Here is a 140585-nt window from a genome sequence, read left to right as displayed (position 1 = left end):
GAAAAAAAAGAAGAAAGAAAAGGAATCAAATAAACATTCTAGGACTGAAAAATACAGTGCCTGAAATTAGGAACTCATTGGATAGATTTAACAGCAGATTGGACATAGATTATAAAATTAGCAAAATTCAAGAAACGTCAATAGAAAATATCTAAATAGAAATACAAAGAGAATAAAGAACAAAAAAATTTAAGAACAGAACACAAATGATGAGATCAATCAAAACTCCAATACGCTTGTAATGGAGAACCAGAGAGAAGATGGGGGTAGAGGGCATATCTGAAGAAATTAGAGCCAAGAATTTTTCAAAATTGATGAAATACATTGATGCACAGATTTGAGAACTTCAGTGAACTCCAAGTAGGATAAATAAGAACAAACAAACCAAACCAACCAAGCAAAAATGTCATAGGCATATTCTAGTCAAAGAACTTAAATCCAAAGACAGTAGAAAATCTTAAAATCATACAGAAGATACATTAAAATTGAAGAAGCAATAATAAGATTAATATGTAGTTTTCCAAAGAAAATATGAAAGGTAGAAGACAATGGAATGACATCTTCAAAGTGTTGGGGGAAAAAAACTGACAACCTAAAAAAAAAAATCCTTCAAAAATAAAGTGAAATAAAGACAAAAGCTGAACACGTCCAAAGGAGGGCTTATGGAGTGTGGAGTTCTGGAGTTTGGAATTTTCCTAAGATTGGTTCAAGATGGCGGAGTAGAAGGACATGTGCTCACTCCCTCTTGCAAGAGCACTGGAATCACAACTGCTGAACAATCATTGACAGGAAGACACTGGAACTCACCAAAAAAGATACCTCACATTCAAAGACAAAGGAGAAGCCACAATGAGATGGTAGGAGGGGTGCAATCACAATAAAATCAAATCCCATAACCACTGGGTGGGTGTCTCATAAACTAGAGAACACTTATACCACAGAAGTCCACCCACTGGAGTGAAGGTTCTGAGCCCCACGACAGGTTTCCCAACCTGGGGGTCCAGCAACAGGAGGAGGAATTCCTAGAGAATCCGACTTTGAAGCATAGTGGGATTTGATTGCAGGACTTTGACAGGACTGGGGGAAACAGAGACTCCATTCTTGGAGGGCACACAAAAAGTAGAGTGTGCTTCAGGACCCAGGGGAAGGAGCAGTGACCCCCATAGGAGACTGAACCAGACCTACCTGCTAGTGTTGGAGGGTCTCCTGCAGGGGCAGGGGGTGGCTGTGACTCACTGTGGGGACAGGGTCACTGGCAGCAGAAGTTCTGGGAAGTACTTGGCATGAGCCCTGCCAGAGTCCACCATAAGCCCCACCAAAGAGCCGGGTAGTCTCCAGTGCTGGGTAGCCTCAGGCCAAACAACCATCAGGGAGGGAACCGAGTCCCACCCATCAGGAGACAAGCAGATTAAAGTTTTACTGAGCTCTGCCCACCAGAGCAACACCCAGCTCTACCCACCACCAGTCCCTCCCATCAGGAAGCTTGCACAAGCCTCTTAGATAGCCTCATCCACCAGAGGGCAGACAGTAGAAGCAAGAAGAACTACAATTCTGCAGCCTGTGGAATGAAAACCATATTCACAAAAAGACAAAATGAAAAGGCAGAGGACTGTGCACCAGATGAAGGAACAAGTTAAAACCCCAGAAAAACAACTAACTGAAGTGGAGATAGGCAATCTTCCAGAAAAAGAATTCAGAATAATGATAGTGAAGATGATCCAGGACCTCGGAAAAAGAATGGAGGCAAAGATCGAGAAGATGCAAGAAATGTTTAACAAGGACTTAGAAGAATTAAAGAACAAACACCTAGAAGAATTAAAGAACAAACAAACAGAGATGAACAATACAGTAACTGAAATGAAAAATACACTAGAAGGAATCAACAGCAGAATAACTGAGGCAGAAGAACGGATAAGTGACCTGGAAGACAGAATGGTGGAATTCACTGCCATGGAACAGAATAAAGAAAAAAGAATGAAAAGAAGTGAAGACAGCCCAAGAGACCACTGGGACAACATTAAACGCCCCAACATTCACATTATAAGGGTCCCAGAAGGAGAAGTGAGAGAGAAATGACCTGAGACAATATTTGAAGAGATTATAGTCAAAAACTTCCTGAACATAAGAGAGGAAATAGCCACCCAAGTCCAGAAAGTGCAGATAGTCCCAGGCAGTATAAACCCAAGGAGAAACATACTGAGACACATGGTAATCAAGTTGACAGAAATTAAAGACCAAGAAAAATTATTGAAAGCAACCAGGGAAAAACGACAAATAACATACAAGGGAACTCCCATAAGGTTAACAGCTGATATCTCAGCAGAAAGTCTACAAGCCAGAAGGCAGTGGCACGATATATTCAAAGTGATGAAAGGGAAGAACCTACAACCAAGATTACTCTATCTGGCAAGGATCTCATTCAGATTCGATGGAGAAATTAAAAGTTTTACAGACAAGCAAAAGCTAGGAAAATTTAACACCACCAAACCAGCTCTACAATAAATGCTAAAGGAACTTCTCTAAGTGGGAAATACAAGAGAAGAAAAGGACCTACAAAAAGAAACCCAAGGGCTTCCCTGGTGGCGCAGTGTTTGAGAGTCTGCCTGCCAATGCAGGGGACACGGGTTCGTGCCCCGGTCCGGGAAGATCCCACATGCTGCAGAGTGGCTAGGCCCATGAGCCATGGCCACTGAGCCTGTGCCTCTGGAGCCTGTGCTCTACAATGGGAGAGGCCACAACAGTGAGAGGCCCGCGTACCACACACAAAAAAAAAAAATCCCAAAACAATTAAGAAAATGGTAATAGGAACATGCATATGAATAATTACCTTAAATGTGAATAGAATAAATTTTCCAACCAAAAGACACAGGCTCGCAGAATGTATACAAAAACAAGACCCATACATATGCTATCTACAAGAGACCCACTTCAGACCTAGGGACACATACAGACTGAAAATGAGAGGATGGAAAAAGATATTCCATGCAAAGGGAAATCAAAAGAAAGCTGGAGTAGCAATATTCATATCAGATAAAATAGACTTTAAAATAAAGAATGTTACAAGAGACAAGAAAGGACACTACATAGTGATCAAGTGATCAATCCAAGAATAAGATATAACAGTTATAAATATATGTGCACCCAACATAGGAGCACCTCAGTACATAAGGCAACTGCTAACAGCTATAAAGGAGGAAATCGACAGTAACACAATAATAGTGGGGGACATCAACACCTCACTTACACCAATGGACAGATCATCCAGACAGAAAATTAATAAGGAAACACGAGCTTTAAATGACACAATAGACCAGAGAGATTTAATTGATAGTTATAGGACATTCCATCCAAAAACAGCAGGTTACACTTCTCAAGTGCACATGGAACATTCTCCAGGATAGATCACATCTTGGGTCACAAATCAAAGCTCGGTAAATTTAAGAAAATTGAAATCATATCAAGCATCTTTTCTGACCACAACACTATGAGATTAGAAAACTATTACAGGGGGAAAAATGTAAAAAACACAAACACATGGAGGCTAAACAATATGTTACTAAATAACCAAGAAATCACTGAAGAAATCAAAGAGGAAATCATAAAATACCTAGAGACAAATGACAATGAAAATACGACAATCCAAAACCTATGGGATGCAGCAAAAGCAGTTCTAAGAGAAGTTTATAGCAATACAATCCTACCTCAAGAAACAAGAAAAATCTGAAATAAACAATCTAACCTTACACCTAAAGGAACTAGAGAAAGAAGAACAAACAAAACCCAAAGTTAGTAGAAGGAAAGAAATCATAAAGATCAGAGCAGAAGTAAGTGAAATAGAAACAAAGAAAACAATAGCAAAGATCAATAAAACTAAAGCCTGGTTCTTTGAGAAGATAAACAAAATTGATTAGCCAGACTCATCAAGAAAAGAGGGAGAGGACTCAAATCAATAAAATTAGAAATGAAAAAGGAGAAGTTACAACAGACACCACAGAAGTATCCTAAGAGACTACTACAATCAACTCTATGCTAATAAAATGGACAACCTGGAAGAAATGGACAAATTCTTAGAAAGGTATAACCTTCCAAGACTGAACCAGGAAGAAACAGAAAATATGAACAGACCAATCACAAGTAATGAAATTGAACCTGTGATTAAAAATCTTCCAGCAAACAAAAGTCCAGGACCAGATGGCTTCACAGGTGAATTCTATCAAACATTTAGAGAAGAGCTAACACCCATCCTTCTCAAACTCTTCCAAAAAACTGCAGAGGAAGGAACACTCCCAAACTCATTCTATGAGGCCACCATCACCCTGATACCAAAACCAGACAAAGGTACTACAAAAAAAGAAAATTACAGACCAATAAAACTGATGAATATAGATACAAAAATCCTAAACAAAATACTAGCAAACAGAATCCAACAACACATTAAAAGAATCATACACCATGATCAAGTGGGATTTATCCCAGGGAAGCAAGGATTCTTCAATATAGGCAAATCAATCAATGCGACTCACCATATTAACAAACTGAAGAAGAAAAACCATATGATCATCTCAATAGATGCAGAAAAAGCTTCTGACAAAATTCAACACCCATTTATGATAAAAACTCTCCAGAAAGTGGGCATAGAGGGAACCTACCTCAACGTAATAAAGGCCATGTACAACAAACCCACAGCAAACATCATTCTCAATGGCAGAAAACTGAAAGCATTTCCTCTAAGATCAGGAACAAGACAAGGATGTCCACTCTCACCACTATTATTCAACATAGTTTTGGAAGTTCTGGCCACAGCAATCAGAAAAGAAAGAGAAATAAAAGGAATACAAATTGGAAAAGAAGAAGTAAAACTGTCACTGTTTGCAGATGACATGATACTATATAGAGAGAATTCTAAAGATGCCACCAGAAAACTACTAGAGCTAATCAGTGAATTTGGTAAAGTTGCAGGATACAAAATTAATGCACAGAAACCTCTTGCATTCCTATACACTAATGATGAAAAATCTGAAAGAAATATTAAGGAAGCACTCCCATTTACAATTGCAACAAAAACAATAAACTATCTAGGAATAAACCTACCTAGGGAGACAAAAGACCTGTATGCAGAAAACTATAAGACACTGATGAAAGAAATTAAAGTTGATACAAACAGATGGAGAGATGTACCATGTTCTTGGATTGGAAGAATCAATATTGTGAAAATGACTCTACTACCCAAAGCAATCTACAGATTCAATGCAATCCCTATCAAATCACCAATGGCATTTTTTACAGAACTAGAACAAAAAATCTTAAAATTTGTATGGAGACACAAAAGACCCCGAATAGCCAAAGCAGTCTTGAGGGGAAAAAATGGAGCTGGAGGAATCAGACGCCCTGACTTCAGACTATACTACAAAGCTACAGTAATCAAGACAATATGGTACTTGCACAAAAACAGAAATATAGACCAATGGAACAGGATAGAAAGCCCAGAGATAAACCCACGCACCTATGGTCAACTAATCTATGACAAAGGAGGCAAGGATATACAATGGCGAAAAGACAGTCTCTTCAATAAGTGGTGCTGGGAAAACTGGACAGCTACATGCAAAAGAATGAAATTAGAACACTCCCTAACACCATACACAAAAATAAGCTCAACATGGATTCAAGACCTAAATGTAAGAAAGGACACTATAAAACTCTTAGAGGAAAACAGGAAGAACACTCTTTGACATAAATCACAGGAAGAAATTTTTTTGACCCATCTCCTAGAGTAATAGAAATAAAAGCAAAAGTAAACAAATGGGACCTAATGAAACTTAAAACCTTTTGCACAGCAAAGGAAACTATAAACAAAATGAAAAGGCAGCCCTCAGAACAGGAGAATATATTTGTAAATGAATCAACGGACAAAGGATTAATCTCCAAAATATAAAAACAGCTCATGTAGCTCAATATTAAAAAAAAAAAAACAACCCAATCAAAAAATGGGCAGAAGACCTAACTGGACATCTCTCCACAGAAGACATACAGATGGCCAAGAAGCACATGAAAAGCTGCTCAACATCACTAATTATTAGAGAAATGCAAATCAATGCAAATCTACATTGAGGTATCACCTCACACTGGTTAGAATAGGCATCATCAGAATATCTACAAACAACAAATGCTGGAGAGGGTGTGGAGAAAAGAGAATCCTCTTTCACTCTTGGTGGGAATGTAAATTGATAGAAGCACTATGGAGAACAGTATGGAGGTTCCTTAAAAAACTAAGAATAGAATTACCATATGACCCAGCAATCCCACTACTGGGCATATACCCAGAGAAAACCATAATTCAAAAAGAATTATGCATGACATGCACCCCAATGTTCATTGCAGCACTATTTACAATAGCCAGGTCATGGAAGCTACCTAAATTCCCACCAACAGACAAATGGATGACAAAGATGTGGTACATATTTACAATGGAATATTACTCAGCCATAAAAAGGAATGAAATTGTGTCATTTGTAGAGATGTGGATGGACCTAGAGACTGTCATACAGAGTGAAGTAAGTCAGAAAGAGAGAAACAAATATCATATATTAATGCATATATGTGGGATCTAGAAAAATGGTACAGATGAACCAGTTTGCAAGGCAGAAATAGAGACACAGGTGTAGAGAACAAACATATGGACACCAAGGGGGGAAAGTGGGGGTGGTGGGGGTCTTGGGATGAATTGGGAGATTGGGATTGACATATATACACTAATATGTATAAAATAGATAACTAATAAGAACCTGCTGTGTAAAAAATAAATAATTAAAATAAAATTTTTTAAAAATCAAAAAAAAAAAAAGACAAAAGCTGAGGACATTCATCACTAGTATGCCTACAATATAAGAAAAACTAATTTAGGGTCGACTGTCATAAGTTCAGGATGCATACTGCAATCTCTAGGGTAAACACTGAAAGAATTATAAAAGAATGTATAACAAAAAAAGGTGATAGAGGTGAAAAAAATAAAATAAAAAATAGCTGATTAATTTAAAAAAGGCAAGTAAGCAATGTAAAAGAACAAAGAAATAATGAGACAGAGAAAACAAATCGCAAGATGGTAGATTTAAGCCAAACTATATCAGTGATTACATTAAGTGTAAATGACCAAACAATAACATTAAGAAAAAATGTTTGTCTGATCAGATAAGAAGCAAAACCCAACAATTTGCATTTTATGAGATACACTTTATATAAAAGGATGCAGACAGGTTGAAAGTGAAAACATGGAAAAGATATACTATATAAATATTAATTAAAAGAATGCTGGTGCAGCTATATTAATATCAGACAAAGTGTACTTTGAGTCAAGAAGTATTAATAGAGAAGAAAAGGGACATTTCTTAGTGATGAAAGAGTCCATCCAAAACACATATATAGCAAATCTAAATTTATATGCACCCAATAATACATCCTCAAAAATATATAACGGAAGGGCTGATGGGGCTAAAAGGGAGAATAGACAAATCTACAGATGGAAGATTTAGCATATTTCTCTCAGAAACTGATACAACACATAGACAAAAATTCAGTTAGAATATAAAGTGTTTAAATGGCACATTTAATCAACTGCATCTAATTGACATTAATAAAACAATACTCAACAACATTCCTTTTAGGTGAAATGGAACATTTAACACATGATATAGCAGAAAACAAGTTTCAGCAACTTTCAAAAATTGACCTGACCTGAATCTCTGACCACAGTGAAATTATACTGGAAATTGGAACAACAGATAAATAGAAAATCCTCCAAATATTTGGATTTTAAACAATTCAGTCTTAAATAACCCATGAGTCAAAGAAGAAATCACAATGTAAATTATAAAATATTTGAGCTGAATGATACTGCATTTTCATTATCATTCAGCTGCAAATATTTTATTATATTTGTTCTTAAAATTTATTTATATTTTTTTTTGGTAAGTTTTTTTTGTTTTTATTTTTTGGCTGCACCATGCAGCATATGGGATCTTAGTTCCCCAACCAGGGATCGAACCCTCACCCCCTGCATTGGAAGCGCAGAGTCTCAACCACTGGACCACCAGGGAAGTCCCTTATTATACTATTATACTTGTGAGAGTCAGCTAAAGCAATGTTTAGAAAGGAAATTGCAGCTTTAAGTAAATATATTAGAAAAGAGGAAATGTTTAAAACCAAATGATCTAAACCTCCATCTCAAGAAGCTACAGGGACTTCCCTGGTGGTCCACTGGTTAAGACACCATGCTTCCACTGCAGGGGGCACGAGTTTGATCCCTGGTTGGGGAGACATGGCCAAAAAGATAGGGAAAAAAAAGAAGAAGAAGACGCTACAAAAAGAAACACAAATTAAACCTAAGGAAAGTCGAGGAAAAGAATAAGGAATAAGAGCAGAGATCAATGAAAATAAAGCAGACATTCAAAAGATAAAATCAACAAAGCCAAAAGTTGCTGCTTTGAAAAGATTGATAAAATTGGCAAATAACCAGCAAAACTGATAAAGAAAAATAAGATTGAAAAACCAAATTATCAATATACATAGCAATAGGGGAAGTAATTATAGGAAATATTTAAAAGATAATAAACCTGAAATGGGCAAATTCTTTGAAAGACATAACAATTCTGACACAAGAAAAAAGTAAAAATTAGAACCTCTCTCTATGTATTAAATAATATGAACCCATAATTAAAACCTTCCCACAAAGAAAGTTCCAAGTCCAGATGACTAGTGAATACCTTCAGAATTTAAGGAAGAACTAATACCATTAGTCAAAAACTCTTCCAGGGAACAGAAAAAAGAGCAAAGGCTTCTCAATTTATTTTGTGAGAACACCATAGCAATGATACTTGATAAGGGCATTACAAGAGAGGAAAATTACACACCAATATCTTTCATGAACATAGATGCAAAAATCCTAAGCAAGATTCTGACAAACTTATTTCCATGATATACAAAAGGGATAATACATTCCAAGTGAGAAGGTTTTATTCTAACAATGCAAGTTGTGGTTTAACATTAAAAAGCAGTCCATGTAATTCACCACATTAGCAGAATAAAGAAAAACTAATAGATATCATACCCATTTATGATAAGAAGTCTCAGAAAATGAGTAATGAGTAATGAAAAACATCCTTATTCTGATGAAAGTTACTTGCCAAAAGCTCTACAGCTAACCTTATTCTTAATTATGAAACACTGAAACCTTTACCCCTGAGATCAGAAACAGATAAGGATGTCCGCTATCACCATGTCATTCAACATTTTACTGGAAGTTCTAGCCAGTGAAGAAAGAAAGAAACAATTCTAGCAATGAAGAAAGAAAAAGAAATGTTTTAAAAAGATTGGAAAGGAAGAAGTAAAACATCAATATTTGTAGATGATTGCGTACGAATCCAAATTGACAAAATATTAGAATTAAAAAGTGAACTTACCAAGGTCACTGGGTACAAGATCAATATGCAAAAACAATGGTATATCTATATAACAGCAGCAAACAGTTAGAAAACAAAACAAAATAATATCATTTACCATAGTATGCACACACACAAATTCTATTAATAAATCCAATGAAAGATGTGCAAGACTTTCTAAACTGAAATATCTTAAGATATTCTTACAGAAGATCCAAGTAAATGAAGGGATATACCACATTCATGGATTGGAAGTCTCAATGTTATTAAGATATCAGTGTTCCTCAAACGGATCTATAGATTCAATGCAATCTCAGTTATAATCTATGCAGGGTTATCCTTATGGAAGTTGCCAGCTGATTCTGAAATTTATATAGAAATATAAATGACTTAGACTAGCCAAGGCAGTCTTGACAGAACTTAATTTGGAGGACTTACACTTCCAGATATCAAGACATATTTTTTAATACAATGCTTGATTCAGTTTGCTAATATTTTGTCTAGGGTTTTTTGTGCCTATGTTCATGAGAGATATAGATCAGCAGTTTTATTTTTTTGAAATATCTTTGTCTGGCCTTGATACCACAATAATGCTGATCTTATAAACAAGATGGGATGTTTTCTCATCTATTTTCTGAAAGAGTTTTGTGTATGATGGTTGTCTAATCTCATTCATGAGGACTCCACCCCCATGATCTAATTACCTTAAAAGGCTCCACTTTGTAATAACCATCACATTGAGGAGGGGGCAGGATTTTGACATATGAATTTTGGGGGACACAAGCATTCAAGTCCACTGTATTTCATTCCTGCCCCCAACCTCCTGCCAAATTCATGACCTTCTGATAACCAAGTATGTTCAATCCAGCCCAACATCTACAAAAATCTTAACTTGTTTTAACATCAATTCTAAAATCTAAAGTCCAAAGTCTCATCTAAATCAGATATGGGTGATACTCAAGGTATAATCCAACCCAAGACAAAATTATGCTCCAGCTTTGAACCTGTGAAACCAAACAAACCACTGTATGTGTTTCCAAAATACAATGGTGGGTCAGGCATAAGAGAGACACTCCCATTCCAAAAGGGGGAAATAGGAAAGAAGGAAGGGGCAATGGGTCCCAAGAAAGCCCAAAATCTAGCAAGGCAAGCTCCATGAGATTTTAAGGTTGGAGAAAAATCCTCTTTGGTTAGATGTTCTGCCATTCAGACCCACTGGGGTGGCAACATTGCCTCCACAGCTTGGCAGGGTTCTACCCATTTGAAATTACTCCACTGAGTCTGTTCATTTTTCCTAGTCTTTTCTGCCCCCCTCTATTCTTTATTTTGAAGCTTTATTTTGTCTTCAACTTCACTGATCCTTTTTTCTCCAGCGTCTAATTTGTTATTAATCCCATCCAGTGACTTTTTCATGTTGTATTTTTTGTGTTTAGAATTTCCACTTAGTTATCTTTAAGTCTTCTATTTACCTCCTTATTATGTTCATGTTTTTCTTCACATTCTTGACTACATTAAACACATATATGAGAGTTATTTAAAGTCATTGTTTGCTAATTCCATTATCTTTCTCATTTCGGATCTCTATCTATTTGCTAATTTTTTTCTTTTGATTATGGGTCACATTCTCCTGGCATATCTATCATTTTTGGATTGGATATCAGGCATTTTGGAAGTTATGTTGTTGAGTTTCAGTGTCTTTTTCTAAAGAGCTTTGTACTTTGTACTATGAGGCAACTAAGTTATTTCAAATCATATTGATTTTCTTCAGCATTGTTTTAAAGTTTTATCAGGACTAGTTTGGAGTAATCTTTACTATAGGGATAATTTAGCCCTACTACTAATGCATGGTCCTCCTGAGGGCTTTAGTGAGTGCCATGGGTGTTCAGTGAGTGCTCCCCACTCTAACGGGTCAGAGTTTGAATGTCTCCCAAACTTGTGTGAGCTTTGATAACTTTTTTAAAAAATTAATTAATTGATTAATTTAATTTTTGGCTGCGTTGAGTCTTTGCTGCAGCACACGGGCTTTCTTTAGTTGCGGCGAGCAGGAGCTACTCTTCATTTTGGTGCGTGGGCTTCTCACTGAAGTGGCTTCTCTTGTTGTGGAGTGTGGGCTCTAGGTGCATGGGCTTCAGTAGTTTTGGCACATGGGCTTAGTTGCTCCGCAGCATGTGGGATCGTCCTGGGCCAGGGCTTGAACCCATGTCCCCTGCCTTGGCAGGTGAATTCTTAACCACTGCACCACCAGGGAAACCCAAGCTCTGATAACTTTTAACCTTATAATTCCTTACATGTTCTTTGTCCTGTGGTGTTCCTCTTTTTGTGCATGACTTGGGGGTTAGAATAAACCCAAGGGAACCTTTAACCAGATTTCTAGAGCTCTTTTTTTCAGGGTTCCTTTTATTTGTAACTTTGCCCTGTGAGTTGCAGCTAGGTCAGGCTCCACAAATCCCAATTTCTATTCTCCTCAATTAAACAAGACTTCCATACTCTGCTTGGGATAAGATCCTCTATTCTGCACCATGGTCCAGAATGCATCTCCAGGCAGATTGCTGGGGAATTCATAGGGCTCACTATGCTTGTTTTCTTTCTCTCAGGTTTACAGTTCTGTGCTATGTGTCCAGTGTATGAAAACAGTTGTTGCATATACTTTGTCAAGTTTCCTACTTCTTTTGGTGGAAGGGTAAGCATAGGTCCCATAACTCCATCATTGCCAGAAGCTGAAGTCAAGCCAGACATTGCTTTAAGATACTTTGTAATTGGTCCAAAAATTGACAGTTAGCTCAATGGGGCAGAGTAGAGGAGAAGAAATAGGTCCACACCTATATAGTCCTCTAATTTATAAGTAAAATGCGACTGTGGTTCAGTGGGGGTAAAAGTGGGTCTTTTAAATAAGTGATATAGGAGAAAATTAACCTTGATCCCTACCTCACACTCTACCTAAAAACTAATTGGAGATGAAGCATAGACCTACATGTGAAAGGTAAAATGATAAAGCTTCTAAAAGAAACCAGAGGAGATATATTCATAAACTTCAGGTAAGCAAAGATTTCTTAAACAGCACTTAGTTTAAGGACTATAGTTAAGAAATAATCATGAAAAGGAAGATTGATAATTTTGACTTCATTCAAATTACAAATTTCTCCTCAACAAATGACAAAATTAAGAGACTGTAGAAGCAAAGCACAGACTTGTAGAGAATGTTTGCAACACATATTTGGAAAAAGAACTCATAACAGGAATACATCAAGAACTCTTTCATGAGCAATGTAAAAAAACTACAACTGAAAACTTAAAGAGATAAAAAGTCTTGAATAGGTTGTTTACAAAAGAGGATATCCAAATGGTTAGTAAACATTTGTAAAAAATGTTCAGCATTATTATCTTTCAGATAAAGGCAAATTAAGACTGCAATGAGAAAAAAAAGAAGACTGCAATGAGATACCACCTCATACTCATCCGATTTTAAATGGCTAAAATTAAAAGAACTGACAACTCCAAGAGTTGATGAAGATGTAGAGAAAGTAGAAGTTTCATACATTGCTTATGGGAGTATATACTTGTACAAACATTTGTAAAACTATTTGGCAGCATACACTAAAGATGAACAAACATACTGCCTATGTTTTCTGCTGGAAGATTTATGCTTTCAGGTCTTACATTTAAGCCTTAATCCATTTTGAGTTTGTTTTTTTCATATGGTGTGAGAGTTTAGTTCAGTTTGATTCTTATGCATGTAGTCGTCCAGTATTCCCGACACCATTTATTGAAGAGGCTGTCTTTTCCCCATTGCATATTCTTGTCTCCTTTGTTGTAGATTAATTGGACATATAAATGTGGGTTCATTTCTGGGCTCTTTATTCTGTTCCATTGGTCTATGTGTCTGTTTTTGTGCCTACCAGACCATTTTGATTACTGTAGCTTTGTAGTATAGTTTGAAAATTAGGGACTGTGATACTTTCAGCTTTGTTCTTTTTTCTCAAGGTCATTTTGGCTATTCAAGGCCTTTTGTGTTTCTATACAAATTTTAGAATTATTTGTTCTGTGAAAAATGTCTTTGGTATTTTTGTATTTTGGTATTTGACAAGGATTGCATTGAATCTGTAGAATACCTTGGGTGGTATGGTCATTTTAACAATATTAATTCTTCCAGCCTATGAGCCTGATATATCTTTCCATTTGTTTGTGTCATCTTCAATTCTTTCATCAATGTCTTACAGTTTTCTGAATATAAGTCTTTTACCTTCTTGGTTAGATTTATTCCTAGATATTTTATTCTTCTTGATGGAATTGTAAATGGGATTATTTTCTTAATTTCTCTAATAGTTTGTTGTTAGTGTATAGAAACATAACAGACTTCTGTATATTAATTTTGTATTCTGCAACTTTACTGAATTTATTTGTTAGTTTTTTTTGGTGACATCTTTAGGATTTTCTATATATAGTATGTATGAATCTATTTTAATGTAAAATACAGACAAAACTACTGTATGGTGATATAATTTAGAATAGTGGTAATCTCATTGGAGATATTAAGTGGCATGGTACATAAGGAAATCTTTCTGCGGTATTGGAAATGTTTGCCTCTTCACCGGGATAGTGATTGCATATGTAATAATTCATTGATCTGTACATTAAGGATATGTGCCCTTTCCTGCATATGAAGTATATGCCAATAAAAAGGAAAAAATCTTGGTTTTCTAGCAATAGGTATAAAACTAATGATGCAATAATTATTTTTGACTTCCATATTTTCTTTTAGTAGTTCACAATATATGTAATATTAGTTTGCTATTCAGGAGGATTCTGCGAAAATGGTAGAGAAGGAAGCACCAGGAATTTGTCTCCTACCTAGACAGCAATTGCTTTGGCAGAATATGTCTGCTGTAACTACTTTGGAAATCTGGAGTCTGTTGAGGCCTTGCAATTTCTTGTGGAAACTTGGGCAGTAAATTATAGTTAATTTTAGTTAATTTCAGCTCTTAGCACAATAACAGTGACCCATACCCATCCCTCAGCCAGGTGGCAGGCAGTTGTGCAGGTATTCCTAGAGCAGGACAGCATGTAGTAGCAAAAATGTTTGCACACAGCATGTGGTAGAAAAAATGATCCTGTCTGCCAAATATAGTTGGTTTGTGCTCTGATTGCTAATTGCTGCTTCTTATCACTGTGATACAAAAAGGTGGGCATTCATTCTTGTTGCACCTTCCCCCCTTGTTGCAAGACCCTCCCCCTTGGCTGAAGTGACTTTCAGGGGATTTAAAGAGCCAGTGTCCTTTTCCCCCTCCTTCATTTTTCACTTTTTCCCTTTTGGGAGCCAGACATTAAAGACAAGCACATTCAAAAGCAACTGCATTTACATGGAGAATTAAATAATGACCACACAGTTCCACAAAAAGGCACAGAAAAGATCTAAGAAGACATTAAGTTTACAACTCAGTATGATCATCAGCATAGAGACAACCTACAACAATAAAAAACAAAAACAAAAAAAAGGAAAAATAGGGCTTCCCTGGTGGCTCAGTGGTTGAGAGTCTGCCTGCTGATGCAGGGGACATGGGTTAGTGCCCCGGTCCGGGAAGATCCCACATGCCGCGGAGCGGCTGGGCCTGTGAGCCATGGCTGCTGAGCCTGTGCATCCGGAGCCTGTGCTCTGCAACGGGAGAGTCCACAACAGTGAGAGGCCCATGTACTGCAAAAAAAAAAAAAGCAAAAACCCAGAAAACCCTGAGGGAGGGAGAGGTTCTGACTTCCAGAGTTACCACATTATTAGAGTAAAATGTACAGTGCTCAACAAAAAATCACAAGGCACACAGAGAAACAGGAAAGTGTGGCCCATTCAAAGGAAGAAAAATAAAACAATAGAAACCATCCCTAAAGAAGATCTAATGGAAGATATACTAGACAAAGACTTTAAAACAACTGCCTTAAAGATGCTCAAAGAAGTATAGGAAGTTATGGAGAAAGTCAAGAAAACAATGTATGAACAAAATGGAAATATCAAAAAGAGATAGAAAATCTAAAAGAAACCAAAAAGGAAATTCTGGAGATGCAAAGTACAATAACTAAAATGAAAAATTCACTAGAGGAATTCAAAGATAAATTTGAGCAGGCAGAAGAAAATGTCAGTGAACTTGAAGATAAGACAATGGAAATTACTGACGCTGCAGAACAGAAAGAGAAAAGATTGTAGAAAAGTGAACAGAGTCTAAGGAACCTGTGGGACACCATCATGTGGACCAACATATGCATAATGGGAGTCCTACAAGGAGTGGAGAGAGACAAAGGAGCAGAGAGAATATTTGAAAAAAATACTGGCTGAAAACTACTCAAATGTGATGAAAGACATGAATATAAACATCCAGGAAACTCAACAATCTCCATGTAAGATGAACTCAAAAAGACTCATGCTGAGCCACATTATAATCAAACTTTCAAAAGACAAAGACAGAGAGAGAATTTTAAAAGCAGCAAGAGAGAAGTGACCTGTCGCATACAAGGGATCGTCAATAAGATTATCAGCAAATTTCTCATCAAAAAACTTTGGACACCAGAAGACAGTGGTCAATATATCTGAAGTGCTAAAAGAAAAAAAACCTGTCAACTAAGAATCCTATATTGATAAAACTGTCTTTCAAAAGGGAGGGATAAATCAAAGTAAGACATTCGGATAAACAAGACCCGAAGGAGTTTGTTAAGACTGTATCTGCTCAAGGGCATCCTGCAAGGTGAAATGAGAGGAAACTAAACAGTAACTGGAAGCTGTATGGAGAAATATAGATCTCAGTAAAGGTAAATGCATGATCAATTATAAGAGTAATTATTATCGTAACAGTGGCTTGTAACTGTATTTTGTTTGTTTTTTATGTGATTTAAGAGACTAATACATTAAAAAAAACAACTACTAGTGTAAAAGCTGGTATGACTGTAACTTTGGTTTGTAACTCCAAATCTTGTTTACTGCATAATTGGATACTGATGCATTTAAAAGAACTATTAGTTTATGATTTTGAGCACAGAATGTATAAAGATATAATTTTGTGACATCAACAATTGAAAGGGGTGGGTACAGCCCTGTAAAGGAGCAAAGTTTTTGTGTGTTATTGGAGCTAAGCTGGTATAAATACAAATTATAGTGTTATAATTTTAGGATGTTAAATGTAATCCCCATGGAAACCACAAGGAAAATAGCTCTAGAATATACATAAAAGGAAATGAAAAGTCAAAATATTTCACTAAAAATTTCAACTAAACACAAAAGAAGACAGTAATGCAGTAAATGAGGGGCAAAAAAGATAGAAGACATATAGAAAACAAATAGCACAATGACAGAAGTGAATAGCAGTAATTACTTTAAACGTAAACATATTAAACTCTCCAATCAAAAGACAGAGCTTAGTAGCTCTCTAAAACACATGACCCAACTATATGCTGTCTACAGGAGACTCATTTGATATCCAAAGACACAAACAGGTTGAAAGTGAAAATATGGGAAAAGACATTTCATATGATAGTAACCAAAAGAGCACCAGTATGGCCATACTTATATCAGACAAAATAGACCTTAAATAAAAACGTTTACAAGGGACAAAAAAGGACATTATATATTAATAAATGGTTTAATACAATAAGAAGATAGAACATTTATAAATTTTACCACTTGATTTCAATAAAAATATATGAAGAAAAAACTGAAAGAATTGAAGGGAGAAACTAGCTCCACAATAATAGTTGAAGACTTTGATACCCCACTCTAAATAATGGATGGAACAACCAGACAGAAGTAAAGAAATAGAAGACTTAAACACAACAATAAACCAAAGTATCCTAACAGACATATACAGAACACTCTACCAACAACAACAGCATGCATACTCTTCTCAAGGACACATGGGTCATTTTTCAGGGTAGACTCTATGTTAGGCCACAAATTACGTTTCAGTAGATTTTTAAAAGAAAGATATCAACAAAGTAATCTCTGATCACAATGGATGAGGTTAGAAATCAATAATAAAGATAAAACTGGAAAAGTCACAAAGTTGTGGGGATTAAACAATGCTCTTTTAAACAACAAGTGGATCAAAGAAGAAATCACAAGGAAAATTAGAAAATACTTAGGGGGAAGTGGTCAAGATGGCAGAGTAGGAAGACCCTGAACTCACCTTCTCCCACAGACAGACCAGAATTACAACTACTTACAGAGAAACTCTCTGTGAGAATGACCTGATGATTAGCATTAAAAATTTTCCACAACTAAAGACATAAGGAAGGAACCACAACAAGACAGGTAGGAGGGTTGTGGGATAGTCAGGACCCACACACCTGAGTTGACAATCCACAAATGGGCAGAATATCACAATTGTAGAGGTCTTCCTGCAGGAGTGAGGAGTCTGAGCCTCACATTGGGCTCCCCAGCCCGGGGATCCTGCACCAGGAAGACCAGACTCCACATCTGCCTCTGAAAACGAGTGGAGCTTACATTCAGGAGGGCTATAGGAAACAGAGACTCTGCTCTTAAAGAGGGCATGCAAAACCTCACATGCTCTGAGTCCCAGTACAGAGGCAACAGTTTGAAAGGAGCCTGCATCAGACCCTCTTGCTGATCCTGGAAAGCCTTCTTGAGAGGAAGGAGGCAACTGGGACTCCTCCTGGGGATGGAGATGCTGGCAGCAGACATTTTGGGGAGCTCATTCTACTGCAATAACACCAGTGCTGGCAAGCATCATTCTGGAATCCTCTCTCTAAACTATTAGTGCTGGAGACCTGGTCCCACCCACTAGTAGTCTGGCACCAGCCCCAACCACCTCTCCCCCTCCCCTGGGCTACACAGCCTACTACACAGGAAGTCTACCCTGCCCTCCAGTGGGTCCACAGCTATTGCATGAGCCTTGGAGGCAACTGGATCAGGGGCCAGTCCCTCCTACCATCGTGTCCACAGTAGTTGGCCCCATCACAGCCAAAGAGCTCATGCAGCCCACATAGGGCCCTAGAACATAAAGCCAAGACATGGAGACAACCTAAATGTCCATCAATAGATGAATGGATAAAGCATATGTGGTACATATATACAATGGAATACTACTCAGGCATAAAAAAGAAGGAATGCCATTTGCATTATTGGATGGATGGACCTAGAGATTATCATACTAAGTGAAGTAAGTCAGAAGGAGAAAGACAAATACCATATGATATCACTTACATGTGAAATCTAAAATATGACACAAATGAACTTATCTATGAAACAGGAACAGACTCACAGACATAGAGAACAGACTTGTGGTTGCCAAGGAGGAGAGTGGGTGGGGAAAGGATGGATTGGGAGTTCGGGATTAGCAGATGCAAAGTATTATATGTAGGGTGGATAAACAACAAGGGAAATAAAAATACTTTTTATTTTTTGAATTGGAAGTGTCAAATCATTGATCTCTATAACACTGTGGGGCTCAGTCAACCTCGCTATGGCTCCCCTCCTCTCTTCCACTGAACATTCATCAGGAGAGTCTCTTTCTTACTTCCAAGGAGTGAAGCCATGGATTCTTGGCCATGAGTACAGTACGGGCTCTAAGTTTCATGACCTTCAGGCTACAGCTGAATTCCAGCTCTACCAGCATGTAGCATGGCTGAGTTCCTGCTTCATTGGTTCCTAGTGGTGATGGTGGTGATAACATCGATAAGAATGGAGCTTCAGGGCCTCCCTGGTGGCGCAGTGGTTGAGAGTCCGCCTGCCGATGCAGGGGATACGGGTTCGTGCCCCAGTCTGGGAGGATCCCATATGCCGCGGAGCGGCTGGGCCCGTGAGCCATGGCCGCTGGGCCTGCGCGTCCGGAGCCTGTGCTCCGCAACGGGAGAGGCCACAACAGTGAGAGGCCCGCATACCGCAAAAAAAAAAAAAAAAAAAAAAGAATGGAGCTTCAGCAGGAGTATGACTCTCATGGAATCGTTAGGGCCTGAGGTATGGAGTCCCTGCCTGTATATCCATGGCAGTGGGGAAAAGAATGATGTAACTAACAGCTCAAGCAATTTCACTGCAGGACCTCTCCAACTGAGCATTACATAGAAAAAGCTTTCTCTCCATTTCACAAGAGATAACTTTAATCTCAAATATCAAGCCAAAGCAGCAGCATTTTAATTCCATTAACAATGGCACATAACAATGATGGGGGTGCCAATGCCAGTGTGGGATGGAGCTTTGACAAATGGTTGGGCTCTGACTGAGCAGGTTTCTTGCTTGGCTAGCCAGGGGTTAAAGCTCTCACTTTTTGCTTGCTTTCAAAAGGCCTGGGTTTTAAGCTACCAAGATTTAGTTGTGAATGTTAATGGGTGACATTTGTATTCACCTCCTGGCAAAGTTTGACACTTCTGATTATCTTTGTGAGATTTTATATAAATGTGTGTGTGTGTACATAAAATCTAGTCTATATCCACACTGTTGTTAAAGTGCCGTTTCTTAAAGCGGATCTGATCATGTCAGTCTTGCCTAAATTAAAACTTCGCCGACTCCACATTGCTCAGGCATCCAACTCCTCAGTTGGGCTCACCAGACCCTTTATAATCTGACTCTTGCTTTTATGACTAATCTCATCTCCTACCATTATTCCCACAGTCTCATCATCTTGAGATGGTACTTGGATTCCCACTTTCATTGACGAACTTTTATTTCAATTTTTCTACAACTGTTTGGGAAGTAATATATTCTATTTCTATTCTTTTTTTGATAACTCTAGAAAATTTAACATATATACCTATCAAAGTCTGAAGTTAATCGATCTCTTTATCTTCCTCTCCTCAAACACAAGGGTCTTAGATACTTTAATTCCATTTTTTTCTTTCTTTTCCAGAGATACATGCTATTGTTGTCATATGTTTTAAATCAATCTTTGAAAAACGCACCGTCCTGTATTAGTGCTGTTTTATACAGTCAAGGCCTATTTATATGTATCTGCATATTTACCATTTTCTTTGTTCTTCATTACTTCTTGCATCCTAAACCTTCATCTGAGATCACTTTTTACATGAGAAGATATTTTGTCTAAAGAACTTCCTTTATAATTTTCTTTATTGAGGTCTGCTAATGACAATCTTTCAATTTTTTCCTCCCTGAATTATCTTTATTTCACCATGATCTTGAAAAGTCTTTTTTTAAACATCTTTATTGGAGTATAATTGTTTTACAATGGTGTGTGAGTTTCTGCTTTATAACAAAGTGAATCAGCTATACATATACATATATCCCCATATCTCCTCCCTCTTGTGTCTCCCTCCCACCCCTCTAGGTGGTCACAAAGCTCCGAGCTGATCTCCCTGTGCTATGTGGCTGCTTCCCACTAGCTATCTATTTTACCTTTGGTAGTGTATATATGTCCATGCCACTCTCTATTCTATTTGTTAAAATTTGGGCCTTTTAAAATGTATTGGCACTATGTGCATATAGAAGCTTTTTATTATCATTAAGATGATGTATTCTGGAATAAAATTGATGGTTTTGTGTATAGCAAAAAAAAATGTGCAAAGTCTTTTTTAACTGGGCATAGATTTCTAAGTTGACTGTTTTGTTTCCTTAGCATATTGAATATACTGATCCACTGTTTTCTGGGTGTCTGTTGTTGCTTTGTGAAGTCAATTTTTAGCTTATCTATTGCTTCTTTGAAGGCAACCTGTCTTTGGCTGCTTTTAAATTCTTTTTATCTTTGGTTTTACAATTTTAATATAACGTTGTAGGTGCGGATTTCTTTCTATTTATTCTACTTGAAATTTGTTGGGAATCTATAGTTTGATATATTTATCAGTTCTGAAAAATCATCATTCTCTCTCCGTATATTGCCTCTGCCCTATTCTCTCCCTCTTTTGGGGTGGGGGGAGGGCTTCTAATTACAAGTATGTTAGGTCATTTCATGTTCCCTTCATGTCTCTTAACCCTTCTCCCTCAGAGCTTTATTTCTCTATGATGCTTCCTGCATATATTTTTTCAGTCCTATCTTTCTGTTTCACTGGTTCTGTTAGTACCTGCATCCATTTGGCTGTTAAACCCATTTATTGAGTTTCTAATTATAACTAGTATATTTTTCACTTTTAGAAGTTATATTTAGTTCCTTTTCTTATCTGCTTGGTCATTCTTTAAAATTCCTTGTTATTTGCTCATGTTTCAAAATTGCCTTTAATTTTTTAATGAATCTGAGACACAGAATTGGATAAATCATAACCCTTGGTTCATGGTCACTGGCGTCATTGGACATAGACCTCTAATTTGTGTATGAATGAATGTTTGTATGTATATATAAAAGAATGTAGTGAATACCTATAATCCCACCATCCAACCCAACAGCTGGAAGAGCTACCTATCTACTCCTCTTCATCCTATAACTGTGCTTCCCCCTTCCTAAATTTGTGATGATCATCCCCTTTCTTTTTTGTTTTTATAGTTTTATAACATATCTATGTGACCTAAATATACTGTTCAGTTTTAGTTGTTTTTGAACTTTATGAAAAGCGTATTAGCGTGTATATAATCTTCTGGGACTTAGAGAAAATTTGACATTATATTAACTAAGATTTATCCATATTTCTGCATGCTCTTTATAATATTCCATTGTGTGACTACTCCATGATTATTTTATCTGTTCTTCTTGTAATAGGCATTTTGACTGGGCATTAATATCTAACAGTCTTGCTATGAATATTCTTGTACCTATCTCTTGATAAACATGAGCAAGTTTCCATTGGTATGTAAACAGGGGTGGAATGCTGAGTTATACTGGAAGTAGCATTAGTAACAAACCAGTGCACACCAGTAGCACTATTGGCTAGCATCCAGTCTGGTTGGCCAGGCATCTGTTCTAATTTGTCAGTATCCATGTGGTATTGGTTGTTAATACTCTGAATATTATTCTTGAGGGTCTGTGAATTGGCAAACTTTGTAAATTAATGCCAAATTATTTAAAAATCATTGTTCAAATTTATACCTCCACAAGTAATATAGGAGATTCTGTTGATCCACATTTTCTCCAACATTTGGAATTGTCAGATATCTTAATTTTTGCCAATCAAATGGGTGTAAGTTGGTATCCCAATGTGATCTTGATTTGCATTTCCTGTTTACTAATAAGTTTGAACATCTTTCTGAGTCTATATTAACCATAGGCCTTTCCTCTGAGAATTCCCTGCTCATATATCTTGCTCATGTATTTTACTCTTGTATCATATATTTTTCTATTTGATTATCTTTTTCTCATTCATTTGAAGGAATTCATATAAAGAAATTAAAAAATTCTTGACGCCAATTCTTTTTTAATTGAAGTTTAGTTGATTTACAATGTTGTGTTAATTTCAGCTGTACAGCAAAGTGAGTCAGTTTTTTATATATATATATATATATATATTCCTTTTTTTTTTTTTTTTTTGGTGGTACGCGGGCCTCTCACTGTTGTGGCCTCTCCCGTTGCGGAGCACAGGCTCCAGACGTGCAGGCTCAGCGGCCATGGCTCACGGGCCTAGCCGCTCCGCAGCATGTGGGATCTTCCCGGACCAGGGCACGAACCCATGTCCCCTGCATCGGCAGGTGGACTCTCAACCACTGCACCACCAGGGGAGCCCATATATTCCTTTTTATATTATTTTCCATTATGGTTTATCCCAGGACACTGAATATAGTTCCCTGTGCTATACAGTAGGACCTTGTCGTCCATCCATTCTATATGTAATAGTTTGCTTCCACTAAACCCAAACTCCCAGTCCATCCTTCCCCCAACCACCCACCTCTTGGCAATCACAAGTCTGTTCTCTATGTCTGTGAGTCTGTTTCTGTTTGATAGGCAGGTTCATTTGTGTCATATTTCAGATTCCACATATAAGTGACGTAATACGGTATTTGTCTTTTTCTGACTTACTTCACTTAGTATGATAATGTATAGTTGCATCTGTGTTGCTGCAAATGGCATGATTTTGTTCTTTTTTATGGCTGAGTAGTATTCCATTGTATAATATGTACATAGTATGTATGTACCACATTTCCTTTTTTTTTTTTTGGCTGTGTTGGGTGTTCGTTGCTGTGCGCAGGCTTTCTCTAGATGCGGAGCATGGGCTCTAGGCTTGTGGGCTTCAGGAGTTGTGGCTCACAGGCTCTAGGGTGCAGGCTCAGTAGTTGTGGCACATGGGCTTAGTTGCTCTGTGGCATGTGGGATCTTCCCAGACCAGGGCTCGAACCTGTGTCCCCTGCATTGCCAGGTGCATTCTTAACCACTGAGCCACCAGGGAAGTCCTGGAACATTTTCTTATATTAGAAAGCAAGGAAATCACCAATATTTCTGGAGTTGCAAAGTGCCCAGCAGTCAGCTTGAAGAGGCTCTCTTTGGTCAAAGATGGGAAAAAGAGAGCAAAATAGAATAATTAATTCAATGGATTAAAATACTTTAAATATATTTAAATCCATGAGTTTGTAATGAGATTTTTTTAAAATTTGTTTTTAATTAATTAATTTATTTATTTTTGTCTGGGTTGGGTCTTCATTGCTGTGTGCAGGCTTTCTTTATTTGTGGCAAGCAGGGGCTACTGTTTGTTGTGGTATGTGGGCTTCTTATTCCAGTGGCTTCTCTTGTTGCAGAGCATGGGCTCTAGGCACCCGTGCTTTAGTAGTTGTGGCGTGAAGGCTACAATAGTTGTGACTTGTGAGCTCTAGAGCACAGGTTCAGTAGTTGTGGTGCATGGGCCTAGTTGCTCCGCGGCATGTGGAATCTTCCCAGACTAGAGCTCGAAACTGTGTCCCCTGCATTGGCAAGTGGATTCTTAACCACTGTGACACCAGAGAAGCCCATGAGATATTTTTAAAATATTTATTTATTTATTTGGCTGTGCCGGGTCTTAGTCACGGCATGTGGGATCTTCACTGTGGTATGCCGGATCCATAGTTGCGGCATGCGGGATCTAGTTCCCTGACCAAGGATCGAACCAGGGCCCCCTGCATTGGGAACGCAGAGTCTTAGCCACTGGACTACTAGGGAAGTCCCTGTAATGATATTTTAAAAATCCTCATTGGTCCCCTTAAGAATGCTAGTGAACCAAATCATTACTTTTATTTGATTATCTTAATTTTGTATTGAGTTTAAAAAGACACAGTAGAGTGCATCTTAAATGTATAGATCTAAATATGTACAATTGAAAGTATTATCTTAAATGTAGAGATTGATGAAAAGTTACAGTTATATACATCTATGCAACTATCACTCAGAACAAGATATAGAATAGTGCTTCTCAAATCTCAGTGTGCATTTGCGTCAGCTAGTGAATTTGTTAAAATGTATATTCTGATTCAGTAAGACCTTGGATCCTGCATTTTTCACAAGTCTCAGGTGATGCTGATACTGCTGGTTTGTGGACCACATTTTAAGAAGCAAGGTTATAAATTCTTCAATGTTGTAACATGTAGCAGTAGTTTGTTCTCTTTATTGCTGCATGATTTTCCACTGTTTTAATATTCTAACATTTATTTACTTATTTTACCATTGATGGACATTTTGTTGTTTTCAGTTTGGGGCCATTATGAATTAAGTTGCCATGAACATTCTTGTACATGTCTTGTACATGTGGACATATGCGCTCACTTTGGGGGGATATATATCTAGGAGTAGAATTGCTGGGTCATAGTGTAGGTATATGTTTAGCTTTAAGAGATATTGTCGAACAGTTTTCCAAAAATGATTGTACCGTTACACACTTACCAGTAATATATCAGAGTTCTAGTTGCTCCACCTTTCACCAGCACTTGGTATTGTTCTTTTAAAAATATAGCCATTCTGTTGGGTGTGTGGTGGTATCCAACTGAGGTTTTTTGGCCAGTGAGAGACCCTCTTTTGAGAAGTAGTTACTCAAGTTTTTTTCTCATTAAAATTTTTGGTTTGTTATTTTGTTTCATATCAATTTGGAGGAATTCTTCATATATTCTGGATATGAGTTCTTTATTGGATACATGTATTGCAAATATTTTTTCCCAGTCTGTGGTTTGCCTTTTCATTCTCTTAATGGTGTCTTTTAGTGAACATCTGCTTAATTTTAACAAAATTCAATTTGTTAATATTTTTCTTCAATTAAAAAAATTGTGGTAAAATACACATAACATAAAATTTACCCTCACAACCATTTTAAAGTGTACAGTTTAGTGGTATTAAGTACGTTCATATCATTGTACAACCATCACTACCATCCATATCCAGAACACTTTTCCACTTGGAAAACTGAAACTGTATACCTATTAAAACAATTACTCTCCATTCCCTTCTCCCTCCGATGAGTGGCAATCACCATTCTGTTTTCTGTCTCTTTGATTTTGACTACTCTAAGTACCTCATGTAAGTGGAATCATGTAGTATTTATCTTTTTATGACTGGCTTATTTCATTCAGCATAACGTCCTTCTTTGTCTCTTGTAATGCTTTTTTTTTTTTTTGCGGTACACGGGCCTCTCACTGTTGTGGCCTCTCCTGTTGTGGAGCACAGGCTCTGGACGCACAGGCTCAGCGGCCATGGCTCACGGGCCCAGCCGCTCCGCGGCATGTGGGATCTTCCTGGACCGGGGCACGAACCCTTGTCCCCTGCATCGGCAGGTGGACTCTCAACCACTGTGCCACCAGGGAAGCCCTCTTGTAATGCTTTTTGATTTAAATTTTATTTTGTCTGACATTAGTATAGCCATTCCTATTCTTGCATTATTGTCTTCTTTTGTTTTTAGGTATTTTTTTTGTAATGAAACATTTAAATTCCTTTCTCATTTCCTTTGTGTATATTCTAGAGCTATTTTCATTGTGGTTACCATGGGGATTTCATTTAAAATCCTAAAATTATAACAATAATTTGAATTTATACCAGCTTAGCTTCAATAACATACAAAAAAACTCTGTCCCCACCCCTTTCAGTTGTTGATGTCACAAAATTTTGTCTTTACATATAGTGCGTCCCATAACATAAACTAATAATTCTTTAAAATGCATTAGTTCCTAAATTATGTAGAAAACAAAATTTAGAGTTACAAACCAAATTTATAGTAATACTAACTTTTTTTTTTTTTTTTTTTTTGCGGTACGCGGGCCTCTCACTGCTGTGGCCTCTCCCATTGCGGAGCACAGGCTCCGTGGCCATGGCTCACGGGCCCAGCCGCTCTGCGGCATGTGGTATCTTCCCGGACCAGGCACGAACCCATGTCCCCTGCATCGGCAGGCGGACTCTCAACCACTGCGCCATCAGGGAAGCCCCTATAGTAATACTAACTTTTACACTCCTTTTTTTCTTTATATGTATTAGTCTCTTAAATCATGTAGAAACAAACAAAAAAATACAGTTACAAATCATCATTACAATAATACTAGTTGTTATAATTGTCCATGAATTTACCTCTAGTGAGATCTTTATTTCTCCATACAGCTTTGACTCTAGTGTCCTTTCATTTCAATCTGCAGGACTCCCTTGAGCATTTCTTGCAGGGCAGGTTTACTGGTAACAAGCTCCCTCAGCTTTGTTTATCTGTGAATGTCTTAATTTCTCCCTCATTTTGAAGAACAGTTCTGATGAATATAGGATTTTTGGTTGATAGTTTTTTCTTTTAACACTTTGAATATATTGGCCACTTTCTTCTGGCCTCCAAAGTTTCTGATGAGAAATCTGCTTACTATTTTATTGATGATCTCTTGTTTGTGACAAATTGCTTTTCTTTTGTGCTTTCAAAATTCTCTCTTTGTCTTTTGAAGTTTGATTATAATTAGTCTCAGTGTGGGTCTCTTTCGGTTCATCCTACTTGGAGTTCATTGAGCTTCTTGAATGTTTATATTCATGTCTTTCATCAAATTTGGGAGATTTTTAGCCAAATATTTGAAGAGTCCTTTCTCTTTCTTGTCCTTTCTCTTTTTTGTCTCCTTCTAGTATGCCTGCAATATGTACGTTGGTCTCCTTTATGGTGCCCCACAGGTCCCTTAGGCTCTGTTCATTTTTCTTCAATCTTTTTTCTTTCTGTTCCTCAGCCTCAGTAATTTCCATTGTCCTATCTTCAAGTTCACTGATATTTTCTTCTGCCTGCTCACATCTGCCTTTGAAACACTCTAGTAAATTTTTATTTCCGTTATTGTATTTTAAAAAATTAATTAATTAATTAATTTGGCTGTGTCAGGTCTTTGTTGCAGGATGTAGGATCTTCGTTGAGGCATGTGGACCTCTTAGCTGTGGCATGCAAGATCTTTAGTTGAGGTGCGCAGGCTCTTCTTTGCGGTGCACAGGCTTCTCTCATTGTGGCTCGTGGGCTCCAGAGTGCAGGCTTAGTAGTTGTGGCACATGGGCTTAGTTGCCCTGCAGCATGTGGGATCTTAGTTCCCCGACCAGGATTGAATTTGTGTCCCCTGCATTGAAAGGAGGATTCTTAACCACTGGACCACCAGGGAATTCCCCTCAGTCATTGAATTTTTCATCTCCAGAATATCTTTTCAGTTTCTTTTTATTAAGACAGTTGTTCTAAGCCTTTGGTTGGTAGAGCCACCATTAGGTCTTTTTCAGGGACAGTTTCAATTGGCTTATTATTTTCCTTTGAATGAGCCATACTTTTCTGTTTCTTTGTGATTTGTGGGGTTTTTTTTGTGGCTTTGTGATTTTATTGTTGTTGTTGAAATCTGGACATGTTAATCTAATAATGTGGTAACTCTGGAAATCAGATTTTTCCCTCATCCCGAGGGTTTGCTGTTGCTTTTTAAAAATAAATTCTTGTAGGCTGTTTCTGTACCAAGGATCAACATGAGGTGTAAAGTTGAGGTCTTCTCAAGTGTTTTCTGAGCCTGTACCTTTTCCTGGGCATGGATGGTGACACTCTAATTTCTCTTGAATATGTAGTTGCTTTTGAATATCTTAGTCTTTAATGCCTGTGTCCCAAAAATGGAAAAGAGGAAAATGAATGGGGAAAAAATCTCCAGCCCCATAAATCTCTGGAAATCACTTTAGCCAGAGGGGTAGGGTCTTGCAGTAATAGGTGGAGGTCCAACAACAATGGACACTTCCTCTTTGTCTACACCTCTATTATTAGATATGGCTTCATTGAGCAGAGCATAGATCTCTGATAGTTGGAGAACAGGGCCCTTTCTGCACCCTGGCTTATGCAAGCTGCTCCAGAAACACATGCACAGCTGCCTGCTACATGGCTAAGGATGGGAAACAGGCCACTGCTACTGTACTAAAAGCTGAAATTGACCAAAATCAACAGCAATTTACCATCCAAGTTTTCCCCTGAAAGTTTCAAGCCCTCAATAGACTCCATAGTTCCAAAATAGTTATATCAGACAAATTCTCACAATGCAGATGTCTAGGTGGGAAGACAGATTCATGGTGCTTCCTACTCCACCATATTCCCATAATCCTCTTTTCAATATTTTCTTATACTGGTAGCACATTTTGCATCCTGCTTAAGAAATATTTGTCCACTTCAAGGTTATAAAGATATTCTCCTATATTTTCTTCTGGAAGCTTTAATATTTTACCATTCACATTTAGGTCTATAATCCATTTTGAATTGCTTTTTTTATAGTCAAAGATTTTTTTCCCCTACTTTTTGAGGTCAAGGTTCATTTTTTACCCAACTCATTGTTTAAAGACTGAAAACTGAAGGGAAAAAAAATCAAGTGTTTTTTCTTCTTTTCCTCTACAAACTTTACATTAGGGCAGTAAAATAATTGAGGAGAGAAGTTTCTTTTTTTTTTTTTTTTTTTTTGCTGTACGCGGGCCTCTCACTGCTGTGGCCTCTCCCGTTGCGGAGCACAGGCTCCAGACACACAGGCTCCGCGGCCATGGCTCGCGGGCCCAGCCGCTCCGCGGCATGTGGGATCTTCCGGGATCGGGGCACGAACCCGTGTCCCCTGCATCGGCAGGCGGACTCTCAACCACTGCACCACCAGGGAAGCCCGAGAAGTTTCTTTTGATAGAAGTTTTTCTTTGTAAAAAGTGCTCCAGCTAATAATTGAGGAGGGAATTATAAAACTGGTATGCCACCATTTTTCAGCCTCTAATGCAGAAAAAGGAGACATCATAAAAAGAGAGATTATGATAGAAGTATATAACACTACTTATGAAGAATTATTGCCCCAAAGTTGAACCTGCATCTGATCAAACTTCTAGATCTAATTAGCAACGTACAAAAAATATGAGGGATAAAGAAATATGATAAATAACTCTGCAGGTAAAAAGATCCAAACTGTAGGATGCTCTCAAGATTAACAATCTTGTTTTTTGCAACAAATAAATTTGCTGAGAAAAATGGAGAGAGGGAATCTAGATATTAAAAAGACTTAAATGACATCAGTCAATTACAGCTGACCCTTGAACAATGTGGAGGTTAGGGAAGCTGACCCTTTGAGCAGTCAAAAATCCACTTATAACTTTACAGTGGGCTCTCCATATTTGCTGTTTCATATCTGTGGGTTCAACCAACCATGGATCATGTAGTACTGTAGTACACATTCACTGATAAAAAATCTGTGTATAAGTAGACCCACACAGTTAAATCTGTGTTGTTCAATTGTCCACTGTACAATGTATGAGAAATCAGAAAAATTTGATTGGCTATTTCCCTAGATGTTTAATGATATTAAGGGATTATTGTTAAATTTATTAGATGTGATCATTATATTGCAATTAGGTTTAACAAAAAATTCTTGGGTTTTGGAGATACATACTAAAATAGTTATTAACAAAATATTATGTTTATGACTCACTTCAAAATAATACAGAGAGGGAGAGTGGAAGATATATAGATAAACTAAGCTGGCCAGGAATTTATAATAACTGAATTTGGGTAATAGATTCATGGGGGCGGGGTTGTTATATTAGTCTTTCTACTATATATTTGTGTGTGTGTTTGAAATTTTTCATGATAAAAAGTTTTTAAAAATGTGTCTTAGTTGTTCTTGGTTCTTTACTTTTCCATAATGATTTTAGAATCAGCTTATCAAATTACATTTTTAAAAATTAAAATAGCATTGAATGTAGGGATCAATACGGAAAGAACTGACATCATTACAAAATCATGATCTTTTATCCATGAATGTGAAATATCTCTCCATTGATTAGGGCTTTTTTAATGAATTTGAGTAAATATTTATACTTTTATGTATCTTTTATTAGATTTATTATTAAATATCTAACACCTCTGTAACTATTATAAATGATGTACTTTTACAAATTACATGTTTTATTATTCTGTTAATGTAAAAACATGCAAGTGACTTTTGTATATTGATCTTCTATTCAGACACCTTGCTAAATACAATTACATCTAATAGTTTGTCTTTAGATTATTTTCTACGTAGACAATTATGTCATCTGAAAATAATGATAGTTTTATTTTTCCTCTTTCATCGTTCCATGCATGCACCTAACAAAGTAACCTTAAGGTATATAAAGAAAATTTGATAGGGCTACAATATAAAATCCACAAATCCACCATTACGATGGGAGATTTCAACACATTTTCTTAAATTGCTGACAAGTCAAGCAGATAAAAATTCACTAAATATATTGAAGATATAAACAATAAAATTGAATGAACAGAAGCTTGACTGTACATAATTCTCCTTTCTACAATAGAGAGTACAAAATCTTCTTCAAAACTGTCTTAGTTATCCACTGCTTCACAAACTCAATAGTGTAAAACAAAAATAAACATTTTTTAAATCTCTAAGTGTCTGTGGGTCAGGAATTCAGGAGCAGCTTGGCTGGGTGGTTTTAGCTCAGTATGTCTCATGAGATTCAGAGAGATGCTGTCAGTGGCTACAGTCTTCTTGACTGGAGCTGGAGGATCTGCTTTCAAACAGGTTCACCCACATAACAAGTAAACTGGTGCTAGTGGTTGGAAGGACGCCTCAGTTCCTTCCCATATGGGACTTTTCACAGGGCTGCTTGAGTGTCTTCATGATATTGCAGCTGGCTTTCATCAGTGTGAGCAACCTCAAACCAAAAGATGGACACTGCAATGTGTTTCACGATGTAGCCTCAGAAGTCCCATACTGTCGTTTCTGCAACGTCATATTGGTTGTACATAACAGCCCTATTATTCAATGTGGGAGGGGACTACCCAAAAGAATAAACACCTTGAGATGAGAATAATTGGGGGCCACCTTGGAGACTAACTACCATAAGCACACATGTAACATTTACAAACATTGATTATATACTAGTCACAGAGCAAATTTCAAACAATAACTATCATACAGGCAAGATTCTTTGATCACAATGCAATTAGGTTAGAAGATAATAACAAAAACGTACACTAAATACTGTTATTTGGAAATGATTAACACTCTTCCAAATAACTCATCGGTCAAAGAAGAAATCTCAATAGAAACTTAAAAACACTCAGAATTGAATGATAATGAAAACATATGAAATGCAGTGAAAATAGTTCTTCAAGGATAATTTTTTTTTTTTTTTTTTTGGCCATGCTGTGGCTTACAGGTTGTTCGTTCTCTGACCAGGGATCAAACCTGGGTGCTTGGCAGTGAAAGCCCCAAGTCCTAGTAACTGGACTGCCAGGGAATTCCCAAGGATAATTTATAGCCTTACATATTTATTTTAAAAAGAGGAAAAGCCAAAAATTAAAAAACTACATTTCCAATTTAAGCAGTGAGTTAAAGAAGGAGTAGACTTAAAGAAGATAGAGGGAAGTAGATAATAAAAATAAGAGCAGAAATCAAGAAATTAGAAAAGATGCAATAGAGAAGAGCAACAGAACTAAAAAAATTCGTCCTTTACAATAATTAAAATATGGACAAGTCTCTGGCAATGAGAATCAAGAAAAAGAGAGAAGGCACAAATAAATATTATAAAGGGGGGGGCAATTACAGAGGAAGCAGATTCAAAAGATAATAGAATTTTATCATCAACTTTATGACAATACATTTGAAAACTTAGAAAAAATAGACATTCTTAGAAAGATGTAAATTATTAGAATTGATTCAAAAGAAATAGAAAACCTGAAATAGTCCTTTAAATAGTCCTATTAGGGAATTCCCTGGTGCTCCAGTGGCTAGGACTCGGTACTTTAACTGTCAGGGAACTAAGATCCTGCAAGCCATGCAGCACGGCCAAAAAAATAAAAATAAAAATAAAAATAAAATAAATGAATTGTCCTGTTAAAGAAACAGAAGCAATAGTGAAACAAAACAAAACAAAACAAAGCAAAACAGAAAACTTCCCATTAAAAAAAAAAAAACAGTTCCAGATGGTTTTACAGATGCGTCTCACCCAAATTACAAACATCTGATCATCCCAATCTTATACAAACTTCTTCAGAGAAAAGAAGAGGGATAATATTCCCCCAACTCACTCTATGCAGCTAGGATAATTTAGAAACCAAATCCTAGACAACAAAAAACAGGAAAAGATCAGGCTCATTTTACTTATTAATATAGGATGCAGAAATCCAAAACAAAATATTAGCAGATCAAATCCAACAGTATATGTAAAATAAATCATAAAGCTCTTCAGGTAAGTTGGGTTTATCTCAGGAAAGTGAAATTTAATGTTAGGAAAATCTCTAAATGGAATGATGACAACAGATTAAAGGAGAAAATCCATATGATCATGTCAAAAGATGCAGAAAAAGTGCTTGAAAAATCCAACATATATTTGATTAAAACTCTTAGTGAATTAGAAGTAAAGCGGAACTACCTTTACCTGATCAAGAGAGGTGTTCAAAAATCCTACAATAAGTATCATCCTAAAGAAAAAATGTCAAAGCATTAAAGTTATGAATGAAACAAACATACCCACCATCACCACTTCTACCTAACATTGTACTCTATTGTACTCTGGCCAGCACAATAAGACAAGAAAAATAAGCCAAAGGCAACAGGATTATTTTATTTCTCTAAATACATTAAACATAATTATTTTATGCTCTGTGTCTCATAAGTCTAATAACTGGGTTCTTTGCAGATGCATTTCTGCCGTTGGTTGTTGTTCATTTTCTTTGGAACTTTATCTGTGGAAATTATTTGAGGCCTAAGATGAAAGTGAGTTCCTCTAACAAAGATTTACATTTGCTTCTGCCAGGCACCTGGGGCACTACCTGTCTGGGAACATTTTATACTAAATTTTTGGTTTCAGGTTTTTCAGATCACCTCGGTAGAGTGAATTTGATTGCACGTGAGGTCTAAGTTGTAGTTATGGAATCTCAGGAGGTGACTCTTCCTCCCTACACTCATTGTTATTGCCAAGGTTTAAAACAGATAGTTTTCCTTGCAATTTCCTACATGTGGGGATGGGGTGAGTTTTTTCCTAGTTCACCTGTACATTAGAGTAGAGCCCTTTAGGGTTCTAAGTTTAAACAGGGGAGTATTTGCCCAAGTTAAACCCTGTGCTTCATCTTCTTTCCCTCACATCCTGTCCTGTCTTTCCCTCATGTCCTTCTTTGACAAAAAGTGAAGTTCAATTTCATATGTTAGCAAATACCCCCGAATCAATTATTTATTGCCACAATATTGTGATATAACACATTATTTAAAAAATCAGTGGCTTAAATTAATAAGCATCTATTATTGCTCAAGAGTCATCAAACTGACTGGGTGGTTCTTCTCATTCAGCTGGTCTCACTTAAATGTCTGCAGTCAGCCACAGTTAGGCATATGTCTCTGTCGCTCTCGGCTGGATCTCTCACATGGTTGGGGGTCAGCTGGCTATAGGCTGGTCTATGATGGTCTTGTCTTGGAGAGCAAAGCTCTCTTGCATCTTGTTTCTCATCTGACAGCAGGTTACCAGGCTTGTTCTCAGAAAGGAGGCAAGAGACCAAGAGAAAGAGTAGAAGTAGGCAAGCCTCTTATAGCTTAGGCTTAGAACTGGCACACCATGACTTCTTCCACATTCTATTGGTTAAAGCAAGGCACGAGTCCACCCAGATTCAAGGGGTGGGAAAATAGAGCGCCCTCTTGATGCAGGAAGTTGCAAAGTCATATGACAAAAGACAAGGATTCAGGAAGAGGTGAGCCCCTTTTGCAACCAATGTGTTACAGCTCCCAAGGCTAAAGTTGGCTTCAGTACTCTGCTCACTTCTCTGGTTCTGCCTTCACTTAGATTTTGGCTGGAGTGATTTTTATTTTTTTGCCAGCTCATTGATGAATTTAAGAAGATTTAAAAATTTAAAAAAATCATTTATCATGCTTTCAGTGGGGGGATCAACAAAGCACCCAGTCTGCCATACTGCTTGATTGACATTTTGATGAATTTCTGTCTCTGTACATGTGTGGCTCTCTACCCTAATTCTCTCTCCCAATCTTTGAAACTCTACTCGTATGCTTCCGTTATGCTTCTTTACTTCTTTGACTGCCCTTCTTCACCCAGACAGAGCTCTAGAGGCTAAAAATATTTAGTGCCCATTTCTACTAAGGCCTGGAGTTCCTAATACAGCAGTCATAATTTGTGGAGTGCAGGGTCCCTTGTTAAAAATTATTAAGAATTTCAAGGCAGTGACAGCAGAGCGTAAAACCTTGTAAGCATGGGGCTCTGTGTGACTGCACCGCTCACACTCCCATGAAGCTGGCTCTGATAGTAATGATTGATTTACGTCTCCATCTCCCTTATACATCACTGGATGGATGTGGGAGAACACTGTCTAAAGTCTGTCTGACTAATCTTTATGCCTCAATGGGCTAGCAAGGTGCCAGGTACAATCGGTAAATGTTTGTGGAATAAACAAGTGAAAACTACACTATTTCTCAATTCTAAAACACATCAGCTCTTTTATACAACTGTAAGAGAAATGTAGAAAACCATATAAAATGTCCCTATCCATTGTAAGATGCTCTTCCAATTTCAGAATCGTTAACAAAGTATACATCTTAGAACTGAGAACACATGGTGGTGCCTTGTAGCATCCTACATGATGGCTGTTCTTATGCTTCCTGGAAAGTGAGATGCTTCTTGTAGTTCTAAGGGGGGTTCCTAGGATCAACTTTATATCTTATTTTCCCTGATATCTGCTCTTGGCCAATCCCTAGACTGGGAATTATCTGCAACCTTAGCTCATGTTGAAACGTCTTGACTGAACAGGTCATGTGGGCAGCAGGACAGGTGACCAGTCTGCCTATCTCCCACCAGAACTTTATGTCATGTGGCATCTTTAAACATCTTCTTGGGAAATGGAAAAAGGGCTTGACTCCCAGTTTTAATTCACTTGGGCCTGTGACTTCTACTTTCTCTGCCTCAGTTTCCCCCTTTATATGAGGAGGAGAGCCAGTGATCCCAAAGGGGTACAGGGAGAAGGAGGTTGTTGGGTGGGTATTCAATCAGAACTACTCCAAGGTCTATTCCTAGAGAGGAGGATGGTCAGTGACCCTAGCCTCCTAAGCCCACACCTCACCACCCCAAAGCTTTCAAAGACCAGAAAGTGTGGAGGAGGGAAGAGGGCAAGAAGGCTTTAAGGCTGCCCACTACTCTCCACCCCAACTTTCGGAGCCTGAGGCAGTGCTCTCTTCACACTCACCCGGGGAAATCGGAATCCAGAATAAGCCCCTCCTCAAGCGGCTTCCCCAGTGCGCCCCCCCCCCCCATTACAGCATCGCTCTGGGCGCCAAGACGGATTCAAGCCAGGGACTGCTGCAGTCAGGTCTCCTCTGCCTCTCCTGTCTCCTGCAGCCTGTGTCCTGGCTCTGCAGCCTCCGGCTGTGCTTCGGACCGTCCCCTTTCCCTCCCCCACCCCGCCCCCGCCAAGGCACGACCCCTGGCTCAGGACCTAGCGGTGGACGGGCACAGTGGGTACAGGTGGGGGCCCCAGAAAAGTCGACAGGTTTAGCGGGGTTCTCGCTCCACGCTGGGGATGCCTGGGCTGTGCGGACTGTGAATGGGGGATGCCTGTCTGTGACTCTGAGGCCCGGCACAGCGCCCCACCCTGGGAAGCAGAGGAAGGGGGCTCTTAGACCCGAGGCCAGGAGCTGAAATCGAGTAGCTCACCCGGGAAACCCGAAGAGTCTCCTAGAGGGATGTGCCCGGGGGTCTGTGTGTGACATTCAGGGTGTGACTGTGCCTCGGTGGGGCGCGAGGCCGTGTCTGGGAGGCTGTGTGACTGTTTCCCTAACCGCCCGCCTCTGGGCTGGGGTCCCTGTGCCTAGGCAGCTGTGCGTGACCGTGACACTGTGTGTGCCCGTTCCTGGGTCCCTGGCGGTCCCCAGGGAGGCGAGGGCTTATTCGCCCCCCCCCCCCCACCTGGGTCTCCCCAGCGCTGTCGCTCAGCTAAGCGGCCGCTCCTCTGAGACCCCGGCGGCCGTTCGCGAGCTGCAACCTCGGCCCGCCTAGGTCCCGTGCGGGGGCGGGGAGCTCGGTCCCCCTCCCTCTCGCCGGCTCCGGGCTCGGCGGCCGTGCGCGGGGGCGGGGGCGGGGGCGGAGGCGGAGCGCGCGGGCGGGATCCCCCCCGCCTCCCCTTCCTGGTCCCCGGGAAATCCAGCCTCCGTGGCTTGGCCGCCTCCCGCTCCCGCGCCCGCAGCCGCTCGGCGCTCTCTCGGGGCTCCGCAGCCAGCGTGGCCCCTCAGCCCGGGGCTCCGCAGTGCCGGGCCCCGTCCTTGCCCGCCCGCCAGCCGCCGCAGCGCCCCCGGCCCGGGCCGCCGGCACCATGTAACCCGGCCGGAGCTCAAGCCGGGCCAGGTAAGGCGCGGAGAGGGGTGGGGACGGGGCCTCGCGCGCCGCGCCCTCTGCAGCGCCCCCCAGCCTCGGCCTGGCTGCGGCCCCGGCGCCGCCCACGCCCCGGGCTCCGGCGGCCTCGGCTCCCGGCCCCGGGATGGGGGAGGACTGGGCCTCCTCCGCCGCCCCCGCCCCGCCCCGGCCTGGCTGCCCGCGGGCCTGACCGGAGGGACGGGTGGCGGACCACGCGGAGCGCGGACCGGCTCTCGGGGTAGAGCCGCGTGGCCGCCCGCCCCGGCCCAGCCCTAGCCCGGCTGAGGCTTGGGTCTGGGAGGGAGTAGCCAGCTGGGTTGTGGAGGGCAAGTGGCGGTGTCGGGGAGATCCAGAGAGAAGTTTCCTCTGCAGGTGTGTGAGTGCGCGTGCGTGTCGCCGTGGGTCTGTGGGTGATTGTGTGTGCCAGTGAGTGTATACAGCGAGAGTGTGCGTGTGTCATTGTGGGTGAGTGTGTGCGTGTCAGTGCGTGTATGCCGTGTGAGTATGGAGGGTGTTGCTGTGTATGTGTCGGTGGACATGTGTGTGAATGAGTGTGTGTTGTCACTGTGTGTGTGCCTGTGGGTGTCTCTGAGTGTGTATGCGAATGGATGTGTGTGTGCCGGCGCGACTGTTTCTGTGAGTGGGTCCAGGTATCTGTGGCCTGTGTAAATGTGTGTGTGTGTGTGTGTGTGTGTGTGTAAGACAGAGAGAGAGAGAGAATGTATCCGAGAAGGGTTCACTCTGAATCACCCGCACCTGGGCTTTGTCCCCTCCTCTCCCAGGGGATTCCTGGTGGTATTGGGGATGGGACAGGGAGAGGGGACTTTTCAGAGGTCAGGTCGGACCCCCTCCCCAGGGACTCCTCACCCCTGACTCAGGCAAGAGCTGCATTGCACTTTCCACGTTAGTCCCCCCTTCACCTACCCCAGGGGGTACCCTCTGTGATGCTACTGGCTGTGTCCTAGCTGCATGCTGAGGCCCTTGGGCCTGTGGGTGGGGGAGCTGGAGTGTATGTGCCTGTGTGTGCTTCTCCTTCTTGGGGCCTGGAACTTGTGTCACCCCAGTACTGTTTCACCAAGGGCCCTTTAGAGCCAGGAGCTCAAGAGGCCAGATGGAGGCTTCTGTCCTGTTCTTAGTCATCAGAGCAGGTGGCTGTTTCCAGACTTCCAATCCCTAAATTTCCAAGTTCTGGGTCATTGGTTCAGCCCACTGACTCTGGTGGGTCTGTGCAAAAGCTCTTTGAAGTAATAATAATTTTAAAAAATGCCCTTATGTCAGTTCAGGGCTTTTAAAAAACGCTCCCTTCTCAACACTTTTCTCATCTTCCTAACAATCCTGGGAAACAGGCAGGGCAGGTTAATCCATACGAAATTGCCAATATTCAACTGTTTTTGTTTTTTACCTACAAAACAGCAATTTCATGTGGTTCAACTTAATATAATGCCAATTTACAGATGAGGATGTTGAGGCTTGAGAGGTGAATTGCATTCCCCTCAATCACACACTGCTAGTCAGTGGTTCGGAAAGACTCCAACCCAAGTCTTTTGGTGACTCAAAGAGCTGGGCTGGGCCAGGGTTAGAGAGTGGTACTCTCTGGTGTGCTCTCTCTGACCCTGGTGGCACTGCCCTCCACCTCCACCCAGCATTCCCTGAGTGCTGGGGCTACTTCTACACCCAGCTGCCAAGGCCTAAAAGGGAGAGAGAGGGAGAAGAGAGGAGGGAGAGGCTTCGTGAGTTGGCAGTGAATCAGGGTCTAAAAAGGGAGCCGGGAGGGCTAGGGTGGCAGGTGTTTCTAAAAGGAACATGAACATAGGATGAACAGCCTCAGATGCAACCCCCGCATCCCCCACTCCCCCCGCCCCACTGATCTGGCAGGCAGTGCCCACTGCATTTTATGCCAGGGGGCTCACATCCAAGGAGTGCACTTGTATGTAGCTCTAGAGTGATGGCCAGGGGAGGAACCTTAGAATTGAGTTGGTCCAACCTCTTAATTACGAAGTGAGGAGACTGAAGCCCAGAGAAGGGAGGGGACTTGCCCAAGGTCACACGGCAAACTAGTTTTTGTGGCTAGTTTTAGCCTAGGAACTTTACAACCTTCCATGTTGCTTTCCATTCCTAGAAACCCCCAGTCTCACCCCACGCTCTGCTCATCAAAACTGAGCAGAGGGGATTTGGGGAGAAGAAACAAAGGCTCAGTAATGTTAAGGCTGTAGACCCTTCAACCTGGGACCCCTTTCCAAAGAGAAGGAGTTACAGATGTTCCTGGGAATGGGGATTCCTAGCCATACCCACCACTGAGGTAGGCCATTGAGCATCTCTTAATTCCTGCTGAGGGGTTGAAGCTGCTGCAGGCCAGACTCCCAGACTTTCTTCTGTGGCAGCAGCTGCTTTCAGCTGCTACCTGGCAGCTCACATCATCTCTCTCCAGTTGATGTTGGAACTTGGGCTGGCTGAGCTCCATTTTCCTTCATCCCATCCAGTTTCTGATGCATTTTGCCTCATTGGCCTGATGGTTCCTTACTTCACATGTTCCTGTTAGGTAGAGAAACTTCTGGGGCTTGTCTGATTTTGGAGGGGTCTGTGGTTACCCTTAAACTCTTTCTAATTAAGCCTTCCAGGAGCCTGGGCTAAATGATAAAGATAAGTGTTCCCGTTTTACAGATGGGAAAACCAAAATTCATAGAAGTGCCTCCTATTTGTTTGGTTTTTCTATTAATCTACTGAGATCAGTGGAAGAGGTTCTTTTGAGTGAGGGGACAAAAGAGCAAATGACAACAGGAGCTTTTGTCTAGAGGGGCTTCTACAGACCCCTTCCAGTGTCTTCCATCCCCATGGTCAGGAAACCGTTCCAGAATCTGATTTCATTCCACTTGGTAGATTCAAAGCTTTGTCTCTCAGTGGGGGTTGGAAGAACGGCTGGCTGCGTACCCTCCACTCTACAAGCGCTACGTCTTGATTCCCTCTTTACCCACCCCCTCCCTCAGGTCTGAAGGCTGCTGGCTCAGCGGGCCTCCTGCCGTCTGGGGAGTCTGGGTTTGAGCTGGGGTGAGGTGGTGGCACCATCGTTATGGCAACGCACTGCCAGCTCATCGTTGCTAATAACTTGTCAAGTCCCTGGGCTCAAATGCAGCATGCCTTCCCATCAGTCCTTCTCCCCATGTTACAGAAAGAAAAAGTGAGGCTGTGAGGGAGGGGCCTGTGAAAAGGGAGTCTGGGGAGGTGGGTGGCCTTGTCCTTGGGGTTTTAGCTGGAGAGCTGTGAGGAGGTCGCTTGGGGACTGGTTGACACATACGATTATATAAGTTTGCATATGATTGCATGGGCTGTTACATGTGGATGCACTCAGAACATACTTGTATAAACCTGTACATGCTAGCTGACATGTTCATGTGCTTTTACACAGCAGTCCACATGCAAACACGCCTCCAAGCATCAGAACGTGCTTGCGCATGAATACTGCCTCTACCCTCTGAACATAAGGCACCCGAGAAATCTGGGTTTGTGGGGGTGTCCAGGTATGTGGGTGGGGATCTGATCTTTTTCTGATGCTGCTTCAAAGTGTCTTGTTAACAAAGGGACAGAATGGTCCCAGGGTTCCTTTTTCCTTCCAGTCAAGAGCTCAGAATGGGAGTGGGCTGGGGATGGTGTGAGCTCCTAGCTCCCCAAGGCCCCTGCGTTTATGCCCTTTGAGCTCAGGTATCTCCTGCCCCCCTCACTCTCTGTTCTTTCTCATCCTCTCCTCTTCCTGTGTGTAAATATTAAAGAGCTGAGCCTGCAGGGCTGATGTAGACATGGGGAGAGAATGAAATTGAAGGATTCCCTCGCCCCCATCCCGACACCGCCCCCCCGCAGTCCTCTGCTCCTGCCTCCTCCCCTCTCCCTTCTCCCCTCCCCTCACTCAGTGCTTCCACATGTCTCTCCTCCCCCCAGTCCAGATGGGAGCTGGCTCCTTCGGAAAGGGGGCTCAGAACGGGGTGTGGGGAGCTACCTCTCTCTGCCTCCCCCCGCCATATCTGCTTACAGGGCTGGGGTCCCCCACGTGAGTATTTATTTTATTTTATTTGGGAGGGTTGGTTGAGGAGGGAAGTGGTTTTAGAACCAGCTGTGAGTGGCGTTGAGAGGCTCAGGGCTGAAAGGAGGTGGGTGGGGTCCTCTCTCTAGGCTCACTCGGGGAAGCCTAGAGTCTGGGTTTCTTTTCTTTCTTTGGACATAGAGGGAAGAGAGGAGTACCAGGTGCCTCCCGTGGATGGGAGCGAGTGTGGGAGGGGCAGGGGAGAGGGGCTTCTGTACTAAACCGGGGGTGTAGTGGGGTAAGCCTTTCGTTTCTGGCATCCTGGGTTTCTGGCAACAGGACCTCAGAGTGGCTGGGAGCTGTCCCAAGTGCTGAATTGGACTCGGTGGGATTTGCTCCTTTGGAACTGTCCCGGGTATTGAATGGGGCTGCGCTGGGGACCCAATGATGGAAAGGCTGCTGGGCAGTGCTGAGGGCTCACTAGAAAAATTCTCCCTGATGACCTACTTTCCAAGGACAGGGTCGCTGGACGGAAAGATAGATTTGGGGGTCCTTCCTCTGACCTTAGGCCTCACGGTTCCTAACGGTATTTGGGAAAGGGACTCTTCTTTTCCTGTTTCAGTTCCCCCTCCCCTTTTCAAAACCACCCGACTGTTGGTGTGGGGGTAGGGATGGAGGGTGATGTTGCGGTTGTGAGCTCTCTTCTCTTGGATAGTTTTTAGTGCAATAAGCTCAGGGGTACTGGCACCAGCCTTTCTCCTACTGGGTCCCAGAACTTCAGGCTCAAGGCAGATCTGGATTAAGAGACTTTAGGTTTTGCTGGTTAGGCCTGGGGTGCGTAGAGCTCAGGAGCTTAGGATAACTTGATTGACCACATAGCATCCCCCTGCCCACCATACTTTCAAACTCAGGACAGGAGACAGTGAAATTTTCTGCAAGCCTGTCTCATGCTTTGCCCACCCCAACCAGAGCTCAGAGCAGCATTTGGGAGAGACTTTGTTGGGGAGGAAGATTTCCAAGCAAAGGACTCAAGGAGTGGGTGGGATTGTTCAGTGCCATGCAGCAGAGAAGGAGGAGGCTACTAGAGATGGGGCAGTGGGAAAAGAGAAAAATCTGGGGGAGAAAAAAATGATTCGAATCGGGGGATGGGGGTCTGGATTTCAGTTCTTAGCTCCCTTGTAAATCTTTTCCGCACTAATCTAGGGTCAGGATCATCTTAATTTTCTGGGTTCTTATGCTCCATCTTTGTAAATCTGAAGGGAATAGAGCAAGGACTTATTTTTCCAGGTCCCTTCCCTTGTCATCCCAGGGGGATGAGAGCCAAATGTCAGGACATGCAGATGAGACTGTGGGGGAACAACAGGCAGGAGTGGATGATGGCAGCTTCACCTCCCATCCCCAAGGAACAATCAAATATTCAAATGGGATCCTTCTTGAGGGGAGAGGAAGGAGAAAGTTTCTGGATGCTGGGCAAAAACTGGGTGTGGCAGGGAGTTCAAAAAAAAGGGGGAGGTATTTAGGGACCCCAAACTGAACCAGTTCATCCCTTTCCAGATGTGACTTCTACTTAATAAGGAGCCCCTCACCCATCATGTTTTTGATGTAACTCATCAAGATGATTCCTCCCTTCTCTAGCTGCTTGGGAGGAGCTGAGTTTTCCTATGCTGTGGATGCTGGGAGGTGGTGGGTGTGGGTGTGGGTGCCTGTTTGGGGAGGGGAGGTGTTTGTGCTCCACTCAGCTCCCTTGGTTACATAACAGCTTTGATAAGACTTTACTTTGGAGCTGCTGCTACTGCCTGAAGTAGTCACCCCTCCACCCCCACATGGAACGTTGGATGTCCACCCCCTTCTCCCTGGCCCATTGGAGGGTCGTGCTATTCACGATCCAGTGTTCCAGCAGCTGCCTTCCTGCTGGGAGGTGTCTTTAGCTTGCTCCCCTGCTCCCTACCCAGCTCCTCTTTTCTAAATACTTGCTGCTTTTATTATTGTGAGCCCAGATCACCCCCTGCCCTTTTACATTTTTAAGCCTCCAGGTCTGCCCTGTCTTTGCTGGGGTCCTTGGCTGGGGTGGGAGGGGTTCACTGAACATCATGAAGCCTCCCTCTAGGGAAGAAGAGAAGCATCCCCAAGAAGTTTTAAGGCCCAGAGATAATTTTCTTACTGTTCCTTCCTCTGCCCCAATAGCTGTTTTGGAGTCTGGGAGCCGTGGACCATACCCAGAGGTACTGGGAGGAAGAACTCTGGCCTTGATATTTTCTCTTCATTTCCCCTTTCAGAATTAAAAAGTTGTATATATATGGGAGGTGGGGGCTGCCTGTTGGGTGGGAAAAGGTGCACCTATTCTGAGGTGTACCTACTCCATTGTTCCCTGCCTCTCAGGTTGTCTGTGAAAATATTGGTTATTCCAGGCATGAGACAAGGGGATGACAGAGCCCTTTTTTGGAATGACTTTTATTTTCTTTGAGTGGGTAGGAATGGAGTATATCCAGGAGTGGGGCATATCCTATTGATAATAGGAATAACTTTCCAAAATGAAGTGGGAGACTGGCAAGTGGAGAGAGCAAACGCAAACTTGCGATGTCACTTGGAGAAAATATGGACTCCAGGCTTTGTGCACATCTCTGCTATTCCAGTGCATGTGCATGTGTATTCCTGCCTGGGAGTGTGTACGTGACTGTGTATATGTCCACATATACGTGTGAGTATGCTGTATGAATGGGTACAAACACATTTATGAGTTTGTGTATTTGTGGACATATGTATACACGTGTAAATGTATGTATGACTCTATGTATATGTCTATATATATGTGACTATAAAGGCAATTACTTAAACCCGTGTGTGGGAGGGTGCTCACCCAACCATACATATATGTGAGTGTAAGTATGCATGTGAGCACGTATGTGGGGGCACGTGAGTTAACAGCATGTGAATATGTGTACATAAGTTGAGTCATTCATGTGAATGAATGTGACGGAAAGAATGAGACGGAGAGATTCTGACTAAACATTGGGGCTGTCCAAAAGTTGTTTTCACACAAGCTTGAACTTGATCCACTCTCATGCCTGTGGCTCTTTTCCAAAAACCAGGCTCCTCGAGGTGTCTCAAGTTATTTTCTCATGGGGACCCAACTCTTCCGTGCCACCATCCATATGAAAGGAGCTTGCAGAGGAGAAAACTGTACAGGCCTTGGGGACAGCTGAGAAAGGGAGCTGAGCTCAAGGCTGATCAGATGCTATGGTGCTCAGGGGTGTATGTAGGGGAAAGAGTTTGGGAGCTTGAACGTTACTGCTGAAGTTTCAAGAATCAAGCAGAACAAGCTGGGCTTAGTGAATGAAAGGGGTAGAGATTTTTAGGGAGGCCCAAGTGTGTGCATCAGCTTCACACATGTGCGTGTGTACATGTATGTGTGTGCATTACTTGTCTATGCCTTAATATGCATATCTGAACATAAATGCACTTTCTAAAATGTATACATACACGTGAAAAATCTACAGGAATGTACATACCAACAGAGGGATTTGTCGACACGTACATACATGCTAACACACATATGCATATAGACAGAGTAGAAGAAATATGTGGGCATGTGTTAATACTGGCCTGATTGCCACCCATGATGACATACATGTGCACCTCACTCACCCAGGTTAACAACAGCCTACAAATAGTCCCTCTTCCATCACATGTGCCTCCCCCAATTCATCCATTCATTCAGCCAGTGTTTTCCTTATGCCTGTGATGTGCCACATACTGTGCTGGACACTGGTGATGGTCCTTGACCTCAGGTAACTTACAGTCTAGAGAAGGTAAAAGACCTGGATCCAAGTAAGGAGAGTGTTCAGGAAAGTAGGAGGACTTAAGTGTTCATGGGGGAAAGTGGAGGCCTATGGAGGGCTTGGTCAGTTCTGGAGCAGGGAAGGGAGGGGTTTGGTAAAGGATCCATAGAAGAGGAGGCCTTTGAGCCAAGGCTTGAACAGGTGTTCACCAGGTGGGCAGAGGTAGGAAAACGTGGTTTAGTGACAGGAAATGTCCCAACTGGTCTCCCTACCTCCACCCTTGCCAGCCCTTCCTCCGGAGAGTCTCCCCACAAAAGCAGCCAGCTTAAGATGAGATCATGCCTTTCCAGTGGCTTTCTATCTCACTCAGAGTGAAATCCTAAGTGCTTACTGGGGTCTGAGTGACATAAGTGCTGTGTGTAAAATAGCCTCAAGTGAGCTCCCTGATCTCAGATGCCACCCCTACAAGTGCCTCCCTTTGGTTCCACAAAGATGCTGAGCACAGCCTCACCTTGGGGGCCTCTGCTTTTCCCTCAGCCTGAAACGCTCTCCCCTCCAGATACCCACATGACTTGCTCCCTCGCTTGATTCAAGTCTTTGCTCAGAAGTCACTTTTTTGGAGAGGCCTCCCCCACAGTCTATCTTAAATAGCCCCTTGTCATGCTGTCCTCTCACCTCCCCTTTTTAAAAAAAATTCAGCACTTACCACTTCCATTATTTCATATATTTGTTCATCATCTCTTTGTCCATTAGGAAAGAGAATGGAGCAAGAGAATGTTTTGTTCACTACTGTACCTACTGTGTCCAGAGGAGTGCCTGGCTTGGAGGCACTCAGTATGTACCTGTTGAATAAACAGATTTTAGGAAGATCGCACTGGCAGCCAGTGAGGAGAGTGGATCGGGCTGGGCCAGGATACAGGCAGGGAGATCAGTTAGGAGCCCGTTGTAAGAGCTTTAGTGAGAACTTAGGATGAGGCCAGCCTGATGGAGAACATTGGGAGTGGAGGTGGAGAAAGCGCATGTATGCACACACAGGCACACGTGTGCACATGTCATATTTTAGCCAGTGACATCTACTATCTTAGTCGCGGAAGGCTAAGAAAGTGAAAGTGTCTTTATATGTAAATCGGTACGTATGTCATGAACACCCAGTGACAAGCGGGACAGCCTCCAGCTAACCCTGGATGATGTTCTTTCCTTTGGGATCTTCTCACCACCACCCCACATACGTCTGCCCCTGTCAGCCAGGCTGCGAAGGGCTGCCAGGCAGGTTCCATTTGGTCAGTGATGCAGGGCTTCTGCCTGAGGGAATAGGGATAGGGCACAGGGTGCTGAACGGTGGAAAAGGTCTTTGGAAGTCAGAGTCACAGAGCCTTCGAGGCACACGGGGAGAGGCACGTGGACCCTGAGAGGGGTGCTCAGAGCCGGTGAGGAGCTCAGGCCTGGCCCAGACTTCCTGAGGCCAGATGTGTTGGGAGGCAGGACAGCATCCTCAGGCAGCATCCACTTTCTAGCCCTCACCTTCCCCTGCGCCCCCCCTCCTCTCCCTGTTCCACTCTGGTCCCGTTTCCTAGCCGGGTGGGTGCCTTGACCAAGTATGGGCTTAGGAGTGAGTGGTTCCCCACTAGGGTGTGTGAGTTCCGGGATGTGGGGACACCCAGGGAACTGGGACCCGATTTCTAGCAGGCAGGCTGGGGCTTCGGCGGTAGGGGAGGAATCTCTCTGAGAGGCTCAGCTTTGTCCGATTTCCTCTCTAAGGAAAGAGCATAGAGACTTGAGCTTGTGTTGCAGAATGAGGAACTGCGGTTAGACCTCAGGCAGGACCATTCAGCTTCTAGGGTGAAGTGACTGAAACTTAGTACCTGGGGAACGCTTGGAGGCGGGCTGGTGAGAAAAGGAGGAAGAGGTGGGACCTGTGGGTCAGCCCCGCTCGTGCCGCTGCCTGACCTGCGTAGGGGGCGGGCCCTGAGGCCTAAAATCCGCGTTGAGAGATCCTCCGCAACCCCCGCAAGAGCTGGGTTGCCTCATTTCCAAGAGCTAGAGCCCCTTCCAGGTTCCGGGGTGTATGATGGGGACCTTCTGCCAATCTCTCCTCTCATCTGGACCAGGGGCGGGGGCGCTGCCGCCGCTCCCCTCCCACCTGGGCTCTGAGCGTGGGGGTTGGGCCGAGAGAGCCGCCAGAGCCGCCCACCTGCCCGCGGTGTCATGGCAACGACTCTGCCCACGTGGACGACGAGGAAAGGGAGGAGAAGAGAGGAGAGGAGGCACCACAACAGACAGGAGGATGGGAGGGGGTTCCTCAGGGTCTTGCACGCGGGAGCCCCCATCCCTCCAGCTTGGCCCAGGGCCCCCAGGGCAGGGTGGGACTTGTGCCCCCGGCCTGGCCTCAGAGAGTGCGTGTCCTTGGGCGTCCTGGGTGATGACGACCTTGGCCTCCTGGGCCGCGGGCTCCCCCAGTGGAGTCTTGGGGGAGATGGGGCTTTGGCATGTGCAGACCTCTCCTTCTCGCCCCACCCCACAAGTCTGGGATGGTGCCTGGGGTTGAGGGGATGAGAGCCCGACCTACTTCTCCATTTTCTCACTATTTTTCAAAAGGAAAATGACCCACTTTTCAGCCAATCGGACTAGGGCCTGTTCCCAGGCTCATTCCCTGAGCCCCCCTGCCCAGGCCTCTGCTCCATCCTCAGCCTGTTAGTCACGTGCTGGACCCACTTCCTGAGGGAAGCAGGTGCACCTGTGTGGAGGGTCCTTCCCTGCCATCTGCGACAGGCAGGGAAGGGGCCTATTCCAGGGGCGGCCAGGGCCTGACTGATTTTACGTCAGCTCCCCTTTGGGCTGACAGCCCCCATTGACGGCCATGGTCCTGGGCACTTTGAGTGTCCTGTCCGCCATCCCCTTACACTCCTAGGACGCACACCGTGGAGGGGCAGGAAGGACTCTGGGGAGGGTGGGAGGAGGACTGTACCCCTCCCCTCACTCTGTATTAGTGGGTGGTGGTGGGCTGTCTTCCCAAGCTGCTCCATTTCCATGTGGAAAGGGAGAGCCGGTAGCACTGGAGAACCATGTCTGTCTGTCTGTCTGCCTTCCAGAGAACCCTCCTAGAGGGTTCTGTCTATGCCTCTCTTCCCAAGCCCCTCCTCCTCTCTAGGGTATTGGTCTGGGCCTCAGAGCCCCCTCCCTCCCTCAGCTATATTGGCTTGGGCTGGCTTGGGGGGGTGATTAGGGATTTAATTATTTAGTTTCTCCAGCTCAGTAGATTAACTCCATCCATCACAGGCAGGCTGAACCATCTCCCGATCTTCGGGTTGCCTGGCCAACCCCAGAGGGAGGCAGCCTCATTGCTCACCTGGGCCTAGTGTTGGATCTGGGAGCAATGGATAAAGTTCTTGTTGGGGGAGGATGTGGTGTACGACATTGAGCAGATGTGGGTGCTTAAGTGATGTGAAATGAACATGTATGTCGGTTGTGTGGGGATAAACATGTGAACGTGTATGTGAGGTTTTGTATCTGTGCAGCTTCTGTGTGCACAGGCATCAGTGTCCATTGGATGAAAACGCACGGGCGTGTGAACCCTTGTGGGAACAAGTTTGTATATATCTGTGCACATTATGTGATGATGACTAGCTATTTGAGGACAAATGCCATGTGAGTTGTGTTGGATGAGCCTGCATGGCTGTGTAATCTGCTTCTGGAGAACACGTGTGTTAAATTGTGAATAAGCAGTCTTGGGACCGGATGCCCATGCGCAAGGGAGGGATGGCAAGGGTGGAGGTTTCCTGAGGCTGAGTGATGAATCAGGGCACACTGAGGGTCCACCTGGGGACCTCAACGGACCAGTTTGGTCAGAGAGAGATGCTCCTTTAGACTCGCCAGGGCTTGGTCTCCTAGTGGTTGAGAGTGTCAGGCCAGGACTAGATCCAGATTCAAATCCTCCACCACCTGTGTGACTTTGGGCAATTTTCTTTGCATTTCTTAGCCTCAATTTCCTCATCTGTAAACTGGGAATAATAATGGCACCTACTGCAAAGGATGGTTGCGAGGCCTACACAAAGAAGTACGTCTAAAGCACTTAACACAATGCCTGTTCAGTTGTAGGCATTCAAAGAGCTGAGCCTTACACTTCAGAGTTGAAAGGTACCAGAGGGTGTATGATCTGAAATGCGTTCTGTGCTTGAATGCATCCTATACCATCCTCCAAAGTGGTCCTCCAACCTCAGCTTATATGCCTCCCTGGACAGGACACTCCCAGCTCTTCAGGAAACCCACATCACACTTTACCAGCTCTGCCTGCTGGAGAGTTCTGGTCCAGCTGCAGGGAGTCATTTCCCTCGTGCCTTCTCCCATTTCTCTCCCTGTTTCTATGCACCAGCCGAAGGGGTGCTGCTTCTTGATGGCTCAGTTACTGATCTTGAACTTATTGAGCATGTACTATAAGCCAGGTTTTGTTTATACAGAGATAGATCAGATGGATCCTGGTTTTCAAGGAGCTCACAGCCTGCAAACAACTATTTATCCTACTGTGTTGAAGTATGGGACCTTAGAGAAGGTAGCAACTGCTTTGCTCTGGGATTGATGAGGAGGGCACGCTTAGGTGAGGTTTCTCGGAAGAGAGGATACTTGAACTGCATCAGCGGCAAAGTTGGGAGGACAGGCTTTCCATACGGAAGAATCTCATAGTCTGTGCTGACTCCTCTCCCCATACTCTCTCCCGTTGTGGTCCTAGCTCCTGCTAAGCCCAGAAGTCCAGCGAGGAGAGCAGGGGTTAAGAGACCCTGGCTGCTGGGGGAGGACCAGGCAGAGCAGAGGGGAGGGAGGTGCCACCACGTCAACCTGGCAGTCAGCCAACCAACTAGCCCTCATTGGGTCCCCTGGGGGCCGGCTCTGTGCTTGACTTCCCTGTATGAGAGGCCCAGAGAGGACAGGCCCTGGTGCAGGCAATCCTGGTCCCACCTCTCACAGAGAGCTTACAGGACAGTGTGCCAACCCACGAGGCAGGCTTCATGGGGCAGCAAGACACCTGGGCCAGAGAGTAGCACAGGCCACAGGCCTGGCCTGGCTGAGAAGCTGCTGCCCAGGGGACCCTTGCCATGGACTTGGGATTCTACCTGTTGTTTTCTAATGGCCCTAGAAGGCTCAGGTCTGGCAGCATCCTGGAGGCCAGGGCAGCATCAGCCCAAATCTCATCAAACACATACAAATAAAAGAAGGAACTAGGGTGCTCAAGTCAGGAGAAGCCAACGTGTGGAAACATATGTGCCGGTTGCCTTGAACAGATCAGCTTATTTACTCATTGCCACAACCTTAGAAGGTAGGTATTGTTATCCCTATTTTACAGATGACAAAACTGAGACTCATGGTCATGCAGGTAGGCTGGGATGAAATGGTTGGAAGCAGATGATTGTCTTTTCAATACTGAGCAATAAGTTCACCGGGCTTTCCCTCCCAGATCCTTGGAGTTGGAAGAGAGACCACCAGCCCTAGCTGCGGGGATCAGTGGGGTCTACAAATCAAGGGCATCTAGTTCTCTCAGATGCCATCATCTTTGGCCAACAGAGCTGCTCTGCTGTCTTCAGCATGCTCAAGGGGTGGGTGGTCTTCAAAAGGAACCTAGGCAAACAGAAAGTCCTGGGTGAAACATGAAACAAATGAGTATTCAGAGTTTTGGGTCTCTGATCCATACCTGAGTCAGGTATGGCTACAGCCTCTGACTGAGGCTGTCTGAGAAACCCTCTCAAAGGCGCTGCTCCCAGATCGCACATGTTTTAGTGGTTTCTCCCTGGTACTCAGGAGCTAACCCTCAGCACTGTGCTATTTTACCTGCAGTACCTTAATCCTCATGACATCATGGTGAGAAAAGAGCTAGGCTTGCCCCCATTTGAAAGGTGAGGAAACTGAACTAGAGAGAGATGCAGGGACTTCCTTAAGGCCACATGTCTAGTAACTGGTGGACCTGGGACATGAACCCAAACAGTTGTCACTCGGGACCCATAACCCACAGTCTCTCTCATTAGCCGTCCCTGACCAGGGTCCTGTAGGAGTCTAGTCCTGGGATCCTGCCTCTCAGCGGTTGGCTGGGATGACTTCTCCAAAGAAGACTCCTGGAGACCTTCAGGAGGGGGAGCATGGACAGGCTGAGCAACCTGAGGATTGATCAGTTGACAGAAAGGGAAGCACGGGCCAAAAGCAGTTGGCTGTGGCTGCAGCTAGTGGGTAGTAGGGATGAGGCTGATCAGGTGGAACTGTATCTCGTAGGGCATTTGGTAGCCCTGGAGAAGCCTGAACTTTGCTTCTGGCACCTCTGGGCTATATGGCCCCAGCTGGGAGAGAAGCTGGGACCCAGAGAGTCTGGAGGAAGAGACCTACTTGGGGCTGGGAGATTCCCTCCTCACGGTCTCCTCCTTCTGCTCTGCAGTGTGGGGAGTGTAAATTTCCCCGCTTCATTCCTCTTTCCCCTTGCTGCCTTCCTTGAACTCTGCAAAGGGGCACACCTAGAGAGCCCCAGACGTGGCTGGAAAAGAACCATCTTTACCTGCCAGTTGAGAGGGGCTAGATAAACAGTGATGAAAACGGCTGGGTTTGGTGGCGGGATTTTGAATACCAAATCCTCCAGGGGCTCTCTAGAGCCCTTAGAGGCAAAGGAGCGGAGGTCCTTTCTGTGGGCTGCTGGGCACAGGAGTGGAGTGGAAAGTGACGACATTCATTCATGGATAGATACTTTTTGAGCACCTGTTTGTGCTAGGCATTGTTCTAGACACTCAGAATACTGCAGCACATAAGACAGACTTAGTCCCTGCCCTCCTGGGGCTTATATTCTGCTATGGGGAAACATACTATAAACATGTAATAGATAAAGAAAATAATTTCAAAGAGCAATAGTGCTATGAAGGCAATGAAATCGGGTGATGTAGAGCGTTCCTGGGGGATGGAGTCCGACTTTAGTTAGAGAGTGGTCAGGGAAGGCCTCTCTGAGCTGAGACCTGAGAGATGAGACAGAGGAAGCCATGGGAATATCTGGGGCAGAGTGTTCCAGCAGAGAGAACATCAAGTACAAAGCCCCCTGAGGTGGGATTTTCAAAGAGATTATAGGTAGTGTGGGTTATTCACGGGCTGAGCACTGTCCAATGGGTCAGGAGATGGATTTAGACTTGGATCTTCCTGTGTCTCAAGTGTTTTGGAGCAGTAAGCCCATTTTCTGTAAAATTCCTACCCTAAACCCCTAGGAAGAGTTGATTAAATGAAGTAATAAAGGTGAATGAAAAAGATCCCTAACCTCCCTCCTGTTCTGTTCCCCCTCCCTTCTTTCCGCTTTCTGGGGCAGTGAGAGGAAGAGAAGGCTTTTCTAGGGTCCTAAGGTGGGGGCTGGGCACGAGGCCTGCTGAGTCTTCAGTGACAGAGCTCGGTAGCGAGGTTGCAAGAGGCCAGGGATGAGGAAACCAGCCCAGCTGCGGAGATCCTGCTGAAGGCAGCTGAGAAAAGCCAGTGCTGAAATGGTCAAGGGGGTTCGGACAGCCCTGGATGCAGGAAAAGGCCGGGGCTGAGGAGGAATTCCTATCAGTGGGCATGGGAGTGTGGGCTACAGGTCAGAGGCTCTGTGTTAGGGCCCCCCACTAGCTGACCCCTTCACCGTGGACAGAGCCGCAGCCTCTGAGCTGCTGTCAGGATAGGGGGTGGAGGAGGACTGGAAAGGGAAACTGAGGCAGAATCCTGGCCACTCTGGTTAGGTTGACACAGGGAAAGGGGATAGGAAGGCAATGCCTGAAACTTTGAGGTCCCAAGGGCACACGTAGCTCACCCACAGGTGTGGAGGAGCCTGGGCCTACAGCAGCAAAATGAATCCCAGGCCTCACTTGCTGTAGGTTCTAGTATGTTGGAACTGGTGAGGGGATGACCTCAGAGGCTCCAGTGTGAGGGAACTAGAGAAGGCTGATCCACAGCAAGAGAGCAACTGTACCCTTTTGCTGCCATCTGGACCATCATGTCCAGCTTGTAGCTCTTCCAGACAGCTTCTTGGGGAACGGCATGAAGCAGTTAATATCTGATTTCTGAAATCTTTATCTTTGCCCAAAGCATCACTTTGTGTCAGCCTCTGAGACCCTGGCTTTTGTCGAAGGCACCTTGATCCTTGGCTGCCCAGGTGTGGACAATCTTGAGTAAGAACTGCTTTTTTTCCGGTAGAATACCTTCGGTCTTATATAGTTGTCCCAGAGATACTAAGTGACCTACTCAAGGTCACACTGTAAACCAATGGAGGAAGTCATAAAAATGAAAATGCAAATACTGATAGCTACCTTTATTGAGTATTCACCATGTGCCAGGTACAGTATTATATGCTTTACCTGGTTAACCATCACATCCTTCATACCTTTCTGATGGTGCTAATATTATCCCCACTGTACAGAAGAGAAAATAGGCTGAGAGAGGTGAATCACCTGCCCAAGTACACACAGCTAGTCAGTGAATGGAAAGGAACTTGAACCCTGAGAGTCTGACAACAGAGGCTATACCAATAACTGCTTTGATCCAGGGAGTTTGGGAGTCACCTAGGTCTCAAGAAAGGAAAATCAGTTGGTTTGGCTGCACAGGGTCCTGGGGGAGAAGACAAGAAACCACTGTGACTCTTTCCTCTGCAGCCCTTTTCCTTCCTCCATTTTCCATTGTTTTTCTGGAAGGTAATTGCTTGGGGCAGTGACAACCTCCTGGCAAATTACACAGCTGGTTTCCCAGTGAGATTTGTAACAACAACTCCGCCAGCCTGGCAGCCCCCAGCAAGTTCCGGTTTAAGAAACTAATTGCTGGATTGTGTAGTTGGTGCTAAATTGGGTAATTTCTCGGTGACGGCATGTGTGCCACTTCTTCCAATCCCAGATAGATGCGAGCTGCATCAGAGAATGTGTCACACACAACACCCTCCTAGCCTCCCTCACTCCCCACTTCCTAGCCAGCTACAGGCAACTGCAAAAGCAGCTGCTTCCCTGGGCTCAGAGGTTCACCATCTGGGCAGTTCTCTGTGTGCTGGTGGCCTGGGATAGTAGATAGATGACTTGGTGCAATAAAATGCGGGAAAGTAGCACCAGCACCCAGAGTTGTCAGAGGGTTTCAGGGAGCTTCCTTTATTCTGTACTTATCTGACCTTGGACTTGGAACAAATTCAGTACTCACCACTCAGGGGAAAAGGCTAAACCGCACTTTGGTTACCTCTGGAGTGTGTGGTATGTGTGTGGTTCTTAGTCGTTTGTTTCCTTTTTAAAAAACAAAAAACAACTTCATTACTATGTTCCTTCAGAAGGGTGTTTAATCCGTTTGGCTTCCCTGAGCAACAGCACAGGTATGAGGAAAGCTCAGGCGTTGGAGTGAGACTACACTGGGTTTGACTTCTGGGTTTGTCACCAACTGCATGACCTTGGGACCGTCAGCCCCTCCAAGCCTCAGTTTCTTCTTCTGTAAATTGGGAGGTGGGGATAATATCTATCCCTTGGCATAGTTGTGGGAATTAAAATGTCATAAGTGAAAGAATCTTGTTCTTTGTAGGCTCACATTCACTCAACAAACACCTGCCATCTACCAAACATTGTTCTAGGAGTGGGGGGGATAATGCCGTGAATAAGATGGATGAAATTCCTGCACTTACATGGAGCTTACGTGCTCCATGTAAGAGAGACAGACAATTTCTGAATCACACAAATTGAAAATGGTAATGATAGAAGAGCTATAGAGGTACACAGTGCCTTGAGAGCAAACAGCAGGGGGATCTGACCTAGTCAGGGAGGCCAGAGAAAGCTTCCCTGAGGAAGCAACAACGGGGCTGAGATCTGAAGGGTGTGTAGGAGTTAGCAAGGCAGAGGTGGACGGGAAAAGCTCTCTGGATGGGTCGGGGGTGGGGAATAGGCCCCGTGATGGGAGAGATCATGGGACTGCAGAAAGACTGGCCTGGCTGGAGCAGAGGAAGCAAGGGGGAGCGTGTTGCGAGCAGAGTTTGGAAGCCCAGGAAGGGCCAGAGCCTGCAGGCCTTGTTGGATGGGTTAAGGCATTTTATCCTAAGAACATCAATAAGCCAGTGAAGAGTTTTAACCACAGAAGTGACATGATCAGATTTGTGTTTCCAAATGACCATTTGGATTGGAGCCGGGTAAGAACGGAAGCAGGGAGACCATTTAGGAGGCTTTTGCAGACGTCCAGGCAGGAGATGATGTTCTGAGGTAGTTGGATTAGTTAGCAGTGTTTTCTGCTGCAAATACAGAAAATCTGGCCAACAGTGGTTTACATAAAGAGGAGTTTATTCCTTCCTGCATTTAGGCCTGGAGGAAGGCAACTGCTTTACGTTGGTGCCATGGCTCAGTGACTCCAGGGCCAGCACTTCTGTGATTCTCTAGGCCTTTCTTTCATGGTGGCAAGAGAGCTGCCCTAGCTCCAGGCATCATGATTGTATTCAAGTTGAAAAGAAAGGGAGGAAGGATGGTAGTTGCAAGCCACATCCCTTTTATTATAAAGGCAAAAATCTTTCCCAGAATCCCTCATCAAATTTTTATGTATATATCATTAGCTACAAGTGAATCATGTGGCTTCTAGGTACAAGGGAGGCTGGGAAAGGGGAAAGGAGGTTGAGAATGAGTTTTGGCTAGTCAGCTGACAGTGATTTGGTGGATATGGAAATAAGTGGGCAGATCTATTTTTAGGAAGCAGAATCCATAGGACTTGGCGATGGATTGAATTATTAGTTCCCTCCTCGCTTGTTTTTCCTGCCTGTGGATTATGTTTAGTAATGGGGTGGCAGCAGAAGGTATGTGATCATAAGTGTGATATATAGGAGGAAGTTTATGTAATTAAATCTATATCAATTAAATCTTCTCTTTAGGAAATCCATAAATTGGATATCTTCTCCCAGTAATTTGGATTTGATTGTGTTGTTTAATATTTGGACACTGGGGATTTGGGAAGTCCAAAATTAAGGCTTCACATGTGGGATTATATTGTATAATCTTTTAGAGTTTACAGAGTGGTTTTGTATCACTTGATACTAAAATCCTTGGAGGTAGGTGAGCAGGTATCATTAGGCTTAGAGAGGGTAGGTCACTTGTCTAGTGTCACATACTTTCTGGTCTCAGGGCTTGAGCTTTTTCCACTAGCGAGTACTGCCCTGTAGGACATAGGTAAGGGAGTTGGGGGTGGCTTGTCTGGAGAGGAGCAAACACAGGGACCCACCTCCTTTGAGACTAGAGCTGGGAGGACATGGATTGATGCTAAAGAGACTGATAAGATCTTGATGAAGGTTTAGGGCTGGCAGCAGCACCTGTGTGGTGGTGGAGGAAGAGGGGAAACCTGGGAATACCCACCATTGGTGTGGACATTCCCAGGTTTGATGTGGCCACAAAGAAAGCAAATGGGATGGTCTGGGTTTCTGTCAAAGTGGCCTTTTGTGCTGTGAGTCTCAGACATGGGTCCTGCCTGGGCAGGAAGAGGAGGACCATGCCATGGATGAAAGACCAAGCTATCAAAGCTTCTTTCCAAGGTGGGGAGATGCTTCTAGGTGCTTTTCCAAAGGCTGCTTGAGAGGCCATTTTGGTCTGAAGTCCCCTCTGCTTCCCCAGAGCGGGGCAAAGGAGGAGAATTGTCATCTAGAGCCAGGCAGTTAATATCTGTGAGGTCCCCCCCCAGTTCCCCTCCAGGCAAGATAACGAACATCTTCTCCAGCCCAGGCCATAGGGTGGGCCAGGGGCTGGGCATGTCCTACCTTCCCCTCTGTGGAAGATTCCCAGGAGACTTCACAATCGTCCTCATTGTCTCACATCCCTCAGGGTCAGGAAGTTCTTCTTGTTGTCTGACTGTGTCTCTTCCACTACCATTAATCATGCCCGCAAAGCTAGCTCTTCTTCCTGACATCCCTGTGTCTAATAATGGCATCATTAGTCTTCCAGTCACGGCTGCTGCAAACTTCAGAGTCGTCTTCCTTTCTGACTCTCTCCCATCTCTTCCCAGTGTTTTCCAAACCCCAGTGTCTGCTGGAACTCTCTCAACCCATGCCTCAGAATTCCTTATTTGCCCACCTCTTCTGCCTTTGTGCCTGCTGTTCCCTCCACTGGGAATTCTCTCTCCCTTACACACAGCCATCTTGTTCTCCATCTTAAACACACTTTTCTCTGGGAAGTCTTCCTCAATTTCCCTCTATTGGATCTGCTCTTGCCCTCATCTTAACTGGCCTGACATTTTGGTACCTCTTTCCAGCACAGTCATTTATTCATCTACTTAACGAACATTTATTAAGTACCAGCTCTGGGCAAAGCCCCGAGTTAGTCGCTGGAGATCCAGTGATAAATAGAGTTTGGTTCCTACCCTGCAGAAGACCAGATTCTAGTTGGGGAGACAGAAACTGAAACAGACAATTTCAGTGCAGTGTGATAGCTGCTTTCATGGGCGGAACGCAGGGTGTTATAAAAACCCAACAGAGAGGCATAACCCAGAATAAGAGCACAAAAAGTATTCGAGGGAGGGTGGGCTTAATATGAATAAGTGTTAGCCAGGGGAGTTGGTTGGAAGGTGGATGAAAGGAGATTCTAGGAGGAAGGAGCAGCTTGTGCAAAAATTCAGGGACCTAAAATAACCCTATCACGTGAGAGATTGTTCCCCTGTTAGACTACAAGCCTCTCGATGACAGGGGCCACACTTAAATCACCTCTATACACTTCTCATTCCAAATCTTATTATGGTAGCTGCTCAACAAATATTTGTGGAACGGAATCATATTTGAGGGCAATGAAAAAAAAAAAATGCAGTGGCTCAGCACCATGGACAGATCACACAGACACCTGCAGTTGGAGGTAGTCCAAACTGTAAGCTCATTTGCGTGCATTTGCATAATGAAGCCAACTTCATTTCCCTGGGGGTCCAAAGGCTCTGCATCATGGGGGATCCAATCAGTCCTGGTTTGGGGGGTTGGGCAGGGAAACTCTCAAGGCCTGAGACTGGTCCTCTGAGGACTCCAGGAGAATCTCTTTTCCTCTTTGCTTACCACCCTTTTCTTTTTGGTCAGGAGCCAGTGGTCCTGAGCCTTCTGAAGTTAGGATTCTGCCTGGCGGTGGGAATCCTGACACCAAGGATGGGACAACCCGGATGGTGAGTAGTAGGAGACTCTGGGAGATGGGGTTCTTTTTTTTTTTTTTTTTTTTGGAGATGGGCTTCTTAAATCAGAATAACCTGGGTTTGAATCTTGATTCAAAGTGACTCACCCATTTACCGGCTTTGTGACCTTACCATTTTGAGCTCAATTTTCTCATGGGTAAGTGTGGATAATGTCTACACATAGGATTTCAGTGGGATTAGAGAATATTAGGTATGCACAGTACCTGGTACATAGCAAGTGCTCAGAGATGAGCTGTGAGCAGGATTTGGAAGAAGCCATACCCATGGTGGGTATGGGGAGGCAGTGGAGGGGAGGAAGGGAGGAAGAGCCTTGGAGGTGCTGCTGTCTGGAGTCTCTGAGGCTGTCATCACCTCATAGTCAGCAGATGGCCCAGGAGCCTGGTCTGGGATGAGAGAGGGTGCCGTCTGCCAGCTCCTCAGTCCGTGCTCCTCCTGCTGGCACCCCCTCCTGCCATAGCTCCTGTCCTGGCAGCTCTGGAGTCCTGATTGGAGGCAGTACTTGCTGAGAGCTGACCTCTCTGTCCTGTAGTCTTGGCAAGTCTGGGATGGGGGCCAGGAGCACTGGTTCCAATGCTTTCTCCCCATCACCCCCCTGCGCTGCCAGCCCACTGTTCCTGGGAGGAGGAACTCCTGGGTTCTAACCCCAGTTTAGGATTCAGATGCTGCTCGAAGAGCCAGCATTCCTCCTCTTTATGTTTCTCCTCCCTTCATGACTCCCCTCCACTGGAATGGGGGTGGTGGTAAAAGGCAAAAGGGGAAATTCCATCAGGGGATATTTGGAACCCGGAAGAGGAAGGCAGAGTCATCTCAGGTTATCCCTTCCTATCTCAGTCCTGGGTCGGGGGGAAGGAGAATAAGCCTACAGCCAGATAGAAGGAGCTGGGTGTGGAAGGAAGCGGAGGGGTTTTCCTGCAGAATCGTGATAGATATGTAGATTTGGGTCCAGTGTTCTCTTTGGTTATTGCTTCTGGGAGCTGTGACGCAGAGGCCTGACTCTTCATAGCAGTGGAATTGGGTAGGGATGGGACACAGGTGTGGTGCTGGATCAATTTGCCTCATGTCAGCTTGTTAAAAGCTAGTTCACCTAATGGCTAGTATGTTTGACTATTGTTTTTATGTCTGTATTGGTATCTTTTTATTTTTGGTTACCTAAGGATTTTTAAAAACCCGTTTGGTTGAGGGCATTTCCTCTTGTGAATAAGTATTTATCATATTTGCAGCATTCGATGAATGATGATGTTATTTTGTGCCCCGTGAGCGTCTTTGTCTATTATGACTGTTTTAAGGCTTTTAAGCCCATTTGTGGAAAGATAGTAGAATTAATCACACTAAATTGGTATGCACTACCTAAAGGGATATAAGAATACCTAACAAAACAGAGTTTCAGGTGAAGTGGCCTGTTGTTCAATCCTAATCCCACTGCTCCCTGTTTTCCCAGGAGGTTCCTGGGGCCTGGCCCCCAGCACTATGAAGAGCCCTTGCTGAGGCCATGAGGGGTTATCATGGCGACCGAGGCAGCCATCCCCGCCCAGCCCGCTTTGCCGACCAGCAGCATATGGACGTGGGCCCCGCTGCCAGGGCTCCATACCTGCTGGGCTCCGGGGAGGCCTTCTCCACCGAGCCCCGCTTCTGTGCCCCAAGAGCTGGCCTGGGACACCTTTCTCCTGAAGGGCCCCTGAGCCTGAGTGAGGGGCCATCAACAGGCCCCGAGGGAGGGCCAGGAGGGGCCGGGGTTGGGGGGGGCAGCAGCACCTTCCCCAGGATGTACCCTGGCCAGGGCCCCTTCGACACCTGCGAAGACTGTGTGGGCCACCCACAGGGCAAGGGTGCCCCCCGCCTGCCTCCCACACTTCTGGACCAGTTTGAAAAGCAGTTGCCCGTTCAACAAGATGGCTTCCACACGCTGCCGTACCAGCGAGGTCCGGCAGGGGGCGGGCCCGGGCCCGGGCCCGGGCCCGGGCCAGGGTCTGGCACTACCCCGGAGGCCCGCAGCGAGAGCCCCAGCCGCATCCGGCACCTGGTTCACTCCGTGCAGAAGCTGTTCGCCAAGTCCCACTCTCTGGAGGCGCCAGGGAAGCGGGACTATAATGGGCCCAAGGCTGAGGGCAGAAGTGGCTCCGGCGGAGACAGCTACCCTGGCCCGGGCTCTGGAGGCCTCCACACCTCCCACCACCACCATCACCACCACCACCACCACCACCAGTCCCGGCATAGCAAGAGGAGCAAGAGCAAGGACCGCAAGGGGGATGGACGGCAGCAGGCCAAGGCCGCGGGCTGGTGGAGCTCCGATGACAACTTGGACAGTGACAGCGGCTTCCTGGCCGGTGGGCGGCCCCCTGGGGAGCCTGGTGGTCCCTTCTGCCTGGAGGCTCCAGATGGGTCCTACCGGGACTTGAGCTTCAAGGGTCGCTCGGGCGGGTCGGAAGGCCGCTGTCTTGCCTGCACTGGCATGTCCATGTCACTGGATGGACAATCGGTCAAGCGAAGTGCCTGGCATACCATGATGGTCGGCCAGGGCCGGGATGGATACCCAGGGGCCGGGCCAGGCAAGGGGCTCCTGGGTCCGGAGACCAAGGCCAAAGCCAGGACTTATCACTATCTGCAGGTGAGGCTTTGGTGGGGGTGGGGAACAGGGTCCTCAGCCCTCATCAATGTTGTCACCCAGGGAGCTGTGGAAAGGGTTGGGTGGGAGCCAGCTATTCCCAGGATGGAGGGGCTGGAGTCAGGGAGGCTCTTCCCTGCCTCACTGTATTGCTTTGAGCCCCTTTTGGGACCTCAGTTTCCCTGTTTGTGCAGTGAGGGGGCCCTTCTATTTTGATATTGTATGTCAGTGCCAGGAAGACTTTTCCTTTACCTGATGTTTTGGACAAGCTGTGCTGGCCTCTGCCCTGTGAGGCTGGAGGCAGAATGAGGCTGAGAGTAGGCAGTGAACAGGACAGTGTGGGGCTCCCTGCCTGTAGCTTCCCCAAGACTGGAGGTCAGCAGCTGGAAAGCAGTCCTCTTGCCCCTAGGCCTTCTCCAGACCTCTTTTCTGCCCAAACCTGGGTGGTCCAGATATTGTTTGAATGTGAAGGTCAGTTATTTCCAGAATGTGTCTCTGCTGGTATTTGTCGTTCTGGGGAACCTGCAGTAGGACACGCGTGAGGCTGTGGAAGAGCCTGGGAGCCTGTCTTACGGGTTTCCCCAGGCTGGGCTTCACACTGAAGCCCGAGCTCCAGACACAGCAGCAGGCCAGGGCTTCCTGAGAGTGGATGGTACAGGTGATAACCAGCACACTGTCCCTGTCCTCTTTTACCAGCTCTATGGTGTCTGCAGGCGAGGCTAAGAGCTCCGACCCCTTCTTCTTATGGAGCCTTCCTCCATCTCTCACTGTCCCCTCTCCGTCTTCCTACTGAGATGGGGTCGGGGGCTCTTCTTGCCATCAGCCTCCCTCTTCTCTGCCTTACGCTCCCCTCTCATATCCCCTGACAGGCTTTCTTGAGCCCTGCTGTAGTTTTAGGAGGAAAAGTCTAGACAAGTTCTAGAAGTCCAGTAGACGTAGGGTTATCCCCCAAACCCATGTTCGGCATAGTTAATCTGCATCCATTCATTCAGTGAGCATTTCCTGGGTGCTGTGGATACAAAGATGAAGACAGACGCTGCTTGGGAGGAGCTCACCACTTAAAGGTGGGATAGACAAGGCATCAGGTAGAATACACTGTGATGAGGCTGTGAGAGGAGAGAGCCTTGGGAACCTTGGGAGCCCAGAGGAGGCACCTCACCCCCTGGGTGTCAGTGGCCAGAACAACTTCTAGGAAGAATGTCCCCTGGGCAGAATCTCAGTGGAGAATTTGGAGTTAGTTGAGTGCAGAAGTTCCAGGATTGAGGGTGTTCCAGGAGGAGACTACAGCATGTTCAAAGGTGTGGAGAGTTGAACTTGCATGTGTCTTTGGGTGTCACTGGCCTTTTTGGTAAGTTGTTCACATGTTAGGGCTCTCCTGGGTGGGGAACTCACAAAAGCTCAAGGGAACAGATAGGGCCACAGTGGAAGCAGGGAGGGGTGGGAGACAGAAGGGGAGGCTGGAGACTTCTAGGATTCAGGACTTCTGGGTTGGCCTTGGATTGCCCCCTCCCTGGGAGAGAGGTTCTCTAAACTGGGGGTTGAAGGGTCCAGCAGAAAGGGCCGAGGAGAGAACACCAACCCTTCTTCTCCCATGCCTGGAACCTTGCCACCACTCCGCTGCTCCCTGCTGCTTCTCCAGGGCTGCCCTCACCTCCCTGGGGGCTTCCTTTTTAACATGCAACTCACAGTGTCCTGCAGAGGAGCCAGCAGCTCCGCAGTGGCTATGGAGTGGGAGCCCTGCAGTGAGCAGAGCGTGCCTGGCTGTCCCATCTGCCTCCCTCTGCCTCCCTCTGCCTCTGTGGCTCCTCTCTGTAGAGTATGGGGAAGGGGGAAGGATCGATCAGGGGCGGGGCTTCCAGGGAATCTTAGGACTGGAAAGTCTGAGCCTGTCTGGGGGAGAACAAGGGGCTGCAGGGACTCTCTAGACAGACTGGTGCCCTCCTGGCACAAAAGCAGGGGAAGCTGGCCACATCAGACCAGGTGTCTTTGTTGGATCCCCAGTCCTTTTGTTGAGACCTTGTTCCCCTACTGGATGCCAGCTCTCTTTCAGACTTCTTCCAGAATCCCTCTTTTCACTCAGAGCCCTTGTTCCTTTATGGAGCCTCGTCTCTTCCCTGCGTTCCCATCTTCTGATTGAACCCAGCCCCGCACCGAGCCCCATCCGCCTCACCCCCTGAGGGCTCCTTCATGGGGCCCCATCCCATCCCTGTTCTCACACTGATCTCTGACCCCTCGTTTAGTCCCACCCCAGAATCTCTATTCCTCTCCTGAACCCTACGCTCTCCCTGATCCCTGACCCCCACCCCATTTAACCTGTTCTTTTCAACAGGTGTTTTAAATCTTCGCTACCTGCCCTGGGCCCCTCCCGCATGCCTTCATTACACCTCATTCTTCACAGTGTAGGCCGACCATCCCAGACTCCCTCACCTTCCTGTCGGTGCACCTGTGGACTCATCAAGATTCCCCAGCCACCCTCATACCCTTCCTTCTTGGCTCAGAGGAGAAGCCAGGAGCACCCATCCCAGGATGACGCCTCCACAGGGCTTGAGCCCATCTCTCTGGGATCCCCTCTGTCCATGAGCTGTCCCCCCTTCCTCCCCACATTTAAAGACTGTCTCTTTACTGACTCTTTCCCTCATCCTGCAACCATGCCCAAATCTCTCTCATCCTAAAAAAAAATGGTTTCTTCAACCCCATACCCCTTTCCATCTCCCTCCTGTCTTCCCTTCATTTCCAAGTTTTAGAGTGTAGACTCCACTACTTCACTTCCTTTCACTCTCCCCTTTACTACAATCTGACTTCCACACCCCTGTCCTCTAAAATGTCCTGGGAGTGGTCACCAATGGTCTCTTGAGAGCTCTCCTTGAAAGGTACCTTTCAATGCTTATAATAACAATGGTCAACATTGGGCACTTACTCTGTGCTGGGCACTCTCTATTGGCTCACTTATCTTTCCCACCAATGCTGTGAAGTGGGCATAATTATCATCGGTTCACAGACGAGGAAACTGAGGCTTAGCGATTAATCAGTTTTGCTCAAGTTTACCCAGCTAGCAAGTGAGGGGGCCAGAATTTGAACATGGTTCTAACTCCCTAGCCTGAATCGCTAACCTCTGCATGCACTGTGGCATTTGACATTATCAACTCCTTCTATTCTGGAAATGTCTCCTGTTTCCATGACATGGCATTCTCCTGGCTTCCCTCCCACCCTTCTGCCCACTCTTTCTCAGGTGACTTCATAGGCTCCTCTCCCTTTCTTCACAGTCCCCTTTTAAATGTCAGTGGATCCCTTCCCACCTCTCTTTCTTCCTTCCCCTGGGCTCTTTCATTCACTCCTGTGGACTCAGCTGCCACCCATGACTCCCCCGTGTCTGCGTCCAGCCCAGATCTCTCCACTGAACTCCAGAACCAAACGCCCAGCCACCTGCTCCACAGTTCTCTGCCAACTCAAGATGCTCAATGCTGAACCGATCACCTTTTCCCCAAACCTGTTTCTCTGGGATTCTGTGGCTCAGTGAGCAACAGCCCCATCCCCCCAGGTCCTCAGCCAGCAGCATCTCAGTCGTCATCGACTCCTCCCCACCCCCTCACCCCCCACGTCTAATCAGGCTCGCTGATGCTCCTTAACACCTCTCATTTCCGTCTCCTCTTCCCCCTCGTTGTCATTGTCTTAATTTAAGCCTCATCATCTCTTGCCTGGATAACAGCATCAGCCTCTTAATTGGTCTCCGTCTCGCCACTTGAGCCCCTGCCCTGCTCCTGGCCCTCCACAATCCATCCTCTGTTTGGACTGTTGAAGTGCTCTTTCTGAAACACAAATTGATGTCACTCCCTCTGTGGCTCTTCACAGAAGGGAGGCGGAAAGTTAGAGGATTTGGGTTATAAGCAGTTAAGAGGATGAAGGAGAAGGAGGGGTGAAAGGTCACTGAGGTCAGGTGACGCTTTGCTGCTAGGGGTGAGATTGACATAGGTCACTTTGGCCTCTGAGCTTCAACCTCTTGGTACCTGGCATGTCAGCTCCTAGACTCTCTAGGTGGTCCTCAGTTAAGGAGCAAAAGGCACATGGAGGGTGATGAGGTGTCTCCTGTAGCGGAGACCTCACCTACTCGGCCTCTGCACATTCCTGAACGTGGCCTGCTTGAGCCAGGGCTGAGTGTCTCCCACTAGCAGTGGAGAATGTGGGTCCCGGCTTCCAGATTCAGTAGGGACTTGTCTGAAAGATAGAGGCCCCTTGTCCCTGCAGGTGCCGCAAGATGACTGGGGGGGTTACCCCACTGGGGGCAAGGACGGGGAGATCCCCTGCCGCAGGATGCGGAGCGGCAGCTACATCAAAGCCATGGGGGATGAGGAGAGTGGAGACTCAGATGGCAGCCCCAAGACATCTCCCAAAGCGGTCGCCCGGCGCTTCACCACCCGCCGCTCCTCCAGCGTGGACCAGGCCCGGATCAAGTAAGGACAGGGAGAGCTGGGGTGGGGGTGGGGTGTAGGATGCTGATCCTGGGTGCCTGTAGATGTGCATAGAGTGGGTACCAGTCAGGTTCCCTGCTTAGGGTTCAGCTGGGCAGTCTTGCTCTGCCCCATATAAAGAGGGGGTGCCTGTGATAACCCCTATCTGAATGTCTCTTTGGCAGAATCCCTTTACCCAGGAGTCTCCTGGGGATCTTTGGGATTTCTGAGGGTTAGAACCCGCTCAGGGGCCTCAGTGCTCTCATTCCCCTCCCCCACCTCCTAGCAGACCCCCATTCTGAATCTGCAATTTTGACCTTTCCCAGCTGCTGTGTCCCGCCCCGGATCCACCCCCGGAGCTCCATCCCTGGCTATAGCCGTTCCCTCACCACCGGACAGGTAGGGAGAGGCCCAGCATGCTGGAAGGAAAGGGTGGGAAGGGGGATTCAGTCCCATGCTCAGCCTAGGCCTTAAAATCAGGAATCTGCCCGTGGAGAGAGCACAGCTCTGGTTCTGGGGAGCTGGGAAGCCTGCCTTGGGAGTCCTGGAGCTGACTCAGACTGAGGATCTCAGAGAGTCACATCCTTAAAAACCACCAAGCATCCTCAAAATGATGAACTTGTAAGGGCAGTGTCAGTTCTCTGAGGTTCCCCAGCCCTTTCGTGGCCTGACTGCTCCCAACCCACCCCATGTAAAAGGCAAGATTGAGCGTACAGACTGGAGATAGGCAGAATTGCAGTCTCAGAGATGATCAGGGCTTGAGTTCTTTTCCTTCCACTCCACCCTGTGGAACACTGGCAAGATACCTCCCTCTCAACGCCTCTGTTGGCTCATCTTTTTTTTTTTTTAATTAAATTAAATTTAATTTATTTATTTTTGGCTGTGCTGGGTCTTTGTTGAGGTGCGCGGGCTTCTCATCGCAGTGGCTTCTCTTGTTGCGGAGCACGGGCTCTAGATGCGCGGGCTTCAGTAGTTGCGGCACGCAGGCTCAGTTGTTGTGGCGCACGGGCTTAGTTGCTCCGCGGCATGTGGGATCATCCCGGAACAGGGCTCGACCCCATGTCCCCTGCATTGGCAGGCGGATTCTTAACCACTACGCCACCAGGGAAGCCAAGTCCCTGTTGGCTTATCTTTGAAATGACAATTGTAATGATGATTATCTCACAGGGGTTTTGTGAGTTCAGTGAGAAAATATATGCAAACACAAGGTACCTGGCCCCACACTGGTATTTTACAAGTGTGAGTTCTATACCTAAGTGTAGACTTTACCCCTAACTAAAGGAGGCAGTGCAGTTTAGTAATTAAATGCATGAGGTGGGTTTGAATTCCAGCTCAGCTACTTACCAGCTGAGTGACCTGGGGCAAGTTACTTGACTTTTTTGAGCCCCACTCTCCCTGTTTAAAAATAGGCATCATAATAGTGTTCTTGGCACACAGCCAGCACTCAATAAAGGTTAGCTATTTTTACTGTTTGCTGGGGAAAAAAAGCAATGCAAAGACTGTCCTGGTTGGCTCCCATGGTTTTGCTGCTGCAGTCTCTCAGCATTTCTTTGTTACATTTCCTGAATCAGGGAATTTGATTGGCACAGCCATCTTTTCACAGAAGACCAGTCTATGTTGCTAAACCCACTAGTTAATGCTCAGCCCTTGTTTTACGCGATCCATCAGCAACATCTAACGCAGCTGATGACTCTCTCGTTCCTGAAACACTTTTCTCAGTTGGCTTTGAGGACAGCACACCTTTTAGGTTCTTCTGCCTTCTCTCTCTGGTTGCCTATTCTTAGTCTGTGTCACTGGTGCCCGCAAACTCTTCAGGATCTGAACACTGGAGTTTTCCAGGGCTTAGTTCCTGGACTTCTTCCTACACTCACTTTTTGGGTGAGCTCATCCAGGCTCATGGCTTTGAATATTATTGAGAGCCTGATGACTCCCAAATGTCTATCACCAGCCCACATTCTCCCATAAATGCATATATATCTTTGTGTTGAAATCTCACTTGGATGTTGAGTAGACATCTCAAACTTAAGATGTTCAAAACCAAACTGCTGGTACCCTTTTCTCCCTCCTCAAATTTCCTACTCCATCCAATGTCTTCTCCATTTCAGATAATGGCAATTTTATTCTTCCAGGAGCTCTGATCTAAAACACTGAAGTCAGTCTGGACTCCTTTCTCTCTCACACATCCCATGTCCAACCCTTCAGCAAATCCTGTTGGTCCCACCTTCAAAGTATTTCCAGGATCCAATCACTCCTCACCATCTCCACTGCCAGCACGTCAGTGCAAGTCACCATGTTCTTTTGTCTAGACTGTGGCACTGTTTTCTAGTTGATCTCTTGCACTTGTCCTTGCTCCACTTCATTCTCTCATAATACGGCCAGAGTGATCATTTAAGAATAAAATTGCATTCAATCAAGACTTTGCTCAGGGGAATAGTCAAACACTGTACTATGATGTATAAGGCCCTGCATGATCTGGCCCTTGTTACCTCTGAGTTCCTGTCCTAACACTGTTCCCATCCCACACCCGCTCCAGCCACACTGGTCTCCTTGCTGTACCTCCAACACCACCCGTGTGCTTCAGCCTTAGGTCCTTTGCTGCTACCTCTGCCTGGATCTCTCCTTCCCAGATACTCCCATGGATTGCTCCCTCGCTTCTTTCAGGTCTTTACCCAAACATTCTAAATTTTAATTTTAACCCCCCTCAACATTTCCTGTTGCCCTTCTCTGTTCTTCTCCTTTTCCTCTTCCTCCCCACCCCGCCACTTCTTTTCATCACTTTACCATATCTAACATCATGTATACTTTACATATTTTTCCAGGGGGGCATGGTTTATAACCCCTGATTTACAGAAGAGGAAACAGGTTTAATGAACTAGCGATGTCACTCTATTATCTTTATCGCGTTTTGCCCTTCTAGTATTTTCCTAGAACATCTTTTCCTATATTTTACTTTAAAGCTTTTTGTCTCTTTATGTTTTAGGTGTGTCTTTTGTAAGTAGTTTATAGCTATATTTTATTTTATATCCATTCTGACAATTGTTTGAGAGTTTAGTACCTTTATATTTATTGTGATTTCTGATATGCTTGGATTCATTTCTGTCATCTTATTTTGTGCCATCTATTTATCCTGCCTTTTGGGTGTTGCTTTTCTACTCCTTTGCTGCCCTCTTTTGGATCAATTGGATTTTCTTCATTTTTCTCTTCACCAAATCCCACACTGATTTGGCAGTTATATATACTAATTTCATTATTTTTGTGGTTATTCTTATAATTTCATGTGCACATTTGACTTAGCAAAGTCTCAGATTGTCTCAGATTGACAATTACTTCTACCCTTCTTCTGAACAATGTAAAGACCTTAGGACACTTTACTTTTGATCACCTCTTCCCTTCTTACATGTACCAGTTGCCCAGTATTTTAGTCCCACCTTTTTTTTTTACCTCTCTCAATTAGTCTTTATTATTATTAAATTTTATACTACTAATACGTGATTAGTAGTATTACTAATACCAAGTATTACTAATACTTCACATTTTTACCTTTTCCCCCCTCACTATACCTTCTTACATTTCATTTCTTCCTTTTAAAGTAAATTCTTTAGTAACTTTTTTCAGTGAGTGTCTGTTAGTGGCAAATTCTGCCTTTAACCAAAAATGTCATTTACTCTCACTATTTTATATAATTTGGCTTATTACAGAATTTTAGGTCAACATTTATTTTCTCTCAGTGTTTTGATGATATTCCTCTGTCATCTGTTCTGTTGTTGCTGTGGAGAAGTCTACTATCAATCTAATAGTCTTTGTTGGTTATTTTCATTTCTCTCTGATTGTTGTCAAGATTTTGCCCTTGATTTTGGTGTCCTACAGTTTCACTATGGTGTGTGTGTGTGTGTGGGGGGGGGTGTTCCCTGAATCTGAGGATTCATGTCGTTCATCAAATCTGGAAAATTCTCTCATGGTTACTGTTTGCTGGTACATCTTTTTCCTTCTTTTTACTTTCTATCTACTTGTTTTTTTATCCAGTCTGAAAATCTCTGCCTTTTGCATGGCAGTGTTTTGTCTGCTCACATTTAATGTGGTTATTGATATGGTTGGATTGTCTCATGTCATTTTTGTTCCTCTGTTCTTTTGTATTAAATACTTTGTGTACCATTTTAATTTCTTTTCGTTAATCCCTTTTTACTATATTATTCAAGTTATTAGTGGTTGCACTAGAAATTACAATGTGTATCTTAACTTATTGAACTCTAATTGATTCTGGTAACATACTGAAGCATTGCCCTAATATATCTCCTTTCTCTCTCCCTTTTCTGTGCTATTATTGTCATACGTATTACCTATACCTGTGTTATAAACCTTAAAATTATTATAAACCAATAATAGTGTTATAATAATTGCTTTGCTATGTCTCTTAAAGAAGTTGAGAGAAAAAAATGTGAAAAATATATTTATAGAGCTATTTATATTTACTCACATATTTACCATTTCTGGCGCTCCTCATTTCTTCCTGTGGATTTGAGTTACTACTGGTTGTTACTTCCTTTTAACCTGAAGAACTTCCATTAGTATTTCTTGTAAGATAGTTCTGCTGGCAATAATTTCTTCAGCCTGTATTTATTTGGAAATGTCTTTATTTTTACTTCATTTTTTGAAGGACAGTTTTGCTGGATATAGAATTCCTGGTTGACAGTTTTTTTCTTTTAGCACTTTGACTATACCATTCCACTGCCTTTGGTGTTCATTGTTTCTGATGAAAAGCCAGTTTTTAATCATATTGGGGTTTTTTTTTTTTTGTATGCTATGAGTTGTTTTTCTCTTGTTGCTGTTAAGATTTTCTCTTTGTCTTTCAACATTTTGACTGTAATGTGTCTGGGTGTGGATCTCTTTGTGTTTAACCTACTTTGGATTCATTGAGTTTCTTTGATCTGTAGATTAATGTTTTTCATCAAATTTGGAAAGTTTGGGGCCATTATTTTTTCAAATATTTTTCTTCCTCTTTCTCTCTCTCTTCTTCTGGGACTCCCATTACATGCATACTGTTATCCTTGATGTTGTTCCATAGGTCTCTGAGGCACTGTTCATTTCTATTCAGTCATTTTCCCCATTCAGTTCTTTATATTGGATAATCTATACTCATCTATCTTCAAGTTTACTGATCACTTTTTATGCTGAGCCCTTCCGGTGAATTTTTAATTTCAGTTATTGTACCTTTCAGCTCTAGAATTTCCATTTGATTCTTTTCTTGTTCTTTTTAAAAAATAATTAATAATTAATTTTTGGCTACAACTTTTGGCTGGCTGGGTCTCCGTTGCTGGGTGAGGGCTTTCTCTAGTTACGGCGAGCGGGGGCTACTCTTCATTGAGGTGTGCGGGCTTTTCATTGTGGTGGCTTTTCTTTGTTGCGGAGCAGGGGCTCTAGGCTCATGGGCTTCAATAGTTGTGGCACGCGGGCTCTAGAGTGCAGGCTTAGTAGTTGTGGTGCATGGGCTTAGTTGCTCTGCGGGATGTGGGATCTTCCCGGACCAGGGCTTGAACCCATGTCCCCTGCATTGTCAGGCAGATTCTTAACCACTGAGCCACCAGGGAAGTCCTTTTCTTGTTCCTTTAAAAAAAAATTCTCTTTGTTGTGATTTTCTATGAATGCTGTCACTGTTGTCATACTTTCCTTTAAATACTTAAACATGCTTTCCTTTAGTTCTTTGAACATTCTTATAATAGTTGCTTTGTAGTCTTTGTCTGATAAATCAAATGTTTGGGGGCATTCACATTTTCTTGTTTATTTGCATGTGTCACAAATTTTTTGGTTGAATACTGAACATTTTAGATAATGTATTGTAGCAACTCTGGATTCTTATTTTACCTCTTGAAGATTGTTTTTGCTTTGTTTGTTTGTTTGTTAATCCCTGGGTTAAATCTGTGAAATCTATCTACGATTCCAGATGCAGCCTCTGATTTCTCCACTAATTATTTTTCTTTCTTGTTTTTATTTTAAAGCCTGGTTTCCTAGGGGTTGACCCTGTCTCTGCATAGCTTAATGTCCAGCCAGAGATTGATCAGAGGTTGTGCTCAAAAACTTCAAGCCCGTAAGACTTCTTCTCTCTCCTTTTATGGTTCTACGTGTGATCTGGGGAGTACAAACACTGTGCTGTTTTCAAGCCATCTCTGGCTTTTACTTTTCACCAGGCTCTCTTGCATTTCTTCTGCACGTATGCACAGGCTCCATTGGCAAAGGTTATGTGGGTGAGCTCAAGGCCTCTCTGATCTCTGTTGTACATGCACCCAGCCTCTAGTTAACCCAGACTATGTGAAGAGCTTATCAAACTCTCTGTGGCTATCTTAGCCCCTGGAACTCCCCATCAAATCCCTGTCTAGTCTGACAGTCCTATTGCTTGCCCCCAAACAGTGCTGAAACCTCAGCCTGGCAGTACTGCTGGTTATTCCTATTCTTGACACTATAACAGACAATGCTCAAAATTAAGTGAGCTCCCTTTGTTAGTTGCAGTGAAGCAGCTGGTTTTCATAGCCTGGCCCACCCTTTTTGAACTATTGCAACAGATAGATCTGGGAGCTTGGGTAGTGGGAGCAGCCTCAGGCAAGGACACCACAGACTCATGCTGTTCTTACCCAAAGTTCAGTAATTTTCATGAATGTGTTTCTTTGCTGTATACCTTTGATTGATTTTCAGAGTGATAAAGTGGTTGTTTTTGACAGTTTTGTGCAGCTTTATAGTTGTCTTGGGGGATAGGATTTGGTATCCTCACTCTGTTGTGTCTGAAGTCAGAAGTCTGGAAAATTCTCAGTGACTATAATTATCCCTTTGAATATTGCCTCTTCCACATTTTATCGAGTCCCCCCTCTAGAACTCTTATTTGTTGTATTTGGGGCCTTTTTATTCTCTCCTTCATATTTTCCATCTCTTTACCTCTCTATGTTGCCTTCTAGGTAAGTTCCTCAGATATTATTCACTATTCACTGGTTCACTATTTTTCTCTTCAACTGTGTTTCATTTACTCATTAGTTGTGTTTTAAATTTCCCCCTTTGCCCCCTAGAAATCTGATTTAGTCCCTTTTCAAATCTTTCTGGGTTTTTCAAAGCTTTTTTTTTTTTGGCCACACCATGCAGCACGGGGGATCTTAGCTCCCCGACCAGGGATCAAATCTGTGCCCCCTGCAGTGGAAGCGTGGCGTCTTAACCACTGGACTGCTAGGGAAGTCCCTCAAAGCTTTTATTCTATCCTTATGTTTTCAGTTTTATTTATCTTTTAAGTTTTAGAAAATTTAAACATTGTTTAAAAGCTATTCTGCTTTAGCTAAGGTAACACCAGCTGCTGTAACCGACAAACCTTGAATTCTCAACGGCTTCACTCAGTAGAAGTTTAGTTCTTGTTTATGTCACTGTTTGCATTAGTGATCTATTGCTGCATAATAAATTACCCCAAAACATAGAGTCTTATAACAAAAAATATTTATTATCTCACAATTTCTGTGGGTCAGGAATCCAAGCACAGCTTAGCTGGTTGCCACATGGATCAGATGTCTCACCGGCTTCATCAAGGTGTTGGCCAAGGCTGCAGTCATCTCAAGGCTTGCCTAGAGGAAGATCCCCTTCCACACTCACATGGCTGTCAGCAGGCTTCAGATCCTTGATGTGTGGGACTCACCATATGGCTCACAACATAACACGATTCACAACATAACAACTTGCTTCCCCCAGAGCAAAGACTTCTAGAGAGAGATGGTGAGAGAAAGTGTCCAAGATGGAAGGCACAGTGTTTTTGTAATCTAATCTCAGAAGTGACATGCCATTGTATCTGCAATATTCTGTTCATTAGAAGTGGACCGATAGGTCTAATCTGCGCTCAAGAGGAGGGCACTATGCAAGGATGTGAATGCCAGGAGGTGAAGATGATTAGGAGCTGTGTCAGAGGTTGTCTACCACACAGTTTAATATGAGCTCATCTTCAATGGAGCTTCATCTTTGAGAACTCTCATCAGCCTGGGTTAGGAGTGGGTCCCCCAGACAATATTTTTAATTAATTAATTAATTAATTAATATATTTTAACATCTTTATTGGAGTATAACTTCTTTACAATGATGTGTTAATTTCTGCTGTATAACACGGTGAATCAGCCATACATATACATATATCCCCATATCTCCTCCCTCTTGCGTCTCCCTCTCACCCTCCCAATCCCACCCCTTTAGGTGGTCACAAAGCACTGAGCTGATCTCCCTGTGCTATGTGGCTGCTTCCCACTAGCTATCTGTTTTACATTTGGTAGTGTATATATAAGTCCATGCCATTCTCTCACTTCGTCCCAGCTTACCCGTCCCCCTCCCCGTGTCTTCAAGTCCATTCTCTACGTCTGCGTCTTTATTCCTGTCCTGCCCCTGGGTTCTTCAGAACCATTCAGAAAATATTTTTAAATTGCTTCTGTTCAACTATTCTCGGTCTGGGACCTTTTTATGTTAATTTTTAATTTGGGGGGCGTCCGGCCCATGCAGACACTGAAGGCTGGGTCTGTGTGAAGACTAGCTTGTGGGTATACATTCTTAGGAGATTTATCATCTTTCCCCTCTCCCCAGTGCCTAGACTACAGACTAGCTCCCTTGTCATCAGTCTGTGTTGATAATTGATTTTTCTAGTTTGTCTTTTCATCAAAGCTTTCCCCTTTCCTACTTTTATGCAGGTTCCCATTTCCAATTCCACGCTTCATGTGGGCCCAAGTGGGTGTTAAAATCTAAGCTCTTTGGTTACTGAGACCAGCAACCCCTGCCTCCACCTCCCGCCCTCCATGGGGCTGTTTGCAGCATTGGCTCACACAGTTAATATTCTGATTTTCCAGTCTCCTCTTTGCTTTTGTCCCCTGGGGACTTACCTCGCTTTCTTGTGAGCTCAGTTAATGCATATAAAACGTTTGTTATATTTTATTAAGTGTTTTAGAATGTTTTAAAATGGGAGGGTTTTCCAAGGTTATCTAAACCAAATGACATATGTAAAGTATACAGGATGTTGCCTTGTCCCCAGTTGGATCCACTAACTCTAGTACAGACAATTTTCATTGAGACCCAAACAAAGTATTTTCTTTTAAATATCCCACATCCTTGGAAATATTTACTGATTCTGAGTCTGGTTTGCAGAAAGGTTAAGGTTTTCATTTCCCAAGAAGATTCTTTGGCTTTGACTCTCCTGAAAGTGAGAGTTGGGGGGAGCAGGGTGGAAGGCTGTGTAGGGGAAATAGGAGAATTCACAGCGCAATGTCACAATTTCATACTTGTAATACAGTAGAGATCAGCTCAGATGCAGTATTCCTCTGAGAGTCTATAAAAGTCTGCATTTCCCTTAGGTCCTGGTCCCTTATTGGAACGCCAGAAGCTCCTCTTGGCTAGTAGAGATGGAATATGTGTAGCCCCAGAGAGTTTCTCACCCTCCTTCTGTCTGCCCTGGATAGAATTGGTCATGGGACTAGCATATGGTGGGGATTTCAAGAACTTGAGAACCCTTGGGAAAGATGGGCCTTTGAGAGGTATTGTCACTGTGATTTAAGAACCTCTTGCTACTAATAATAGTAGTTAATGTTTATTGAGCACCTGCTATATGCCAGATATTATACCTAGTGCTTTACACAGAGAAAAGGGCTGGAGATACAGATATAAGCCACAGAGTGAGATTCCTTCCATCCTTGGTGTCCAGACTTGAGACCGAAATGCTCTCTGCTAGGGTTAGATAAACTTTCCTGTGCTTCAGAGGGACCCTCTGGGCTGGATTGGTTCTAGTTGGGGAGTATCTTGAACCCAGCCTAGAAATAGCAAGAGTTAGATCAGCTCCTGAGCTTCAGGTACCACTGGTGCTTGGTACCCGAGAGGTCAAGAGATAGGAAAATGAGAGGTAGACTCACAAGGAGTCATGAAAGTCACAGGTGCCACAGGAGTGTGGCTTGTGACGGACAAACATGGGAGAACTTCACGTCTACAGGATCTTGGATTGATTTGTCTATGGCCTGTGACTTCTGTACACTTGTAATGAAGTTCCTTTAGAAAAAGCTGCAGACAGTCTTTCTTTTTAATTACTGGACCCATGTTGGAATCACTGAATCTCCAGCAAATTTGGCTCTGACCTTCAAAGCAGCCAAGGTGAAGAGAGGCTTATAGTTAGAGAACCCTGGGTTCAGATCCTTAGGGTGGGGACTGAGTTAATATAGGTTTAACAAGCTCTCCAGGACATTCTGATGCTCAGTTAGCCTGGCAGGAGAGACAGGAAACTGGACACTTTAGTGTTCTCACTTACATGCTGGGCATCTTTGGATAATTCATCTGCCGTCTCTGAGCCTTAGTTTGCCTATCTGTAGAATAGGATGGAAATTCCTGCTCAATTTGAGATAGACTCTAGTGATATAATGTCATATACGCTTTGGGGGCCGGGTTTGGAAACACTGAGCTGCAATTTACACATGAGTCAAGCTACTCCTTTCTCTGTTGACTGTACATAAATATGATGCCATGAATCTTTCCTGGGAGGTCACAAGATGCAGCCATGGGATACTTGCTGTCGCATTCACCATGTGGATGCTACTGAGGACCTTGTCCATGACTTCATCCAGTGGCCTCTACATAATCACCCATGGGGGAATTTCTCTTGGACTCAGTGGCAAGAATAGTGTGATTGTCATGAGTGGTGGCCTGTGTCTACCAGGTAGGCCCTGAGACCATCCTGTGGCACTGATTGAGGGCTTACCTGCACCAAGTGCCTCCCATGTTTTTCTTTGAGTCTCCTAAATAGCCCTATGAAGATGGTACCATTATCATTCCCATTTGACAGGTGATTAAACAGAGGCCCCAAACTTTAAATAATGTTCCCAGGCCACACTGCTAGGAAGTAGCAGAGCCAGCACTTGAGTCCAGCTGAGTTTCACAACATAGCCCATGTGGGCAGCCCAGAAGCTATACTCCTTGAAGCTATGGGTGCTCTGAAGCTCAGGGTCAAATGTGCAACCATCCTGTGCTCTGGGTGTTGAGCTTACCACTGAACCACCTTCTTCCCTACCTTTATATTTTCTTTGTGTCAGTTTTCTCATATAAAGCAAATGAAGCTACAGCTGCTGGTATATTTAGTCTTAGTGCAGTGTTATGTGACATGGTTCCATGAACAAAATTTTTGTTTTGCTTTTTCTTAGTTGCTTCAATTTTTTTTAACACCATGGATTCTGCATCACAAAATATCAAAACCAAAACCAAGAACCTCAATCAGCAGTGGCTGAACTTTCCTCAGAGGATGAGGGCAAGGAAGGAACTGGCAGGCTGAACCAGAACCCTAGTTAGTGGGCAGAAGGTTGGGGAGGGCTTGGAACACTTGAAGGATGATAATTTTTGCTCTGTTATGTACCCATTACTTTCCTTCCTGCCACATGATTTTATCTCTATAGGTTGCTTTGCATCATTTTTGTAATGCAGTTGGTCATAAATAATAAAATAAAAGTTGTCCTTCCCTACAGTACCCCACCCCCATACTTGGCAGGAGGGTGGCTGTCAGCTCTCTGGTCCTCTCCCCCCAGGGTCAGGTGAGAGAAGAGTGAAGGGCTGGGACAGGTGGAGAGGAAGATGGAGTGGTCTGGAGGCACCCGAGATAGGCGTCTGGGAGAGGCATGGGGGGGGGTCGAGGGAGGAGTATTTAGAGGAAAGATTAGACCCCAAGGCTGGTCCCAAAGCAGGCCTGGCGAGCAGCACAGGGCAGAGGTGCCTCCATCTTTCTTTGCAGGGGGTGAGGGTTTCTTTTAGTCCAAAGGCATTAAGAGTCACACAGAGACACAGCTTCTGCAGAACTAGATATATTCCTAAGGCAAAGTGCCTCAGAGACGCTCCCATCCCATCTCAGCACCACGGTAACAGTCCTTCTGGCCCCTGTACCCAGCTCAGCGAGGAGCTGAACCAGCAGTTGGAGGCCGTGTGCGGGTCCGTGTTTGGGGAGCTGGAGTCCCAGGCCGTGGACGCCCTGGACCTGCCTGGCTGTTTCCGCATGCGGAGCCACAGCTACCTCCGGGCCATCCAGGCCGGCTGCTCTCAAGACGATGACTGCCTGCCCCTCCTTGCTACCCCTGCCTCTGTCTCAGGGAGGCCCGGCTCCTGTGAGTACGCCCCCTCTGTCCCTGGCCCGGCCCTAGGTTGGAGAGCGATCTGGGTCCGCTTCTGGCCCTGGTCACGGCTCTGCTGTGTGACCCTGGGCAGATCGCTTGCCTCTCTGGGTCGGATGATGGGGAGAAGGATCCGTGGTTCTGTACGTAGCAGCACGTGGAGTGCACGTGGCTGCTGGGTTCTGTGGTACCGCGTGGGTGTGGGGAGTGGCAGACACCTGCCAGGACGTGTTTCTCACCCTATGTGTCTTTGCGTTCCCTGGCCACAGCCTTCAACTTCAGAAAGGCCCCGCCCCCCATCCCACCGGGAAGCCAGGCCCCACCCCGCATCTCCATCACCGCCCAGAGCAGCACCGACTCCGCCCATGAGAGCTTCACCGCGGCAGAGGGCCCAGCCCGGCGCTGCAGCTCCGCCGACGGGCTGGACGGCCCGGCCATGGGCGCGCGCACCCTGGAGTTGGCGCCGGTGTCACCCCGGGCCAGCCCCAAGCCCCCCACACTCATCATCAAGACCATTCCAGGCAGGGAGGAGCTGCGGAGCCTGGCGCGGCAGCGGAAGTGGCGGCCGTCCATCGGGGTGCAGGTATGGAAGGAGGAGGCGCCGAGGAAAGTTCAGGCCCCGTCCGGTTGAGGATGGATTGAGGGGGTCAGTGGGGCCTTCTGGATACATAGACCTTTTCCTCGCTTGCTCTTAGCTTGGTCATCGACGGGGCTGCTCCAAACAGCCCCAGCCCACATCCTTGTCCCTCATCCTGGCACCATCACCCCTGGCGAGCGGAGAGCGGTGCCCAGAGGTTGGCACCTTGATGGATCTAACCTCCTGGGCCTCTCATCTTGTTCAGGCAGATTGTCTTTTCAGGATCTGCCAGCTGGCTTGGGGCTCAGGCATCGCTTGCCCTTCCCCCTGGGAAGGGCTTGCGGCCCTCCGTCTAGCCCTGGCCGCTGACTTCCCAATCCTGCCACCAGGTGGAGACTATCTCAGACTCGGACACGGAGAACAGGAGTCGAAGAGAGTTCCACTCCATCGGTGTACAGGTGGAAGAAGACAAGAGGTGGGTCCGAGTGGGGGTATTTCAGGCTTTGCTGGGGGTGGGGTGGAGAAGAGGAGAGAGGGATGCATAACGACCTCACTGGCCTGGGCTCCCTGCACACCCTCTCTTCCTGGTCCTGAGAACAAGCCCTTTGAATGGGGAGGTGTCAGAGCAGCCACAGAGGCTCTCCACGGAGATGTCGCCAGGGCAGTCTAAAGTGAATTCTCCTTGTACCCATACCTGTCCCAGGTGCTGTGAGGTGGACAGGAGAATACAGTGGTCCCGGGAACGGGGTAGTAGGGAGAAGTAGCAGGTAGGTGCAAAGCAGGCCTCTGGCAATTGTCCTTTATAGGGGATAACAGGATTTTTCCAATCCCTCGTTACTTCCTGTGGTGTACAAGTATGTGAACCCAAAAAGAAACAAACAAACATGAAGATTGCCTCCCAGGGGCCCCTGGCAGATATAATACTCCTCCCCACTCAGCTCACACAAGCATTTAACCAGTTGGGGGTACCTATTATATGCCTGAGTCTGTGGTGTACGAGAGAAATCAACAGCCACTATTCTGGCATTAGGTGGCCTCAGAAACGTTGTTTCCTTAATTTCGAACTGAAAAGTTAACACTGAGAGCTCTGGAGGGAATACTGGGAGGAATCCCTCTGTTGTTGGCTTCCTGTGGGAAGATGCTTTCTCTAATGGCCATGTGGCAGTGTCATAGTGGCCCATCTGCCCTCTGGGCTGCAGTGTTCCCAGGCCAGTGGCCCTAAGTGTGGTGTCTGGGAACCTGCCTGGGGCTGGCTGTAAGAGTTTCATGGTAATCTGTGTTGCCCAGGCCATACCCCTTGAAGGAATAAAACTAGAGTGCCAGTAGCAGTCCTTCACAGCTCTGTTCCCGGTTGCCATTGTTGGGTTTTAGACCTTCCCTAAATTCCCCCAACTATTTCTGGGAACCCTTTGGAGCATCTTGTGTGTGTGTGTGTGTGTGTGTGTGTGTGTGCGTGTGCCTGATCAAGACTTCTTGGGGTTCCTGCGGGGATTCATCACTTTACTCTCACACTAGCTCCCTGCAGCTCCATATGCTCCTGAAGCTGTAAATGCCTCCATCGAGTGTGGCAAAAAGGCGCCCTTGTTGCCCCCATTATTACTGAAAGCTACCGTCCTCCAAATTCTTAATATTCCGCAAAGATCACAGAAAAGTAGCACTTTATGGTAAAGCCAATTCTGCAAGTCTATGACTTGAGTTCTTGAGAGGTGGGGTAGGAGTCATGGCTGGGTGCAGCTCTGTGTTCAGAACACTGCCCCCAAATCTAATGCTGCCCCGTCGACCAGAAACCAAGCCCATGTGCCCCCATTTGCTCCCTCATGGGGCTTCTTGGTCCCTCATCCATATAGACCTCTGGGGGTCCCCCCATTCCTCCTAACAAGCCTGAATTCTGGGAAGAGTGCAGCAGGCATTCTACTGAGACTCAGACTATATCAGCAACCTCTGTCATTCATTTGTGGATTGATTCATTCAGAAAATACTTACTAAGCATCTGTTAATAAGTATTATTAACACTTATTATGTCATAAGCATATGACAGCGCCTGTTAAATGCTCAGGGAAATGTGGAAGACATGACTCTTACCCTCGTAGAAGTTATGGCCTAGAAGGGAATCAAGGCAATGAATAAACAACCCATGAGTAAAAATATGATTACACACTGTGGTATAATAGGTAATGTGATATTATTACAATTATGGTGGGAATATGAAAGAAAAAAGCAGGTGCTAAGAGAGAAGGGACTTTATTTAGGTTAAGCAGGTGACATTTAAGCTGAGACTTGAGGGTTGACTAGGAACACTCAGGCGATGGTCAGGGGAGGAAGCATTCCAGGAAGAGGGAATAGCATATGTGAAGGCACTGGGGCAGGAAAGAGTTTGACATGCATTGGGAACTGAAAGAAAATTCATGTGGCTGGTGTGGAACAGGACAGGACAGTGGGGAGGGAGTAGATTGGAGAATAGATGGGGGCCAGGTCATGTACAGCATGGGCATGATAAAGAGCTGGAATTTAATTCTAACTAATGAGTAGCCCTTAAAAGGTTAAAGAAGGAGTGTGGTATGATCTAATTTATGTTTACAAAAGATCACCAGCTGCTGAGTGGAGAATGAATTTCAGGGAAGTAATGGTGGGTATGGAGAGGCTAGGAAGCAGGATTTTTTCATGATCCAGAAGAAAGGCTTTATGGACAATCTTATGTTGGGGATTTTTTTTTTTTCCTGTTGGGCAGTACCAGTGTCTGGGAACACTATTAAGTTTTATATGTTGATTTTGTATTCAGCAGCCTTGCTGCTTTCTCTTATTAGGACCCAAAGTTTGTCTGAAAATCATGATGGGTTTTCTATATAGTCAGTTATATTTTCTGCAGATGAGGATATTTCTTTTAAATCTGTATTTTTAAAATTTCTTTCCCTTGTAATAGTGCATTGAAGAGGACTTCTAGTTTACTGTTGAGTGCAGCACTCTTATGTCCTTCCTGACATTAGTGAATATCTTCTAAGGCCCACTTATAAGTGTGATGATGTTTGCAACAGATTTTGATGGATACTATTGATCAGGTTAAGGAAATTCCCTTCTAGTCCTAGTTGGCTAAGAGCTTTTAATTTTTATTTTTTAATAAAAAATGAGAGTGGAATTTTATTGAGTGCTTTTCCAGAATCTACCTAGATGATCATAGATTGAATACTTTCATCTGTAATGTAGTGAATTATATTAATAGATTTTCCATGTTGACCCATTCTTTCATTCCTGGGATAAACCCCACTTGATTCCATTATCAGTTTGGATTAAGTTTGGCTGTAACAGGGTCTCAATAGTGTCTTCAGTATATTTCTCTCTAACCAAGAAAAAAGAAAAAGGCTGGATGTAGAAGTTCAGTGTCAGGACCCCAGGCTCCTCCTGTCTTGCTGATCTTCTGCCTTTTGTATATCACTCATAACCAAGGAGCTGGTGCTCAAGCCCCAGCCATCCTGTCTGCATTCTGAGCAGCACCAAGGAGAAAGAGAGGAGAAGGATGCAGTCCTTCCTTTAAAAAAGACTTCCTGCGGGAATTCCCTGGCAGTCCAGTAGTCTAGGACTCGGCACTTTCCCTGCCGTGGCCCAGGTTCAATCCCTGGTCGGGGAACTAAGATCCCACAAGCTGCACGGTGAGGCCAGAAAAAAAAAAAAAAAAGATTTCCTGAAAGTTACACACAACACTTTCCCACATCATGCTGGCTAAAAACTCATCCCATGGTGGCATCTAGCTGCAAGGGAGGTGCTGTGGAATAGTCTTGTATTGGGAAGCAATGTGCAATGAGCAGAGCTGAAAATCAGGGTTCTTATGGCTAAACACAAAGAGAAGAATGGGAAATGGAACTCTAACAGTTTTTGGCACAGTCTTGCTGTATTATTTTCATATAGGTTGCTGGATTTTTGAATAGCTATTGTTATTTAAGATTTTTATATTTATGTTCATAAGTGATATCGGCTTACAATTTTGTTTTTACTGTTGTTATTCAGTTCAGGCATTAAGGTTATGCTAAACTCCTAAAATGAGTTTGGTAGCATTGTCTCTGTTCTGTTCTTTGAAACGATTTGTGTAAAGTAGGAATTATCTATTACTTAAAGGTTTGGTAAAGGTTGCAAAAAACTATCTGGGCCTTTTTGGGATAAGAGAAACTTTTTGAGCTTCAGTTTCTTTCATGGTTATTGATCTATTATGGTTTTATTTTTCTTTTTCAGTCAATTTTGATGATTTATATTTTTCTAAAAAATGGACCATTTAACAAAAATTGACAGTTTTCAAAATTTTTGGTACAAATATTCTTTCTCATGGTATTATAATTTTACACATTTTAATTATATTTATAGGTTATGCCCCCCTTTTTATTCCTAATACCACATGCTTATACCCTACCTCTCTTTTTTGATTCATTTTGCTCAAGGTTTGTATATTTTATCATTTTAATATATTTTTTAAATTATATTTTATTAGTCTTAAAAAAACTAGCTTTTGGTTTGGGTGAGCATCTCTCTTGTTTTTCTTTTTTTTTGTTTTTCTTTTTTTTTTTTTTTGGCGCGGTACGCGGGCCTCTCACTGTTGTGGCCTCTCCCGTTGCGGAGCACAGGCTCCAGACGCACAGGCTCAGTGGCCATGGCTCATGGGCCCAGCCGCTCCATGGCATGTGGGATCTTCCCAGACCAGGGCACGAACCCGTGTCCCCTGCATCGGCAGGCAGACTCTCAACCACTGCGCCACCAGGGAAGCCCTTGTTTCTCTTTTATCTTTAATATTTCCTTTCTTCTACTACTTCTCTGTTATTTTCTTTCTTCTACCATGTTTGATTTTTTTCAGCCTCTTGAACACTATTTCTTATTTTCTAACGTGTTTTTAAGGCTATAAATTCCCTTCTAACTACACTGCTGTACCTGCATCTCATAAGTTTTAGGATGCAATGTTTTCATCGTTCAGTTATAAATAGTTTGTAACTAACTTCCTTTAGGAAGTTCATCATAACTTCCTTTTTAACTTGTAAATTATTTAGAAGAATTTTTTATTTTTAAATTTTTTTTAGTTTTGAAATGTATTTTTTTGTTTGAGGGGCTCCTTTTCACTTTTGATTTCTAGATTTGCTATATTGTGGACATAGAATGTATTCTGTATGATATTTATTCCTTAGAATTTGTCAAGGCTTCCTTCATCATATACACATATAGCATATATATGGTCAGACTTATAAATTGCATTTTTCAAATGTTTATCTTTGATTTTTTGGGGGTGTCTGATCTAAGAGTTCTGAGTGAGGTGTTTTAAAAATGTCTCACCATGATTGTGAATGTGTCATTTTCCCTGGGAATTTTATTAATTTTTTCTTAATTTGAGAGAATGCTATTTAGTATTCAGGCTTATGATTGTTGTATCTTCTTGATGGGTTGGCCCTTTTATCATTAAATAGGATGCTTTTCATCCTTACTATTGGTTTTTGCCTTGAAGTTGATTTTTGCCTGATTTTATTGCTACGTCTGCAATCTTTTGATTAATTTTCCATTATATCTTCTTCCATCCTTTGTCTTTCAGCCTTCCGTAGCCTTATGTTTTAGATATGTTGCTTATAAGCAGTATGGGGCTAGAGTTAAGTAGACCTATTTAATCCATTTATATATTTTTTGATTACTGATTTATTTGGCCTTATTTCTATCATCTCTTTAAAAATTTTCTACTGGACATGCTTTTTTATTGTTTTATTGTTTTCAGTTCAGGCATTAAGGTTATGCTAAACTCCTAAAATTAAGTAGAGTTAAGTAGACCTATTTAATCCATTTATATATTTTAATCCTATTAAATCCATTAAGTAGACCTATTTAATAGAGTTAAGTAGACCCATTTAATCCATTTATATATTTTTTGATTACTGATTTATTTGGCCTTATTTCTATCATCTCTTTAAAAATTTTCTACTGGACATGCTTTTTCTTAGCTTTCCTCCTCCCCTACTTTTCTGCCCTCTATTGAACTGATCAAGGTGACTTTATTTCTCTTGTTCCCTCCATCCCTCCACTGCTTTGGAAGTTTACGTTTTAGTAGTGATTTCCCTCAAATTTTAAACAAATATACTTAATTTCATATGTCTCTGATAAAGTCTAAAATTAGTATTTCTACCCTGAAATAGGCACAAAACAAGAACCTTGGAACGTTTTAATTTCCTTCTTAACTCCCTCCCATTTTCCATGTTTTATATATGTGTGTGTGTGTGTGTGTGTGTGTGTGTGTGTGTGTTCAATTCTTCCTTTATTGGTAAAAGAGAGTGATTCTACAAAGCAATCTCAAGGGCCATCAAAGTGTGAAAGCCATCAGGTGTGTCTGGCAACAGGCAGCTTCCTCCTCCTTCAGGGCAGAACCAGTGGTTCCCATGCCTTCCAGCCCTGGGTCAGCCCCTTTTTTTTTTTTTTTTTAACATCTTTATTGGAGTATAATTGCTTTACAGTGTTGTGTTAGTTTCTGCTGTATAACAAAGTGAATCAGCTATATGTATACATACATCCCCATATCCCCTCCCTCTTGCGTCTCCCTCCCACCCTCCCTATCCCACCCCTCTAGGTGGTCACAAAGCACCGAGCTGATCTCCCTGTGCTATGCGGCTGCTTCCCCCTAGCTATCAGTTTTACATTTGGTAGTGTATATATGTCCATGCCACTCTCTCACTTCATCCCAGCTTACCCTTCCCACTCCCCGTTCTCTATGTCCATTCTCTATGTCTGCGTTTTTATTCCTATCCTGCTCCTAGGTTCTTCAGAACCATTGTTTTTTTTTTTTTTAGATTCCATATATATGTGTTAGTGTACGGTATTTGTTTTTCTCTTTCTGACTCACTTCACTCTGTATGACAGACTCTAGGTCCATCCACCTCACTACAAATAACTCAGTTTCATTTCTTTTTATGGCTGAGTAATATTCCATTGTATATATGTGCCACATCTTCTTTATCCATTCATCTGTTGATGGACACTCAGGTTGCTTCCATGTCCTGGCTATTGTAAATAGAGCTGCAATGAACATTGTGGTACATGACTCCTTTTGAATTATGATCTTCTCAGGGTATATGCCCAGTAGTGGGATTGCTGGGTTATATGGTAGTTCTATTTTTAGTTTTTTAAGGAACCTCCATACTGTTCTCCATAGTGGCTGTATCAATTTACATTCCCACTGGCAGTGCCAGAGGGTTCCCTTTTCTCCACACCCTCTCCAGCATTTATCGTTTGTAGATTTTTTGATGATGGCCATTCTGACCGGTGTGAGGTGATACCTCATTGTAGTTTTGATTTGCATTTCTCTAATGATTAGTGATGTTGAGCATCCTTTCATGTATTTGTTGGCAATCTTTATATCTTCTTTGGAGAAATGTCTTTTAGGTCTTCTGCCCATTTTTGGATTGCGTTGTTTGTTTTTTTTGCTACTGAACTGCATGAGCTGCTTGTATATTTTGGAGATTAATCCTTTGTCAGTTGCTTCTTCTGCAAATATTTTCTCCCATTCCATGTTATATTTATCTAGTATTTTGATTATACTTCTTTAAAAAACCCTGCCTTTAAAACCCTTTAAAAAATCTGTTGTTGTTATATCTTTTATCATTTAATAGTTTGGATTTACAAACATGTTTTAACAATTTATGTGTTCACTATTGCTTGTTACTGCCCACTGCTTCCTCCTGGGTTCAATTTCCTTTATGCTCAAGTATTGCTTGAGCTTGGGACCAGTTTTAGAGTCAATATGTCAGCTTGAGGTTTCTGTATTTCACTGGTACTACTCATTCAAACCCCATACCCACAACCAGAGCAGCCTTAATATTCTGATTTCTCAGCATCCTACTTCCAGGCCACATACCTGAATCATGACATGAATTTTCTAGTCCACATTTGTAAATGAAACAACCTTTTTTTTTGGCTGCTGGCTTTATGCACGGGGTCTCCTTCCAGGTCCCCAGGATGCACAGGCTTGGGGTCTCTCCTTTAATCCTCCCTGGGCGTTACCATCTAGCCTCTAGGATATATCTGGCCCATATTCCTGTGGCTCACTTGGCTTAGGTTCCCTTTCACCACTAAGGTTTTGAATTTCCTTTTTGTTTCTGATACCTGAAGATGTCTCTTTCCTGCTTTCAAGCTTGGCATTGTAGCAAAACCATCTTTTGGGCTTTATTTGATCCAGCATTTCTATATGTATGGGGGTGGGGTGGGTGGTGGGTGGGAACTTCCTAAGTTAGTTCAGTCCACTACATTGATCAGTTGTCAGCAGCAGTTACAGAGAGAAGTGGGACCAATTTTGGAAGCCTTTGGAGTGAAGTCAAGGAAGGGTGGGGACAGGCAGAGAATGTCTTCCTTGCTCTTGTGTAGGTGCTTGGGGAGATTTGGAGCGGTGGGCAGGGGAGAGGAGAAGGTTTATGGATAAATGTCTAAAGAACTGAATTGCTTGGGACAGGTGATCACACTGGGAATCCAGAGGGGGTGACAGGTGGGGAGAGAAGAAATCTGGCGCATCTTTCTGGCCAGGCTCCCTTGCTTGTCTGCTGAAGGCATCCTTAGTTATACACCTGCACTGTCCTTTCTCTCCCTTATGTCCCTGGCACTTTAAGTCTGACTTACTGCACACCATGCCCCAGCTGGTACATAAAAGTGAGCCACGAATACCAGCAGCCCTTCTAGGCACACATCCAGGCCTAGACCCCCACCCACTGCCACCCCATTTTCTTGGACTCTCTTGTCCTTGCTTCTGTCTCACTGGTCCCAGTATTTCTCTCTCTCTTTCTGTACTTTGGTTTAAAAAATTGCTGGGGGCCTTCCCTGGTAGTGCAGTGGTTGAGAGTCCGCCTGCCGATGCAGGGGACACGGGTTCGTGCCCCGGTCCAGGAAGATCCCACATGCCACGGAGTAGCTGGGCCCGTGAGCCATGGCCGCTGAGCCTGCGCGTCCGGAGCCTGTGCTCTGCAACGGGAGAGGCCGCAACAGTGAGAGGCCCGCGTACCGCAAAAAAAAAAAAAAAAAAAAAAAAAAAATTGCTGGGGAGGAAAAGTTTCTTCTTCTCTGCCTTTCAGGTATTCCCTGCTAACCTATTGGGGGAGGAGTGCAGATTTATAGCCCCTTATACCTGGGAGTTGTCTGTGGGTCCGTTCTGTTGCTCATCATCAGTGGTGACTTGGCTTAGAAATAGACAGGGGGTGGGGTTCGTGCCCCTTCAGTTCCAACTCCACTGCACCTCCACCTAAGATTCATCTGTCCACAGACATTTATTATAACCCTTTTATCTGTCAAGTACTGTACTGGGCACCAAAGATACAAAGGTGAGCAGAGCCAGACACAGCCCCTGCCCTGTGAAGCTCGCTGCCATGTTAATCTAAGAACCTCCTAAGTGATGCAGAAGTACAGCTGAGCAGGAGCCACAAAGGAGAGGTATATACACTATGAGAGTGTGTAATAGGGGCCTTTGACCCAGTCAGAGGGGTCAGGCATGGATTTCCTGAGAATGTGACGTTTGAGTGGAGATCTGAAGGATGAACAAAAATTAACAAAGTGCAAGTGGGAGCTGAGTGTTCCAGGCAGAAGGCCCAGCAGGTGCTAAGACCCTGTGGTGGGAGGGAGCATAATTAAGAAACAGTTACCACCCCCATCTCAGGGCATCCTAGAGCACCTGTCTTCCCAGACCCAGCACACTCTGGGCCATGATAAAAGAATGCATCAGATGTCATTGCTGGATATTAGAAGTCTGTTCCTAGGGCCTTTTGAGAACATCAAAACTATGTGATTTTTGCCTTTCTCTCTAATCATGGGATCCCCTTGTGGCTTCCACTTCTAGATCCCTGCCACTAAGATCTTATCTTAAATTCCAGATTCAGCAAAAACAAAACAAAGTAAACAAGTAAAAACACCATACCACCCAATTAAATTTGATTATCAGATAAGCAATGAATTATTTTTAGTATAAGTACTTCCCAAACAGTACTTGAGACATACTTATACTAAAAGAATTATCCGTTATTTATTTGAAATTAAAATTTAACCGGGAGTCCTGTATTTTATCTGACAACCCTACTTAGATCCCCTTGTGCCCAACCAGGGCTCCCTGGAGAACTCTGTGTTGGAAGTCCACCCCTTCCTCAGCTTCATGATCATTTCTGGCTTTGGGACCTTGGAAAGGGAATGTGCAGAAAGAACAGGAAGCTTCCATCCTCATGAAGTTATATTCCAAGAGCAGTCCTGCAAAAGCAATGAGTCGCTGACTGACCACAAGCCTCGGGTGTGGACACTGCCTCTGTTCCTGAGCATCAGCTCCAGGATGGTCATGACTCTTCCTCAGTCTCCCACCCTAGCCCCACCTCGGCATCACTGTCCCAGCCCCCAGCCTGCGGTGGTGGACTTGGGGATTCCTGATTGATTATATGTTTAAGCTCTTAGATGCTTTCTCAGAGATGGAGCTGCTACAATGGCTGAGCCTTGCTGAAATGTCCACGCCCATTCTCCCTCCCACCCCCGCCAGCCTGCTGCCAGATACTCCTGGCAAAACTTCTTGACAGCTCCTGGATGTTGAGCATTCCTTGGACAATATGTCTCTTGGGATAAGCCAGTTTCTTCCCAGAGCCTTTTGTGTTATCCCTTAAAGAATCAGAGGAGAAACATCTCCCAGAAGTATCCATGATAACTTCCAGAATCATCAGGAATGTGAGCATTGTCACCCTAAAGGACTTGAGTGGGGGAGGCCTCCTCAACCTTGTTAAAAGGCTTGGGGAGAAAATATTGTGAAAGGCATTGTTATGAATTAGTGATGATTCATAACTGAAGCCAGTTTCTCTCTTGTGTTTGCAGCGATTGGTGAAGACTGCAGCAAATACTGCCAAATCCAAAACTAAATAGGGACATAAGCCTTGGACTTCACTACCCTGAAAATGGATCAGTTAGAGTTAGGATTAGGTTTGGCTGTGAGTTACAGAAAACCCCCAAATGACAGTGACTCAAACATGATAGAAGTTTATTTCTCTCTTGCTTAGAAGTCCAGAGAGTCAGCTGAGGGCTGGTAGGTGCTCCGCAGTGTCAGACCCAGGCTCCCTCTATCTTATTGCTCCTCCACCCTCAGTACGTGGCTTCCATCTCATGGTCCAAAATGGCTGCTTGAGGTCCAGCCATCCTGTCTACATTGTGGTCAGCAGGGAGGAGAAGGGAACAAAGAAGGGCATGCCCTCTCCTTTTAAGAACATTTTCTGAAAGTTGCACATACGACTTCTGCTTGTAACCTATGAGCTAGAACTTAGCCACATGGCTACACCTAGCTACAAGGGAGATAGGTAAAACAATCTTTATTTGAAAAGGCCATGTGTCTAGCTTAAAATTGTGGGATTCTATTACTAAGGAAGAAAGGAGAATGGATGTTGGGGGATGATTCGTCATCTCTACCATCCTTCCTTCCAACCAACCAACCAAACAACCAACGTTTATTTGAGGAACTGCCCAATTTAGTAAGGGAGACAGATATGTAAATAACTAACTACAATACAGTGTGATGTGGAGTATAACAAAGGTTTTATTCAGAGTGCTGTGGGAGAACAGATGGAAGTGATCAACGGCAATCATAATCATCAATAACTACAATGGTCTGGCTGGGTTCTCAGTGCTACGCTCCCATTATTTTATTTGTCCACCTCCCTTTCTTTTCAGTGTGAGCTACAAACCCTCCTGCCTCACCATGTAACAGCTAACACTTGCAGTGGGCAGGCCACGTGCTGTTCTATGTTTCTCAGATACATTATCTCATAACAATCCTGTGAATAGGTACTATTATCATTCTCATTTATAGATGAAGAAACTGAGGCACGAGCCATAGAGCTGGGTTTTGGACCCAGATATTCTGGCTCCACAGCATACATGCTTAACCACTCTGCTAGCCTACCTTCCCTAAAACTGTTCATTCTCATTCCCTCCCCGAGCCTTCTCACCCGCAAATCTCCAGCCGACGACCTCCTTGCTTACTTCATTGTAATGACTGAGGTCATTGGTGGGACCTCTCTCCACTGCCGGACCAGCCTCCAACTGGCACCTCTTTCCTTGCCTCCTCCAGCAGTCCTGCCTCAGGGGTTGAGGCATCTGCCTTTCTGGTTAAAGCTGCTCATGTCCCTCAGTCCTAGGAAGGCAGTGGAGTGTAATGGTTTAAGAGCTGGCCTCTGCAGACAGACTGCACTAAGTTAATAAGTATCTGGTCTTAGGAAGTCACTTAGGTTCTCTAAGCCTTAGTTTTCTCGTCCGTGAGTAGGGGTGATACTAATGTGAGGAGTGAGCATATTGACTCATGTAAAGTGGTTATTATTCGTTCTCCTCCTATCTGGTCCTTGGATTACTGCCTCTCTCTTCTCTAGCTTGAATTGACTTCTCTTTACAGGTTGTATTAGTTACCTACGGCTGCTGTATTATTACAGCACAGTATTATAGCCACTAATTTAGTGGCATCCAATAATCCATATTTATTATCTTACATTTCTAGAGGTTGGAAGTCTGAACTGGGTTTCACTAGGCTAAAATCAAGGTGTTGGCAGGACTGACCCCTTTTGGAGTCTCTGGAAAGCATCCATTTTTTTACCTTTCCCAGTTTATAGAGGCTGTCCGCATTCCTTGGCTTGTAGCCCATTTCTGTCTTCAAAGCCAGCAGTGGCGGGTTGAGTCCTCACAGGCAATCACTCCAACCTTGATCCCATTGTCCCATCTGCTTCTCTGATTCTGACTTTCCTGCCTCCCTCTTTCACTTATAAGGACGCTTTTGATTAAAATGGACACAACTGGAGAGTGCAGGATCTCGTCTCACGACCCTTGATGGAATCATTTTTGCAAAGTCCTTTTTGCTGTGGAAGGTAACATATTCATAGGTTCTGGGAATTAGGACATGGACTTTGTTGGGTGGCCATTATTCTACCTACCCCTTGGGGATATGGCATGTGAGAACCATCCATATGTCCCTCCTTTTTCTCCCCCTCCAGCTCTACTGAGATACAATTGACAAATAACCAGATTATCCCTTTTTTGAAGGTACACTGTCTTCTTTCTTCCTTCCTTCTCAACCAAGCCCTTTGGAAGAGTTGTCTTGCCTAGTTTTCTCCACCTCGTGACAACCCCCTCCCATCTGCGTCTGCCCCCATACTCCACCAAACTGACTCTTGCCCTGATCACCAATGGCTTCCATATTGCCAAGTCAATGGACACCTTTCATTCTCAACTGGCTGCATTTTCCAGTTGGCTGCTCATTCCTGCTTGAGACCCTTTTTTGAGGATTTCATCCTTTTGTGGTCCCCTGTCTGCCTTTAGATGACTTCCTCTTGATTTTCCTCCTCTTCCTCTCTGGCTTAGACATGCCTGGGGCTATGCTGTCTCCACTGGCCCCTGAAATATCTGTGTTCCCCAGGGCTTTGCATCTTTGTTCCATTTCTCTTTTCCTGGGTGATCTTGTCTCACACTGCTGGTTTTAAATGCCACTTGCACAAAGATGACCAATTCCTGCTTGTGCTGTGCGGATCTCTGGCTCCTGGCTGGAAGTGTTGGTGAAGATTTTGCTTCCAGTAATCTCATAAGCTCCTCAATTTCTTTGGTCTTCTTTCAAGTAGACACAGTGAGAGAGCTACTTGAGGTACTGACTCGAGAACCATGAAGCCTGGGGCATTCATGCTTCTGTTCCAGACTGTGTGGCCTACTTCCATCAAGACACAGTGTGGGGCTTCCCTGGTGGCGCAGTGGTTAAGAATCTGCCTGTCAATGCAGGGGACACAGGTTCGAGCCCTGGTCCAGGAAGATCCCACGTGCCACGGAGCAACTAAGCCTGTGCGCCACAACTACTGAGCCTGTGCTCTAGAGCCCATGAGCCACAACTACTGAGCCCACACGCCACAACTACTGAAGCCTGAGTGCCTAGAGCCTGTGCTCTGCAACAAGAGAAGCCACTGCAATGAGAAGCCCGCGCACTGCTGCGAAGAGTAGCCTCTGCTCGCTGCAACTAGAGAAAGCCCACGCGCAGCAACGAGGACCCAACGCAGACAAAAAAAAAAAAAAGATACAGTGTGATCTTCTCAGGACCCCTCAGAGGACAGTGAAAGGCACAGACCCAGTGATGACAAAGGACAGCTCCATGTTTCATGGGGGTAACAGAAAAGCAAATAGGGAAGGCAGATCTTCACTAATGTATTTATTGGGGCAAGCCCCAGCTTTACCTGTGTGGTTTGCAATTGCTGGAGCGCCGAAGGAGCCAGAGGCTAACTGGAGCTCAAAGCACAAAAATATTTAAAGGGAGCCAAAGGGCACCCTGACAGTTCAGTTAGACATACAAAACTCTCACCAGAAACAGAGCAATGCAACCAAACCGTGGGACCGCCTCCAAATGCAAGAAGACAGCTGAGGGAGGGATGGTAGGAGGATGGCCTCGGGGCAGTCAGGGGGCTCACAGAAGAGGAGGGGGCTTGAGCAGGGAACCAACAGGCAGTGAGGGGGAGGAAGGCCATGTCAGTCAGGGGAATAGCACGTGCAGAGGCTGAAGTCAGGGCCAGTATAATCTACTTAGGGAGCAAGGAGGGTTCAAGGGAGATGAGGTCAGAGAGGACTGCATCCAGAGTAAATGCTAGCACAGGAAGCCTGGGCTTTATCTTGTTGGCAATGGGGAGCAATGGAAGGGTTTTGAGCAGGGGAATGGGTTGGGCAGAGGTCAGCTTTAGAAAGACTACTCCAGTGCTGGGTGGATTGGTGAGGGAATGTTGGGCCCCAGATCTTAAAATATGCATAGGTATAATTTTACAAGGTATAATTTTTAAAAGGTATAATTTCATTTTATTTTATTCAAAAAATTATTTTATTATTATTTCTTATTGAAGTGTAATTGACCTAAAACACTATGTAGTGTCAGGTGCACAAATTCAATATTTCTATACATTATTCAATGACCACCACGATAAGTCTAGTTACCATCTGTCACCGTATAAAGTGACTACGATATTCCAGACTATATTACTCATGCTGTACATTTCATCCCTGTGACTTATTTATTTTGTAGCTGGAAGTTTGTCCCTCTTAATCTCCCTCACCTATTTCACTCATCCCCCACCTGCAAAGTATAATTTTAGAGAGAGGAGGTACCTTGGCATTGGTACTGGTTCATTCCTGTCATTTTATAGCATATATGTGTGTGTGTTTATATATAATATATATTCATATATATCATATAATGTATTTTATATACACACATACATATATACGTACTAGATGGCCCAAGTGGAGGCCCAGGTGGAGGGTGAGTGACCTCCCAAAGGCACATAGCAACAAGGCCAGCGTTAGAACTCCGGTCTGCCTCGCAGTCTTCTGCTCTTCTTCTGTGCTATTCTGAGTGAAGGCAGCAGTGTCCGAAAGGAGGTTGATCCAATAGTCAAGGAAAGAGAGATGCAGGTCCCGACCAGGGCAGGACAGGGCAGGTGCCAAGGTGAAGACCACATGGGAGGCAATGTGGATATGTTCCTGCTTTCTCTTCCTCTGGGTGGGGGTTGGGACATAGGGCTGGCTGGGGACTGCACATGAGTGCATCTCTCTTTCCTGGGTCCTGCAGCATCCTTCTGGGCCTGGTTTCTATGGCAACGGGCTCCCAGCAGGCAGCCCGCCAGCTGGAGGGAAGCAGGCAGGCAAGGCAGGCAGGGAGAGAAGGCCCAGGCAGCATGAGGAAGGCTAAAGTTGTGAGGGGGTGGAGTCTTCTGGGAAGCAGGAGGAGCCCCTAAATCTGGCCCCCCAAATCCCTCTCTCTTCTGACCATATGAGGGTGGAGGTAGCTTAGGACACATGGGCTTTTCTTTCATGGTCCTTGAATTTCCAGACCTCAAACGTCTGTTCACCTCTCCCTGCCACCCTCACATCTCCTGACTCTCTCTCCTTTAAGTATTATCTATTATCTGACCCCAACCTCATGCGCCTCAGGGAGCACTTACCTCTTCATAGAAAAGAGCCCTCACTCTGATTGAACTCAGTGGGGAGGGGGAGAACAAGGTCAACTGACGTTCTGTTTTGCATAAGATTTGCATATTGTTAACTCAAAGACAAGAAATTTCCAGGCCCTGTGTCATTCCTGCCAACAACTTAATTCAGCTCCACTGGCACCGGCTGACTGTGTCTGGCCAGGCTCCGTGCTGAGCCATGGGGTCCCTAGAGGAGAAGTCCTCCCAGCTGCAGCCCACCCCTTCTCGCCAGCTGCTCCAAGGCAGTTCTTCCTGATGTTCTAGCAGCTGGCGTGGTGGGAAGTTCTTGGGCTGTGGAGCGTGGCAGCCCTGGGTCCAGATCTTGGCTCTGCTGTTTTGCAGCTGGGTGACTGTGGGCCTCTCTGTGCTATAGTTTATTCATCTCTCCATAGGACTGAGGATATACCCGTACAGCTGGTATGAGCTAGCGAAGACACGTTGTTTGTTAAAATGTTGAAATAATGCTGTGTTCATTGGTAAAGAGCCACCACCCTGGACCCTCCCCAGGCCCTTTTGGCCCACAATCCAGCTTCTGCGGGGTGATGCCCTAGCACTTTGGCTTTGTCCGTCTGATTGGTGTCTGCCAGCATCTGTTCTGCCCATGGAGTACAGGTGGTTAAATATTTTGAATATCACCCCTGTCCAGAACCGGTGCAACAGGTAGGTATGTTAGGTACCGACCCGTGGCAAGGACTGATACGTTTAAAGGTCGTGAATGAATGTCCATCACTTTGTAGGTTTCCTTTTGGCCTGGGGTGCGGGTGAGGGCTGGGATGAGACTGGGCAGGGGCAGAGATAACCGCCAGCTCTCTTACCAGGCGGGCGAGGTTCAAGCGCTCCAACAGTGTGACAGCCGGCGTGCAGGCCGACCTGGAGCTGGAGGGCCTGGCCGGCCTGGCCACCGTGGCCACAGAAGACAAGGCCCTGCAGTTCGGACGCTCCTTCCAGAGGCACGCCTCTGAGCCCCAGCCCGGGCCCCGGGCCCCCACCTACTCAGTCTTCCGCACGGTCCACACGCAGGGCCAGTGGGCCTACCGAGAGGGCTACCCACTGCCGTACGAGCCGCCGGCCACCGATGGGTCGCCCGGCCCTGCCCCTGCCCCTACCCCCGGCCCCGGGTCCGGGCGCCGTGACTCCTGGATGGAGCGCGGCTCACGTAGCCTCCCCGACTCAGGCCGCACGTCCCCCAGCCCACGGGATGGCGAGTGGTTCATCAAGATGCTGAGGGCGGAGGTGGAGAAGCTGGAGCACTGGTGCCAGCAGATGGAGCGCGAGGCGGAGGACTATGAACTGCCGGAGGAGAGTGAGTGAGGGGACTCCGGGCATGGAGGCATCATGGAGGTGGCGGCCACTACCGCGATGTGATAGGAGAGGCCTTTGGCTGGGCGTGACTGTGCCTTTCTCACAGTTTGGTCGTATGGCCCCAGACCTTGGTGGCTCCCATTGGCAGTAGGGCATGTTGGGAGCTCTTGGAAGGAAGCAGGGAGCAGCTTCAGAGGTCAGAGCTAGGACTGGGAAAGTGACCGGGTGAAAGGGCTGGGCCTCCTAGGAGATGGCTGCCAGCCCAAGTCCATGGGGATTGAGGGGACCCTATTCCCATCTGGGCTGGTGTGGGAATCCAGGTCTGATCCAGGTGTGAGACCAGGACTTCAGGCAGAGGGGGAGGCAGTGCACAGTGTCAGCTCACGTCTGAGGCCTAGGAGAAGGAGATTCAGCCAGGAAGACAGGGCCCTGCATGAGGGAGGACATGCCCTTCCCTGCAAGTCCAGGCTGAGGGGAGACACAGTCTTAACCGCAGAATCCCCAAGTTGATGGGATAGTGACTAGAAGACAAGAGTCATGCACGTGACATTATTTGGTAATTCTCAATGAGCCAAGGAGTCATATACTGACGAGTGACAAAGTTCTGCCAATGAGTGGTCACAGAGCTAGTGCCTGGCTAAGGCTATTGCGCTAGGCTGGCACTGCTTTCCATCTGTTCTCTGACATGGGAGGGAAGCGGACACAGGAGGATAAGCACTCAAGAAGTGTAGATCGTATGAAAGAAGAAACATCAGTGTCTGGGGAGACAGTCTTCTTGGTGAAGTGGGATAGGAGCTGCTTGTTAAGACCTTGAGGATGGGATGGGGAGGGGGCCGGAGGAGACAGATGGATAGACGGTGCCAGATAACAGAGGGGTCAGTCATTCAGGGCAGACTTCCTGAAGGCTGGGTAAGGAGAGGCATCTTTCCTCTCCCCGCATCTCCTTTTGCTCTCCAGTCCTGGAGAAGATCCGCAGTGCCGTGGGCAGCACACAACTTCTCCTGTCCCAGAAGGTTCAGCAGTTCTTCCGGCTGTGTCAGCAAAGCATGGTGAGTGCCCATGGCACAGAGCCTATCAGGTGTGTGTACCTGGTAGGGGACTGGAGTGTGTGTGTGCCTGGAAGTGAGACCAGGTGTTTGTCTTGTCTTGTCTCCCTACCTCCCAATCCCCTCCGCACTCTCCCAGGTTGAGCTTCCTGACAGTGAGGGTGGGTTGGGCTTTTTCTGGTCCAAGCTGGGGCCCAGACCCTGCCGACTGACTGCCTCCCCTCTGTCTGCCTCCACTGCAGGACCCCACTGCGTTCCCCGTGCCCACCTTCCAGGACCTGGCGGGTTTCTGGGACCTCTTGCAGCTCTCTATCGAGGATGTTACCCTCAAGTTCCTGGAGCTACAGCAACTCAAGGCCAACAGCTGGAAACTCCTGGAGCCTAAGGTGGGGGGAGGTCCCTTCAAACGAAGAGTCCAGACCCTGGAAAATGCCCTTCCCCAGAGAGTGTGGGCGGGGGTGGGGGGAGAGGAAGGCAGGAGAAGAGACCCTGGGCAGCAAAGGTAGTCCTGAACAGGTAATGGTGACCCTCTTCGACCCTGCTCTTGGTCACTGCCCTCTGCTTGGTCCCACTGCTCATCACTGCCTGAGCTGCAAGAACCCTTTGGTGGCTCCAGCCACCTCGGACCAGCTGTCGTTTGAGGGAGCCAAACTAGAGCTTCCAGAAGGGCAGACTGGAAGGGCAGCTTGGACCTCGGCACAGAGGGGACCTTCAAGGTCCCCTCAGCCCTCATCTCACTAGACCTTGTCAGTGATGGGTCCCAGTAGCCTGGAACGTGAGCCCTCATTGCCTTGCCTGGGTCGGGGGAACTGCACTCCTCTGGACCAGGAGGGAGGGAACGGCTCCGCTCCCCGGGAGGGAGCGAACGTCTGATGCGAGTTGTGGAAAACGGCTCCACCAGGGGGCGCTCGAGTCCATCTCTTTAAAAAATGAAAAATGTGGGTTTGACCTTGGCAGAACAAGCACCCCTGGGGCTTCGGGTGCCGTCCCACGCTCTCAAGAACCGCTCTCACGAGTCAGAGGCGCGCGCTGTTAACTGTTCCGGGCCGCGGGGGCGCCGGTTGGGAAGTCGGGTGGGACCCGCCCCCAAACTAAGTGCCGCTCCCTCTGCCTGCAGGAGGAGAAGAAGGTCCCTCCGCCGATACCAAAGAAGCCCTTGCGGGGCCGGGGCGTGCCGGTGAAGGAGCGCTCCCTGGACTCGGTGGACCGGCAGCGGCAGGAAGCGCGCAAGCGGCTCTTGGCGGCCAAGCGCGCCGCCTCCTTCCGCCACAGCTCGGCCACCGAGAGCGCCGACAGCATCGAGATCTACATCCCCGAGGCCCAGACCAGGCTGTGACCGGCCCGGCCCGCCCAGCCCGGGCCCGGGCCCGCGGTTTTCTACCCGTACTGTACACCCAGCGTCGAGGTCACTGTGAACGCGGGCCGCCCCGTGCGCCCGCCCCGCCGGCACCGCACGCCCCGGCCCCTCCTGCCCGTCACGGTCTCGTGGGTTTTTTACCTTCCCGACCCCACGCGAAGGCGCCCGGGCTGGGCTGGGGGCCGTGCCTCTCCGCCCTGCGCTCCCACCGGGACCCCCCACCTTCCAGGTCTGACGCTTCGTCCCCACCTCCTCCCCACGGGCACCATCTCTGCCATTACTTACCCCACGGGCCAGGCCGGGCCGGGTCCCCCATCTGGGCTCTGCGTCCCTCCCACCCCGCGGGGCTGGGCTTCGTGGGGAATCAAGCTTCGTGGCTTTTTATGAAGAATCCCGAACCCCGCCTAGGAGCCCGCCCCACCCTCCCAGGGGCTCTACCCTCAGCCCTCAGCCCACCGGGCCCAGGGACCACAGTGGCTGGACCAACCCAGGACCAGGGTGCCTGGGCCTCTCCCCTTTCCCAGCTGCTGGGGAGGGGAGATGGGGGCTTCCCCTCACCACACCTGTGGCTGTTCCCACATCCCCTTGAGTATCCCAGGAAAAATAAAACGGCAGAACTGCACTCGAGCCAGCTGCTCTCTCCAGAAGAAGCCACCTCTGCCCGAGCAGGGGACAGGGGGTGGAGGGAGGAGAGGCCGGAGCCCAGGCTTTTGGTCTGGGGAGAGCGGGGTTGTCTGGGCCAGCTGGGGGAAAGGGGATTCGGCCCCCCGGGGTGGCGACAGAGGACCTGAGCCCTCCTGGAGGGGCCCGGGTGGGTTGAAGGGGCCCGGGTGGGGGTGAAGAGGCCTGTCTTCCGATTCCTCCTAGTTTAGTCCGGTTCCCTTTCTGCCTTCCAGTTCCCCAGGTTTCGCCCAGAGAGGGAAGCCCAGAGCCCAATGCCTGGCACACAGCGTGTGCTCCATAAACAGGAGGGCTGCTGTTCTTCGATATGGGCAAATATTGGTTTCCTTTTCCCTAAGGGGCCAGTGTTCTTTCCGCTCCAGAAAACTTCAATTCTGTGCTGTCATGTTTTCTGATGCCTCCTGTGCATGGGTACATTGATGGGGAACAAGAGAGAGAACAGAACTTTCCTGGGAAGCTCAGTGGCATCCCAAACCTACTAGTGATGGCTAATATTTATTGGATGCTTGCTGAGGGTCAGGCAAGATGCGGGTGCTTTACATGAACATAGCTCATCCTTACAATAGATGAGAAAGCTGAAGCCCAGGAGAGGTCAAGTGCCCTGGCCAAAGTCACAGGCCGGCCTAAGAGTGGTGGATCCAAGTCTGTCTAATGTAAATCCTGAGCGTTTAGCTCTACAGCCTTTTGAGCTCAGAAAGAGTTGAATGGCAGCTTCTACCCACAAAGCCCTCTCTCCAGTCTTTGCGCTGATGTGGCCCTCTGAGGCAGGATGAAGAACCTTCCAAAAGGGTTGACTGCTCTTCTGGGCCACACTGGACTAGCCAGTTCTTCTCATTCATTTATTCAGCAAATATTTATCAAGAACCACTGTTGGCCCTGTCCAGCACCTGAAGATAGCTCTGAACAAGTTACTTTCTGCTCTTATGGTGCTAACAGCCATATGGGAGAAACAGACAAGTGAGTAAGCAGTTACATTATAAGGGTGAGTGCTGGAAAGATGACTAGGGATTAGCCACTGACAGAGGGCGAGGGCTGGGAAGAATGTTCACGATCAGAGAACAGCTGTGCAGAGGCTTGGAGGAGAAAGAGGTATTGGGAGTGCAGAGGCTTGATCCTGCTGGGCTTTTGGGTCAATTTGAGGAAGGTGGGCCTGGGTCCTGAGGGCCACGGGGAGCCACAGAAGGGTTTTGAACAAGAGAGTGGCATGAACAGATATTTTACAGGCTGGTCTGGAAGACCACCTGAAAAGCAAGAGGTCATATTCCCACACACTCATTTGAGACCACTGGGAGGTGAAGAGGGCTCCCGTGCGACCCGAATTCCCAAAAGTGAATCAGCCTGGAGCTGATCCCAAACAGATTCCTGGGCCCTGTGCAAGACTTAGTGAATAGAGTCTTTGCTCTCAGATGAGTTTTTTTGGCTTATTTATTTATTTTGGCTGCGTTGGGTTTTCGTTGCTGCGCGTGGGCTTTCTCTAGTTGTGGTGAGCGGGGGCTACTCTTCCCTGTGGTGCACAGGCTTCTCATTGCGGTGGCTTCTTGTTGCAGAGCACAGGCTCTAGGCACACGGGCTCAGTAGTTGTGGCTTGTGGGCTCTAGAGCGCAGGCTTAGTAGTTGTGGCACATGGGCTTAGTTGCTCCGTGGCATGTGGGCTCTTCCTGGACCAGGGCTCGAACCCGTGTCCCCTGCATTGGCAGGCAGATTCTTAACCACTGCACCATTTTGATGGCAGCCAGGTTTGGGAATACTGAAATGGATGACTCAAAGTTTCAACTAGAAATGTTCATATGTCTGTTTCCCCCAGATTTGCAAAGTGGGGGCACTGGCTGAGTGACTTTATCATCCTGAGGTTCAGTTTTCTCACCTCGAAAATGGGGACCTGGGAGAGGTTTGAACTAGACAATACTCAGAGCAATCCTATGAAGCAGGTATTGTTATCACCCCCAATTTACAGATGAGAAAACCGAGGCTTGGAGAGGTTCAACAACTTAGCCCAAATCACGAAGCCAGGAAGTAGCTGAGTCCAAGTGTAACCTCTACATTATATAGCTTTTTATGGGTCTCTGTGTTTTCCCAGAAACTGGGCCAGGCTTGCCGGGACCATGAGGTATATGGGAATGGACACGGGAGAGATGGGTAGCGTCTGAGACTGTGTGGGCATCCTGCTACAGACGTGATGTCTAAAATCTCCCCGTGTGGGGCTGATGTAGGGGGCGTGTGGGGAGTCTCCTCAGGGTATTGTGGCTCAGGTAGTTGTGCTGGGCTCCATGGACACGTGAAGGATTAGATCCAGTCCCTGTGCCTGAGTTGCTCCCATCTGGCCACAGCAAGGCACATAAACACAAAGTTATGGTACAAAGGGAGGCCTGCTCTCCCAGAGGGGCTGAAGAGACCAGAGGAGGGAGCCTCTAGCAGCCGGCGAGTCTAGGAAACCTTTCTGCGAGAGGAGCCTTTTGAACTGGGTCTTGCAGGATGAATTAGAGTTTTGTAGTCAGGGATGAGGAGGGAAGACATTCATTTCAGGCAAAAGGACCAGTTTAGGCAAAGGCATGGAATGCTATGTGTGTGTGGGATGATGGGAAGAGCAGAGACTGGAGAGAGGTGACAAGCTAGGATGGGCAGAGGGGAAATAAAGGAGATGTGGCTGGAAGGGAGCCATGGGTTTAAGCTGGAGAGTCCATGGTTTTATTTAAGTGTTTGAAAGACTTTTTGGCCAACAGAATAGAAATGGACTGGAGGAGGCAATGGAAGGCAGAGAGACCATTGAAGGAGTTGCCAAGGTGGTCCAGGTAAGAGATGATGATGAATTTGAGAGACATTCAGGAGGCATAGGTGCTATAAACTGGATCTGGGGAATAATGCAGAGGTGAAGAGGCCTTGAAGATGTCACTCAGGTTTTTGACTTGGTGAGTAAGTAATGCCATAAAGGGACATGGGACATTACAGAAGGAGGAGTAAATTTGAGGAATACTAAACATAGTGGTGATCAATTACCAAGCACTTAGAAGGTGCCATACACTGTAAATGCTAAGCATTTTATACACATTAGGTGATTTAGTACAGAACAACCGAAGGGGGGTGGGTACTATTATTGTCTTTTTTAAAACAATGAGTGTAAACAGCTTTTCTGAGATTAGCAGGCAGCAGGGTCAGAACTTGAACCCACAACTCTCTGCTTCCTAAATCTGTACCCTGCAGCCGCACTCAGTTCTGCCTGACAGAACTGCTAGCCACTACTTGAGATTAGCTCAAGGGCAGGTTCCTCTGGGGAGCCTTCCCTGATTCTTCCTGGGGCTCCTTCTCTGTGCTACTTGTGCATGCTCCCGTCATCACATTTCTCACACTCTCTCGACATTTTGTAGACCCCTCTGCTTCCCCATTAGTCAGACAACTCTTGGGGGAAAACATGGTCCCAGTCATTTTTGCATCCCCAATGCCTAGCACATGTTAATTGGCTGACTGAATGCTTGTTATTCTAGGCAATTCTGTTCCCTTGTCCTCCCTCAGTGAACACGTTCTGCTAATAATGGTTTCGTACACATTTCTTTATTCTTTATCTGTTCCTTTTTCTCCACCTCCATTGTCAGAGCTTAGCATTGAGATCTTTGAGATCATAAAGCAAGGGTATCTACCCTGATAATGCAATCTAGGAGGCTTCCTACCAAGGTGTCCCTTGAGCTTGAAAAACAAGACAGAGCTACTTTGGTAAAGAAAGGTGGGAAGGGCACTCCAGGTAGATGAAAAAGCGTAAGTAAAGGCACAGAGGTGTGAAACGGTTTGGTCTGCATGGGGGAATAGGAGGGGTTTAGTATGTGTTACTAAAGGTAAATAAGTACGCCTGCCTGAGACTAGTGGAATGAAGGTGGAAAGACAGGGCTAGGCGGGCGTGTTATGGAGCTTAAGCTTTGGTGTTTTTTTTTCTATATGTGATAAAGTAGACATCTGTACAGGGCGCAGTGGGGACACAGAGGAGGCAGTGAATACTTGCACCTAAGGGGTCAAGTAAGACAGGTTTTACTATATTTCAATTATTTGTATACTAACAGTAGTACCATTTATTTCCCTGCTTGTTATGTGCCAGCACAGCACTTTGCATACATTGTCTCATCAGCTCTCACAACATCCTGTGAAATAGGTGTTATTACCTCTATGCATAAGAAGGAAAGGAGGCTCAGGCAGATTGACAATGTTCCCAAGGTCAGGCTGCTAGAAAGCTAGCCCAGACGGAAGAGTTCTTAAGAGTTCTAGATTTTACTCTGCTGAGACCTTCTTGAGGTCAAGGATCATGTTTTTTATTTTTCTGTGCCCAGACCAAGGTCTTAGAAGAAGCCTAATAAACATCAGTTGAATACATGAATGCGTGACCTTCCACTTTCTCCGCGCGGAAGCCCGTGATGATGTCTCTGGGAAACCTCCTGTCCGGGAGGGGGCGCTGTACCCTTCTTAGCGCAGCGCGGCCCGCTGCGGAGCCCTAGCTTCCTCAGGCCTTTGGCTCTGGAGCTCAGCCAATCCCTGCGCTCCGAGGGAGCCGTCGCCGGGGGGCGGGGTCCGGGGCGAGGGCCCGCGGGCCGCTGGGAGTGGCGGCTTTGGTTCTCCGCGAGCGCGGGCCGATCGCGGGCGGAGGGCTGGGGCCGGACGGCGAGGTGTGAGCTGAGGCACGGGTGAGCACTTGTCCCGGCAGGCAGTTCCTACCCCCGAGCGGCTGCTGGGCCGCCCGTAGCTGTGGCGACGGCTGGTGGCCTTGACCTCTGAGTTAGGGGAAGGGAGATGGCGCGCGTCCGCTGCGGCCCTGGCCAGGCTAGACTGCTCCCTCTCTTCCCTGGGCTCGGCGTGGGAGTCTGAGCGCCCTGCAGACATTCTGCAGCCGGGGCTTCTCGGCCTTAGGCACGTGGGTGAGGACAGACCAGATGAGGCCGTGAGCGTGGTGGGATAGGGGCAGGGGACCGGGAACCTAGAGGAGGGAGAAGGGCAGACCCTTGGACCCTGACCTCCTTGCGCTCTCATCCCCGGACCGGGCTCAGTAACAGTCGGAATGAATTCTTCCACCCAGTTAGGTCTCCTCTGCCCTTGTTAGCAGTTCGCAAATCTCGGACTGCGGCTTTGCGTCTCCTTGGGCCTACGAGGCCCCCGGCACAAGGGCAGGTTTCCCGGCAACCTTTACCGTTTGACCTTCACCGGACGCTCAGGCTCCTTCAGTGCGGGGCTGGAAATATTTGCCACCTTTGCCTCTTTCGTTTTGACACCCTGGAGATGACTTGTTAGAGTATCTAGCTTCTTGTAATCAGCAAAGGCACCTGCTGTGTTCCTGCCGCCTTTCGAGGGCGGGTGGTTGGATGACTGCGGTGGTTTTACACAATTGAGTTGCTTGAGCTCATTCATTCACCAGACTTTTTGAGCGCTTAATGCCGGGCGTGGTGGGAGAGGTGGGGGATGAATAGGGCACAGTGGGGACGCACAAACATGGGCCTTGCCCTCTTGGAGGGTAAAGTGCTTTGAGAAATGCAGACAAATGGGGTAGGCCAGCCCAATGTGTGACACAGAGAAAGTGGTTATAAATGTTGAATAAATGAAAGGATTAAGTTATTTGGGAATGATTAGAATGTGAACCCGACCACAGAGGGAGACCTCGGGCTGCAAGTGAGAGATAATATTAGTTGTGGACTCATGCTTCATGTATTTGAAGACAGATTGGAAATCTGAGTGGAGAATTGCTGTTTAGGAAAAGTGTTTACTTATAGAGAACTTGCTTACAGGTAGGAAAGAAAATGAAGTATTAGGTTTGAGATTCTTCAAGGGTGCCTCTTTTAACAACTCCTAAATCTTGTAATTTCACAAATCTCTGAGTGTAATCTTAGAGTTTGCAAAAAGGGAAGCTCTTCTAGGTAGTGAAATGCCAAGCTGATGGGAAAAAAGTTCAGTAAGTTCTCCTCAAGTCCAGGATTTGGACAGAAACCATACACCTATTTGCAGTGTGTTCTTTCCAGTAGAAGGAGCATAGGTGTTGAAGTTGGAGAGGCCTGGGTTCAAGTCAATGTCTCTATCACTTCTGGTGATCTTGGGCAAGTTAAGCTTATGTCCCTGAGCCTTTGTGGCCTTCAACAAAAATCTGGGCTAATAATTCCTACCTCAGAGGTGTTGTGAAGATCAGATGATGACTAGTGTGTTAACTGTCCAGCATAGTGCCTGGTGCTAAGACAGGGACTCAGAGGGCAGTCTTGGAGCTACTGCAGCTTTTTCCTTGGTGATGGTCCATTATAGTCTTGGGTCCACAAAATGTTGGGGCTCTTCCAGAGAGAATTGGAACCAAAGGGAGGGGGAGAGAGTCACCTTATCTTTGGTGAGGTTCAGACCAGAGATAGCTAGATTGGAGAAATACCTGCAGGGGCACAAAAGGAATGATCTTTCATTTGAGACTTCTGGGCACGTTACTTAACCCTCTGGTCATGCCAGCTACATCAAGAGAGTGGACATGCGGATTAAAGGAGATAGTATATATAAAGAGCTTAGCCCAAGGTCTGGCATGTAATAAGTGCTCAATAAATGGAGCTATCACTATTATGATAATTGTGAATAGTCTTTGATAATTGTTAATAATGATAATAATCATTTGAGAGTAAATGGCTGAGAGTGACCCAATTTGTGTGTTTTTACATTATCCTGGTGTTGCCTTACTTAATTTCTGGAAGGCCTGGGGTCATTCCACTTCTTTGTTTTTCTACTTCTTGTACAGTAGGTTTTTAACATAGAATTTTCAAGTTCTAGTGTGTTCAGAGTATGTATAATGGGCTGGTGATATTTTTAGGAGCTTATTATGCAAATACAAGGATATGGCTTTGGTTGAAGAGAGTGTATTTTGAAAGGGGTTTGGCAAGCAGATTTGTAAGGAAGAGGTTTGTCTTGTTGGAAAAGTCAGGTTCAGAATAGGAAAAACCCATTGCCTTTATCTAAAATCCAGAGTGGTTGGGTAATGGTTTGGGGTTTTGGCTGCTTAAATACGTTGCTTCTTCTTTATGTGGGGCAGAGGAACTACTTCTCATTAACCTGGAGACAGGAGACTCACAGGGGTGCGCGTGGTGGGGAAAGGATGGCTGGCTCTGCTGATGGAGGAATTTTGTAGAGCAGAGAAAGGCTCTTACCCGCTCTTCGAATGTTGGCAAGTTGTGCAGGGAGGGCCTGGGGTCAACAGTAGGATTGAAGCTTTATTAGGTAAGGCTCAGAGGTCCTCTCGTGGGGAACGCTGCCATACGTGGTTGCGTAATTGTCAAAGAGCGTAGTACGTAAAAGAGATCCTTTCCCCCTTCCCTGACAATTGACCCTTCTGAAATTTCCTAGATTGTTTCAGAGACCCAACTGTTGCATAAAGCAAGGTGCCCTCTTGCATTGCTCTGCATGGGGTGGATGCTCAGTAAACTGTGCCAGGCTGCCTGGTGAGTGGAGAGCCCTGGTGGGTGGTCCGTGTTTGGTGGGAAGGGGTGCTGCTTCTCCCTAATGCGGCCTCCTGCTCTTCTGCAGATGTCATGTGGCCTGTGCTTTGGACCGTGGTGCGTACCTATGCTCCCTATGTCACCTTTCCCGTGGCCTTCGTGGTTGGGGCTGTGGGCTACCACCTGGAATGGTTCATCCGGGGGAAGGATCCCCAGCCTGTGGAGGAGGAGAAGAGCATCTCGGAGCGCCGGGAGGACCGCAAGCTGGATGAGCTGCTAGGCAAGGACCACACCCAGGTCGTGAGCCTTAAGGACAAGCTGGAATTTGCCCCTAAAGCTGTCCTGAACAGGAACCGCCCGGAGAAGAATTAATGGAGGACACGGGGCCCTATGGGTCCTTCTGGGGGCCAGGACTGGTCCTGCCACCATGTCGACCCAGCAACCAGAACCCACATCTGATTTGCTTTATTGCTTCTTCTGGCCCCTCCCGCCCCACACAGCCACACACGTACTGGCTGCTCTGCTGTGGCCAGGCAGACACACTGGTAGCTGAGGGGCCAGTGAAGAGGAAGGCCCGTGAGGGTTCTGGCCTGAAGGCTGCCTCTGCTGGATGGTGGCCACAGCTGCTCAGGCTTCTGCGCTGCTAGGTGCACCACTGGGAGGAGAGTGATGAAGTGAACATTGGCCGTCAGTCCCTGTGGGGAGGCAGTTTGGCCTCAGGTGGGAGTGGCTGGGATTGGGGTGATGCCTTTAAGAGGGGTACCTACATGCCTAGTTCTAGTTTGCACTGGGAAGAGTTCAGAAATCTCCCTCGCTCCCTTAACTAGCTTGCTCTGTCCTTTGTACGCATTCTCCCTGAAATCTTGTCCTGTCAGCTCAGGAAGGGGATTCCCCTGGGAAGGAAAGCAGTTTTCTGTTCTTGGGAGCCCAGGCTGTTCACCTTGGGGCAGGTGAATTTGCTTGAAAACAGTCACCGTCTTTCACCCCCACCCCGTCACTGTGTAGTGCAAAACTTGATTAAAGTGGCGTCTGAGAACCATTTTGATCTAATCCTGTCTTCCAGGTGGTGCTGGGGTCTCCTAGGAGCTATGCAAAGCAGGCATCTCCGGGTAGGATAAAATTGGCCTTTAACTAAGGACTTTGGGGCCCCGGAAGCTTTGTTTTACTAGCGTGGCTGCATTGGATCCTGGAGGCGGTGAGTCCTGGAGGCGCAGGTTCCCAAGGGCCTTTTTATCATGATGACATGAGGCTTATATACTTTCAAAGTCTACATTAAGAGTAGACCAGGGAGCTTAACAATTGCTATCAAATTTTCCAACTTCACACACACATGCACACATACTTTTCCCTATAAAAGTATATATGTACATTAAACTTGGTAGGAGTTTAAAAAAGGTTACCCACACTCTGAGGGCTCTAGTACAGATAAAATATTAACATTTTGGTATCTTTCACTAATTCTTGGACTAGTTCTTTTAGATACTACTGTACATTTAATTTTATATTCTTTTTTTACATAGTGTTTTCATATCGTAATCACTTTCCTATCTTATCACATGGTCTTCGTAATCCTAATTGTTTTCATTAGCTGTATAATTGCCCATCAAGTGGGAATATAGCATAGTTTGTTTTTAACAGTTTCCCTATTGCTGGACATTTGGGTTGTTTCTGGTCGTTCACTAGAAGAAATACTGCAAAGAGTATCTTATATAAGGATTTTCCTGCATTTTTGGACTAAATGGTAGGAACAGTAAATGGCATTTTGGAGATTAATGCTTTGTCAGTTGCTTCATTTGCAAATATTTTCTCCCATTCTGAGGGTTGTCTTTTGGTCTTGTTTATGGTTTCCTTTGCTGTGCAAAAGCTTTTAAGTTTCATTAGGTCCCATTTGTTTATTTTTGTTATTATTTCCATTTCTCTAGGAGGTGGGTCAAAAAGGATCTTGCTGTGATTTATGTCATTGAGTGTTCTGCCTATGTTTTCCTTTAAATGGCATTTTGGATGAAATGGGACGAATGGTTTTAAGGGCCTCAATGCATAATACTAAATGTCTTTCCTGAAGGGCAGTAGGAGCTTATACTAAATGCTGCCACTAAAGCTGTTTTCGGTGAGGTTGGAAGGGGTGAGAGCAGAGAGCACACCTGTTGCCTCACGAAGTCAACTGACCTTTAACCTAAGTGAGCAAAGGTAAATAATGAGCATTTGATGAAGAATGAACCTGCCTTAAAAGGGGGAGGCTGTTTGCCCTGCCTCTTACCTCAGGATCTGAGGCCCAGTGGTGTTAACAGGTGGCTGAAGGTAGAATTCCTGAACAGGTAGAGATGCCGGCTGTGGAGTGGGAGGAGCGGGGGGGACGTGGAAAGTGGTAGCCAGAGAAGGAGGGGCAAGTCGAGTCAGTGGCTTCCCCTCAGTCGCCGAGGCCTGCTGGGAATGTTGAGGTGAGCTGCTGTTGCTTCTCAGGGCATAAATCCGATGGGGAGCATGAGGAAGCAGGGTCTGCTGCTGAAGTGAGGATGAGGTTTCTGGTTCTGAAAGGATGTGCTAATAAGCTCAGCTTGGTTACAGGCTCAGGCTGTCGCAGGCCTCATGGGCAGACCAGTGCTGCCCCCCTGTGGCAGTCCTGAGGACGACCAAGCCTGGGATCCCTTCACTGGGCTAAACCACCAGTAGCAAACTCTCTTGCCTATAGGGGTCAGTCAGGTGGCTTAAATGAGCGGCCAGGCCAGGTGCTAGAAAAGCACAGGCCTGCCTAAAGGGGGCAGTGGCTGTGCAGCTTCTTCCAATTTGTGCTGCTTGCCCAGAGATACCAGATTGTTCGTTTTTTTCCTCTCTAAAAGATGCCAGTTCAGATTTTTGTGGATTTTTTTTGGGGGGTGGGGAGGTGTGGTATGGAAACTTCTGATTTTTAAATGTTGAAAATTTATTTTTTTAAAAATTCTAAGCATGTTAACATACCCATAGGGTTAATCTGACCCAGTGGCTGCGAATATGCCACCTGTCAAGCTGCCCCATGCCTTCTAATGAAATCTTAGAGATGTGCTTTGTTTTTAAGCAGTCTAACAACTGTGGCAAACATTAGATCCCAGGATTGGTTCCCTCGAAACGCTTTTGGGCATCCTGCACATGTGTAGTTTAATATCGGCCTAAGCAAAACATTACAGGACAGAAAACCTACAGAAATAACACAAAAACGTTTTCCCACAGACTAAGACATTTTTGGATTTTCAGATATTTTAGAATAACCCTGCCACCACTGATATACGTCCTCCCAGTGCCTGATGGAAGAAGCACTATCTTTGGAAATCCAAGTTGCTCCCTTTTTCTAGTCTCACTTTGTGCTCCTTTTAAATAATTTTATTTCCTCGGGCTTGCCCTCGCTGAATTTTTGCCTCCAGCAAGTCTGTTAGTATTCTCAGCTGGCTCGCCCTTTCCCACGGGCTGGCTGAGCTCCGCTGCTACCGCGGGGCTATGAGATCGTGCGTGCTTTCTTGCCTCTGCTCAGGTGTCATCAGGCAGCAGGGTTTCTGTGGATGGGGCAAAGGTGGGCCAGTCTTGCTGGGACCAACCAGGGCATGGACTGGTTTTCTTCCACTCTTGCTGATTCACCTTGGAGGCGCGTGACCCTCTTTTGGGTTGGCCCAGCAGTCATGATTCACTGAAACACATTAGTAAATAGATGTGCTTGGGGCTTTTACCCTCCCCTCCCGGCCCCTGCCCGGGTCTCTTCCCAGCCTGGTGACAGTGGTGGCTTTAGAGCTGCGTTATCCCATCTGAGCATGGCAGGGGTCACTTCTCTGCCCTCAGCGGCCCAGGGTCTGGTGCTTTTCCACTCTCTCTCGAGCCTTTCCTGTGCCTGTTGCTGTGTTAGCTCAAGTCAGCTGGGCAGCTGCCAGGACAAGCCTGCCAGGGGGCCCTTTGACTCCTGTCAGCTTCCCAGGGCCCCGGGCTGGTGAGGCCGTCGGCCAAGTGAAACACCATGGGATTAGCGTCCCCAGAGTCACTTGGGAGCCAGGTAGTGAAAATGAAAAGGCTCGTGCCTTGCCTCACTTTTCCTTTTCCACTCTGGTGTGGGTCTCTGGGCACTTGTAGAGTGGTGAGCCAGGGCGGTGTGGTGCAATGAAAATAAAGTGGATTCTCGAGTCTGACAGACTTATGAGTACTGCCTCAACCACTAGCTGAATGACCTTGGGCAAGTCACGTAGCCTTTCCGAGCCTCAGGTATCGGTTATCCTCATCTGTAAAACAGGGATAAGAGTACCTATTTTTGCTGGGTTGTTGCAAAGTTAAGGTAGCATATGTAAAGTTCTTAGCAGAGTCCATGGCAACAAGTAGGTGCTCAATAAATGTTGGCTGCTGGAGTTTTATTGCAGGAAAAACAGTTCCATGTAGCCTTGTGATCCTAGTGAGCTAGGGATCCGGAGGGGAGAGCAGCCTTGGTTGGGAGGGTGATCACAGGGACCCACCCTCACAGGGACCCTCTCAGGCCTGGTGGTTGAGGGCTTCTTAGGAGTATTTTACAGGAAAGGCTGCCTTGTCCAAGAACCAGGCTGGCCACGGGGGTGCAGGCTTCAACCTGTGTCGCTAAGTAGTAGCCGCATCGGTGCTCTCTCAAGGTCAGTGACAAGACGGGCGGAGCGAGGTGTGGGGGAACGCCCGAGAGTAGCATGCGTCAGGATGGGTGGAAGTGAGAGCCTTGGACTTGGAGGCAAGAGACTGGGGTGGCCTGGGACATGCCCCTTCACCTCTTCTGGCCTTGGAAGAATAGAGGTACTGATATCCTTCCTGCTGTAGTGTAAAAAGAGCGAGAAGCCAGCTTAGAGCTTCGAAAACGTGCAAGTGCTGTTCTATCCCAGTAAAATCTCCCTTTTATCAAATCAGGATGGCAGCCAGTCTGAATAGCGGAATAGACGTAAATGCTTCTTTATTCTTTTTCTGAACAGTCTCTTCAAAGTATTTGCTAAATAGAAGTCTTTGGGGAATCAGCTTGAAGAGTAGAGAGGAGTAATTAGTAATTAGTGTGTGTATCATTTTGCATCCTGTTCCAGTGGTGTCTTGATGTACTTAAAAACAGTTTATTCTTTTTTAATTAAATTTGTTAACATTAGTTATCTGTTTATCAAAGCCCTTTTACACAATGCAGAGATGAACCTTGGCTTTGTTTTTTTTGTTTAAAAATTCCAAATGGGTCTTCCAAATATTTTTGAGATTTTTAAACATCTTTACTGGTGTCCCAGAAAGGGAAGCTCTTCTCTCTAGAAGAGTCCAAAGTCCCTTGTACTCTTTTGCCCCCCTCCACTGCCCCTGTACCTTCACTTCCAACCCCAGCTCCACTGTCCATTTCTGTTTGCTTCTGGGCCTGAACTGCCCAGTGCAGCTAGAGAATTTTGCATAACCGTGTGGCCTGACACTCTGCATATATGGGTTCAGATGCAGCCTTCAAGGTGATTTCTTATTTGTCTTCTTTGGCTGCGCTGTGCGGCATGTGGGATCTAGTTCCCTGACCAGGGATCAAACCCGTGCCTCCTGCATTGGGAGCATGGAGTCTTAACCACTGGACCACCAGGGAAGTCCCTGATTTCTTTTTTAAACCAAGCGTGTCAAGCCCTCAGCCCCATCCCTGCATTCCTCTTAGCCCTTGCTGCTTGCTCTCCACTTCCACCACTAAAGTGGTGAAACTAGTTTGGCTAAAAGCTTTTGTGATTGCACCTGTGGTATCCATTCCCAGTCATACTGATTAACCTTTTGCAGTGTCCGGCACTCTTGACTGAATTCTGCCTTGACATCACCACCACCTCTGGCTCCGTTTCCAGCTGTCTCCTCTGTGAGTGCTCTTCAGTTGCATCCTTGGCTTTTTTCTTGCTGCACTGTTTTAGCCTCACCTGTGGCTTCAACCACCTGCTGATCTACCTTGAGGACTCCCAGATGTCTTATCTGTAGTCGTGAATTTCCCCCCAAGCTCTAGATCATTCTCTGAAACAGCTCACTATGCATCTCTTTCTAGATTTGTATGACAGTTAAAGGTGTTGACCTGGGTTTGAAGCTTAACTCTGTAGTCTAGTTGCGTGACCAGAAAAGTCACTTAACTTCTCTAAGCATCATCTGTACAATGGGGACGATTCTTGTGAAGATGGAGAGTGTTTGTAAAACACCCGGCCTGGTGTTTGGCATGGATTCCGTCTCCTCTCTCCTGTTGCTCAACTTGGTTCTGACTCCCCCTTCCCCCAACCTGTGGTGACCCACTTCTTCTTCATCTGGAATTCATCCTCTGTTCTCCATCTCACTTCCCTGCCCTTACAATCTCTTGCCTAAACTTTTGGTCTCCTCCTGAAAATTCTTCCCGTTTCTGGCAGCATTTTCTCTCTAAAACACCTTTTTAATGAGGTCACTCCTTAAAGACCTCCATGACTTCTCTCACCAAAGCCCCTTGTGTGCCATGCAGATTCTTTCATCATCTTGCCCCAGCCTCCCTCCCGTCATCCCCAGGACAGAACATGCTTTGTACTGATACCATTTCCTGAACGTGTTATGCTCGTTCAGGTCCTAATGCCTCCGGGTGCACTATGCATCGGGCCTCCTTAGCTGCCTGGTAAACTCCATTACACCACAAGACAGCCTAGGTAGCTAAGCAGAGACTGCCGTTCCCTCTGCCTCTCTAACCCTGTGTCCGCTCTCCTACTGCAGCATTTACACAAGGCACTGTGATGGTCATGTGTCTGTTTCCCTAGACTGTGAGTTCCTTGAGGGCAGGGACCAAGCCTTGCACAGAGTCATTTCCAATAAACGTTGAATGAATTAAGAGGCCCCTGAGTGTGATTCTGGGACAGAAACTGGGGCTGGGTATGGAGACAAGCCTCTTCGGAAGATGGAGCAGGGCTCCCAGGTGTGTGCTTTGAGCTGCCTGGCGGCCTTGAGCTAATGGCAGCCGTGTTTTGCTACAGCTTTGCCTTCCCCAAAGCTGGTAATGAGCTAAACCAAGAGCAACCACTGGCTTCATTTTCCCAGGGGAAGTGGGGCTTGGACAGAGGGCGGGCTTTCCCCACTGGGTAGGACCTGGACCAGCATAGCCCATGATGAATTTGACCCTGATGACTCTGTAGTGGGGAACAATGTCCTCAGGAAAGCATTCAGGAAACCCTTCGTGTAGTAGTGATCAAAGCTGTGTAGCAGCTCAGCAGGGTGGATGGGAACCCTCCAAGGAGCCCGGCAGGGCTCTGGGTCGGAGCCCAAGGAACCACTTAATGCCTTTACCAGGTAGGGCTCTCCCTCAGCCTCAGCAGACCTCTGGGTTGACCCTGCGGAACACGGAAATCCTGGGAAGGCATGGGAATGCCCGGGAGCCCGAGGGAACCGCTGCTTCTGGAGCGTCTTCTCTGTCTCCTTTTTCCCCTTCGTGCCCTCCCTCTGGCTGTGGCCTGGGAGGGGGTGGGCTGGAAGGTGAGGCGGAAGCCTTGAAAACAGGGATGGGGCAGGCTTTGGCGTCCTCATGGTTTTTTTTTTTCTAATGAACCATTTTATTTTATTTATTTTTTGGCCATGCTGCACAGCATGCGGGATCTTAGTTCCCCGACCACGGATTGAACCTGGGCCCCAGGGTGAAAGCGCCGAGTCCTAACCACTGGACCAGCAGGGAATTCCCTAGGTATCCTCATTTCATCAAGAAGCTGGCCTAGAACATCTTGTGTTTATATGAAACCCTCTTCGTTTGTCCCTTCTCCCCAAGGAGCTCAAACAGAAAGGAGAGGAGTCCTGGTTTCCCTTACGCTAACGGGATCGAGGCCCAGGGCAGGAAATGGCTCACCCAATGTAACACAGGGAATTCTTGGCAGAGCTGGGCTTGCAGCCAGCCCACGGCCCCTCCCCTTCCCAGTCTGCTTCTTGTCATCACACCAAACTCAGGTCAGCTGGCCTGCCAACCAGTTGACTCTACCAGTGGAAACACTCTTGAGTGTGTGAGGGCTAGTGGGCACAGAGCTGGCACTGCCACAGCCCCTCTGCTGGTGGCTGGCCTGACTTATCTCTGCCTGAGGCTGCACCCTGCTTCTCCGGCCCCTTCCCACTTTCATTTTCCCAGCACACAGACCAAAGATAAACCTTTGGGGCAGCTGTGCCCTTTTGATGCTCTCCAAGCTGTTTTCCCCACGTGCGGGAGGGTAGGAAGTCACAGTCTTTCCCACAGATGGAGGCCTTTGTGTTTAAAATTTGGTCAGTTGATGACAAGGTGGATTGCTCCGTCTGCTCTTGTCCCTAAAGCCCTGTCCTTGGCTGGCCCTTGCGTCACCGATGGGCTCAGATCCCAGCCTTCCCCTTCTGCCTCCAACAAACTCAGCTCTGGAGTTAGACTGCTTGGGTTCAAAGCCCAGCACTGCCACTTACAGCTCTGTGGCCTTTGCCAAGCTACTTAATTTCTCAGAGTTTAGTCTCGTGTGTCAGGTGGAACTAATATATTGCTCACCTCAGGGTTATTGTGAAGATGGGAAGAAAACACGCAAGGCGTTTGGCACAGAGACTCACGTATAGTTAGCCCTTAGGAAAAGTTGGTTATTTTGATTAGTGGTATTTTTCCATCCCATGCATTTACCCGCACTTCAGGACTCAGGTCTGTGGTCTCTAAGAAGGGGTGCCTGACTGTAGAGGGGAACCGAGGCCTAGGGCAATGCCGTGGCAGAGGGCTGGGGGCTGGTGAGGGGTCCTGGTCCTCAACTCTGAGGCCGCTTGGTTCTGCCATTCGATGCTGCTCTCCTCCCATTTTTCTCCCCCACTCCCAGTCCCTCTGTACCCCCTTGGTATTTTACAGCATCCCCAGCTCCAGGGGGGGTCCCTGATGCCCACATAGCCCTGCCTTGGTTGGCTCACTGAACGGCCTGCAGGCACATGGGGGTTTCTGGAAGAGGATGTAGAAGCTGGGCAGCGGAGGGGTGGGGCTGAGTGGGAGGGGCCCTGCCTGGGTTGTTGTGGCTCTTGGAGCACCAGCCCATTGTGAGGCTCGGCTGGGAGTAAATGGGGGGAGTCCCCCCAGATCCCTCCTCATGATCCCCGGATGAGGCGGGGGGGCTGTCTTAGTTTGCTAGGGCTGCTGCAACGAAATACCACAGACCAGGCGGCGTAAACAACAGAAATTTGTTCTGTTGTCCTCCCGCAGTTCTGGAGTCCAGAAGTCCAAGATCAAGGTGCCAGCAGGGTTGGTTTCCTCTGAGGCCTCTCCCCTTGACTTGCAGAGACCATGCTCTTGCCGCCTCTTCACAAGCTTGTCCCTCTGGGCACCTGAGCCCCTGGTGTCTGTGTCCAAATCTCTTCCTTTTATAAAGACACTAATCAGATCGGATTAGGGCCCACTAATGGCCTCATTTTCGCTTAATCACTTTGTTTAAGGCCTGGTCTCTGGATACAGTCACATTCTGAGGTGCTGGGGCGAGGAGTCAGGTCTTCAGTGTATGAATTTGGTAGGGGGGACACAGTTCAGCCCATAACAGGAGGATAGACAGGGTGGCATCATGGAAGGGGCTGCCTCTGGGGGAATCTCCAAGGAGAGGGTGGCAGTGGCCAGTGCCTTGGATACGGGTGCCCAGCCTCCTGAGGCAGGAGCTCACTGGTCCCTGGTTGCTGGCCTGGTCCTGGAGTGAGGCTGGTGCCGGCGCCTCTCCCCAGAAGCCTCGGGGTGGGAACCCTCGGCCGGAAGGTTCTCTGAGCTGGTTACCCCTGTGGTCTCTGGGGTGAAGGCGCAGTCAGTGGCGGGGCGCAGGCACTGGTCCTGTCTTCCCCTTCTTATCAGAGACTGGACGCCCTTCCGCCTCTAGGCAACCGTTAGAGTCCAGCCGTGGCCCCAGGCTCTCCCAGTGGGGCCACACTGACTTTGAAGGGGACAACTCCAGCTGCCTGGGTTTTAGCTGAGCTCTGCAGCTCTGGACCCTTCTGCGTAGGGAGGAGTAGAAACAGCACTGAGAATCCAAGCATCACTTCTGTTATCTTTTTTCTAGAAGATTTACCTGTCTGATTGGTTTGGTTCAGGCTGATATTCTGGTAAAGACTTTTTCCCTTGAGCTATGTGTATTTTGATAAAAGCTGAGCAGGGTGGGAAAGTGGCTCAGAAGTTTGCTGGGATTCAGAATTGGCCACAGATAACAAATCCAGGAGCCCACCTCCCTGTCACTTTTATGCAGCCCCACTAGGTGGGCTAGAGGTCACTTCAGGTGCCTCTGATGGTGCCTTGCTCCTCCCCAGCCCTCGGTGCCTCCCTCTGGGGTCAGCAGCCCGGGGTCTCATGTGGCCGCGGGTCCCCCAGGGTCCAGGAGCCAGCATTGGAGGCAGGGATGACGGTGCTTTAGGCCAGGTTGCCGGCCGCCTCCTGCCCAGACCGCTCCACGAGTCCCACGACTGCGGGCTTCCTGCTTCTTGGAAAAGGGCTGGAAGAGGGCAGCCACCCTCTTTCTGCTGTGGACCTTGTTAGTCACAGGAACCCGAGGCAGAGAAAGCCCAGAAAACTTGAAAAGGAAAACCTGCTTGCTCAGTGAGCACCAGTGAACATGGGGCTGAGTGTTTCATGATACCTCATTTAATCCCTGCAAAGCCTAGTTACAGGTGAGGACACAGACTCAGAGGCTAAGTCACCCTCTAAGTCACTGGTGGAGAAGGCTGTGGAATTAAGCCCTGGGCTGCTGGCTTTGGGTTCTTTTCTACCCCCAGGGAAGCTGGCTGCCCCTCCCTTTTACTTTCTTCCCCTGTGAGGTGGAGGGTGGAGGGTGGGAAAGTTGGTGAGGGCTTCCTGCCCTCCTTCCTTCCATCTCCAGAGACCTCTTTGTTCTCCCCGATTCCGGGACACAGGGAACCTGGGGGCTCCTACTGGCTGAGCTGCAGCTCTCAGGTCTCGAATGGCTAAGGGCAATGAATAGGTTGTCACTTCTTGACCTCTCCCTGCCTCCCACACCAGCCCCCCTCCCACCCAGCGACCACAATGGCCTGAGGCTGATTCAGTGCCCCAGGCATTGAAAGTGGAGAACAATGCTCACAGCAGCAGGCCACTGACAGGGGTGGGTGCATCCCCCTACCCTTCTCCAGGGTTGCCTGCCGGGAAGGCAGGGGAGGACTTTCCATGTCTGGAATGTGGGTGGGTGTCCTAGCGAGGGTATGAGAGGAGGGGGCGAATGGTATCCTCCCCTTTGCCCTCTACCTAAACCTATCTCCCAGTGCCAAGCAAGGCTGGGGGTCATATGGCTCTACCTCCCATTAGCTGGGCGACCCTGGGCCGGTGACTTAACTTCTCTGTGTGCTTGTCTTTATTTAAAAAAATTTTTTTTATTGAGGTATAGTTGATGTACAATATTATATGTTTCAGGTGTACAACAGAGTGATTCACACTTTTTAAAGTTTACATTCCATTTATAGTTATTATAAAAGATTGGCTATCTTCCCTGTGTTGTACAACGTATCTTTGTAGCTTATTTATTTTACACATAGTAGCTTGTACCTCTTAATCCCCTACCTCTATCTCGCCCCTCCCCGCTTCCCTCTCCTCACTGGTAACCACTAGTTTGTGAGTCTCTATATCTGTGAGTCTGTTTTGTTATATTCTTAGTTTTAGTTTTTAGATTCCACATATAAGTGATAACATGTAGTCTTTGTCTGGCTTATTTCAGTGCTTATCTTCAACATGAGGATTTACTACCTCCGTCAGTCACCAGGTAATCGAGGGGAAAGCTCTAAGCACAGTGCTTGACTCCACAGAAGACACTCAGGACATTAGCCCTGCTCTTACCCCACCTTCCTGCTAGTTGGGAGGCGGTCTTGATCTCTTTGACCAGCTCCTTCTGGGAGGAAAGGTGCCTGGGAAGGCGAAACCTGGGAAAGCCTTTTCCTGAGTCCATCTGGAGCCCAGTGAGGGCAGAGGCCTCCCTGGCTCTTGCTGTGCTTTGCCTTTTTTGACAAGGAGGAAGCTGAGGGAATTGTGATTGTCCACTCTGGGAAGATAAGGTTGAAGTGGTGACTTAATAAGCATTTGTAAGCTTATTGAAGGTTATCATTCAGAGTCTAGTGACCTGCGGACAGGGGAAATGTGTTTATAGTGTACACCCGAGGTATGCAAGTAGCCATGGGAAAGCCTTTCCCAGCAGAAGGCTTGGGATCCTGCAACTGGGCAGGGGTGGGCGGTGGGGGACTGAGAAAGGCTGCAGACCCTTTAAGAATAGGTCCTCTGTTGTGCCTGGGCTAGGGTGGGGTTTGGCCAGGAGTCAGGTGAGACTCTTGGCATCGTTGGGGGGGAGGGTTGAATCGTACCTGGCCTGGGGGTGGGCAGGGAAGCCCTGCCTCTGCCCCTGCCCCCAGCTCTGTCTTGCTGTATTTTCGGAGACAGCACAGGAAGTGGGCCTTCACAATGTCAGGATACAGGAAGCTATCGGACTATTGAAGGCCACTTCCTGTGAGCTGGTCATTCACATACATTTGTCACTGGTTATCAGGCCTTTGGGCCCTGCCATTGTCTGGAGGGGCTGCAAAAGCGTGGGGACCGCCAGCAGAGGCTCTTGGACACAGAATGCACTATTGTGCTGAACTGGCAGCTCCCCATGGGGTGGGGAGGAAAGTGGTCGGTGAGAAGGGGACGCCTGCCTCTCATTGTCATCGACTGCACAGTGGGATTGGGGGCTGGGGTCCTCTCCCGCTCCTGGGAGCCTGAACTTCTGGGAGAAGGGATGGTTGTAGCAGGAACCTGGCTTTAGGTGTGGTGCCAGACAGAGCTGGAAAGGAGTTCAGGCACCTTGTTAGCAGTGGGGAGTTTTCTAGGTCTCTGCCAGGAGCCAGTGTGATACAAAATGGCCTTGGAATCAGGCAGACCTGGATTTGGAAGTCAAACTCTGCCACCATCAACTGTGTGACTTTGGGCAAAGTTGCTTCACCGCTCTGAGCTTCAGTCCTGCTCCTGTAAAACACGAATAGTCACAGCTACCTCATCGGATGATTATTAGTTGAGTAATTTGTTGAAGTTCTTAGCTTGGTACCTGGCAAGTCTTAGATGTCTAAGAAATGTTATTTCCCTCTCCGCCCTCATCTCCTTCCCTTCCAGCTCACTTCTGACCCTGCTGTCTGGTTCTCCAGTGAGCGAGCAAATCAGCGTGCAGAGGGGATAAATAGGTATTTTAATATCAGCCCAAACAAAACAGAGCTCTGTCTTCCCTTATGCCAAGAATATCAAGTCAGCTGTTAATTATCTGCACTAATGGAAGCACAGAACAGATAGTTTTTCTTTGGCCATGTGCCTTTGGCCTTCTGTGTGGATCTGGGTGTGTCCGAGTTCTTGAAATGCACTTCAAGCCAGATAATGAAGTTGTTAACAGGGCAGACCTAGCTCAGGAAGAGGCGCGTTAGAGCACCATCCAGCAGCCCACGGCTTTGCCCTCCCAACCCTGACCCGTCAGTGCCAGGAAGGGACACTTTCTTCCTCAGACACGTGATGAAGTGGAAAACCGTGGACATTGGAGTCTGACACTTGGGTTCAAACCCTGACTCTGGCCCTAACTAACTGTGTGACCCTAGGCAAGTTATTAGACCTGTTCGTCTCAGTCTCTTCATTTGTAAGGTGGAGATAATCGTATGGCCTTTGCAGGGTTTCCTGTGAGGATGAGATAAGGTAGATACGTCTTCCTTTCTTTTCTTTCTCCTCTTATCTATCACTCCAGCCCTACCTTAACAGAGAACCCTTTTGATCGTTCCTGGCACAAGGACATGGTTAAGTGTTTGGACCTCAGAAGGGTTGACTGCCCCACCGTGCTCTGTCCAGTATGGTAGGTGGTAGCCACATATAACTATTCAAAGTAAAATGGGGAATTCCCTGGTGGTCCAGTGGTTAGCATTCTGCGTTTTCACTGAGAGGGCCCGGGTTCAGTCCCCGGTCGGGGAACTAAGATCCCATAAGCTGCACAGTGCAGCCAAAAAAAAAAAAAAAAAGTGAAATGAACTAAGATAAACAAATTCGGTTCCTCACCAGCCACATCTCAAATGTCCAATAGCCACAGGTGACTGGTAGCTACTGTACTGGGCAGAGGAGGCAGGACATATCTGTCATCGCACAGTGTTCCACTGGACAGCGCTGCGCTGGGGGATGTGCTCTGACCCTGGAATCTGATAAGCAGATAAGGAGGGAAATGAATGAGTGGGGAGTGGGAGTGTGGGTAACCGAGAGCTGAGTAGTGGCCCTCTACTGCTTGGAGTGTCTGTGGTCTTGGACGCTCTGTGTGGCACTCTTCTGCCATCAGGGACCTCTGAGACGGGGCTGAGAAAGCTGCCCAGAGTCAGCCGTGCACTCCAGGCTTGGGTCACCTCCAGGCCTGACAGTGTTCCATGGCCCCCGTGCATGTACGAATCTTGACTGCTTAGGCCTGGGGGAGCCACAACTGCCAGGAGACTCTTTACCCCAAAGCCTGCTGCTCTGGACTCTCTTCCCCCTTTGTCTCCTGTCCTTGGTGTAGATACCAGAGCCATTCACGTGGCTACTCTGGGCTCTGGGCTTAGCTTTGGCCACCTGTGGATCTTAGCCATCTAACCCCAGCTGCACCTTCCCAGTTGATACCATTGCTAAGCCCTGCTTTGCTGCCGGATACCCTGACTAGTCTTGTTGGTGTCCCTCTCCTCTCCCCCTCTATCCCCCTAGGGGCTGGGATGGGTTTCTGTGCTCCCAAGCTGCAGGACTTGGGTCCTGCTCTGAATATACTCATCTCCTGAAGCTCCAGTTCTAAAAGCTGTCTGCTCTGAATACCAAACTGGCCTAAAGACATTGATGCTGGGCTGAATCTTGCCTTTGGAGGATCTCACCCTCCCTGCCCAAGTCCCAGCCTCCTGTCCTTTCCCATCAGCTTGCACCAGCAGTGAAGCCCAGCACGCCTGGCACCTGAGGCCACTGGCGTTGGCCCCCTATGCTTGCCCACCTTGGGCAGGTACACAGACAGTCATAGTAGTCAGAGTTCAGAGGAGCTTGGCAGGTGCGAAGGTTAGGAGTGGGTCTGGGATCACACGTGACGCCAAGTTATCCCCAAACTTGGGAGAGATCATGGTTCTCTAGTTCAGAGTTTATTCTGCTCCCATTGCGTGTTTCACAGTTGGGGACCCTGAAGGAAAGAAAAGAGAAATGGCTGGCTCCAGCCGCGTTGCAGGTCTCAGTTGGGCCATCTTGCTTCTATTGGTCAGAGGTCTCCCAGCCCCTTCTCCACCTAAGCCCAGGGTCATCCCCTGCCTCCCCAGCATAGAACAAGTTATTCTCTCGTCCCCCATCTGACCTCTCCTCTTTCCCTCCCTGCTCACGCAAAGTTGGGGTCAGGGAGGTGGTCCCCAGGCATCAGAAGGTTTCCAAAGATCCTGGCAGCTGCCCCTACCGTCCGTTTCTGCCTCTGCCTCACTCACTGCCAGCTGAGGGGTGGGGGGTATCCGGGGAGGTGTCTTGACCCAGAACAAACAATGTGCTGCCCGTGCCATTGTTGGGAGGAGCCCCAAGGGACAGCCTGACGGGTGCCCCCCCACCCCCCCAGCTTTTCTTTTCCCTGGCGCTGCTGCTCGTTGTCCGGCCCGTCCTGGAATGGAGGGGAAAGGGCATGTGGGGGCTGGGCAGGGCTTTAGGCAAGTGACCAAATTCCAGCGAGTACTGTTCAAGCAAAGAAGACCTTCAGGGTCCGCAGAGTTGCTTCAGTGGCAGACACGGGGCTCGCCAGTGCTCTCTCAGCCTCTCACTGCACACCTTTTTCTTCCATATGGAGGAAAACAGGGCTGCTGAGAGCTCCCAAGTCTGATATATTACAGGAACAACTTTGATCCTTGGTTTCTGAGTCCAAAAGAATCCCAGAGAAGAGACACACTGGCCCTTGACTAGCAGGTAGTGCCTGGGGGAAAGGTGAGTGTTAGGTGAGTCACGGCAGCTTCTGCAGAGGCTGGTGGATAGGGACCCAGTTCTCAGAGAAGGCAGACATTACAGGGGAAACGCGTATGGTGATGCCTCTTGGGCAGGGCAGGGGTTTGCCACGTAGGCTCAGCCCTCTCTGCTATGGTGATTTCTTAGTAGAAATGCACTGGCCTTAGAAATGGGGCCTTGGCATTGAGGTGGACATTAGAGGTGACCCAGGTCAGCTGCTGTCCTGGAAGGAGTGCGGTTGTGGAGCCTGTGACTTGGCCTCTTTGAGCCTGACCCCCATCTCTAAAGTGTGTGAGATGTGGCTTTCCCTGGCCTCACCAACCTGTGCCTGCAAATGAAATCACATTGGCCTTAACGCCCCACTTTTTCTGCCTCGTAGCTCCCCATCTATAGGACCCAGACTTCTACCTACTCAGAGGGTTCCCAGGACATCTCACATGTGTTCATAGTCTGTTACCTCATGACTGGTCCTGGCCTGCAAGCCACAGAAGGGCTATGGGACCCCTGAAAAAGCCCTTATTCCCCGCTCGGTGCTGTCCCCGTGCCCTCAAACCCGCGAGCAGACTGGGTGCCAGGTGGCATCCTGTTTCCTTCAGTCCTCCGTGAACTGGAGCCACTTGGAGTTCCACGAAGTGGGGAGAAGATTCCTCTCCCCAAATCCAGATTGTACTTTGTCTCTGGGCCCCAAAGCTGTGTGGCTATGAGCCTTCCCTCATGTGATCCTCCAGGAGAGAAGTTCCCCCTGCCAGCAGCTCATCTCTCTCCCTGACGTTCTGTCCCAGACCCAGGAGCTGGGCCGGGGAAAGGTCATCTGCTCTGGCCCCTTTCTCCGGGAGCCTGCTTCCTGTATATACCCCGATGTCGGGCCCTCCCCGTGTGAACGGTTGCTGGGGGGAGGGGGCGCTGTCCTTTCAATGTATCAGACACAACCTGACTCGGAACCCTGATTTAGCCTCCTGTGGAAACGCCTTCTTCACCAGAATAGCAATTCCCTTTTAGAAGGGTTGGTGTCAGTTAAAGGCGATACGTGATAGGTGCTCCACAATATTACTTCCTGTTCCTTAGTCCAGGAGTTCATTGGTCTCCTTTGGGAGGCCGAGGATGACAGCACCTCTTATTTTTGCACCTGCTTGGGAGCCAGGGCTGTAGGCCTTTGGAGGGCCAGGAAGGCCTGGCTGGCCTGGCCAGGTGAAGCCAGTATACTTCCAGCCTTGAAATTCTTCTGTGGTCATTCGGGGTGAGCTCCATGGGCCCCAGTGTGGTGGAATCAAAGATCCTGGCTGGTTGTTAGGTGTGTCAGAGTTTGAGGTGATGCTGGCTGAGACCTCAGGCTTAGGAGGAGAGCAAGGGGACATACATTTTGAGTGTCCCGAAAGCCCTTGTTTCACCTGGACCTGCTCCTGCAGTGTGCGTGTCTACCCAGCTGAAAATGAAAGCCCAGCCTCCCTCCTGCGCAGGAATCCGCTCTGCAGCGGTCCTTCTGTGGCCACCCAGCAGCTGGCCATTCAGTCACTGCAGGTCCATCAAATAGGAAAAATGTGTGCTCTAGATTCAAAGATATCACGTGTGTTGGAATGATAAAAACCTAACGGGTAGAGGGCAAAATAATAAACTCCATAAAGATAGGGTGGGGAGAGCTTGTTTAAAGATAGTCTCAAAAACAACCTTGGGGGGGCTTCCCTGGTGGCGCAGTGGTTGAGAGTCCGCCTGCCGATGCAGGGGACACGGGTTCGTGCCCCGGTCCGGGAGGATCCCACGTGCCGCGGAACGGCTGGGCCCGTGAGCCATGGACCCCTGAGCCTGCGCGTCCGGAGCCTGTACTCCACAACGGGAGAGGCCACAGCAGTGAGAGGCCCGCGTACCGCAAAAAAAAACAAAAACAAAACAAAACAAAACAAAAAAAACAACCTTGGGGAATGTGGTGACAGGGACTCAGTGAGGTGGATGAGGGAAGGGGCTAGGCTGGAGGCACGGAGAAGTCACTTGGAGTTGTTTGGGATCTCCCTGAGAGGAGGATATCTTCCCTGATTAGATGTTCTGAGCTCTGGAGGCCAGTCCTGACTGTCCCCAGATCCTCCCCATGTTCTCTGGGAAAGGTCCTTGGAGAAGGTTCTGGCTGGATCACTCAGTCCCTAGCAAAAGTTGGAACTAGGTCAGTGACCCGAGAAGGGAGCATGCAGAGGTGGTGTCCCTGGGGACCAGGCAGGATAAAGAGTCCACTGGAAGCTGCTTCAGGAGCATTGATGCTGGTGGCTTCCCAGAGGAGATGGCTTGTGTACTCAAGAAGGCTTCTAGAGCTGCCCTTTGCCCCGGGACCTAAGACAGGGAGGTGGCCGCCATGACCTGCTGTGTGTCCACCCAGCCTTCATTTTCCATGAAGAGACACATGAACCCCAGGGTCAGCCATGTGCACACACGGAGGCACATCACGCACAACTGGGGCACCCTCCCGCACATGCACCCCCATGCGCATACGTGGACCCTGACATAGGCACATGCTTCCTTCCCATCTTCAGCCACTCTTGTCCTGGAGACTTCATCCCCTCCCCCACTGCCCTCACTGCCCCCCCCACCAGCCCCACCCCTGAGAAAGTACAGCTCGGGGGTCCCCAGGGCTGCACAGGAAATGCTTTGTACACTACGGGTCAGCCAGGCTATTTTCTGTCCCAGAACTGGAGGGAGGTTGGGCCGGGAACAGCCAGATGCAACACAGTCAGTTGTTTTGCCTCTTTTTTTCTGCCTCTATAGTCTGCAGTCAGTGTTTCTCTCTCTCTCAATGGCTCTGTCCTGTCTCTATATTTCTCTTTCAGGCCTCTGGGTCTTTTTGACCCAATGCCCTTTGACACCTTTCACTTGACTATTGCCTACACACCCTTCAAAATTCAGCTCAATGCCACCTCTTCCAGAAAGCTTTCCCTGACTCCTATCTGGACTCTCCCCTTTGCTCCCAGAGCTCTGCACAGATGCTCTCAGAGCACGGGACTGATGAATTGGCCTCCCGTCTCCTGCTGGACCATGAGAAACGTGAGCACAGGACCTCTGTCTTCATGACCTGGTTTCTCAGCATCTACACACAGAGACATCCACATGCACATCCATGTGCACTTTGCACACATGCCTCATTTATTCATTTGCTCACATATGGGGGGACAGGATGTGCAGTGATTAAGAGCCCAGACTGGAGTCAGACCACCTGAATTAAAATCTCAGCTGTGTGACCTTGGGCAGGTTACTTAAACTTTCTGTGTCTCAATTCCCTGGACTGTAAGATGGGGCTGAGACCAGCACCTGCTTCAGTGAGTTGTTGGGAGAATGAAATGAGTTAACACATGTGGCACTAAGAATAGTGCCTGGCTTATAGCAAGTGCTCCCAAATGTTAGCATATTATTATTTTCACCTGTGGTAAGATGGAGAAAATCAGTTCGCCAGACTTCCCTCAGGGAGAATATCTCATCTATTTGGAAGCAGTATGTTGATCAGTTGCAAGGGTGTGAGCCCGCTTGTCGAGGGATATACTTTGTATAACAACAGATGGTTGCTAAACTGCCTTTTAAGGTTGGTGGGTTTGGGCAAACGGCAGGGCTTTTGTTCAGCTGGGTGAGCTGTGCAAGTTTGGGGCCAGAGCGGAATTGCTGGAGACAGGAGAGTCTGGGCATGGTAAGGGGCAAGGGCAAGAGGATGCATTAGTGTCCTATTGCTGATGAAACAAATGACCACAAACTTAGTGGCCTAAAACAACACAAGTGTATTCTTTTTTAAACAAATTAATTTATTTATTTTTGGCTGCTTTGGGTCTTCGTTACTGCGTGCAGGCTTTCTCTAGTGGTGGCGAGTGGGGGCTACTCTTCATTGTGGTACGTGGGCTTCTCCTTGTGGTGGCTTCTCTTGTTGAGGAGCACGGGCTCTAGGCGTGCAGGCTTCAGTAGCTGTGGCTCGTGGGCTCTAGAGCACAGGCTCAGTAGTTGTGGCACACGGGCTTAGTTGCTCCGTGGCATGTGGGATCTTCCCAGACCAGGGCTCGAATCTGTGCCCCCTGCATTTGCAGGTGGATTCTTAACCACTGTGCCACCAGGGAAGCCCCACAAGTGTACTCTTATGGTCCTGGGGGTCAGAAGTCTAAAATGGATCTCACTGGGCCGAAATCAAGGTGTTGTCAGGCTGCATTCTTCTCTGGAGGCTCCAGGGGGAAATCCATTTCCTTGCCTTTTCCAGCTTCCAGAGGCCACCTCCATTCCTTGGCACATGACTCCCTTTCTCCTTTTCCCATCTTCAGACCTGGCTCAAGTTCTTCTCACATTACATCACTCTGACTCTCACCTCTGCCATCCTCTTCCACTTTTTACGACACCCTTGATAATCCCAGGATAATCCCCCATTTGAATGTCAACTGACTAGTAACCTTAATTCAATCTGCAACTTTAAATTCCCTTTGCCACATAACCTGACATAATCACAGGTTTGGGGATTATTAGGACCTGGACATCTTGGGAGGGGGCATCATACTGGCTACCATCAAGGACTTCTGGTGTCATAGGAAGGAGATTGGAAATAAACATGTCTGATGGGTATTTGGAGGATCTTGCTGTGGAGTGTGCATGTCCTCTCTCTTTACAAAATCTCCAGCAGTCAGATGCTATGTGGCATGTATTTTCTTTGGGGTAGATGAGAAGACATATGGACTCTTGCTTCAAGGGTTGACATGAGGAAAAACCCCAGGCTTCCCACAACAGAAAGAGCTGAAGGTTGGGTTATACATTAATTCACTCAACCTGTATGTGCCGGGCTAGGCTCCTAGCCCTCAAGTCATCCATAGTCTATTTGGGGAGACCAGTGTACAGACAGATAAGGTCACTCTAGGGTCGGAAGATCAGTGATGAGGGTCTGCGCAGAGAGAGCACAGAGGAGGCATCCACTTAGGTTGGAGAGAGGAGAGGCTAGGAGGATTTCCCTGGGGAGATGACCCCTCATCTGAGGTTGGAAGGATAAATAGAAATTCATCAGGTGAAGAGAGGAAAGCATACTCTAGGCAGCCTGGACTGTTAGGGCAAGGGCATGGAGATGAAAGATGTGAGCCACCATGAGGGGTGTGTGTGTGTGTATGGGGGGGTGGGGGGATATGTAACCCTGCCCACAGTTCCTGGCACTCTGGAAATATTTCCGGAATGAATACTTCAATGTTAATGCTGTCCTGTCTCTATTTCTAGGTAGGCTATGGCCCTGCCAAACATAACCAGATAGGAGACACCTCCTTTTAGGGAAGCCTCGCAAAGAGTGGCCATGACCTACCTGCGAAGTCTTTTTCAGTGTCTCTCATTAAGAAAAGGAAGCAAGTTTGTTTCAACAATACTTCATATCTGGAGAATACTTCACACTTTACTGAGTCATTTGTAATTCAGTGGATCATTTTCCTTCAGCTGAAGAAACCAAGGCTCAGAGAATTAAGTAACCTTCCCAAGGTCACGCAGCCATGTGGCAGAGCCGGGACTGGACTCCAGCACACCTGCTCCACAGCCATGTCCTGAGTACCGGCTAATTGCTGCGGGTCCTGCATCCTTCCCTCTGGTGCTGAGGCAGCTGGGACCTGGTTCTGGGTGGCCTTGTGCTGCCCGTGACCGTCCACCCCCCTTCCCCGGAAGGGGTTTCCTGAGGGTGGAAGTGGGCCCCGAAGGCCTAGAGGGTGGGCATTGTTCATCTGCACCTGGAGAGTGAGCTCATGTCAGCGGCTCCAGTCGGGGAGGGCCTGAGCAGTTGCCTTGGCCCAGGTCTCTGCCTCCATCTTTGCGTCCTTTTCCTGGGAACAGGTCCTTTCCCTAAGTCCTCGGTGGACAGTCAGGAGGCCAGGGACCCAGTGAGGCCAGGGAAGTCCCTCAGTTTCCCTGTCTAAAAATGAGGGTTGAGTTAGAGTTCCCTAAGTGTGGTCTGCTGAACAGAATACTAGTTCTATAGAATACTTTCCAAGAAAAGGGCTGCATGGTCAAAGAAGGGAAAAGCTGATGATCTCTTCCCCTCTTGGATGTTCACAGCGTATGCTGGCACATCAAAGGCTCTGAGAGGCCTGAAATGAGGGAACTGGGTTAGCCAGTGTCTCTCACTTAGCCTTCCTCATACTCTTGTCCTCATGGTGTTCCACTGACAACATGTGGAAGATGTTGGAATAGATGATCTCCAAAATGCCGCCTCACCTCTCCTTCCAGAATATAAGCTCCTTGAGGCAAAGGTCTGTGGTTGACATTTGTCATATAGTTTTGGCTGCCCAGCACCCCAACTCCCCTCTTTGTTTTGAGGGAATCTCACGTGTGTCTTAGAAGGAAGCTGAGCCCCATCTCGCACTACAGAGGTTTCCCTTTGTGAGATCGTCCTTCCTCCCCCTTTCTGGCAGCTTGGGTGGGGGTGTATGATCTAGGCTCAGGACTCTGAGTCCGGAGAGAATGACCCAGAGATCAGGGGCAGCCGCGGGTTTGTTCAGACAGGCCGAGCCTGCCACCAGCAGGGACAGGCATCTGCAGCAGCATTCTGCACGGATCTTCTGCCCACAGTGTCACCTCAGCTGGAGCCCCTGCTGCTGAGCCTCCTTGGATTCCTGGGGGGTCTCTGAGCCTCATTTTTAAAAAATATTTATTTTATTAAAGTATAGTTGATTTACAATGTGTTAATTTCTACTGTATAGCAAAGTGATTTAGTTATATATATATGAATATGTGTATATATATACATATATATATGTACATTCTTTTTCATATTATTTTCCATTTTGGTTTGTCATAGGATATTGAATATAGTTCCCTGTGCTATGCAGTAGGACCTTGTTGTTTATCCATACTATATATAATAATTTGCATCTACTAGTCCCAAACTCCCAATCTATTTCTCCCCCGTCCCTCCTCCCCCTTGGGAACCACAAGCCTGTTCTCTGTCTGTGAGTCTGTTTCTATTTCGTAGATAAGTTCACTTGTGTCGTATTTTAGATTCCACATATTAATGGTATCATATGGTATTTGTCTTTCTCTTTCTTTTTTTTTTTTTTGTGGTACGCGGGCCTCTCACTGTTGTGGCCTCTCCCGTTGCAGAGCACAGGCTCTGGACGCGCAGGCTCAGCGGCCATGGCTCATGGGCCTAGCCGCTCCGCGGCATGTGGGATCTTCCTGGACCAGGGCACGAACCCGTGTCCCCTGCATCGGCAGGCGGACTCTCAACCACTGCGCCACCAGGGAAGCACTGTCTTTCTCTTTCTGACTTACTTAGCTTAGTATGATAATCTCTAGGTCCATCCATGTTGCTGCAAATGGCATTATTTCATTCTTTTTTATGGCTGAATAATATTCATATATATATAAAACCTTCTTTATCCATTCATCTGTTAATGGACATTTAGGTTGTTTCCATGTCTTGGCTATTGTAAATAATTGAGCCTCATTTTTTAGTCTTCCTATTGCTACTCTACATCCCTCCAATAAGTTTTCCATGTTCGTTTGCCAGAGTTGTTAATATTACTTACAGCTAAGAATCCTGACTGAGCACATACTTACAGCTAAGAATCCTGACTGCTCAATAAACATTGGTTGGCTGAATTTACATAACCAGTTTCTGTCCTGTGGTTGAGCCCACTTTCCTATTTTCAGTAATCCAATCCAGTTAATTCTGTCTTGTCCCACAGCTATGAGTGCAGACCCTTTGTGGGATGCAGCAGGAATCCAGAGATGGGCTAGACTCAATCTTTGTCTACGTGCGGCCCTTTGTCTACTGTGGGAGACGGGCCAGTGCTGACACAACGGGCCTGACACAGTGCTGAGGGAACACGGGGGAGTCCTGCTGGCTGAAAAGACTTCTCGGAGAAGGTGCCCTCAAGCTCGGTCTTGACGATGTAGGGCAGGATGTGAGGGAGGATGTCCCCGGGTAAGGAAGCAGCACCAGCCAAGGGAGGTGGGTGAGCCTGGAGCATGCAGGCCTGGTGTTTGTAGAGCAACAGGCGAGGCCTCAGAGTCCACCCTAAAGACATTGCCTTTGATTCTGTCTGCCAAGGGAGCCGTGGCGTTTTGAGTAGGAAAGAGACATGAGGACAGCCTGAAAGGCAGTTTGGTGCCATGGGAAGAGCCTGGGTTTTGGGACCAACAAACAGATGTTACCACTTATACTCTATGGAAGGGGTCCCCAGCGCCTGGGCCGAGGACAGGAGGAGCTGAGCAGCGGGCGAGCGAGCGAAGCTTCATCTGCCGCTCCCCATCGCTCGCATTACCGCCTGACCGCACCCCCCCGCCTTGGTCCATGGAAAAATTGTCTTCCACAAAACTGATCCCTGGTGCCAAAAAGGTTGGGGACCATTGCTCTATGGCTTGAACTTTCTGAGCTGCAGTTTCCTCATCTGTAAAAATGGATACGGTAAGACCCACTAGAACCGTTGAAAGGATTTGAGATATTGTATGATATAGAGTAGTTGGTATATAATAGGCACCCAATAAAGGATAATATCATCATCAGATCCCTGTGCTAGAAAGGTGAGCCCCTTCACTAGGTGAGCTCCTTGGGAATAGCGATTATTGTGCCTTTTATCTCGTCATCCTTAGCACAGTTCCTGAGACAGGGTAGCTGTGAGGTGACACTCTTTGAATGAAAGATGGATGGATGGAGTATGTTGCCAGTGTGCAGGAAGGAATGGAGACCGTCAGATGGATCCAGGCCAGAGATGCAAGGCCAGCGCTGGAGAGTGAGCTGTGACTCTGATGAGACAGAATTTTCACAGCTTGGCAACTCTTTCATGTTGGGAGTGAGGAAGAGCGAGACTTGAGAGCTGAGAGGTTCTTGCCCCGTGCAAATGGAGGGGGAGAAAAGCAGCTTTTCATCTTGGATGTGCTGACCTTGGCGTGGTTGTAGGACATCCATGTGAACATGCAGATGGGCCTGGGACAGAGACTGGGGTACTTGTGTGAGAATATAGGGGTTTTTCCCAAGGGGTGAAGGACATGGAGAGAGATTTTAGCTCAAACTTTGGAAAGATTTTGGGAATGGGCTGCCTTTGAAGGTCATCAGATTCCTGTTGATGGAGTCGTGTGAGCAGAAGCTCATCGGCCATCGATAGGAAAGCTGGAGCACAGTGGTCCAGTACCCACTTGGGTGGTACATCAGTCCCGTTTTCCTGCGAAATAACCATAAAACCTCAGTGGGACACAACAGTGAGGACTGAGGGCTCCCAGGTCTGCAGGAAACTGGGGGTTTGCGGGGCAGCTCTGCTGGCCTCCAATGGGCTCACTCACAGATGTGGGGGTGGCTTGGCTGTTGGCCAACGTACGTCGCCTGGGCTGGGGTGACCCGTGGGCTGGGCTCTGCTCCGTGTGTCCCTCATCTGCCCACAGCCTCACCCCGGCATGTTCTCTTGGCTGGGGCGGAGTTGCAGGAGTGCAGATGCTCACGTGCCAGGCCTCTGGGGGCTCTCACCCAGAACTTGCTCACGGTCACTCTGTTGCATCTTGTGGCCAAAGCAGGCCACAGGGCCAGCCCAGATTCAAGGAGCGGGGAAGGAGATGCCATCTCTTCAGTGAGAAAATCTACAAAGCCATATGATGAAGGCTGTGGGTCCGGGAGGGGAAGAATTAGCGTCATTCATGCAACGCAAAATGAGTGGTGGTTAAACAGTGTTTTTCGCTTTGAGTTCTGTGCAAACCTAGGTTTTGAACATTTTCCTTAGGGATCCCTGTAAGTCGGGGGGGAGTCTGAGTGGGTTGGAATTTCTCTTCTGGATTATTATGAAAGCCTCTTAACTTGGTATTAATAATGTATTATTAATAATGTATTATTAACTTGGTATTAATAATGGTAAATGCAATTGAGGGCTCACTACACATCTGATATTTTAGCTCCCTATTTAATCCCTGTAAGAACCTTTGAGATGGGTATTATTACTTTTGTCATTTTGTTGATGAAATGGCACTGCACCTTAGAGAGGTTAAGAATCAAACTGTCTGATCCTAGGGTCCTAGCTCTCAAATACTCTGCTGTCCCCCCTCCGGAGTTTCTATCCCTGGGGCTGCTGACTGGTTGAGCGGGTGCTGGGGAAAGACACAGATCTCAGGGCACCAGGGCAGGGGTGAGGGTACAGGGAGGAGGAGGAGGGCACAGTAGGGCTCTTGGACAGAGGGTGGGTGGCAGAAGAACCTGAGGGCCTTTGTGGGGGAAGGGCAGGTGTGCTCCGAGGGGGCTCAGAGTTTGAGATCCCGAAGGCAGAGTCATTCTGAGTGTAGAGGCTACCCCAGGTGGGTCTGGGCCCACAGGGTCAAAGTGTGGGCTGGGAAAACTCATTTAATTCTTTCAGTTGCCAGCTGCTGCTGCTTTTTTTTTTTTTTTTTTGGCCACGCCTTGCAGCATCCCCAACCAGGGGTCCAATCCATACCCCCTGCAGTGGAAGCGAGGAGTGCTAACCGCTGGACTGCCAGGGAAGTCCCCTCTGCTGCTAGCTTCTGAGTGTCTACCACATCCCAGGCACTGCGCTAGGTACTGGGGATGCAGCTGGGCACAAGATGGACCAGGTTTCTGCCCTTTTGAAATTTACTTTCCAGTGGAGGGAGACAGACACTAAACCTACAAGCGAATCTGTGATATAACTTTAGATAGTGATAAACCCTAAAGGCTAGATCTCCCTTAAGGGGATTGTTCAGAGGGCGTGTTGATGACACAATGCACAGGTGAGAAGTCACCTTCCAGTGCTCCTTGTGGATCTGCTGTGCGTGACCATCAGGAGACCACTGCCCAGAGGCAGACCAGCTGGAGGCCAGTGTTTTTGGAATGAATTCTCAGGCCAGGGCCCTGGGTGCCCTGGGGGCAGGAAGCAGGTGTGTAGTTGGACAAAGAACAAATATAGAGCAGAGGACAGTAAGGGAGGCTGAGTGAGGATTGTGAAATCAGAGAGACGGGGGTGGGACTTGGGTTAAGTGTGAGAGGACGGGGTTCAGGCTAGATTCCCTCGCCAGAGAACAGTCTGTGGAACACTTCTTGAAAAGGGTCTGGGCCAGGGATCTCAGGTGCTAGGGGTCAGTTTGATGCCAGCTCAGAATAGATTTGCTTAGAGTAACGTGTGGAGGAGAGGTTTGGAAGCAGCATCTCACTTCAGTGGAAAAGAGAGACCTGACTGCTTTATAATGTCTGTCACAGACGCAGAGTGGGAGAGGAGTGGCACCAAGCAGTGGTGCCTTAGGGGTGGTGGTGGGAGCAGTCCCCCTTGTGGGGGGGTGGTGGGGACTATTTTATCACTAACATTCTCTAGAATTGCCACTGTATGGCGAAAACAAAGAGCTGGCTGAGTTTTATTTTCTTTATTATTATTATTTTTTTAAAAATAAATTTATTTTATTTTTGAGTGCGTTGGGTCTTTGTTGCTGCGCGAGGGCTTTCTCTGGTTGCGGTGAGCGGGGGCTACTCTCCCTTGCGGTGCGCGGGCTTCTCATTGCGGTGGCTTCTCTTGTTGCGGAGCACGGGCTCTAGGTGCGTGAGCTTCAGTAGTGTGGCGCACGGACTTAGTTGCTCCGCGGCATGTGGGATCTTCCCGGACCAGGGCTCGAACCCCTGTCCCCTGCATTGGCAGGCGGATTCTTAACCACTGCACCACCAGGGAAGCTCTAAAAGCCGGCTGAGTTTTAGTCAGTTTTATTATTCTTTTAAAATTTGCTACAGACAATGCACCCCTTTATTGACCACATGTGGGGTGGACCACTCCCCCCTCCACCTTGGTGTACCCTTGCATAGGGACAAGTGGGACCAAAGCAGACAGAGCACTGCTTTCTAGCATCTGTTACAAACCTCAAGTGACAGGATGTACACTCCCTCTCTTCCAAAGACTTGGAATCAGGAGGTAGCGTGCTGAATTAAAGTTTGTCCATTTAAAAAAAATAGAAAAGTTGAGAGCTATGCTTTATTCGGTGGAAGTTTTTAGGACTTCAAGCCCAGGAGGCAGCATCTCAAGTAACCCTGAGAGAACTGCTCTGAGGAGGCAAAGCGGGGAGCCAGGATATATAAGAGTTTTGCAACAAAGGGCAGGTCGTCTGAACGTCACTTAGAGATGAAGAGGGGCCTTTGGGTCCAGAGTTCTAGTATGCATAGGTAGGGGGATGGTGTGGCCTAAGAACACAAGGGGTTCCATCTACCAAATGGGAGTGGTGCTCCTGTGTTACTAACTGTTGCAGGGCCTGTCAGTGCCCCACTCAGGTCCTCTGGGCCCTGCCTGTTCCCGCACATGCTGTCATGTCAACTTGCATTTCTCTGCCTGAGGACTTTCTCTGGTTGTGGGATCATGCTCAGCCCCCCTCACAGGCCAGTCTGAAGGTTTGGAGAACTAAGGGGCCAGGAGTAGCACCTTAGCTCTCAACCAGAGCCGGGCAGGAGTGGTGGGTAAGTATTGCAGCTTCCTTGTGTCTCCGGGGGACGATTCTGTTCCGTGTTGTGTCCCAGAGGTCTCCAGCAGGACTGAGTCCCAGTTGCCCACAGCAGTCCCAGCCTCCTGATGCATCCTGTATTTGTTTCTTCCCTTCCCTCCCTTATAGGAGCTTCCTGGGATCAACTCTGGAATAAACGGCTTTGCATTCAGACCCTTACCTCAGGGTCCGCTTTGGGGGGGAATGCAAACTAAGACACTAAGGGCTTCCTGATAAAAATGGCAGGTTGATCATGGCTCCCACTTCAGCCCTTAGAAAGTAATATGGTAAACTCATAAGTGCTTCGTACGCTAAAGACCCCTGCAAATACAAAGGGCTGTGGGGCTGGCTAGGGCGTGATCAGAAGGACATGGGCTTTGGGATCCGGCAGGTGTGGATTCACATCCCAGCTGTGCACCAATCGCCGTGTGGCCTTGGATGAGTCGCTTTGCCTCCCTGAACCTCCGTCTCCTCATCTGAGAAATGTGACGGGCAGCAGGCCGTACATTTCACATTCTCTGAGGGCTGAAAATGGTAACGGCCTAGAGGCTGGCTGAGAAGCAGGCACCAGTGGACGGGGCACTTCTGCCCTCAGAGGTTAGTGCACTGTGCTTCTGAGGTCAGTGGTGGTGCTTGTAGCCTGGCAGCCCCTGGGGTCTCCCCTTTTCAGTAAAGGCAGATTTGGCGTTGGGTGCTTTATCCCCAGAGTGGCCAGGACTTTGCTCTTCCCCCTCTGACTCTGAACCTGGCCTTCTGGCCTGAAGGGTCTCCCGGGTGGGCCTGGCTCTGCCCCTGCCTCCATGGCCCCGGCTGGCACCCTGGCAGCCAGGCCTGTCCGTGCTTATCAGCTCCCGTGTTTACTCAGGATGGGTACGGGCCTCCTCCTCCCCTTAGAAAACAAGAAAGCATGTTTTGCCAGTGGCGGGGTGGAGTGGGGGGCCTCTCTGGCTCCAGGCCGGCCCCCCAGCAAGGCCGCCAGTGGGCAGGCAGCCTGTTGTTGTTGGAGTGCAGAGCGGGCTCCCCAGCGCCTGTTTCCTCCAGCTGTCCAAGCGCGGCGGGCTGGCGGGCTGGGGAGGAAGCCCCCGGTCTGCAGGCCCCAGCTGAACCCCCTGTCACAACAAGGGAACAATGGCCTGGAGGGGCTGGTGGGTGGGTACAAGGGCAGCCCCCTCTGTTCCATGCTCCCACCAGCAACAGGGACAGGTTGCTGGGAGGTCTGCTCCCTCTCCCCTGCCTTGTTTTCCACCTTGTTGGGCACACTGTCTCCCACCACGGGGCCAAGGAAAACAGTGGCCTCAGGAAATGTCTCTGGGCTGTTGCTGGGGTTCTGCAGCTCTGGAAGGTAGCAGAATGGGGGGAGGGGACCAGAGAGGGACCAGCATTGCACAGGCTCCATTCTGCCTGGGACTGTAGCTAACGAATCACGGGTCTGTTTCCCACGTGCACCTTGAGGACTTGGTCTCCTTGCATCTTTGTGTCTCCAGGCCCAGCATAGGGCCTGGCCCAGAGCAGAGAGCAGAAATGATTTGTTGACTAAATCAGTGGACGAGTGAACATATGAACAGGTCCATTTCTAGCTTTGCTACCTGGAGGCTGTGTGGCTTTCAGTAGGTTACTTCTCCTCTTTGAACCTTATTTTCTTCATCGGGAGAGTAAGTACCTCATAGGCTTGTTGTGAAAGTGAAGTGTGCTTCTAGCATCTTATTTTCTTCTGGGGACTGTGCAACACAGTAAACCCAATAGGTTGTAACTGGCATTAGTATATGATTGGAGCTGTTTGTATTATTGTCAATGTACGATTTAAAGGAGGTTGCCACAATATTTGCAGTGAGAGGTCTATGGTTTTGTCTCTATGGGTACAGGAAGGGGGCTGAGCAGATGCTATCCCTCCTGGGGCCAGGAGTACCTCCCCACGCATTCACAGCCCTCTGAAATGTAGACTGGCTTCTGGGAGCCTGGCCAGCCTTGGTAGCTCTTGGGGATGAGGCAAGTAGTTTTGGGTCCACTGCAGGACTTACATATATCAGGCTGTGTAAGCCCTGCCATCTCTTACCTAGTTTAACCTTCACAACAATCATTTGAAGAAGATGTTGCTATCCCCGTCTTACAGATGGGGACACTGGGTCTCAGAGAGAGTCACACAGCCAAGGTCATGGCTGGTAATTTAATGGAGAGATTTGGACCTAGGTCTTAGAAATGCCAAGTTATGTTCGTTCTATTGTGCCTCACTGCTTAGAGATAAAGATGTGCTACTTAGAACCTTGAATTGTTGGTGGGGTTCGGACTATCAATGACTTTGGACTAAGGACTATAAGAGGAAGTAAAGATGGAGGTTGAGCATAGAGCCAGGGACGGAAACTGAAGAGTGGGAAGCGGAGCCTAGCACTGACTAAGGCTTTGGGGAGTTGTGTTCAGAGTACAACGGATAAGGATGGGCACACATATATACGATCAGTCAGGCGGGCTAATGCTGTAACAATAACACCAACAATAAAAACTCACCTAACTATACAGGAAAAGTTTATTTTTTGCTTATTTCACAGTCCAGTGTGGGAAGGAGGGAGCTCTGTTTTATGCAGTTATTCAGGGACCCAGGCTTCTTCCATATTGTGGTTTCATCATCTTCTAGGGTCTGAGTCCTCCACTGGATCCTCTCCATCCTCCAGCACACAGAGAGATCATGGACAAAGCAACCCACTCCTAACTGCCTTGCCCAGAAGTAACTCATATCACTTTCATCCACATTTTATGGGTGAGAACTAGTTGTGTGGTCCTACCTAAATGCAGGGAGGCTAGAAATGGGGTCGTGCAGCATGTCCAGGAAGAAGAGGACAACATGATATGGGTGAATCTTAGCAGGCTCTGCCGCAAAAATATCAATGATTTAAAAGATATAGCTAACAATCTCTTGAATTCTTTCCATGGGCAAGGTCTGTGCTAAGTTCCCTATAGAGGTTACCTCATTTAACTCTCACTTAATCCTTGCAACAACCCTATGAGATAGGTACAAATAGGGAGAGCTCCCCACTTACAGCCCAGGAAACTGGCAACCATCAATCTGGTTTCTCGCATTGAAGTTTTGTCTTTTCTAGAATTTCATAAATGGAATTATATAACACATTGTCTTTTATGTTTGGTTTTTTTACTTAGCATGTTTTTGAAATTCATCCATGTTGTTGGTATGATTAGTCTTTTATCCTTTCTAGTGGGTTTTGTTGTATTTCATTGTGGTTTTAATTTGTGTTTCCTTAATTACTTATATTATTGAGTGTCTTTTCATGTATTTCAGTTTACTTTTGATGAAGTCCCATTTATTAATTTTTTCTTGCATGGTTTGTGCTTTTTGTGTTCTATCTAAGAAATCTTTACCTAATCCAAGTTCACAAATCTTTATCCAACCCAAGAATTTATCTTCTTTTTACTTCTAGAAGTTTTTTTATTATTAGCTCTCATGTTTAGGTTTTTGACCTACTTAGGGTTAATTTTTATGTATGGTGTGAGGAAAGGGCTCAGGTTCCTTTTTCCCCTCCACATCCAATTGTTACAGGACCATTTAATGAAAAAAAACCCATCCTTTACCCACTTATTTACCCTATATCTTTGTCAAAAATCAACTGACACCATATGTGTGGGTCTATTTCTGGATTTTCTATTTTGTTCTGTTGATTTATTGTCTATTCCTATACCAATACCACATCTTTTTGATTATAGTAGTTTATAGTAAGTCCTTAAAACAGGTAGTGTATGTCCTCCAACCTACTTCTTTTTCGAGGAATATTGCATTTTTAACTAAGTTTCAGTCAGCTGGATAATTTCTACCCAAAAAGCCTGCTGGGATTTTTAAATCGTGATTGTATTTAAACCTATATATATTTAACTTAGGTTGTATTTAATCTATAAATCAGAAGAATCAACATCTTAAAAACAATGAGTCTTATTATCCATGAATCTGGTATATCTTTTATTTGTTTAGATCTTCTTTAATTTCTCTCCACAATGTGTTGTACTTTTCAGGGTACAGATCTTACACATGTTGTTCAATTGATCCCTAGTTTTTCATAGTTTCAATGCTATTACAAATGGTACTTTAGAAATTCCAATACCAATTATCCTTTGTGGTATATAAAAATAAAGTTGATTTCTATACATTGACTTTGAAAGTTGAGATCTCATGAAATTCACTTATTAGTTCTAGTATCTCTTTATTTTGTAGATTCCTTAGAATTTTCTAAACGATCATGTAATCTGAGAGTAAAGACCATTTGACTTCTTTCTTTACAAAGATGTATACCTTTTTTTTCCTTGCCTCATTGCATTGTCCAGTAAAAATGCTGAATAGAAGACATCCTTGCCCAATTCACCTTAAGTATAATGTTAGCGGTAGGATTTTTGTAGACCTGCTTTATCAGATTGAAGAAGTTCTCATCTATTCTTAGATTACTGAGAATTTTTTTTTTTTTTTTTTTTTTTTTGTGGTAAGCGGGCCTCTCACTGCTGTGGACTCTCCCGTTGCGAAGCACAGGCTCCGGATGCGCAGGCCCAGCGGCCATGGCTCACGGGCCCAGCCGCTCCGCGGCATGCGGGATCCTCCCGGACCGGGGCACGAACCCACGTCCCCTGCATCGGCAGGCGGACTCTCAACCACTGCGCCACCAGGGAAGCCCGATTACTGAGAATTTTTAATCATGAATACATGTTGAATTTTATTAAATGCTTTTCTTATATCTATTGAAATAATCATGTGGTTTTGATTTTCTAGTTACACCAAACTTGCACTTCTGGAATTATGCCCACTTAGTCATAATGTTCATTTCTGATAGAGGGGTATTGACATTTCCTACTGTAATAGTGGATACATCTTTCTCTCCTTGCAGTTTTATCAGTTTTTGCCTTATATATTTTAATGTTCTGTTAGATGCTTACACATTGATGATTGTTATATCTTCTTGGAGAATTGTTCCTTTAATTGTTATGTAATGCCCCTCTTTATCACCAATAACTTTCCTTGCCCTGAAGTCTGCCCTGTCTGAAATTAATACGGCTGGTCCTACTTTCTTTTGATTAGTGTTAGCATGATACCTTTTTCTCCATCAACTTACTCTTAATCTATATTTAAAGTGGATTTCTTATAGACAACATATAGTTGGGTGTTATTTTGTGATCCATTCAGACAATAACTGTCTGTCTTTTTTCTTTTTGGCTGTGCCACATGGCTTGCAGGATATTAGTTCCCTGACTAGGGATTGAACCCGGGCCCTGGCAGTGAAGAAACTGAGTCCTAATCACTGGATCACCAGGGAATTCCCAATAACTGTCTTTTTTTTTTTTTTCAGTACGTGGGCCTCTCACTGTTGTGGCCTCTCCCGTTGCGGAGCACAGGCTCCGGATGCTCAGGCTCAGCGGCCATGGCTCCAGGGCCCAGCCGCTCCGCGGCATGTGGGATCTTCCCGGACCGGGGCATGAACCCATGTCCCCTGCATCGGCAGGTGGACTCTCAACCACTGTGCCACCAGGGAAGCCCCTAACTGAACATTTTTATATGATTCCATCTTCTTTGTTTTCTTAGCATATCAGTTATATTTCTTTTAACTTTTTAAAATAATTGCTCTAGAGCTTGCAATATATATTTACAACTAATCCAAATCTACTTTCGGATAATACTATACAACTTCATGGGTAGTATTAATACCTTATAATAACAAAATAATCCTAATTCCTCCCTACTGTTCATTGTATCATCACTTTCATTTATTTCTCTTATGCATAAATGCACATACACTCACATACATATTTGCTGTTATTTTTGAATAAACTTATCTGCTAGAGCAACAAGCGTAAAAATAAGTTTTTATCTTAGCTTCACTTATTCTTTCTCTGATGCTGTTCCTTTCTTTATGTAGGTCTGAGTTTCTGGTCTATATAATTTTCCTTCTCTCTAAAGAACTTCTTTTAACATTTCTTGAAAGGCAGATCTACAGGCAACAAGTTTCCTCAATTTTTGTTTGTCTGGGAAGTCTTTATTTCTCCTTCATTTTGAAGAATAATTTTGCTAGGTACAGAATTCTAGGTTGGTGACTTTTTTCTCTCAATACTTTATTTCACTTTACTTTCTTCTTGCATAGTTTCTGAGGAGAGGTAGATGTAATTCTTATCTTTACTCCTCTATAGGTAAGGTGTTTTTTCCCTCTGAATTCTTTCAGGCTTTTTTCTTTGTTTTTGATTTTCGGCAATTTGAATATGATATGCCTGGGTTTAGTATTTCTGGCATTTATCCTGCTTGTTGTTCCCTGAGCTTCTTAGGTCTGTGATTTGGTATCAGACATTAATGTTGGGGAAATTCTGAGTCATTATTGCTTCACATATTTCTTCTGTTCCTTTCTCTTTTTCTTCTTCTTGTATTCCCGTTTTGTGTATATTATACTTTTTGTAGTTACCCCATAACTCTTGGATATTCTGTTCCATTTTCTTTTGTTTTTTCTTTGTTTTGTTTTTTTAGTTTAGGTTTTTTGTTCTTTTTTTCATTTTTGGAATTTTCTATTGAGATATCTTCAAGCTCAGAGATTCTTTCCTCAGCTGTGTCCACTCTACTTATAAGCCCCTCAAAGGCATTCTTCAGTTCTACACTTTTTTTTAATCTCTAGTATTTCTTTTTGATTCTTTCTTAGAATTTCTGTCTCTCTGCTTATATTGACAATGTGTTCTTGCATCTTGTCTCTTTTATCCATTACAGCCCTTATCATATTAATCATAGTTGT

The 140585-nt window shown here is 46.4% G+C and overlaps 2 protein-coding genes across 3 annotated transcripts; both read left to right on the top strand.

The window, feature by feature from the left end:
- The first annotated feature begins 36874 nt into the window (after positions 1 to 36874).
- DLGAP3 (DLG associated protein 3) lies at positions 36875 to 98073 on the top strand. Its single transcript, XM_082613941.1, has 12 exons — positions 36875 to 37069; positions 57894 to 57976; positions 59442 to 60608; positions 64848 to 65053; positions 65377 to 65449; positions 76959 to 77172; positions 77448 to 77761; positions 78145 to 78230; positions 94560 to 95044; positions 96001 to 96092; positions 96332 to 96475; positions 97207 to 98073. The coding sequence occupies exons 3-12, from the start codon at positions 59493 to 59495 to the stop codon at positions 97423 to 97425; spliced, it is 2949 nt and encodes a 982-aa protein (XP_082470067.1). The 5' UTR covers positions 36875 to 37069; positions 57894 to 57976; positions 59442 to 59492; the 3' UTR covers positions 97426 to 98073.
- A 4580-nt stretch (positions 98074 to 102653) lies between these two features.
- On the top strand, positions 102654 to 106590 carry SMIM12 (small integral membrane protein 12). Of its 2 annotated transcripts, XM_082616146.1 has the most exons (3): positions 102654 to 102788; positions 105460 to 105554; positions 105640 to 106590. In XM_082616146.1, the coding sequence occupies exon 3, from the start codon at positions 105645 to 105647 to the stop codon at positions 105921 to 105923; it is 279 nt and encodes a 92-aa protein (XP_082472272.1). In that variant the 5' UTR covers positions 102654 to 102788; positions 105460 to 105554; positions 105640 to 105644; the 3' UTR covers positions 105924 to 106590. The 2 variants fall into 2 exon arrangements, with proteins under 2 accessions (XP_082472272.1, XP_082472271.1); XM_082616145.1 differs by lacking the exon at positions 105460 to 105554 and having other exon boundaries at positions 102682 to 102788.
- Positions 106591 to 140585: the final 33995 nt, after the last annotated feature.

This window comes from Mesoplodon mirus, assembly GCF_964341445.2.
Source record: "Mesoplodon mirus genome assembly, chromosome: 3".
NCBI lineage: Eukaryota > Metazoa > Chordata > Mammalia > Artiodactyla > Ziphiidae > Mesoplodon > Mesoplodon mirus.
The sequence above is the reverse complement of the archived record's forward strand: the minus strand, read 5'-3'. Positions and strand labels throughout refer to the sequence as shown.

Bases quoted from the DNA above. Each gene is read 5' to 3' on its own strand.
- DLGAP3 (XM_082613941.1), top strand. From the start codon at position 59,493: ATGAGGGGTTATCATGGCGACCGAGGCAGCCATCCCCGCCCAGCCCGC. The intron at 77,173-77,447 runs GTGAGTACGCCC...CCCTGGCCACAG, and splicing joins CTCAGGGAGGCCCGGCTCCT to CCTTCAACTTCAGAAAGGCC. The intron at 95,045-96,000 runs GTGAGTGAGGGG...TTTGCTCTCCAG, and splicing joins CTATGAACTGCCGGAGGAGA to TCCTGGAGAAGATCCGCAGT.
- SMIM12 (XM_082616146.1), top strand. From the start codon at position 105,645: ATGTGGCCTGTGCTTTGGACCGTGGTGCGTACCTATGCTCCCTATGTC.